The 144,179-nt window shown below is 31.5% G+C and overlaps 1 protein-coding gene across 1 annotated transcript; it reads left to right on the top strand.

The window, feature by feature from the left end:
• The first annotated feature begins 28,347 nt into the window (after positions 1-28,347).
• LOC129004665 (neural-cadherin-like) lies at positions 28,348-134,330 on the top strand. Its single transcript, XM_054433220.1, has 26 exons — positions 28,348-28,382; positions 85,503-85,536; positions 97,738-97,878; positions 98,526-98,641; positions 101,267-101,431; positions 101,907-102,044; positions 102,957-103,143; positions 103,730-103,963; positions 104,510-104,682; positions 104,909-105,058; positions 105,820-106,125; positions 107,555-107,828; positions 108,385-108,593; positions 109,527-109,844; positions 112,180-112,392; positions 115,652-115,926; positions 120,609-120,808; positions 120,916-121,052; positions 122,681-122,947; positions 124,160-124,498; positions 126,401-126,514; positions 127,660-127,843; positions 130,128-130,317; positions 131,340-131,593; positions 132,561-132,770; positions 134,155-134,330. Coding segments are annotated over exons 2-26 (4,971 nt in total). The 5' UTR covers positions 28,348-28,382; positions 85,503-85,535.
• The last annotated feature ends 9,849 nt before the right edge of the window (positions 134,331-144,179 follow it).

The raw sequence follows: 144,179 nt of genomic DNA, 5'->3' as shown, positions 1-144,179 counted from the left end.
TGTGCAGCCTACTGTCTTGCTTATGTTACCTGTAGCAATATAGGCTACGATAAATAAAACTACATTATGGACAAGATATACAATGTTTCATATTAAGCTTTGACCGAGTTCCAAGGTTAATTCTTTTTGTTGGTTATTGGATTGATCATGATCCTAACGAGATTTAGTAAGAAGTCACTCTAAATATCTTCAAAATCTATATTCATTTTGTCTCTATTTGATTTTTTACTGGGGCTTTTAAGCAAATCTTAAATTTATCATGCATATATTTTGTGATTAGTATGAAAGAAATATTTTTACTTTGATAATATTATTATTGAGTAAATATACGGATAATACAACGCAAATTGACAAAACCAATTCCGATTGAAAATAAAATATATACGAACTGAAGAGAATGTAAGAAATAGCAATGCAATTTTAATAATTGATGTAGTTGCCTTACCACTTTAAGTGTCTTTAATTTAAAATAATTCTCTTTAAAGTGATTTTGCAATTAATTTTAAAATGTAAATACTATGTTAAGATATAAGAAATAGTCATTATTTTCACTGTATTGAAATCATAGTTTGTCAAAATTAACAGGATAACACTCCGCATTGATTTAAGATCATTTATAAATATTCGTTAAAGCTGTAATAGGTAAAACTACAACTAACTATGTGCTTTATTTAATTTTTATTTAACATTTACTAATTAACAAAACTAATCACACTATAGTTGTTTTGTAAGAAACTATACGAGGTGCTAATAGTAATTTAACACTTCTATGCCAAACTGTTAATTTGATAAAATGTAAGTGTATTTTATCCTTACTTTGAGATAGAGCAAGATTTCGGAAAATCTTTACGACAAATAAAAGGTCCTCGTGCAAATAGTACAATAGACTTAGTTATTTTATTTCAGATACGTTTAGTTTGACACGTAACTTTTGGATGGTTGTTGTTTCGTTTTGGAAGGATGGCGCTACAATAAAAAAAAATATTGTTGGATCGGAATGCGAATCTTTTTCCTTTATTTTGCTCGTTAAGTTATTATAGTTTTTGTAGTGAAATGGTTGACGGATGAAATATTTCCGTAATCCTTATATTACGTAATACTTAGTCTTAATACATATTAATATGTATTTAAGTATGCTCAAAAGTTTAAAAAAGTGATACAAAACACTAAATTATAGATTATAAATAAAAATATTTTTTGGAAAATAAATAACAATTGTTGCTAAAATTCAAGAAAGCCCGTCTATTAAAAGTAAAAGTATAACAGTTAATGCGTTACAATTTCTAACATAACGGAGGTAAACTTAGCAGAGTGTTTATAAGCACCTGACAACATTTCTAAACAAGAAAGTTATTAAAAAAGGATTTCCAACCACTTTTTTACTCACGTTATAATATAAGGCCAAACGAATCGGACATAACCGGAAATTAAAGGTTAAACGTAGAAAAAAAGAAAATAGTTTTACTCACAGGACATTTTATCATAAAATGTTATTAGTTAGGTTGAAAAGAAATAAAATCATATGACATGAATGAAATTGAAACTTGAAATAACCTACAACACTATGAATTTGTCTAGGATAAACTAAAATACATTTCCTTATAAAGCAAATTTCGTATACCCATTATTACTATAAAATCTCAGTCCTAATTATTACTTGAATTTTTATTTAAACACTTTAAAATACCTAATACAGGTTTTACCTCTAGACTCTCAACAGATTACTTTATATGAAAGTAGTGGTGAACTACCGGTATGACCCCACTTTAGGCACGTTTTTCCCATGTTATTCTTATGGGGATCATTTTTTAGCCACCAAATCCAAAAATCCTGATCTTCGCCTGTACACCCCAATATAAATGTTCAATACCATTGTATAACTTCATTACTATTTCAAATCCACATGCATTCACAAGTATATTCTCAAAATCATCAACTTGACAGTGCGAGGTTTGTACGTAAACCATTGATATATAACTACTGCGTAAACTCGGGCATGCTGCTGGCCTTGAGTGCGACCGGTCTTCTCACTTTCAACAGCGACACTAACAACACATCAAGGCTACTTCGGGTACCTCCGCCAAGGTTCGGTGATCCTGAATGCGCAAGTGTTGAGACCACTGCAATTAATTATGCAGACAGCCCAGTCTCAGACATTCTATTCGTTGCCGAGACAGGTGCGCCGTGCCAGACGTCTAGACAGGCGCGCGGCGTCGGACGTATTGACAGTGATTGATGTGATGACAGGTGACAAGTGTTAAATTAAATTTGTACTTTCATATTTTAATTTTCTCCAGAAATTTTTAAAATAAATTTTACAAATACACTGCAATTGTTAAAAATTATTTTATGAATTCACTCGCTGGGAATTATATAAAAAAGCGGGGAAAACCGGTTCCTTCAGTAAGTCCCCTTCCGTCGCAGCCAGCGCAACCATCTTGATCTCTCTCCTCTGGTAAGTTTTTTTCACATGCGGGGCTGGGCTAGTGGAAGGCGTCGGCACCGTGGACCTGTCTAGACATCCTACGCTGCCACGCCCCTGTCTCGGTAGCGAATAGAATGTCTGAGACTGGTCTGTCTGTATAATTAATTGCAGTTGTATGGACACTTCCTCGCTTGCTCGTGCGGAAATGACTTAGTTAGGTGACTGCCTGTCTGTGTATTTATTATTTGAAACTTAGAGAGAGTATTTTTCAAAAGACTTGTGACAGTGAAACTTAAACATTAAAGTCCTAATTTTTGAACTTAGAAAAATTGTACAGGATTTTTCTTTAAAACTTATTATTTTATTATTATTATTTTATTATTTTTATTATTATTTTTAAAACATTATTTTTCTCTAATGACACTTTGTCATTTTTGTATAACTTCCACTATGTTAAAATATAACAAGCCCTGATTTTTATACAATTAGCTGAATTTCACTCATTAAGGTAACACAGGTAACATAGGTAGTTTTCTCTATAGCACACGATGTATAAATGTAGACTCAGCATTCTGAATTGCTAAAAAGTATTTTTATTTAACAAATTTAATTTTTGATTTAGTTTTGATTTTGAAAATTGCAATTATAAAATCTTATTGTATAAAATTGTTTTGAATATTAACATTTAAAATTCTGATTTAAATTATTATTTCTTACAAATTGAAATTGTTAAAATGTAATTTCAACTATATAGAAGATGCCAACCTAGTTTTTAGTTACATATATAAAATGAAGACTACATGAACACTGCTCTGTGTCGCTCCACTCAGCATTCTGAATTGCTAAAAAGTATTCTTTTATTTAACAAATTTAACCTTTAAGATTTAGTTTTGATTTTGAAAATTGCAATTGTCAAATCTTATTGTATAAAATTGTTTTGAATATTGAAATTTAGAATTCTGATTTAAACTATTATTTCTCATTAATTGAAATTGTCAAAATGTAATTTATACTAAAGAGTATTTCTCAACAGTTACTATGGCAGTGAAACTTAAACATTAAAATCCTTATTTTTGAACTTAGAAAAAATTTTACAGGATTTTTCTTTAAAACTTATATTATTTTTCTCTCATGACACTTTGTCATTTTTGTATAACTTCTACTATGTTAAAATATAACAAGTCCTGATTTTTATACAATTAGCTGAATTTCACTCATTAAGGTAACACAGGTAACATAGGTAGTTTTCTCTATAGCACACACTGTATAAATGTAGACTCAACATTCTGAATTGCTAAAAAGTATTTTTTATTTAACAAATTTAATTTTTGATCTAGTTTTGATTTTGAAAATTGCAATTATAAAATCTTATTGTATAAAATTGTTTTGAATATTAACATTTAAAATTCTGATTTAAATTATTATTTCTCACTAATTGAAATTGTTAAAATGTAATTTCAACTATATAGAAGATGCCAACCTAGTTTTTTGTTACATATATAAAATGAAGGCTACATGTCAACACTGCTCTGTGTCATTCTCCACCAAAAGTAACCTGATTCGCCACTACAATTTGATACATCAAATCAAGGTAAAACTGTGTAAAGTTTGTAATTTAATCTGTGATAGTAACATAGCTCTAAAATCTCATATATTAATAACTCACAAGACTTGTAGTTTCTGTAAAAGAAATGTTGTTGGTCATTTTAAAAGACATGTACATTCTTGCAACAAATGTCCATATACAATGATTAAATTTGTTGGTGAATCGATTAAAACTAAACTTAAAAATACTCTTCACTCTTGTCCTCTGCCGATAAAATGGACTTTAGTAAGGAGAATCAAATTTATAAAATATTCTATGGATCAAAATGGAAAATTAGTTAATGAGAAAGAATGTATTGCAGATTTTAGAAGCATTACCACCTTAACTATTGAGAAGAGAGATTTAAAGCCTCAAATTAACAATGCTCTTTTAAAGATTGATGCATCTATACACAAATATCAAGCCCAAGGCAGTGGATGGATTTATGACCATACTAAATATTGGCAGTTACATGTTTACAAGTATAAGCCCTTAACTCCAAAATCATACATTCCCACACCAGAGAGTATTAAATTGACAAAAGCAGTTTTAAATATAAAAAATTTGGATAATAAATGCTTTCTTTGGTCAATTTTAGCAGCTTTATATCCAAGGAATGCTAATGATCATGCTGAAAGGGTCTCTAACTATGTACCCTACGTAAGTCAGTTAAATATGACAAATATAAAATATCCCGTAAAAATATCTGATATAGATAAATTCGAAAGACAGAATAATATAAGTGTTAATGTATTTGGAGTTGAAGACCAGAAATGTATATATCCATTAAGAACAACCAAACTAAATAGAAATACTCACATAGATTTATTATTATTACAAGAAGGTCGTAAATCACATTACTGTTTAATTCGTGATTTTAATATGTTAATGTTCCACTCTACAAAAGATGACCATAAGAAGCATTTTTGCAAATTTTGTTTACAACATTTTTACACTAATGATATATTGGAACGTCATGCAACATATTGTAAAAACTTTGATGCCCAACGAGTGGAAATGTCTAAACAAGATACATTACAATTTAAAAATTATAAATATCAACTTAAAGCCCCATTTGTGATTTATGCAGATTTTGAATGCTTTATAAACTCTAACAACCATACTCCATCTGGATTTGCATTTGTTGTAGTAAGAGATTCTAAGATAATATCTGAAGAGTTGTATAGTGGTGCAAATGTTATGGATGTGTTTTTCAAAAGGTTGTTTGAGACTTATGACTTCATTAAAAGTCAAATGTCGATATATATTCCCCTTGTAATAACTCCAGAGCAAGAGGCATCTTTCCAAAACTCAACACATTGTCACATTTGTGAAAAACCCCTATATTTTGATAGGGTGAGAGATCATTGCCATTCCTCTGGGCAATACCGTGGAGCTGCCCACAATGATTGTAATTTAAACTATAAAGTAACAAAGAAAATCCCAGTATTCTTCCATAACTTAAAAAATTACGATGGTCATTTAATAATGCAACACTTAGGAAAATTTAATAATTGTAAATTAAATTGCATAGCCAAAGATATGGAAAAATATATATCATTCTCAGTTGATGATTTAGTATTTTTAGATTCCTATAACTTTCTGTCCCTTCCATTATATAAATTGGCTTCCAATTTAAACACATTTAGATTCATACAAAATCCACTACTACAACGCAAAGGTGTATTTCCCTATGAATATATGACGGGACCAGATAAGTTTGCAGAGTATCTCCCTCCTATAGAAGCATTTTACAGTACTCTAACTAAAGAACATATCTCTCCCAATGAATATGAACATGCTAAAAATGTCTGGACACATTTTAATATAAATAATTTACAAGAATATCATGATTTATATCTTAAAACAGATGTATTGCTACTGGCTGATGTCTTTGAGACTTTTAGAGACCTGTGCTTAAAAGATTACAAACTTGACCCCGTACATATGTATTCACTTCCTGGACTTACGTGGGAGGTCTGTCTTAGAATGACTGGTATAAAATTACAACTATTTCAAGATATTGACATGCATTTGTTTATAGAAAGTGCGATTAGAGGAGGAGTCAGTATGATTTCTACACGTTACGCTAAAGCCAATAATAGATATATGGGCGAACACTATGACCCCAATCAAGAGAGTGTGTATTTAATATATTTAGATTGTAACTCGCTATACTCCACAGCTATGTGTGAGCCACTACCTGTGGATGGATTTCGTTGGACTAATGAGATAGACTACAAAATATACAAAAATAATCAAAATGATGAGTTTGGATACATTTTAGAAGTTGATTTAAAATATGATAAAAGCTTACATGATTTACATAATGACTATCCATTAGCACCAGAGAAAATAAATGGCAAATTAATACCTATTTTAAATGACAAAACTAAATATATTTTACATTACAAAGCATTACAAAAATATGAGGAATTGGGTTTGATTGTTACAAAATACCACAGAATTTTAAAATTTAGACAATCAAAATGGCTTGCGCCCTATATTAATTTTAATATTGAAAAACGAAAATGGGCTAAAAATGATTTTGAAAAAGACTTTTACAAATTATTAAATAATAGTCTCTTTGGTCGAACAATTATGAATCAACGAAAGTTTCGTGACATACATCTCAAGGATGAGTCACTATTAACAAAATATATCACTAATCCAAGGTTTGACTGTAGCAAAAAGTTTGATAACAATTTACATGCTATACATTTAAATAAATTAGTTGTAAAGTTTAATAAACCAATATATTTGGGAATGACCATTTTGGATATTAGTAAAGTAATAATGTATGATTTCCACTATAATTATATGTCAAAATTTAAGAATAAAAGATTTCTAATGACAGATACAGATTCTTTAATGTATGCTATAGTTACAGAGGACTTTTACAAGGAAATAGAATGTGACTTACACTATTTTGATACCTCTGGATATAGTAAAGACCATTTCTTATACTCTGATAAAAATAAAAAAGTCACTGGAAAGTTTAAAGACGAATTAGATGGTCATATTATGTATGAATATTGTGGTTTAAGACCAAAGTTATACTCTTACATTCCTCTAAAATGGTTATATGAAGAAGACAAGCAAGCTTTAGAGGTCAAAAAAGCTAAAGGAGCTGATAGTGCTACAGTTAAACATCTCCTTAGACATCAACATTATTTAAACTGTCTTGCAACTGGGCAAGATTACTATGAGAATGTGACAAGAATTAAATCTACAAATCATCATCTTCAAACCTTGACCATGAACAAGAAAGTACTATCCTTTGACGATGACAAGAGGTTTATTCTAGAAGATGGCATCAACACCCTTGCTCTTGGTCATTATAAGATTGATCAAACATAAATCTATATTTGCCATTATTCTTTGACCTTTCTTTGTCTATTACAAAAAAGCCATATTTAGTTTTATCCCAACATTGGTGGCAGAGATTTCTAAATTGGTTAAATGAAAAGTCATTACCAACATGATTGTTATATACATGTTTTAAATTTAAATCATCTTGTTTGAATAATATTAGGAAATTTACATTATCACGTAAATGTTTGTGTACTTTGCTGTAAGATTGACACAAGTAAAAACAGTTAATATTTTTATGTCGACCCATTGAGAAAAATTGTGTAATATTTTGACTATTTATGTCATCAAATACTGACATAACTGACTGTGATTTTACATCATTTGGTGTGATTTCACAGTCAGTAAACGTGTGTAATTTCACTTCATCACACAAACTAAATATTTCAATTATTTTTTTATATTTTTCTTGTTCTAAAGATTTAGATATTAAATATAAGTTTGTAAATTTTAATCCTTCCTTTCTTACAATTAAATTGTAAATTACAACCGTCTTCCCACTTCCACTTGGACCACAAATAACACATCGAATATTGGTAGGAAATAGACCCAACTTCTTTGGTATATACTCCTTAGTATGTGATATTTTAAATTTATGTTTTTGTTGAATAAAAGACATTTTTTATATAATAAAAATGGTAAAAAATGATAGTAAGAAAACATGTAAAAAGGGCAAAGGTTTATTCCTAAAGCCTTACAGGGGTCGAGGGTTATTGAATACTCTTATAAATAACCTTCCATTTCCACTTCACATACCATCATATCAATACTGTGGACCTGGGACGAATGTACGTGAGAATTTAGCTAAAAATGTACCTCCAAAAAATAAACTAGACTCTTATTGTAAAGAGCATGACATATTCTACATGAATAATCCTGATACCGCTGCTCGGAACAAAGCAGACATGAGATTAGCAGACTTAGCTTGGACTAGAGTAACGGCCAAGGACGCAAATCTTGCTGAAAGAGCAGCTGCTTATGCCGTGACAAATTTGATGAAGGCAAAAGCAAAAATGGGAATGGGATTAAAATTTAATAAAAAAGATGGACAACTACCAGCTGTTAGAGGCCGCAAAAGACGTGCCTCACTTCCGGGGAGTGTACCTAAAAAGCGAGCTAAAAAATCTAACACCAAGAGTAAAAGAGTGCGGAATAGTTAATTTAGATAGCTCATCTGGCACACATTGGACAGCATATCGTAAAAATAAAGATATTGTAATTTATTTTGACCCATTTGGAATCCAACCTCCAAAAGAAGTAATTAAATATTTTGAGGGACATAAAATTTTCTATACAACTGATCAAATACAAGATTTAAATAGTTCTATTTGTGGAATTTTATGTTTATCATTCATAAAAAATTTTTATTTATAAAAATGGATTCATTTACAATAACATTTTCGGGTACAGAGCCAGAGCTAAAGTCAGTGTTCTTTCCTCCAATTGAATTAAATGATGATTATGTAATTGGATTAGTAGATTTTCAAAGTTATAATTCTATATTTAATGTTAAAAAACCTCTAAATACTTTAACATATTACAAAGTAGAGAAAATGACATTACCAAAAGGAGAGATCTCTGTCGATGATTTAAACCAGTTATTAAATGGTAAACTTAAAGTTATAATAGATAAAAATGGAGAAGCATTAATTAATACTAAATCCAAACTTTTATTTAAAGGGCTTATTCCAAAATTAAATCAACTTAAGGGCAACAAATTAACCATTAGTGAAGGTGATGATGTTTTCTATTATGACCACAATGCTCCAGTTACAATAGAAATTTCTGAAGGAACATATGAGGTGGTTGAGCTTGCAAAGGAAATTCAAAAGCAAATCCCAGACTTTTTCCTTACAGCTAATAATAAAACTATGAAAGCTACACTACTTTCTAGCCACGTGTTTGATTTTACAAAACCGTGTTTAGGGTCTGTTTTATTGGGATTTAAAGGTGTTTCTACTCCTGGTGTTCAGTTTGAATCTACAAATAAAATAAACATTAATAATGTAAATGTGATTAGAGTAAAATGTAATATTGCAAATGGGTCCTATTTAAATGGCAACAAATCACACACCATACATAGCTTTTATCCAGAAGCTCCTCCTGGCTACAAAATTATTGAAGTTCCAAGAAATATTATATATTTTCCTGTAAATAAGAGAAGTTTAGATGTTGTCAGTATTACATTTGCCGATCAGCACGACAAGGCAATTGACTTTAACGGAGAAGAAACTACAATTACTTGTCATATAAAAAAGATATGAGAATTTATAAGAGTGGGCAGCTATCTATAAGTGTACAAAATGCTAGGTTCCTAAAGTCAATAGGACTAAAGTTAAAATTTTCTATTAATAAAAATGGAAGATTTTCTAGATGTTACAGGGAAATCCCAATTCGACGATAGTGTGGTTAAAATTACAAATCACTCCTATGTTCCCCACAACACTTTGGCAATAAATAATTCTGATGAAATTCGAATATGTATTAATAATCAAGATTTGCTAACTCTCCCATGTAGGAGTTATCTGTATATTAAGGGAGAAATTGAAAATCATGATAAAGGTCATTTTATAAATAATGCATTTGCGTTCTTATTTGATGAAATTAGATATGAAGTTGCAGGTAAAGAAATAGACATTGTAAGAAACCCAGGAATTTCTAGTCTTATGAAAATATTGAGCTCTTACAATAAAACTACTAAATTGTCAAATGTGGCATTTGATTCTGACACAAATTTAAAAGAGTTCCATAAAGGTGGTAAGTTTAGTACATGTTTGCCATTAGAGCTGTTAATGGGTGTATTTGAGGATTTTAATAAGGTATTAGTAAATGTCAAACAAGAATTGGTGTTGAAAAGATCCAAAAATGATTTGAATTGTATATTAACAACCGCTAGTGCTCCAGCCAGTGGCACTGCTGATATGATTCCCAAAATTACACTTAACTCAATTCAATGGGTGATGCCACATGTGACACCATCAGATGGGGAGAAGTTACAATTACAAAAGATGTTATTGCAAAATAAAAATTTGCAAATTGCATTTAGAAGTTTAGAGTTGCATGAACTTCCATCATATCCCAATACTACAAGACATACATGGTCAGTAAAGACATCTTCAAGTTTGGAGAAGCCTAGGTATATTATATTTGGTTTTCAAACAGCTAGGGATAATAGTGCACGAAAAAGAACTGATGAATTTGATCACTGTAAGTTAAAAAATCTCAAAGTATTTCTAAACTCTGAATATTATCCTTATAGTGATTTAAATCTCGATTTTGAAAATGGAGATGTCTCTAAAGCTTATGAGATGTTTATGAGGTTTAGAGAGACTTACTACAATACTATCCCAGATCCTATGATTAGTAGGGCTGAGTTTATGAAGAAATATCCACTAATTGTAATAGATTGTTCTAGGCAGAACGAAACAGTGAAGGAAGGAATTGTTGATATTAAATTAGAGATTGAAACTGCAGAAAATGTACCAGCAAATACATCTGCATATTGTTTGATAATACATGATAAAGTGTTTGAGTACAATCCTTTGTCAAATGAGATAAATAAAATTTAAATAAAAGATGAAAAACATTCAACAAGAATTGGTTGACTCTGCAAATCAAATACGAGAGAAATATAGAGCTTTAAAACGTGGCAAGTTTCTAGAGGCTGAAGAGAGGTTCCAAACATTCCAACCTTTAATAGAGCCATTACAAGAATTAAAAAAAATCACAGCTATTGGCAAAACAGAGAGGCCTCAAATGGAGATACTCCCAATGACTCCATCTAGAATATCAATGATACCAAGATTACAACCATTACAGCAATCCACTCCACAGAAATTAGATTTTGGTCTTTTAGCATCAGACTATTTAGGAAATTACCTCAGTAAAAGTAGTATGACAGACACTACATATGGTATTAGACGAGAAGCAAATAAATTTTTTATTGGAAATAAGGAAGTTGATATTGCCAATGATGATGTCACAGTTGCAAATAAAACCTACAAGGGGACAAAAGGCTTGTGGCAGTTGTTAACTTTAAAAGAACCTGAGGATTATACTCAGGTTGATTTGCAAAATTATAAAGAGATTTTGGAAGCCACAAATGGACATTTAAAGAGTTACAAAGATGGCGCACCAATTTCAAGTAATAGACATACTAAATATCTTAATATAATTAAACCTCTTTTTAAATCTGTTGGTGAAGGTTTGAGACAAGTGACTGGTAATAAAATAGACTATATTTATTGGGATGATCCTAATGAGCTTGTAGATAGGTTAAGACTTCTTTGGCTAAGTCGCCAAGCCGGTAACTCAGGAGTGGATAATGAAATAGATTCCATTATTGAGGAATTAAGAGAAAGTGGAATTATTTATTAAATAAAAATATGTTTATAGATAAATTTTATCGTTTATATAATCCATATAATAAGCCTACAGAACCCAGGGCTAGTCATGAACCTACTTTAAATTTAAAAGACGATAGTTGGAATTGTTTAAACCGTAAAATTGGTAATGTTAAAGATGGGGAGATTGTAGATGATGTATCAACTTTGGGTCAGACATTAACTAGAAAAGGTGATGTCTTTTTACAAGGTAAAACTAAATATGAGTTTTTAGAATCTAAGAATAAAAATTGGAATGCTAAAAAACAGAAAATTACTAATGTGAAAAAGGGTGAAAGTTTAGATGATGTGCCCACTTTACAACAGACTTTAATACGTAAAGACGGTGGTACATTTGTACAAGACAATAATAATTATGAATTTTTAGAATCAGAGAATGGTGTTTGGAATGCTAAAAAACGGAAAATTACTAATGTGGAAAAGGGTGAAAGTTTAAATGATGTGCCCACTTTACAACAGACTTTAATACGAAAAGAAGATGGTAAATTTATACAAGATGATAATAATTATGAATTTTTAGAATCTGAGAATGGTGTTTGGAATGCTAAGAAACAGAAACTTAGCAATTTGATGGAAGGTACAGATAGTAAAGATGCTGTGAATGTTTCACAAGTTCCAAAAATGGAAGCAGGCTATTGGGATTTTAATAATAAAAGGTTAGTACGTGTAAAACCCGCCGTTGATGACACTGACTGTGTTACAAAAGAACAGACTATAACTTTTGATAAAAAAGAAAAATGTTGGGATGCCAAAAAACAATTTATAAGGAATCTGCCAAAGGGGGAATATTTAGATGATATTTGTTTAATGTCACAAGCTATGTATTATGATGGATCAAAATTTGTATATGCAGGAAGAAAATTTAATTTGATGGAATACAATCCTGATTTATTAGTTGCCGACCCTACATCTTTGAGTGGATTTAAGTATATAGATAATAGACCTTATATACCAGAAAACTATGTATTTAAAAGAATGGAAGATAATCTATTGATTGGGGCTAATGGTAATATATTTACAGTACAAGGAAAGAGTGATGTTATAAAAAATGAATGAAATTGCATACGAACTTCATAAGCCTGCAAGAAAGAATTTCATTAGAAGGTCTTTTAAAGTATTAGGTATAAACGAAACCTTACAAATAGATTTAATTGATATGCAAAACTATGCTAGAGAAAATTCTGGCAATAAATATATTTTAACTTTAATAGATACATTTTCTAAAAAAGCTTATGCTGCTCCGTTAAAGAATAAGACAGGGTTGGTGGTTACAGAAGCCATTAAAACCATTCTACCAAAGGGGGTTAAAAACATTCAATCTGACAATGGAAAAGAATTTTTTAATCAATATTTTAGCAAACTAATGAAAAACTTAAATATTAATCACTATCACACATTTTCTACAACTAAGGCTGCAATTGTGGAGAGGTTTCAGAGAACTTTAAAGAATTGGTTATATAGAGAATTTAGTGCTCAGGGGAGTTATAAATGGTTGGATTTACTTCCAAAGTTAATTCGAAAATATAATAATAAGGTGCATAGATCTATAGGAATGAAGCCTAACCAAGTGAATATTAAGAATAGTAAATATGTGCATGAGAGGTTGACTTCTAAAGTAGTGCAAGTTAAGAAGCCAAGATATAAGGTGGGTGATAGCGTGAGAGTTTCCAAGTATAAACATGTTTTTAGTAAAGGTTATACCCCAAATTGGACAGGTGAGCTATTTACAATAGCAGAAGTTAAGAATACAAAGCCTGTGACTTATATCTTGAAAGATGAAAATGGCAATATAATCAGGGGAGGCTTCTATACAGAGGAGTTGTTAAAGACCAAATATAAAGACATGTATTTAATAGAAAAGGTAATTAGGAGGAAGGGTGATTTATTGTATGTCAAATGGCTTGGGTTCCCAAGTAGTCAGAATTCATGGATTTCCACTAAGGATGTCCAAGGGAGCGCGCCGTGAGCTGGGAGCACGTGCAAACCTCGCACTGTCAAGTTGATGATTTTGAGAATATACTTGTGAATGCATGTGGATTTGAAATAGTAATGAAGTTATACAATGGTATTGAACATTTATATTGGGGTGTACAGGCGAAGATCAGGATTTTTGGATTTGGTGGCTAAAAAATGATCCCCATAAGAATAACATGGGAAAAACGTGCCTAAAGTGGGGTCATACCGGTAGTTCACCACTACTTATGAAGTCTAAATCAAGACAAATCTCATCTTAACTCTGGGGCTCAGTAAGTTCAATTGAAGCCGTCCAACTTCTCCGGTAGAATTCAAGTCATTTGTCTGTACCGTGAAAATTCCCACTATCATTTTGTTTAATGAACTAAACAACTTGATGAACTGACGAAAGCATTTTATTCCATGGTTAAAACTAACAACCATGGAACTAACAAATTGTTTTTTATGGCTTACACAAGTATTTTCTTCAATATACAGTACGACATAATTTCTGATATAGGAAAAGAATGTTATTTTAAATAGCATATACGCTTATAAAATGTAATATTTATGTAATATAATGTTATATATTATAATGTTATAATATTTGAGTAATAAAATGTAATAAAAATTTACTTTAAAAACAAAGGTGTTTCCAATAAGTAAAACTGTAAGGACCGTTCGATTCATGGTAATTGATATTGTGTTAAGAGATTAAGCACGCCTTATTGTTATTGTAGAAGCGGTTACATTGATAGTGTCCTTTAATCTCTAGATATCAATATGTATAACAAACAGACACGAAGGTCAAAGTAGCTGACAGAAATGCTTGAGCTTGATATCAGACCTAAAAAAACCGTTCACGATCAAATATACTATAAATAAAACGGATACCCCCGCCGCAGCAAACCTGCCGACTAAGCGAATTTCCATTTGTCTGAATTGATTTTCAGTTAAATATATTTTAATAACATTAGGTTTAACGAGTACCTAGGTTTGCTGCTACAAGGAAACTAATAAAGTATGTTTTTAAGTAAAATATTGATAGCTTAGTACAAAATAAATAAATTTGCAAAGTTTGATCAAAATATATTTATAAACAAGCAAACTACAACATTTGACAATATTCTCCATAAGAATAACATGGGAATTTTAAATTTACAATTTTTTTAATTTTCTCCGTTACTAATAATCGAACAAAAATACTTTTATATACTAAATTATTTGTTTTTTTAAGCTCTTTAAAAAGGTCTAAAGAGAAATTGGGAAATTTTGTGTTTTGAGGGTCAAAAGTGAGAAAAACCAATTTTTACCCCATAAAACCCCCCGTAAAGCCCCGTTCCCATGGTCCGATCGTGCTGGTTCGCGAACTCATTCAAGTTTATCCCGCTTTACACCTTTAAACCAAATTTCATCAAAATCGGACAAAAATTACTCAAGTTATCGCGTTCACGGACGTATATATATATAAAAGTCTATATATATATATATATATATATATATATATACATATATAAAAATTTGAACGAATAGTGTTTTTGGCCTCTGGGGACATCAAAATGAAAAAGTAAATCGGTCCCGGGTCTAGGTCTTACCGTGCCACCTACGGTAATAGCTACTTCCCTATAGGGAAATTCGCTAAAAATACTTTTCCGTTTTATGTCTTCAGCAATATCAAACGTGCTATTACTTAAGGTGCTATTTTCAGTTTCGTTTGATGTATTAGATTAAAGAGGAAACCTCGTACGCTATTTGAAATAAGGAAAAACTGACTTTATGTTATCTAATAAATATAAATGTAAAAATAAAAAAAGTTGATATGATATTGAAAATTTGTTAAATATAGATCAAAATCTTCTATTACAGAAACAGATTAATTATTGTTCTACATTTAGTTATTCTATCTGTTTTGCATGTACAATTTGGAGTTTAATGCATGGTGAACACAACATGTCTATATATTTACAATATATTTTTTAAGTATCGTAACATAGAAAATTGGATATGATTTTCTTTTTGAGTAAGTTTTTTTTATAATATATAAATATTTTTTTTTTAATTTTAAAAACTTTAAAATGACCAAAAACTTGAAACAGCTCAGTTAGTTTAGAGTGTCGATTGCAGTTGCATGTTTATATTCGATGTGTGAATTTAAATTGCTTTACAAACGTTTCAGTGATACAGACCTTTTAAGCGAACAAATTAATCCAACTCACAATTTGTGCCCAATTTATTGCCAAGTAGTATTTATTTACATTGTTTTTACTAACAAAAAAAAGAAACAAAAATCAAATCAATTCTTAAAACGTTGACGCTATTTTAAATTATTAACCGTTTATGCAATACAATAAAAATACGTGTTATTAAAGTACATTTTATGCCGAACAAAACTATATTATTTTCATTTTTTTATTTTTTCCGTTTTCTTAAGATATCAATTTTGAATATTAATATATATAAAACCCGATAAAACCCACATTTAGGGCATAAGAAAACTTTGTTTGTTTTAGGTCTTTCTTAAGTATACAAGCCTGTTACAAAGTAAAAAAAAGTTGTTATAATAAACATTTTTGTAAAATCAGTAGGTACTACTTGATTTACCTTAAAAGTCAAAGATTTTCATCAAGCTTTATATTCCAGTATTTATTTTATATTTTATCATTACGGAAATACATTTAAAATTTTGTAATTTAGTAATAATGAAGGAATACAGGAAAACATTCAAAGACAAACAAAACCACATGAACTCGTACGAGAAAAATATGTATACCTATTGCAAAAAAGGTACCATTCGCATTCATCTTAAATAAAAACAACTACTTCTCTTATTTTTAAAAACTAGTCCTTTTTGCTTGTATTTACATCAAAATGACTTGGTAACTTACATTCAGCAAGGTAACCTCTAGAGCTATCTTGTAAGAACATGATTCCTTCACTGAGATGTTCCGTTTATGTTTTTATCTTAAGTTATCTCCCACACCTCAGATACATTTGTTGCATAAAGAGAAGCTCTCATTCCTAACCTAAATAAAGCATAGTAATGTATTTTAACAGGTTTTAAATGGGTATTTGGTATATTTATTTTTGTTCAAGATTGATTAACAGTTCACAAACATATTTGGTAAAACTAAACAGTTAAATATAAAAATATGTATTTTTTTATAAAATACAAATAACTGGGGGGTCACGTTTTAATTTAAGATCCCAATATTAAACTTTAAAAAATTATAAAAATTTTCTAGCATTATCTTATTTAATTTTTTTTAAATGTATATTCGATAATGGGTTGCTAGAACAAATGATTAAGGGCTCTTCATATATGTGACAAAAAACTGGAAAGATTTTGATATTTATGACTTAATTGTACGTGTATAATGCAATAAAACTTAAATTAGTTTTTATTATAAAATAAAAAGTACGTTACCAAGTCGACGAAATTTCTAGATTCACACTTATCTTATATAGAGCCGTTGGATACAGTCAATTTTCTTATGTAATTAAATAACGTAAATTGTAGATAAAATGTTAAGTATGGATGAATGAATAAGAAAACATGCATGCACTTATTATTGTTTGCAATCTAAGGAAAATTAAAAATAAAATTAAACATGGCTGGACTTTGAAAAGTGTTAAAAATGATGTAACGAACAACCCAAAAATATCACGCACGATATCACTGTGAGTGGTAGTTCACTATTTGGAATTGACAAGTTTACAGCCAAATCCTTACTGATTAATTTATGTTCTTCTTCTGTAATGATTTTTATTTTAAAATATTTGTGAATGATAAGACATGATCCTTTTTTGACATTTTAGTTGTTATTGATATATGGATAACATCCGACTATCATCTGAATACAACACACAATTACTTATTAATGTACATATCCATCAAGTATGTGTGAAATAAACAACGATTTTATCAATTTTATTTATTTAGGATTGTATTATAAAAGAAGTCCATTCTATACTGTCCCTCAGTATATAGGTAATTTGTTTTTGTAATCTCAGCTGAACTGGGGTATTTCGTCATTAATCCGCTACACTAGATTCCTATAAACACAGTTTTGTTGAAGGAACAAACATGAACTATTTGGACAGTTAAAAAAATATCAATAACTTAACTATAAAGGTGAATAAACGAAAGAACAATTGTAATTAATATTCTGTTTTGTGTTAAATTAATCAAGGAAATTTAAAGTTTTAATAAACCACCTCCTTAATACCTCAAGTTGAAGCAAGTCCTCTATAAATATCGAAAACAAAATTATTAATAAAAAAAAAAATATTTAAACATTACATTAATCTAATAAACAATACAAAAGGAGTCCGATAATTAATATATTTATATATTAATATGCATACATACGAAGAATAGAATAATAGAGCTACTATAAATATAAAGTAAAATTCAACATTAATAACTAAATGCCCAAGTCAAAAATATTTATTGGCATATTTACTGACTAGTATCAGCACTAAGCACATTTTTATGTGAACAAAAAGTTGAAATAAATTATGTAAATTAATAAATAAATTGTGATATAAAACGTTCTTACTTTTTATATAATTATGTCTTCATTGGTTCATTTACTTTATATGTGATATGTGTGTATTTCTTTTCATTCATGTTTTCCCAATTTTGCTTGTTTCAAAATTGGATTATTTAATATCAGTATCATTGTGTTTAAGATATTCAAGTTGTTGTTTTTATAGTTTATATAAATATCAATTTCTTCCTTTTCATTAATTGTACCATTTTTTTTTTCAATATGTAATATTGTTAAATTTTCTTCAATAGTAGGCTAGTTTATTTATGTTTGGAATTTAGTAGGCCTAGATGATCTGCAAAATATGACTTCATCGATTTTTTCCTTCGATTTATACGCTTGTGTGTGTTTATTGAATCTAACTTTAAATTTCTATAGGTTTGTCCGATGTAGTAGTTGTCACAGTCAGTGCATTTAATTTTGTAGATAGCAGATGCATATATATTATATATGTAAATATATTATATATATATATATATATATATATATGATATATATTTCCCATTTCTATGAGTTATATTGTGAGGTTTATAGAAATGCCAATGTTTTTGGGCTGTATATGCCTAAAAACAGCATAAGATAAATCCAATTCAGTCCCAACCAAAAATGAAATAAAATATTTATCCCTCTCCGGGCGTATTCCATGACACCTCTCTCGTGTTATTGGATCGGTTTTGATGTCAATGAGATTTGGGCGGAAGTCACGTCAAATATGTCTTTGAAACTGGTATTAGCTTTATCTCACGATATTAGAATTTTATTTCGGATTTACTCTACAGCTTCTTTGTTACTTACTATATTATATTGTTATAAATACAAATACATATTTTAAATCAATCTAGTATACATGAATTTACATTAAAAATATTTTTATAATATCAGTTTTATAATTAAATTTAACGCAATGGTAGAAAGTATCTCATTGCTAACTTTGCACATTTCATATGCCACATGAAGATGGACGTACTGTCCTCAATACACATTGATCGGCGATTTTTACATACATTTTCTGGATCATGCACAATCAACATTGTTAATCATATAGAGGTATGTTGAGATGAAAACTGTTACTGTTTTACCATCAGGATTTTTAACCGGTTATCCACTCTTCAACTGAGTATTTCTCAAAATATTATTTAACAAAATTGAATATTAATTGTAATTCACGACACGTCACAATTTACTTTGTGAATATAGAATCGGAACAAAATTTTGAAATTTAAAATAGTATAATCATATATCCGACTGCATGTTTCTGTGGTATAAAGGTCACTCAAATTGAAAAAAGATAATTAAAAAATTCTATGAATGTGTTATCCTACAATGGATCGCATAGGAACAATGATAACCTGTATAACAATTTAACTTGTTACATTTTATACAAACATTTATCATCACAAAACATTGTAGCTTAAAATATATTTTCGATGACTGAAAATGTTAATTCTATTTGTGTAGTGGAATGTGATGCATAATGGACAACCAATGAACACTATACAATGTGATTTATTTAAGTCCAAGCTATTATTGAATTCTGTTTTCTCACTCCAACGCTTTAAAGCGTCAGAAAAACACGAGTGTTCGTTTATTCCTTGATACAGTTACGTAGGTTCAATATAGAACCAATAGTTGGAAACATTTAATGGCCTCTCTCTCTCTCTTATATATCTCTTATAAGAAAGAATAAAGGGATCGGGAATCGTCTTATAACAACTAAGAAACTTTAGCCTGCTTAGAGTGTATGGCTTCGAAATAAACCTACATGAAGTCAATAAGTTGTAGTTAGTTATAGTTTTAGTATATATTTATGAAAAAAAAAACATTTAGATATGTTTACACCAAATGTGCATTTGCATATTACAATTTAAAATTTAAAAAATTCGAACAGGATTTTTTGGAGGAGCTTTAGCCCAGTCTATTATATTGTAAAAAACATATTCCTACAACATTCAACTACACTAGCTTTATACAGTGAAACATTAATATAAACCACAACAACTGGACAATGGATAGTTCTGTCGTGTCCGCCGTGTAACCTGAGTCGGTTTGTCCCGTATTCAATGTGGCCGGCCTATCGTAAATGTATTTGCAACTTTTATTTTTGTAAAATGTGTAAATTTTATGTGTCGTCAACCTGCATGTATACATTGATGAAGACTTACGTCGGATATTTGACCATATTCAATATGATGTTTTAAATAAGGATTTGATAATGGGACTTTTTTCCAGAAACTTTGTTCCATTGACAAAGTTAAGACTGAAGACGGAACAAGGTACGTAACCTATTATATAAACATTAATAGTCAAATTTTCCCATTATTTTACTATGGCATCGTGTAAATACATATGCGTTAAAAGAGTATATAGGTAACTTTAAGTAAGCTAATACATCCCAATTTTAATTAAATCTCAAATATTTCGCTTTCTTTATGAACAAATCATTAAAAATACACATTTAAGTATTTATTTAACGTTTTTTATACATATTTAATTATATGAACTTACACTTAACTCAGTTTAGTATAAAAATAGATATTTCATAACAATTTTCAATGAAAATAAATGTAACTAAATTACAAAAAAAAGTGTATCTTATATCTTTTATTGTTCTAGTAATAATCATACGTTTTAATACGTTCAACATAAGGTTTCCCTTAATTTTAATAGTAACTTTTCGTTTACGAAAGATTATTTTATTTCATATACATTTAAAATATATATAGTTAATATATATATATATATATATATATTTCTTTTTTTTATGGTAATATAGTTTTTTTTGGACTGTGTTAAGTAGAATAAAGACACCACGAATTGAGTAACGAGCTCCTCCAAGTGGGCTCATACAGATAAACCACTATTCATTGAATACAATACGCAATCAAGGCATACAATGATAGAGATGCCAAAAGGGGATGGCTGTGAAGAGGCTGCTTGTTTTAACAAGTATATGCTTACTATAATTTTTAGACGATATGGCTGTGCTTCAACTGTTAATACACGTCTATTTATTATTATTTATTAATTATCTCTACTTACTGTGGATGCTTAGGCCTACTTCGCACAAAAAATGTACGATTTTACATTTTCTAAGAAGAAATAATTGCAAAGATACAATTTTGCGTACCAAGTACCAAACATTATTACTTAAAAATTATATGTGTTGATTTTTTCAGCGAAGCTTGTTAGAGCAGGCACGAGCAAATAAAGATTATAAACGGATATAAAGTTTTTCGTACTTTTTCTAATTTATGCTTGTCTGTTAACAGTTTATCACAATTTTCTAATGGCTTATCATTAGAGGTATAAACCTTAAGGCATTAACCATTAGGTAATTATAATGATTAAAAGTCATATATATGTTAATGTAATATAAATATGTTTTTATTTGCTCTTAATTTCGTCTACTCGAATAGGTACATCACATCTGAAAATTCCTCCATTTAATCGGTTAAGTTAAATTTTTTAATAAGAAAGATTGATGTTTTAGCCTTAAAATTCAATTTTGTTGCTTGTATTTTATTACTTATACTCCTTATTTATAAAGAAGCATTGTTTAAAGTACTATTAAAAAATGGGGTTGTTTTTTTATAACTTTGCTTTTAACATTATTTATTAGTTCTGAAACCGTTTTAGAATGCTATTGAGATGGTGGTTTTTACTAAAATTGATGTCAGCAAAACATGTATATAAATGTACAACTTATATATTTAATATATTTACTACGTTTATAAAATAGATATTATATTTTACTCTGAATTAAATGATTCATATAATCGAATGACACTGAAAAATACATTAGGTTTATAGTTTTCTGTGTAAGGAAACAAAAACTAATTCATTAAGCTTAGTTTTTTTTTTATTTCTTTCCTCGACAAATGCCCACGTTTTGATACCCATGTGGCGTACCTATTTGTTGATGAACCACAATTCAATTGGAACAATATGCAATCTACCTAGACAAAAGCGGTGATATCAAAGGACGAGCTCTTAATGACTTCTCTGTTATTCATGTAGATTAGTTATTGGTTACGAGGATTCGATTTAGTAGTTTGTATATGCTAGTTAATAAACAAGTACATAGCTCTTATTATGATTTGACGAGGATATGATGTAAATAATGTTGCTAAACCGTACATATTGATGTCAAGCAAGTAAGATAATACGATTTCCTATTAGGTACCTCATTATTGCTTTAAATATAAAGAGTATAAGAATGTCGGTTATTGTAAACTAATTTAATAATTTGTAATGTGATTGATTGCACGTACAACACACATATAAATTGCTTACATTTCCATGTTTTACTTACATTTTAGCAAGTACGTGCAAGTACCATTTAAATCGTAATATGCATGGTCTGTTCTAGATCGAATTATATATTATTGAGTTTGTTAAAGTTAAAAATACGTTTCCATCGAAATTTAAAGAAGAGCTGGATCTTTAAAGATAAAGAAGCGTCTGAAGTAAATTTGCTCAACTGGATCTTGGTAGGTTTGATATGAAATTGGCTCGTATCTACCATAATCGTTTGTCTCTCTTTTAACAACCCCATGAACAAGATACTCTGAAAAAAAAACATGAACCTCGCATTTTCAATTATTTATGATCCAGCATGTAATTTTTCTAATTTGTACTCTCTGTATATTTATATATGGTTAGATTGATTTATTAATTTTATTAAGTTAGATTGATCAGTATCAAACATAACTTACATCTTCGGTTCTTGAAATAAGATTCAGATCTACATCATGCATAAGTTAATTTTTTAAAAGCATGAATTTATTAATAATTAACACGAATGTTTATTTTACAAGTAAAGGTTTACTACATTTTTTATAAAACACCATAAACCTATTTTAATATTTTTTGGACATAACGTTTTTTTCAGAATTTAATGTTTAAATTACAACATTTTCGTGTCCTTAACATAAGTATTGAAGTATTTATTGTCTAAGAAAACAATTGATAATATGAAGAATTTGATAACATAAATACTTCTTACATATTGATCTTATTTGTTGACAACATATTATTTGCATGATGATTTTACACCTGTTATTCAGTCAGTATTTCCACAAGATTTGATCCACAATTATTTATTTTTAAGCTAACTAGCCTCAAAATATCTATAACTCTAGTCATACCATTGATGTAGACTGTAGGTTTGCATATGTTGAATATATTAGTATGAACCAGGAAATCTCCAGTGGTTTTGATATATAATAAAAGTTATCATTACAACTAACTTTCACACTAACATTATTTTACGAGTGAAGAATTGTGTTAGTATCTAAACTCCGTTACAAAACTAAACAAAGCCATTGCCTATATTTGAATGATATAAATTAGTTATTCGAAGAAGAGCTCTCTTCCATTTTAGGATAAATTTTACATTTGATAAGTATACATCACAAACAATGTTGGTAATTAATTTAATTTTATATGTTTCAGATGATAAAGCAAAGCACTGTAGATGGACAGTTTTAAATAAAAAAAAGCACCTTAAGTTAAACACAAGGATTATATATTTGTTTGATATTTTTTAGATCGTAAAATTTTCAAAAATTCCATAAACCATTACACTGTCAGTCAGGTTCTGAGGATCTACTCTTAAATTGTCACTCCAATAGAATTGAGGATTTCCTGTGTCATCCTCTTTGTTAAACTGAAATACACTTTTATCACACAAGTCTATTGGTTCTATCAGGGAGGACTTCTTGGACTTCTTGGGGTCATCAAAGCGTAAATAAAAATGCTTATTACCCTAATAGACTTTAGATGGCTCCCTAGAAACTTTCAATTCGTGACCACTTAAATGTGTTACATATAGTTTTGTATTTATTTTTGTAATACTCTTTGGATAGTAAAAGCATAGAAACAAACGAAACATGACATTTTAATTTAATAAGTGAATTGGTTGAATTGTTTAGAGATTATTGCAATAAAAACATTAAATATATATTCTCTGTATGTAAAATTGTACAGAGACCGCTCCTGTAAACATGTTACTTTCAGACAAATACTCTGATACTGTCACTTTGACAAGATATCAAGGTTTCTTTTGTAAGGCGTTGCCAACAAAAATTTGTGTTTGTTATAATGGTTTATCAGTTTTATATGTTGTCATTTGAGACTGCAAATCTAAGTAGATTTATGCTACTGGTAAGTAAAACTATTAAATCGTAGGATAAACTGCAAATGAAAAATGTTGTTGGCTTCCACGTATGGGTTTATTCCTCCCACCAACCAATATATTTTGATTCGAATTAAAAACACTAGTAGCAACGTATTTCTCAGTAAAAATGAATCTTAGCATATTTGAATCTGCATTTTAACGTTTACCAAAAGCATAATTTTTTTTTAAATTTTAACAGATTGTTAAGGATTTGGTGATTGAGTAACTTGGTTGATATTTTGAGCCGTTTGCAAGATAACTGGAATAGCCAGTTACGTGATTCTATAAACGATAAACAAGCCTTAGGCAACTGAAACTCATTTGTTTGTAGCAAAAGAGATAGGCTTCTGCTCTGGCATTGCTATCCGTGTGGATAAATGACAATTATATTCGATAAATTCAAAATGAGATGTATGCAATATTATTTATTGATCAATGGAGACAATAATCTCCTCACTATATTAACATTAATATATCCTCGAGTGGTTAAGGATTCGTAGGCCAATCTTTGTAGGCCTATATTGAAATTTTGATCGTAAAAAGAGTTTTTTTTACTGCTTTTACAACAAAACCTGAATAAAAATAACATTGTCCGTGAATAGTTCATTGAGAAAGTGAGTATATTATAAGTAATTTGTAATTTTTTTTGGTTTACCAACCACTATCATAATACGCTACATGGACGGTTTGTATTAAATCAGGCTTTCTTTGGTTTTGAGACTTGAAAATAAAATTTTGTTCAATTATGTGACAAAGCCTATATTTTCCTCATTGTTCATTTAGATGACTCCATAGAAACTTTCAATTCGTGAAACCATTGTTGGTTAACTTTTGAAATAATTAATTATTAATTATTTCAAAAGCCTTTGGTGGTGATTTCAAACAAAATAGTTACCCTTTATTATAATTCTAAACATTCTTTATAAGCTAGGCCTTACACCTCTTGCGTTTGAGATGAAGCCTACTTTCAATCTGAGCCTACTAATTTATTTTTAATTTTCTCGTTTTTTTATATGATAAAAATATTTAAATATTCTTACAGAAATGCGAGGTGTATTTATTGGAAAAAACCTAAATGTTAATAGCGTATTAAGCTTAAAGAATACATCCGATAATAGTTTTTATGTCTTGCTTTGTAATTATTTTAAATTGTTTAAAATGCACAATTAATATCATATCCAATCAGTTCACATTTGTCTAAGATATAAAATATTCTTGCTTATGGTTAGGTAGCCTAATTGACTTATTTGTAGGAGAATTAAAGCAAAACTAGTTTATGTTCATGCTCTTTTTATTATTCAGTCAAACGCCATATTCTCGTATCTGACGAGTCGACAGATGATGTTGTTCCATTACACCAAAACCACAATGTCTTTTCCATCCTCACAGCGCTATTCTCTAAACCGTTTTGCTATAAAATGTTACGAGGGTAGAAATGTTCGTAAAGTCTTTGTTCAGCAAAATCTAGTTTTCTATAATGACCATACTGTAGTCTATATTGGCTTCCCTTGTAGCAGAACATGTAACCAAAATAAAATTCCATCGGAACACTAAATTAATAAGCCGATGATATATTTGTTGGTAATTTTTTTACGACAGTAAAACAGTAACACCTATGATCATCATATTAACGGGTAGTTTTTTTTTTTATATTCAAGATTTATTAAATAACAGTACAAAAATTAACTATATATTTTTGGAAAAATTGAAAAATCTATGAACTATATGTTTTTCTTTTACAGTGTTTGCTGAGGTACAGCTGATATTCGTCTACAAAAAAGAAAAATTTGTACTAATCAAAACAAGTTAAATTGACAAAGAACGTTCTCACAAACTCACAAAAAAATTTTGCATTTTACATTGTATATTTATTTTTATATTTTAGAACGAAATTCGAAGTCACACTTTACTCAAGAAATTCTTTATTTAATGAACTGTAAACAAATTAACATTTCGATACATACCCATGCAGTTTCCTCTTATTTTAAAAGAGTTACTGAACACACAATAGATTAATTATTTCGTTTTATATAGTTCGATTTATATAGCCTGGTTTAAATTTTCTGGATTTCAATTTCAAAAGTATATTAGAGAATTTGTTTAGGCTTGGGTGGTTTTTAAAAGAAAACTTAAGTAAATCAGAGATAACAGCTCTACATTCGCATACGTCATAAAATACAGCACCACATTTCAAACTCGAAATGGATCAGAATGGTTCGCATTCATCACTAAGGAAATAGGATCGTTCAGAGTTTTCATCTATAATATTTTTTCCAAATCTATTTATGTTAAAATTTGTGGGTGTGTGTGTGTGTGTGTGACTAATTTTGTCACGGTTATGAGTAGAATGGCGTTTATTTGAGCACTCCTCTAATAGTAAAATAGTCTTTAAGTATTTGAAGAAACTCTCAATACTTATGAATTTTTTTCATTCAAAAAAATGATGTTGACAAAGTTTCTACAGCCTTGCGAGATTTTAAAACTTAAATCTTAAACAAAATGCCAGTATTGTTTAAATTAAAAAGCACCCCACTGGCAGGAAAATGCATAAATAATTAAAATAATTATGGAAAATAGTTTTAAAGTAGGCCTAAAACGTTTGTTTATTTACCGGTGATACAACAATGGTGTAGGAAGAGAAACCCATCACATAAATAACAAATAATGTCTTCGAGTTTCCTCAAAGCCATTAAATACAGGAAAAGTCCTTCGCATTAATTCCCGAGTAACACTAGCCAATCCTGTAATTTCTTATCACACTGATCACCATTATCGTTGGTTAGTTATTCATTTCCATTTTTCTACATACACCCCTACGCCCAAAAACAATTAGCACAAGCAGACATCTACAAACTCTATGATTAATTACTATGAATATCAATGACAAACGTATTTGTTTTTATATGCAGCGAAAACAGCTGTTTTACCACATTTATTGCTGGCATAAAGTACTGGAGCAGTTTTTGCTATAATCAGCTGGAGGCAAGAGAATCCACAGTCCATTCATCTAGACTGATGAAGGTTACGTTTGTCGAGGTGAATAAAAATATTATAAGAATATTTTAGGGAGTAAAAAAATGTGCAGGATTTTATTTTAACAAGTAATAAGCGTAAAGAGATAGGAAATATATATTTTATTACACAAACTGCAATTTTATTTCAACCTTCACTTATTTCCAACGTTGGATTAGCCTTGGTCTTTTGAAATCGAGTTAGTGTAAAAAATAGTCATATTGGGCCCTAGTGGTAAAACATACGGTTGAAGCTATTCCATTTAGTAACAATATGTATACTAAGCAGAATTTAAAGACACATTAAGCATAATCTTTGACTACGTGGCTCAAGTGTTAACTAAGTTCTATATGTAAATTGCATGCAGGTGAAATAAGCCTACTGTGAACGTGTTAAGCATGCTTAGTCAATTTACGAGACAACAAATGGATAAACCGTAACTGTAAAACTAGCCTATGTAATAACAAACATAAATATGTGCGATCTCAGTTTAGATACAAAGCTTTTCTAATAAAATTAAAAAATAACTCGAGTTTGCTGTACAAGTTTCTCAATGGTCAACGGGATTGAGTTACATGACAAAGTTGTAGTTAATTGGGTCTTCACAAGCTGTAACGAGCTTGAGGTCATAGGGTCATCCTTTACCACGCAAAAGTCATATGAACTCGCTTTGTGAATTTTGAAACTTTACCTTATAGTATTTTAGGAGGAAAATATCAGTTTACCACATGGTAAATAAGGTAAACTTGAACTACTTGTCCAATGTTTTATTCCTAGTTATTTTCGTAACAGCCAAATATCAACTTTAGCAAAACTGAATTCAATGGTTTTAATCATTGTAATATACTAACGTATCTTCCTTTTTTCAGACCAGTTTCAAGAGGAAAAAGAGACAGTTTAACTAGTAAGTATTATTTATATGTATTTTACTAAAATTTACTTCTTAATTGATTGATATCTTTAAAGACAACAAATAAGCAGTGTGATGGTTTGAATTGTAAGTAATTTGTAGGTAACGATGAGAGGTAATTGAGGCTGAACATTACAAGAAACTGCAGCTAAGACGCTCTTAGCCTTACTCTGAACAATGTGGAAAATATAGGCTTTGTCACATAATTGAACAAAATTTTATGTTCAAGTCTTAAAACCGAAAAAGCCTGATTTAAAACAAACCGTCTATGTAGCGTATTATGACAGTGGTTGTTAAACCAACAAAAATTACAAATTATTTATAATACACTCTCTTTCCCTATGAACTATTTACGGACACTGTTATTTTTATTCAAATTTTGTTCTAAAAGCAGTAAAAACCCTCTTTTTACGATCTAAATTTCGATATAGGCATACAATCATTGGCCTACAAATTCTTAACCACTCGAGGATATATTAATGTTAATATAGTGAGGTGATAACAATGTGTAAAATGATCAACCAAAATTAAAAAAAACCCGATTATAAATCCTTACGGCATAATTAGTGTTTTTTTTATAACTAAATTAAACTAAAATTGGTTTCTTAACGACTTTTGTACTTGTCATTATCTTGAGCGGATATGAAATGAGTTATAGCATATTTATTTTAATGGCAAGTTTTAAATGATTCAATTTTTATATTTAAAACGCGTATGTAATTCACGACAATTGTATCTAGTCCGCGGTCAATTCAATAATATCATGAACAATGATAGTACCTAGAATAATAATTTTACCAAGCTCCAGGATATGTAATTAATTGGAATCCAATACTTCCAATGATGTGGAAATAATTTGCTTTCACATTCAATTATTACTTTACGTATATTTGTGGCAGGTAAAGCTATTCATTCACTGAAATGGGTTTATCCTATTTGAAATTCTTATTTTACTAATTTTATTTTTATCTTACAGTTAACAACAAATAAAAACTATAAATAGAATTTTAAATATATATCTTGATTTGCTACTACTGAAAGTCAAAGATTCAGTTAACGGTTTAAGTTTTTGTTCTTTATAAATGTAAAGTTAAAGGGTTAAACAATTAAGATTACCTAAAATAAAATACACATGAACTCCCATGTAGTCAGAAAAATATTTAAAAGATCGCAAAGATAAAAATGGAATATTTAATTTTCTTTGTAAGCTTTCGTTAATTTTTAAGCTAAGCATGTTCAGCTTCAAAAGTAATTGATAGGTCTTCATAAGCATACCTGGTATCTTATATTGGTATCTTGTGTAACCAAGCTTTGGTTGGTCTCACTTATTTTTTTATTTGACACCATATCTGTAGCTTAGTTACTGACTAAGATCAGCTATTTTATTAGCCATGATCATTTATTAAATCCCCAGTTCTCGTTCTCGTTCTCGTTCTTGTTCTCGTTTTCGTTCTCGTTTTCGTTTTCGTTTTCGTTTTCGAATTCGTTTTCGTTTTAGTTTTCATGTTTGTTTTTGTTTTTGTCACCGTCCCAGTCTTAATTCATTCAAGCCATGCAAATTCAGACGATTGAACATTTTCATTATGTTATTATCATCATAAGACATAACCAGTGGCAATAGAAAAAAAATACAAAGAAAACTTAATTTTTTCGACAACAGTGCTATTGCAGTTCAAGTCCCTATTTCTTATAATTTATTTGCCATCCCAAGTGGATACACAGCTATTCACTGGATACAATAGGCAATCAAGCTAACAGAGAGGGCTATGAAAAGGGAATATATCTGTAACATGAATGCTTTCAAAAGCATGCAATATGTTAATAAACTACTAATGTCTGTACTTAGTTTGGTTACTAGTTTAATAGGATGGAAGTAAGTAATTAAAATGTATTTAAAAGTGTAGTATATAAATTAAGGATATTATTAAATTCCTGTAGCAGTAAAGCAAGACTTAACAAATCTGAGAAACCAACGTGGTGCTCCTCACATTATCCCCTACTGTTCTAACGCGTTCCAAACCGTGGTAACTAGTTAAGTTACTGTTTCTTAAGGTTTTTAAATACAATTGACACACCTACGAAGTAAAAAATTGTTTATGTTTTTATACCCTCGTGGACTCAGTCGCCAACTACTATTGGGAAGACCACTTTCACTCCCATTTTTGACAGATGTGAATGGAGTAAACAGTTAGGACATAAAAAAAATGTGCTAGAAGTGAAAAAATTTTGGAGGTGATTTAAAATATTTATTCACCTAATCTACGATAGTACAAATATTATTATATTAATATGATCGTATGTGATGATCCAACAACCAATCAATAGTTGGTCTAAAAACCAACTAGATTCTAGATAATCAGATCTAGATAAATAAATTGGTGTTTTTCGTGACTTAATAACAACATAAAAATTGTTAAAAATCACAAAATTATCATATATTGGCATACAAATTTTTAAAAATTAATTAGAAATATAAAATCAATAAAACAGCTGTATCATTTTTTGTAAAATGCTAACTAAACTAGAAATTATCCTACTACAGTTTTCAAAGATCCTCTTCTCTTACTACATATACCAATGATAAACCATTTAACGTACAATGCGTCCATTTGCTGATGAACCACAATTCAGTTGGAACAATATCTAGATCAGACAATAGTGGTTGATTCAATTGATATGTTCTCATCGTCCCTTGGGATATTCTAAGCATATTGAGCTATAAGGACCTTATTATGATTGTAAAATGTATTTCTAAAACAAATGAAAATGTCTCAAGAGACAAGATTCCATGTACAGATGGCTACCACTGATGAAATTGCTATGAACAACTTTCGTTGATATAATTTCCTTTAAGTTGAAAATGTTGGATTCTTTTGGACTATATTTAGGTTTGTTGACGATACACGAAATAAGAATGCAGACTTAACTTGTAAAAACATGTTTGGTGTTGAAATGCAGTCCTGCTTTAACCACTAGGCCAACTTGCTTCCCCAGTACAGTAATAACAGCATGTAAAAATATTGAGATCATTGACAAGTTATTTAATATATTTTAATAAATACGAATTTTTTAAATAATATATTTACTGTTAATTTATTAAGCTAACGATTTCCCAATGATTAGATAAAAATAGGCCCTAAGTTATTTATAAGAACTAAAACCATACTGGGAAATAAAAAATATTTGTTTCATATAATGGACAGATAATTGATCTCATTTTAAATACAAAACTAGTATTTTCATTATTTTCTAAGTGAAAACCCCTATAGGGGATAATAACGTAACATAATTAGCCTTATCTATATATCCTAAGTCAACGTCATATGCAGTAAAATGAGGTAGTAAAAGTTATTAAATACTTAACAGTATAGAAATATATAGGCCATCGATGGAGAAATGATGAAACTTCAAACTGGTCTTCATTTTGGATTCCCTAATGTGTTCAAAGTAAAATAACTTATCATGTTAGATTGATTGCATTAAAATAATGAACCAGCTACCTCTAACTACATTATTTCCAATAACAATAAAAAAATAAAATAAAAAAAAACACACTTTCAAAAGAATCTTTACATACAAAATAAAACAGCTCTGACACCTAATGCTACATAATTTTCTATTTGTATAGTTGCAAAGTCAAAATGCCTAGTAAAAACTAATATTTTATTCAATTTATTCTGTTTTAGTTTCCAATCCGTTCATTTATTTCCGTAAGATATTAAATAGGTAGTAGTAATTGGCTATTTCCAATAAAGGCCAAACTTCAATGCGTTGTAATTGGCTCCATAACCTTCGGTTATCAAACTTCCAATATCAAATTCCAGTCTACCTGAACGTTCACATTTGTGAATACTGTCGTTTTTCACTTTTGTTGTTATCATTTTAATATTAATAAATGTTTTATCTTTTAGTAAAAGGTGTTTTTTGTCGGTATCCAACTGTATTACGTGCGACTTGTTCCTTTGACTCTTAGTCCTCTCCTCTTGCATAAACGTAAAACGTATTTGACATGATCACGAACACTGTTATATTACAGGCTATTATAATATACTTTAGTATAATATGGATCCTAAAATATTCTTGGATTATAAATATTATATATAGGCCTATTAGGAATAATATTATAACATACAAATATTATAATAAAACCTTTTATTCTAAAAGTTTTAGCTTGAGGAGATAAACTAGTTCGTTAGCAATTTCTTGTTAGTTTATAATTAGTGTTGTATCACCATTTAAAGTGATATGATGTCCGAAATAAAAAGGTTGACCTACTCATCTTTATCATCACATGGGTGGATATTGATGTGTTAGATAAGACGTTTACTGTAATAACAAGCTATTAGCTATTCCAATATGTGCGTTTTTAAGAAATTAACTAATATTGTAACTCGCAGATAAATGTTGTTTTACTCAGATTAACTTTAAGAAAAGGTCAATCTCGTTAAATGTCCTTATTTATACAAGGCAAATCATGGGTTCTACAATGATGAAATAACTGTTTCCCAAGTAAACTACCCTAAGGAATAACATAAAATTATTTTAAATGAAAACAGAAGTTCTTTCTTTTGGTAAATCTAAAAGATAAATGGGGTACAATACAGGAACGCCCTTTCGCCCATCTATCAAATACAGCACTTCGTTTTCATCGTGCCAAGGGACTGGGTTGAAAACATTCTAAACTTCTAAATATAAATTTAATATTTATTTTGTAAATTTATGTTATTAAATTGCTTAAATTTAACTTTACATATAATTAATTTTGATGTACGAATTAGTTGGGAATACAACTCATCAGTTTGTTAAATTAATTACAAAAAATATTTGAAATATATATTTGGAGAAAAGGGTATCCTTCGCCGATGCTACTGCAGTAGTTAGGAAGAGGAAACCGTCACATAAATAACAAATAATGCCTTCGGATTTCCTCAAAGGCATTAAATACAGGAAAGGTTCTTCGTAGTTATCCGTATGTAAAACTAGTGAAATCTGTAGTTACCTATCACATTTATCATTAAAACGCTGTATGGTTATTCATACATTTTTCTACGAACAATACTGATAGAAACACTGTGTAATATAATTTACATTACTAAGCTTTTGTTTTTTTAGTTTTAAATCTTACCTCGCACTTTTACCATAGTTGTACATGATGGAATTCTTAATTAAGATATTCAAACATGAACAAATAATGGACCCTACTTTGGCTTTAACAAATCTTTTCAATAATTCTTACAGATTTTATCTTCTATAGTTTCAAAGAAAGTTGTATTTATCAAAAGAAAATCTGGTTAAAGTAGCACTTCATCCGTAAAGTAATCCTACATTGAAATGTTAATTAATGATTTCAAATAGTTGTATAACAAAATAATGTTCATATAATCAAATATTTGTTTGTATGTAACAGCAGTCAAAGATGAAAAATAGTTGCTTATCAAAAGACATTAATTTGCAATGTTATTGATGCCAATATCACCCACAGAAGAACATTTGAGTTTCAATCATAAGAATTGAAAAAGAAAACTCTTAACTTTAATTAAAATATATGTATAAAGTGATGGTAAAATATTTTCTTGAATTTATGTATGGACAGAAGAAAAGTAATATATCCACGTATTTATCTGGTGTGCCGTAGAAGGCAGTGTATTTACATTCAAAGGTAATTAAAAAAATTGCGGTGGCCAATTGAATTATAACATTGTTATTGACTTTTACTAGGCATTTCTTTTGCAAGTTGCTATTTCATAAATAATAATAATTACCATATTAAGAATAGTGTAGCAGTTTAAATGGATTTGGCCTGATTTCAAATAGCAATGATTTTAAAATAGTAACAGAAGTAGCCTTGTGGAAGTAGTTCTGTAGTTCTATGAGAGGATCGTATATCCAGAGTTTCCCAGAACTCTCTACCAAAATTTTAGAGCATTGTTCCTGAGTTATAAACATATGTAAATACCATATTTAAGTTGTCCGTAAGTTCTTATTTACTTACACATAAGAATTTCTTTTTCCACTAATTATTTTTTTTTTCTAAAGAACGGTTTAACATACGAAAGTGAAACTTTGCACAAACATTTATGACAACGAAGCAAAGCTAGGAAAAAGTTATGAAAATGTTCAAATTCATATAACCAAATAGCGGCCATTAATTTTTTTTTCTTTAATAACTCAAACATCGTTGATTTAAAAAAAATTAAATGGCTGCCATTTTGTTTTATGAATTTGGAAAATTTTCATAATTTTTTTTTTGCTTTGATTAGTTATTATCAACGTTTGTGCAAAGTTTCATTTTCGTATGTTAAACCGTTTAAAATAAGGACTTCCGGACAATTTAAATATGGTATTTACATATGTTTCTAACTCAGGAACAATGCTCTAAAATGTTGGTAGAGAGTTCCAGGACACTCTGTATATACATTTGGATTTGAAGGGCTCCCAAAACATTAAAAGCGTCTTAAAAGGGCAATGCAAGCAGTTTTTCAATAGTCAACAGGATAAAGTTATAAAATAAATTTATAATTAATTAGTTCGGTATTTAAAGGATCAAACAAGCTCTTGGAATATTTAATTGCTGGCGGTCATTTAAACCCACGTCGTAAACTTTTAACTTAATCATATGTTTTTTCACGAGGAAAATATTATTTTTTAAATGAATCATGTTTAAAATGCATAATTTTATATGTAATTGTTTTAAACTGATGGCTAACCTCAAAACAGAAGAAAATCACGTGAGGAATACTATACTAATCACATAATAAAATATATTCTTGCTTGACAGCCATAGAGGAAACACAGCATTATTAAGGTTTATTACAACTTGTAGGGGTGAGGCAACGAAAGTGCCTCAACTTATTAACAGTACAAACTCGACCCTATTTGACATATGCATATAAAAACATATAAAACACAGCTTATCATATGCCAGTTTTACTTGACAGAGTATTTTTTTTTTTTCTTGAAATTGACGTCTATCAAGTGACGTCTGTGTCCCTTCTGACATCTTGTCAGTCGTCTGAAAATTCCATCGAATATTCGATTCAGCATTTCTTCAGGAATCGCCTTAATTTACTGTAAAATTCTTAGCTTTGGTTCAAGCAAAACCTTGATGACTTAGTCCCGCCTAGAAATTTAGTAGCTGATAGGGAGAACCCCCAAAGAAAGAATATAGTCAAAGTTAAGATTCCAACAACAAAAACCTCCTCTTTGGATTTTAGTTACTGCGATTTGCAATCTTCCGACATTTGCTGATGTACGAAGAGTTTTGTGGCATCTACCAATTATATTAGGGTTTAAGCTGTATCCTAAGCAATAGTTTTAACCAGTTCCAAGGATGGAATGTGGTACGAACAATCTCTGGGTGTGCACAAGAATCACCTTTTTTTAATAGGTTCCCACATCTGTTTATATATTTTTACTATTTTTTTTGTTCTTTTTATTTAATCTTAATACTGTTTATTTGCTAGGCTCTAATAAGAAAAAGGGATTAATTATTCATGAGACCAAACGTGTCTTATACTTTCAGGCATAGTTGAGGATGTGAGTAAACCATTAGAAACATTTCTGAACAAAGTAAAAGATGTCGATCGTCAGTTTTCCAAACCTTTTTTTTCAGAATCAGAGAAATTCTTAGAATAATTATAAAATATAAGTAACTCTAGAATGAAAGTGGACTCTGTACAGTTTTAATAATATACCATTAAATTCGGAATGAGAATACTTACTATACTAATACTTACTAAGAGTTTTATATTATATTACTCAATATATAATACTGGACAACTGTTATATTTTCAATTTTTTATTTATTTTACCTTTATAAGTAATCCTACGCCAAAGTACCGTAATATGGTTAAACTATCTGTTTACATAAAGTATTTGCCTCAAAATTCAAAGGTTTCCTTTTTACTGTTATGTCTTGATGCTAAACCCATTAAATTTGTGTCGGACTTTGATTTAAACATATTTTAAGATGCTAAACTAACATGCCATGAATTCCAAAGAGTACCTAACAAACATCAATCGGAAATTACGCATACAGGTAATAGGTAGTAAGATCTTACCCAAGAGAAGGCGCTACAGGAAAACATGTTATTCGTGAAATTGCGTGTATGATACTCAAAGCTTTATCATGAATTAAAACTGCGATTTTATACCATAAATGAACATATGACAGTTACGTTTCCATTCCGCGTAGTTTTTTATGGGTAGAGCATGGTGGTAAAATACTAGTAAGCTATATGACTTGGTTGGGACGAAAATATTATAATATTGATGATAAATAGGCTACTTGTGTTTTATCTTTCACTATAAAAATTGTTCAATATAATACTCATTGTTTATAACAAGGGGAAACAATCATCAATGAATACTTCCGCATTACTTAAAGAAATTGTTTCATGTAGACGTAGATTTTAGCAACGGAACGCAAGAAAAGGAAGTTTGAAAATATGCCAAAGCGTCTGAGATAATGCAGGAAATTTGGCATCACTGAGACTAAATCTCTAAATTAGGAAACTCCTATTAATAATTTTGATAACTTATAATGCTTGGTAACACAGTTTTAAATTACAGCAACTTTTTTAATCCAAGCTATTACTTAAGTTAGTTAGGAATGAATGAATATTTTGTAACACGTAATTCAAAATAAATAAAATAACAAATGATTAGTTTATTTCCTTAACTTAATCGATACATTACAGATAATATTGAACTCTTTCACTTATTTTCCAATTATTTTAATTTTAATGTAGCCTTAAATGATCAAACAACATACCACAGATTCGTTAAGTTATTATTTATATATAGGCCTATAGTGATTTATTTCATTATAGATTGAAGTTATCTTACCCAGTCATGACCGCAGTGTGCATAGGTCGTTCTCGAACTTGCAACGCATAGGTTATCAGTCCATCTTATAAGAGTTATTTCTGAATCCACGGTAAAGTATAGATCAGTTTATAGTGAAACGTAGTATCATTTTATAACCAATTGGGACCATTCAAAAATGACGAATGACGAAAAATTTATTATAAATATTGAATTCTAAGTGATGTGTTTGGTTTTGAAAACCATATTTTTTTTAACAAAATTTAAGTCGTCTATGTGCATGAAAAACTAAATACATTCAGCAATAACAATTTAAGAGATGAGTGTAATATTTATTTAAGTGCACCCGTAACTTAACTCATTTACTGAACCCAAATCCCTACGATGTGGAAATAATTGGCCGGCTATAAAGTAAGCATCCTATACTAATTAATAGTGTACGTTTATCCTTGTTGGTTGAAAGTAGTCACCTTTTTGCTTTGTTTTAATTACATCCCAACACTTTTTATAAGTTAATTTAATGGAGATCACTTTGTAAGGAATATTATGTACCGCTAAATAGTTCACGTAATCATTGATATTGAACATAGTTAATAACCAATCGATCTACCATATGACTTTTATATGTTATATATTATAAAATTTAATATTTACATACACTATGATAAAAAAAACCGTCAATATAGCCTTAAATGTCTTAGCTCGAACAAATCCGGGACATTTTGGATTGTATAGAGCACCAGTAACATGTTTCATTACTTTAATAATAATACTTCCACTTTTAAATTATAGGTCGAGAAAATAATATTGAACAAATGCTGAAACATTTAAGAAAATATTAGAACTATTTATAGTAAATATTAAAATATAGGTTTAACTATTGTAGACTATACGGAATACATATCAGGATAGGGTAGGGGCTGCTCTTTAAATGTAAAGGTATTATAATAGCCTATGGGGAATGTTATACCCCTTACCATGTTGCCAATTAGGTGGTAAACTAAATTAAATTAAATTAAACTAAACTAAATTAAAAATGAATCACAATTTAACTAGTAGTAGAAGTGAGATGAATTAAAAGACAAAATAGGCCAAAATATATATATATATATATATTCTATTGACTTCAGAATTCCACAAAATTCACTTTCCTAAATAAATATAGTTCCCCTCTTATTAGTTACAATCTTTGTATTAAAATAATAAAATTGGGATGGTCTTACTTTAAATCACACACTGGGTTAAATGGTCTGAACTGGCACTAGAAGTTACCAAGAAACTAGAAGAAAGATGAAGTGGTAGTACCAAGAAGTGGTTGATATCTGTCTGAAAACACCAAACAAGAGCGATAAATACTATTCTCTACAAATTGTGATAATTAAATGCGGATTTAAGATCCTTACAACACTTATTGAAAATGTGCTTCTCAACAACAAAACTGTACAGGTTTGTCTGATCTTTACTTGTTTTCTACTCTTGTTAAAATACATTAAAAGTGATTTTAAAACTATTCTTTACTTTACATATCAATCCAAAAATGATTCCTACAAATACTATATACAATAATTCCCTGAAATCTTAATATAAAACAATATTTAATTCTACTTACAATTTCTACAGCAACCACTTTCAATAGAATAGACCATCTTTTCCAGTGAGCTTGACTAACAAAAACTTGAATATCTTATCTAGTACCACTACCAACCAACAAAAATAAATCTTTTAAAATGCAGGACAATATTTCTTAAGTTAATCTTGGCAATGGTTAAATATTCTAGTTTTTTTTTGTCATTTCAATTAAAATTAATTTACCTCGGTACAATGTTTAAACGTTAAATCTGGTTGGTGATCTAGCCAACCACATAATGCCTCTCAGAATTATTTAAGTGTTAAAAGTAAGAAGACCCATGTCGTGATTAAAATCTTTTTGCCATTATGATCATGAATAAATATCCGTGATGATATCAGTAATATAAGACATCTACTTTCTCACCAGTAATTTTTATTATACCTAAACATCAGTTTTGTTGTAAAAATATTGCTTCATATTTTTGCATGTAAGGACATAAAACCTTAATCGAAATAACAATTAATTCAACGGTTAAAAGAGTTTCACAACCTCTGGGAAATAATTTAATTAGTTTTGGGCTCTGCAGATCATTTAACTGTTACACAGCCTCGTTTAGCTTATGAAACCTAGGTTTAATTATTCCTTTGATTAAACATAACAAATAAACTAATAAAACTTAGCTGAGTAAAAATTTTTACTTCATGTTTATATATCACACATTCCTATAACACATCGCAAGTGTTTTAACCGATTTCAAATACAATATTAGCTAACAATTTAGCTATCGGAACGAGTGAACGTCATTACTATTTTAAGTTCAATTATAGTCACTATTTTAGTAGTTCAGCCAACTAAAACATTTCGTCAAATTCAACAAAGCCCCAATTATAACTTTGCATACAAGAGGATTGTGTTGACCACAGAGAAACTGTAGTTTCGTAGTTGATTCCTCGTACCTCCATTATCTCTTTGTGGTTTTGATTTTGACCTTACATACTCTCATTCATTATGGTTTCATATTTAACCATGGGTTTTTCTAGGGCCTCTTCAGAGTTCACTTTTGACTGTGCTATCAGTATGTCTTTGTTGTTGCTTTTTACTCTCGTTTATTTTTCGTGTGTTGTGGTTTTCCATAGTACTTTTCTCATAGTACTTCCATTATTGCTTTGAAATCCCAAAATCATTTTATTTTGGCTTCTATTCACTTTCTTCCGGTGTTTCATCTATAATAATAACCCACTAGATAAATATGCATCGGTTCTATCCAAATAGTGAAGACAAGATATAAATCAATCGATAAAAATATAATTTATTTATATAAGTACAATGGACAGGAATAGAGTCAAATCTTACAAAATTAAATGTTTTACATGACTCAAGTTAACAATAAACAGATAATTTATTTGTTCTCCCAAAACTACCCAAGAGAATTAGGGGGAAGTTTAATCAAATACTGTTTCAGACAGTTTTTAAACTTTTTTGTATCATTTTCAGTTATAGAAGTGTTTTTGGTGGATGGGAAATAAATTTATTTTTTGTGAATTTTTTTCCTTTTATGAAACTCTAGAACGTGTCTGTCAATTTGAGCTTGAAAACTAGTGTTATAACTATGACTGAAATTATATGCATTACGTTGGATACTTGGGTGTGTGTCATAAATATCTTTGGCATAAATAATAGTTTCCAAGATATATAGTCTATGAACAGTCAATATTCCAAGATAAGTTAAAATATGTTTCACCGAATATTTTCTTTACAAATTAAATACTGTCCTAATTGCCCTTTTCTGCTGCGTTAAATTTTTTTTTTTAGATCCATTTTTACAAATGCCGTAAGGTAAATTACTTATTCCTTTGACACAGCTGTTAATTAATGGCCCATACAGCTAATGGCAACTAAGGATCCTACAGTTTATAGTGGAATCCGAACCACATTTTTGTCTTAAAATATACGAATAGGTTTAATTTTCTGGATAGTACTGCGGATAGTCGTAGTACTCACTCGTGCGGGCGTTAATCTACACCAGGGAGTATCGCATTCACAGTGCATGCCTATAAATATCCACAATTCGTGACCTCCTAGTAGCTGAATTACAGGACGACGCCACCCGTTCCAGTTATACTGAAAACTGTAAATATTTGTTTTAAAGCACATACTCAAGAAGACATTTTTCTGACAACATGATCAAAATGTTTTTCCCAGCTTAGATTTTGAGCAATTATTAAACCAAGAAATGTTGTATGTTACACCTGCTGTAATTTAGAATCTTCTAAAATTATGTCTAAATTTAATTGGTTTTGTTTTGTAGATAACGATAATTTAAATTGAATTTAATTATTTGTCATGAATACCTAATTTTGATAAAGTGTCTATAAGTACCATCAAAAGTCTGTATTAAATCAAGAAAAATTTCAATAACTTTCCCTCCCTTATCCACTGCATATACTATACTTTCAATAAATTCAATAACTGCTGTGACTGTTGATTCACCTACTTGAAAGCCATGTTGTATTGAATCTATTACGTCATTTTCATTTTAAAAATCCATTAATTGAATAAGAACAACTTTTTCTAAGTTTTTTTTTAAAAAAACTAGGAGAAGTGAAATTGGTTGTTATCAGGAAACGTATTTTTTTTAAACGGGACTAATTTTGGTTATTTTAAGTATATTCGGAAAAATAACTGAAATGAGAGAAGAATTTACTATATGTAGAAGAGGTTCTAAAATAGTGGGACGAACCTTTTAACTGTAATAATTGAAACATCATCATAGGCGGTAGAGTATTTATTTTCAAAAGATAATATTAATTTCATAAGATTTTTCTCATCAGTTTTCTTGAATTTGAATTTATTAATGGAAATTAAATTCTAAGAATGCACAACACTTCCATCTTGTCCTTTAAGAGTTTTAGGAAGAACAAAATTATAAACCAACCATTATAAAGAAATCATTTAAAGTTTTAACGACCTGAAGAGGGTCAGTAATAAGTATACCATTTCTTAAAATATTAATGTTACATGTTGAAACCTTTTTTGTTTACCTCCGAATTAATTTCTTTCCAAGTTTGTTTTAATTTATTCTCTTCCATTATTTACCTTTCTATCAAAAAATAATTTCTTTTACTTGTCAATGGATTTCTTTAGTTCAGCTTTCTTTTCTTTAATAGTTAGTATTCTTTAATCTGTATTTCCCCCCCTATTATTTCTTCAGTAATCCAATTACTTTTCTTAAAGACAATTTATTGCTGTTACAGTTTGAGTGGAAAAGACTTTAAAATAATGATTAAATACATATATTATAAAAAAGATCATACTTCTTATCTACTGGTGCCTGATAGACTTCTAACCAAGTTTCTGTCAAAAATTCTTTCTGAAAAAAAATCTTAATTATTTGTTGAAAATTCCTTCAACAATAATAATTATGATGGATTTTCTTTTTTGTTATTCTGTTTACTGTATTTGTTTGAGTGTGAAACTTCAAAGTGTTTAGCATCATGATCCAAAATACAACTTATGATACCTGTGATTTTACAATCCCTATTCTCTATATTACTTATAATGTTACCAATAGCACTCTGTGAATTTTAAGCTATCTTTGTTGGAAAATTTATCCAGTATGACAAGTTGTATATCTATAAAATATTAACAAAATCTTTGTATGTTCTATCTTTATTTAACACATTTATGTTAAAATACGCCGCTACAATTATATTTGAAAAACGTTTACTTAAAAAACTATACCAAATTTTCAAATTTATATAGACAATTTTTAATAATTTTTTTTTTGGTTAAGTAAGACAAGATGAATGGCACTATATGATTAATGAATAACCGTAATTAGTGAATACCTTCACTAAATTTTGTTATGACTGTAAAAAGTGAAACTAATTGTTACTGGTAAAAATTAGTTATATAAAGGGTAGTAAGATTAGCTTAAACAATTTAGTAGTGATTTATACTAACACACATTTATTATAGAACATTTTCTTACTGTGGTTAAAAGGGGTAATTATAAAATTAAACCCAATGCCCCAAGTACAAAGAGCTTTTGCTGAAACCCTAAATTAACAGTTTATATGACTAGTTAGCATATTTCTAATCCCGGCTTATAATCCACTCGTTTATATCAAATCTTCACCTTATCCCTCAGTTTTGGCTATATTAAAAAGTATACATTTTGCATATACAAACTGTTCATGGTATCCATGGTATTCATGGTATCATACAGGATTAAGAAATTTAGTTTCAGAGAACCATTACGGATACTGAGATAATTTAACTTAACGATATATTAATGATCATTGAATATTAAAAAAACTACTACTATTAAAATCACACTATTACTATCAAAATCATTACTATTATTAAATACTATTTACAAAATCATTAAATACTATTCAAAGGTTATTAAATTCTACACGCCTAGGATGAATCAAGATACATGATAAGTAAGAAAAATGTGCATTGCTTGTTATTAATAAAAGCAAACTATTTAAAAAATTAAAGCTAGTAGGCCTATATGAAATTTTGTCTCAATTTGTTACTAATTTTATAAAAATCAAAGACTCGAATATTAAGGCCTTCACTGTCGAAATGGAAATTTATTCTAATGAGAACATTCAAGATTCTTTACTAATGGTTTGAATGAAGAAAAGTATACACACGTAAATTAAGGGTTCTAAAAATTATTATGATAGTAAAAAAGCTTTTACTATTAATTAATAAAGTTTGATAATTTTTACCATATTCTCACTTTAAAACTGTTGCCTAATATTTCAAAGAAGTATTTATCTTAATTTATAATGCATATGGTGTTCGAAGGAAACATACTAATAATACAAGGGATTATAAAACTAAATTTTGTTGTTAACTAATTCCTTTTACTAAACAATGGTGCCTTGTGTAATGCTACTACTATTTTACCTACTATTTTACTTTTGCTTTCTATTTTGATTAATGATACTATTTGAAATGAACCGAAAACGTTACGATTTTAAGAAATAAGTTTAAATCTTTATGTAAATTGTAAATAATGTTGTTTTCAGGTTTTCTCAGGGGTTTAGATTGAATAAAGGTCTTCCTTTTTTCTGTATAACGTGACTTAACCTTGTCTTGTACTGTTGTGTAATTGACGATTGAATTGATCATTGATGATTAAAACTTAAGAATGTAATATAACGTATTATATTAAATATTCATATGCATTCAAAATGTACTGCTACTTTTTAACAGCACATATGACCTGTATATTCATACGTTTTTTACGTTAAAATACGTAGAATAGATGTAAATATCGAACATGTTTACAAATACAACGTTTAGTTTTTTTTATATTTTATTATTGTAAATACATTAAAGGTCTTGGGAAAAGAATAAACCGGATATCCCAAAAATGTAATTAAAGATAAGGTAACCGTTTAGCTGGAAAGTAAAAAAATAAAATGGAAAAATAGATCACGTAATATAGCTGTTATATTTCTGGTTTAGGCTAGGAAATGTTTTAATTTGCGATTTACACGTGTTTACGAGTTCTTTAATTTAACTTTTTTAAGGCAATGTTATATAGAAAAGCTATAAACATGCTTTAACTGTAAAATAATACAACACATTATCTAAATATTCGTTTTCTTGAAATATCTAGTGTATTTATTGCGAAATAAATAATACTTTGAAAACATACACTAATCTACCTTTGGGCTAAATTAGGTCAGTCCAAATACAATAACTATTACCTTAGTCAAATAAGATCAAAGTATTAACCCGTTTCCTGATATCAAAGGCACCTATTTCGTAGTAGTGATGATCTTTGATTAACCAAACAGTCCTCGGGATATAATCTACGATCCAAGGATTTTATTGGTAAACCAATAGATCAACGCTATGAAGTGGTATACATTAATTTACGTTACGATAAATAGTATTCATAAATTTACTGTACATGTGCTGGTAAACCTACTTTAAATCGACCGTATGCATAACCGTATTAACAAGAACTTTACTGTAAAATTTATTATTGGAAATTAGTGCTGTAGCAATCCTGATATATCAAGTACAATTTATCCGTATAAGTGTAAATCTTTAAATAAGACAGTTCTACAAAGATCCAGATATAACAGCCCTCAAACTATATGAAGACGCCTCCCCTATCAGTGATTTCTTAAAGAACAACCAAGAAGGTAGAAGGCCTCCAGGAGGCCAAACTTCAGATAGAAGGACCAAAAAACCATAACCTAAGGAGGTTGGGAATACATTGAGAACAGGCCTAGGAGGCCGTGGCCTAGTACAGGAAAGGTTGGAAGTAGCGTGTAGGTGAGGCTAAGTACCATCTAGGGTACCAGTGGTCTTAGTAGTAAGTAATTGAGTATTAGTACATAATTAGTTTTAAGAGAATGAGTTTACTCATCCTAATCTTTCATTGAAACAGGGATATGTTTGAAGTATGGATTAAGGCTTTTCGACAAGTCCTATCAATTCTACTTACCACAATACTAGTTCAAAAAATAACTTTATAAATTGAGTTCTTAAAATAATTTGTATAGGCCTAAGTTGTCAATATTATAACAAATATTACCCTTAACCTAGAAATTTAAAGGTCAATAAACTTTGTATAAGTTAAATATTTCTTTAAATATTCTTTATTTCGTAAAATAGTTTTAGTGCCGTTTACGGTTCATATAAATACAGAAAAGACATATTTGATAATTTAAGGCTCATAAATGTGAAATATTTTTTTCACATTAGGTGAGTGCAATAGGGTTATTGAAATTTACAAAAAAGTCTTTATGAAACTGATATCTACGACATACGCTTATTTGGAATATCATAGAGTTCACAACAAATCAATCATAAAATAAATATAGGCTACAACAGCATATGTTGTGGATGGGCTAGTTTTGTTGAAGGATTTCAGCTCTTGTATCATATAGATTAGTATTAAAACTAAGTCGTTCCAAACAAACTGCAACGATCCAAAGAAATATCATACAAAAACGTGAAAAAGGTCTGTCTTAATAGTGTTCACTAATTTGCTTATTTACTTATTATGGCCAAACAAGGAGTGCGTGCACTGGGTTCGAAACCAGCGATTATAAATTATTAGGTATGGACATAGTTGCACCTACATTTGTTCTATTATGTTTTAGTAAAATTACATGTGATGTTAAAACGCTCTATATGTTAGTGTATCAGGCAATACAGATAATGTGCGTTCCGATAATCTACCTCATAGTTACGTTGTTTGCCACCCGTAGCACTACTGCACACTATGTTCCGTAAATGGCACATTTCTGTCTTGCTGAAACTAAATAAGCTATTAGATATTTATTCGTAATGTTCTTACCTTGTAATCAAACTTTTTAGTTATATTTTGAAATACAATTTGATGAACGTTTTAGTTATATTATTTTGTCTACATGTTTAGTGTGATGAAAAGCTTTATGCTTTATACTGTTGTAAGTGTTTAATACTTCAATATTTTTATTAAAAATAAAAGAACTGTTTTATTTTTATTTAACTTATTTATTACAGTAATTTATTTTTTTAAATATTTGTAAAATAGTGAAAAAGTTAGATAAAATATACATTTTCCTGCGTAAGATGCACAATATTAAATTAACAATCAAAAAGTTATTTGTCTAAAAAAAAATTAATAAGATTTTTTTCACCAGATAAAACAAACATTTTATGGTCTCTCATATCTTCTTTCCAGAAGTGCTGAGGTACTATGTTTCAGTAGTTACAACTTTTGGCACTATATAACGTCTCCAGGATTCGTATCAGCTGGAAAACGATATTTTAATTTTGTTTTACCAACATTGGATGTATTAGTTTAAAGCTAATCATGTTAAATCATCAATTTATGTCAGCCCTTTTACTTAATTTTTTTTTTCAATAAATCTGACAGCAAAAATTTAATGTGGAAAGTGTTTTATTCCTATAACAATATATTTATACTTATATTGTGGACTCACAAGACGGTAATACATATAAGATCATAAGTGGTGATTAATGTAGTCAAAGATAAAATGTTTTGCTTACAATGTGTAATGAACATTTGGACAGTATGCATACACTATTATTACATCTACGACATCATATAATGTATTTTAATGCGAATTTCTTTCATATTCCTTGGTATAAACGATGTTAACACCTGTAATATAATCAAATAATATGTAACATCACATGACGATCACATGTTATTGCGCTATCAAGGCTGGTTGTGCTATCCACTTTATAATAAAAAAACGTTTATCTTTTTGTGAAAATGTCATTTATATGTTTGAAGAGCATAATACTACTGAGCATATTAACGTAAATATTATGAGTAAATATAGCATGTTCAAAAATTCAAGCAAATTGCAAAAGAAATAATAATTGTGTTTTTGCTATACTTAATTGGTAAGGACTTAACAACAATTTAAAACCAGAAGTACATATTTGTGTAGTAGCCTACAACCCCGTATTATAGTGTATATGGGGAACTCTGGTAGCGCTGCGTTGAACTACGCTATTGATCTTAACGAAGAACGCCTGGTGGAGAATATTGGAGATGCATTTTAGTTTTGGCATTCGCCACTAGTCTTTACAAGTTATGTTACGTCCATAACAAAATAAACAATACAAATAATTAATTGTAAAAATATTTAATACTTTAAATTTTTTATACATTTTATTAGTTCATACATAATAAATAGGACCCATTTTTATCTTGTCTTTGTGTTTACATTATTATTTATTAACAATTTAAAATATTGAGACTGTTTACCGATATATTCACATGACATTACATCCTTTATTTATGTGCCTTTATGTCTGACACCATTTTCAAGCCTTAAAAAACTTCAAACGTAAATTTTTAAAGTAGTATACTCTAATATTATAAAACAAAAAAAAATATACCAATTAAAATTAGTTTAAGCTTACTAAATATATCATTAACCAGTAAAAGAACAATCTATGAATAAACCAGTTAGTAGGTCAATAATAAAAAAAATATATACTTGTTCCATATTATTTCTAAATTGCAAATATTAAACTAGTTCACTCGTTATAAAATGGTAGAAGGAAATGAGAAATATGTGTGTTTTAATACCAATCAAAATGTCTACTATTTATACTATCATAACTTAATTAACTGATGTGATTGAAATGTAACATATATGTATGTTTACAACATGACAAGAAAATATATGTTCTGCTTGATCGTCAATCTCGTCAAGTTCCAACATTGAACCTCTGTAGAAGCAATGTACCTTTGGTTATCAGTAAAAACACAATTATTTCGATTAAACTGCAACTGCAAGAGTCATTCTCTTTTTTTATAAATTAAGATTTAAATACGTATATTTTCAATTTCTGTTTCACTTGGTTTTTTTTAAAGAAGTTAACATACAGAGTAACTTAAAAGTAACCTGCAACCCCCTTAACTCTTAAACCTTTTGAGATAGGCCTATTTGAAATCGGTTTGTGGCAACCTTTTTAGAAATGAGGGCCTACAATAATTTTGGTAATTTTGAAAATGTTGCCCTTAGGGGTACAGGGGTAAACATACAGAGTGGCTTAAAAGTAACTTGCACCCCCCCCCCCCCCTAATTTTTGAACCTTTTGAGATAGGCCAATTTGAAATCGGTGCGCAACAACCTTCTTAGAAAGTAGGGCCTAGAATAATAGTTATTGTTAATTTTGAAAAATTAGGGGTACAGGAGTAGTTCTAAATATTCAAATGGCAAGGATAGTGCAGTTTGGTATAATTTTACAGAAAATGGCACCCTAAAACGTATCGATTCCAAATAGCCATTAGGGTGGCTGAAAATTAACTTGCACTGCTTTTATATTTTTAATTATTTGAGATATTTAAAATTAGTTTGTGGCAACCTTTTTGGATATGAGGAACTACAATAATGATGGGTGATTTTAAAAACTTTGCCCTTAGGGGTAAAGGTGGTTGGGGGTAGCTTAAAATTTTCAAATAAGAGGTATGGTCGAGTTTGGTACCATTTTACTGGTCTTGACAAAAAAAAAATTATAATAAAGAAAATATAAATCGGACCATTAATAACAAAACGGCAGCTATTTTATTGAGACAATGGTTATTAAAAGTAATTTTTAACTGCCATTTTGTTTTTAGTGGTCTGATTTTTATTTGTCTTATGTTAATTGTTTAGTTTTGTCAAGCCCTGTAAAATGATACCAAACTCGACCATACTTCCTATTTGAAAATTTGTAGCTACACCCCACCCCCACAGGGCAAAATTTGTAAAATTAATTATCATTATTGTAGCCCCTAATATCTAAGTGGGTTGATGCAACCAGATTTCAAATATCTCAAATAGTTACAAAGTTAAAGGGGGTGCAAGTTAATTTTCAGCCACCCTCGTGGTTATTTGGGTTTGAAACGTTTTAGGGTGCCATTTCGTTATTAGTGGACCGATTTTCGTTGTCTTTATGTCAATTGTTTAGTTTTGTCAAGACAAAAAAAAAGTAAAATAAATAATAATACTAATAAGTAAAAAAGTAAAATGACACCAAAGTCGACTATACTTGTCATTTGAAAATTTTCAGCTACCTCCTACCCCGCTGAAGGGCAACATTTTTAAAATTTACCATAATTATTGTAGCCTCTTGGTGAGGGGGGGGGGTGAAGTTACCTTTCAGCCTCCCTGTATATTTTAATTCGTGTAGTTAAATGTATTAGTTAAGATTTTATATAAATATGTTTATCAATAGTCAATGTACGCTATCATCTTCATTATTATCAATAGCTTATTTATGGTGAAAAAAAAACAACCAATGTTTCGTAATTTAAAGTTAATTAAATGTACATCAATCTAATGAAATTTACATAAAATATATGTCTACAATTAAACGTTACATAAAAAGTTATATCCCAAAAATCAAATATATTTGGAGATTTTTTTTATTTACGAAAAATTATTGGGCTAAACTACCAGTATGAAATGGGTCGTTTAAATTACAGAATGGAATTTTTTGTCCTATGACTAACTCTCGTCCACGCAGTTGTTTTATTTCTCCTTACAACGATACCTGTTAAGGGCCGATGACTTTTTACCTCTAAGAAAAAGAAGATTAGGTATTAAAAAGAAAAAAACATTACACAACTTTTGCCAGTGTTGAGGTGTTTTAACGCCATCTCATACGGTATTCGAATATAATGGCGTTTTGATTAATTGAATTCACTATATGACACGTTTCCCAATATAACATAATAAAAAAAAAACACCCGCTTGTTTGGAGAAAGTAGACGATCTTTTATATTACAATAAATTTGTATTTTACAATGTCACATTTTATTTATTTAACCTTAAATATAAATTCCCAATATAACAATTTGGAATTAGAAATAAAATAATCGAATGGTATTAAAAATAATTTCAATTAATTAAAAATATTAGAAATATATTTTTTTAGCTTATTAAAGTTGTATTTAAATTTGTTGCACATACCTATCCTCTGGTATGTAGTGAATTCTGGTGGCAATCGCTTGAACTAGACTATTGACCAGATGGTGGAGCGACCTAGTGGAGAGTATTTGAAATAAGATTCTTATCAATATTCACCGATATTCGTATATCCGAAAAACACACTGCAGTTGTTATAACAATATTGACAGACAAATGTGTTGCAACAGGAGATTAAAAAATCAACGCAAAGATAATTTGATGAATATATCAATATATATATAATATATTTGCATGGTAAAAACTGGATACCTTTAGTTAATTTACTATTATAAATTAGGAACAGGCCTGGAACTATTATGAGAGCTAAAGGTTGGTAATTAAAAAGCAAATATACGATTAGTTAGGTTTATTTTACATTCTAGTCTTTATTCCCAACTTTTCAAACACCAAAGCACGGATATACATTATCACAGGTTTTGAACCGTAGTCACGTTTTCAATATACAGCTCAAATATATTTGGCGGAGTAGCTGTTAGTTACGATTTACATATTCAATTTTCGACCCTAATCTGAAGGCAAATTGCTTTATCTCGTGATTTAAAACCATTGTGCAGACGTGATGAAATTCAAGAAGTCTTACGTTTATTATTTGAACTGATATTTTGGATTTTATCGAGATTTCCATTAATTTGCGTGAAATTATAGATTACGATACATGTATAATTTTGTAAGTACGGACAGCAACTAAGGAAAATCACTCTAAATATATTCTTATATATCTTTACGGTAATTTTTATACACGAATGAATGACAAAATGATAAAAATATACTTATAAAATAGAAATCAAGAAATGTTGTACATAAATATGGGCTATGAAATTTGTTATCCTTTATAGGTTTAATTGGTTACGTAGTAACATATCCTATGTGACAGAGACAGGTGCAGGTCCGGGTAATTCTATGTAAAAAGCACAACTGTAATAAGTATAAGGTCATGACTTATTTTTAAAATTTAAAATGATGCTCATTGATTTTTTATTGTTTTTTTACGAATAAGAGGCTTTAATATATGAATTAGTGACTAAATTAGCCTCGTATTCAGGAATACCCATTAAATTTACTTATTAAGATAGTGTTTAAAATTTCTTTTTAACTTAAACTTTCAAATATGATAATAACCACTAAATAAATTACAAACATAATTATTTATTATGATATTCATCTTTACATTTTCCAAGAAAACTATTAATCTATACATAAATAGGTAAGCATTTGTCTTTAAAACCATTTTTCTAAGTTTGGGTACATCCCAGGGAAAATCTACGCATACTGTTAGAAAGACATTTCCCTATAGACGTGCATAATTTCTAAAAAAATAAGGCCAAAAAAAGCACAACGAATATATTCAAAAGGTAAAAGAATAATAATAATCGGCCTCATGGGTTGCCATTCTGGTGACGAAATAACAACAAAATGTAAATAGAAAATCAAAACAAATCAAAGAAATTCCAATGACATGTTTTATTCACAGTATTGGGTAAAAATGTAGAAGTCTGTACTATTAAGTATTATTTTTGGTAGATTTTTTACAACTGGATGACCTCTAATACTATCTAAAGCACAGTATGGATGTTAGCTGAGATTATTTCATCATAGTAAGATCAAAACTAAGTGCAATAACTATTCAAAGTTTTTCTACGAATGAGATGCTGAGAGGGCGTTTTGTTGTTTTTGCTTCTTATTATTTAATAGATTTTAAAACTGTTTCAACTTATAACCATTTTAAAACTGGTTTATCTAGTGCTTATAAATTTATGTATTAAGTGATTTTAAACTAAAGCTTCTTTCAAATCATAACAAAATAAATTGAATATAGTCAAACACATTTCTTTAAATAAATATTTTTAAGATATATAATACTAGCTTTTGTACCCGTGCTTTGCACCGGGAAGAGGACCTGAAATAGAAACATTTTGATCTTTACATCTGTCGTATAAAATATACACATCCGCCAACGCTTTTACAATTTACAAACAAAATTCAACCCTAGGACTTTGTGCTCAATGCGGAAAGGGACCAGGTTTCTGCACTGTACGTAACAACAGGCCTAATGAGAGTTTTGTATAGCTTCATCTTTGTCTTTGGGGTCATCAGATTGGATTTGAGGTTAGCATAATATGCTCTGTTACCAGCCATGATTCAGTTTGTGATTTCTTGCGCAACAGTGTTTTTGCTTACAGCTCTGCCCCAAAGTTAACAAACCTATCCACACCCTTAACACATTTGTTTTATATCTTTAGTACATCATTTGTGTCAATACATTGATTTGATTTGATTTGATTCATATTATTCAATTTACAAATGAAATTGAGCATTTAAGATGATAGACAAAACTAATAATTATCAAAACATATAAGAACAAAAAAAATAATAGTAATTCGGTATATGTTTCATCGCATCTATGATTTTACTCTAAAAAAAACTTCAACGAACAACATAGTATAGAAACCAGTTCTTTTATTTAGTTCCATAGTCCTTTCATTGATTTTAGAAACAAAAGAACACCGTGTACAGCTAAGTTTTATGATATTTTCCTTAGTTTGATTCAATCAGTGGTGTAGTAAAACACAATTGCTAAATTTACATAAATATAAAAGAATCTATGTGAAGTGCAAGTTGTTTATCCAACACATGTTAAGCAGTTCGAATTTATAAAAAAAATCCTCCAAATTCATGCAAACCATCTATACATTGTAATTTTCATACTGTTTCCATGAAAACATATCAATAATATTATTTTCATAACTTAGACGCTTTAAAATATCCAAAGCAGAGCCGGAGTTGATACAGCAACAGTTATAGAATCTTTTTTTATAATCATTGACATAAACCTACCTCATGGTTATGGAAAATATTATATTTAATTTCTTTGTATCAGCTGTCTGAAATTGTAAAATATGCAATTTAGCAGTTCTTCTTGTTTACATTGAAATGTCAAAGCAAATGTAAACAAACATTATTAGTGTTCTCATCGCAGCCATGGAGACAAATCAATATTTACTTTTAAAATCCTCACCTCAGAAATGTTAAAGCCAAAGGGGCAAAGCCCACGTCAGTATCAAAGTGTGATTAGTCATATAATGGTCCTTGGTATGGTAGCTATATTGTTGTAAAATTTAAGCCCAGTCGGTTCAGTAGTTTTTGAGCCTATTAGTAATACACATACAGACAGACACCATTAGATTTTTATATAATAGTATAGATTAGCTTTATAAATAATACATAAACCGTCCAAATATTTAGTAAAGATCAAATGTATCATTTTCCGTCAATGCCCTTAGTAGTTTATTAACCCACGAGCTTATAATTTGCTAAAAAGCTTGGAAAATAATTCAACAATAAGTTGTATGAAACTTGTTTTTAATCCAAAAAGAAGTGCTTATTTAAAGGTGCCTGTGACGAAGTGATTGTTCTTTAATGTGTTTGAAAATCCTAAGTATATGAGATCCTAAACTAGAGTGCTGGGAGATAGAATGACCCATTTTCCGGTCGCATTTTCCAGATGCTCTCATGCATACACAAGTGGTGATTACGGCTGAGTTGCTTTCAAATGATTTCCTTAAATGACCTCATTTTCCTGATTTTGTAGTTTAAATGAAAAATATTTGGTGTTTCGACTTAAGTAAACTGTAAATGGAATTTTTAATTTACCTCCATTAGTAGCCTATACATTTAATTTGGTTACAATGAGTACTAAGTTTAATGGATACAAAACAACCTTTATTAACACTTTTTTTATTTTGAAATTAATATTCACAAACATTTTTATTTGTTATAAGTTTTATTAAACTTTTCATTGAATAAATTAATAATAATACTTTAAGTTTATAAGACCACAAATCCTTACCAATTACAAAGAAAGTTTCTTTTTACAATATTTACTTACTGTGATATATGACACTGCCGAGTCATCATTAATAACTTTTAAGCCCTGTAATGGACAGAGATGTTGTGGCAAACACAAAGAAACGGTTGTGCAATTCGTGGCTCATCCATATAAATGAGTGGCTGGCTCTTGTTGAGTTAAGGTCACAAAACCAACCCTTACAATGTAAACGACAAGACAGTTTGGCTGTGGTTACATTTAACTTTGCTTTGTAATGTCAAAGCAATGCACTCTATTTAATATATAAAGATATAGATTCATTCCAACTAATTAACTAAATTACTCTTCTAGTCTAAAAAATACGTTTACAACGTTTTTAATTGACTTCTTATTTATATTTAATTTGTATGTGTGTAAAATAAATTGCAAACATGGACTCAGACATAACATGGACTCAGATATAACATCGCAATCAATGACTAAATAAATGTGTTGGCACAAAGAAAAAAAAGTTGACTCAAATCAGTCATGACTCGTGCCACGATGTAGGGTCCTGTATCGGCCAGTTGTATAATATACACACATGTATTGTCCTTCCATGTGTTTTTCTAATACGTTTTCTCATCGTGTTTTTGTGTTCACTGACAAACATTTTACCATTAATTGAAAATTGTCTAGACCTACCGTACCTAAAACTTTAGGGAGATTTGGGTAAAATGCTTGAAAATATATTAGTGCCAAAATGCATTTGTGAAGATTTATAAGGGTCCTGAAGAACAGAGTTTAGTTTTGCAAATAAATCAACACACTACGTAAATGTATTAGGTTATTTTTTCTCATTAGGGTGCAGCATTTGGTTTTGTCTGCAAAAATAGCTATCATATGATGTGTTAGGAAAAACCAGTTGTACTATTGGGAACACAAAAATAAGTATTCACGCTATCTTAGTCGTATTTTACGCAATACATAATAAGAACATTTTAAACAAGCTGTAATTAATTTTTAAATGCTTCAACGTGTCATGGTGAGTTGAAAATTTAGTTATAAAAATGGACCTTTATTCGTGAAAATAAAATGGCATAGTCAAAACTTATTATCTACAGTAGTTAATTATTCAATATTAAATAAATATATCAAAGGATTAAAGTAAAATATTGTTTTTTTACTTGTTTGTAGTGTGTTTGAACTTCAAAGAAAACACCTCAAGTGACATCTCATTGTGGGTTTTAATGAGAACTCACATTTGGTGTCTTTGTAGGTTTAATAATGAAGGTAATGTTCTTTTCCATTCGTAACTCAAACGAATTGCTGATTTGACTTAATAATCCTTTACTTATTTAAACATTAAGGTTAAATTTAAAAGCAAGAATTTAATAGACGATTGAGAATGTAATTTATAGAAGAAAAAGTAGCATTTAATGTAACGTAAAATGAAAGCCCCTTAAGATTCTTATAAATACATCGAATCAATAACTAACTGATATAAAAAAATGATGCCTTTATATGCGTATCAATATTTATAACCGAATACTTGTTTATTTATAAAATCTCTAAAATATAATTTACAACTATGCGTGCATAAAATCGCGGATAAATAATTAAACAGAGATAGTAAGAAATTTTTGTTATTTCTACAGATGAATGCTGAGAATATTAAACCTTTATTCCTCCGAAAAGAAAGTAGATGGGACAATGGAGCTTATTTGTACGTGGAAACACGATGTAATTAACTTCAAAAATCCTATCTTAATAATTGTATCTTGGCACTTTTTTGTTTCTTTTGTGTGACAAATCGCGTTCATCTTTCAAGAATGAACATTTTAAATTTATTTTGATTACGTTAACACTAACTTAAATTATAGTTTGCAAAAACATAAGGTTCTTTATAACTATATTTGATTTATGATTATGTTTTATTCATATCTCGGAGTAAATTCTTATACTTTATTATTTTGGCCTCTTCTGTAAGTAAAATAAATTAAATCTGAAGAAATGTGCTGTATCCAAAAAAAAAACTAATCCCGCTCCTTAATTATTGCTTACTTACAGACACACTTATCATATACCATATTGTGGCATCGACAATAAGAATATACATTATGAAATTAATGTAATATCAACTAATACACTAAACAAGCTTACAATTAATTGAACTCTTAACATGTTTATTTGGATAAACTCATTTTCAGAAACATTTGTTAAACCCAATGTTCCATTTAAATAATGCATCTGTCAATCAATATACTAATTATTAACGTGTTTGTTTGTTATATAAATTAATAGAGAGAAACGGATCACTCATTTTTAATGATCGATTGGAACAACCGTCACGGTAATTAAGACTGATAACGATATAAAAATGATCATTCTAAAAGCTATAAAACTAACTACACAGTATCATAAAAAAGATTAACGTAATTACACAGCTTTTTAAATTGGTAGTATTGTAAATTGGAGGTTTTTACCTACGTATTGCAGTACTAAAGTTAATATATTTGGCTAGAAAGCTAGTAAAACATTCATGAAGGAGGCGACGTTTGGTTGAGTTGTGTATTTTTCATCACTTAACGATAAGAGTTAAAATTATAATACGCAAATCATAAACTTGTCAGAGTTAAAACGAATATCCAGAAACGAATTATTGAATTAAGATATTTGAAATTCCAAAGTTTATGAGAACCTAAACTAAAGTGCTGGGAGATACAATGACCCATTTTTCTGGTCGCATTTTCCAGATTCTCTCATGCATAAACAAATGGTGATTACAGCTGAGTTGCTTTCAAATGGTTTCCTTATATTACTTAATTTTCCTGATTTTATCATCATTTTACTTAAATGTTAATAAAATATATTTAAAATGTGATTGTCAAAGGTTATTTCGGGTAACCCTTCGTTTTTTAAAGATTACCACGATTATTTTATGCATTTAGAGTTTTTAAATCATTAATTTGAATTTTTACTAAAAAGATTTCATTGAAGTGTAAGCTAGCAAAACTTGAAATAATTTAGCAAACTAGGGTACTTTCCTGTTAAAGGGGACATTCATTATTATCGATGGTTTTTTCCGATATATCGATTTACATTACAAATTGACAACTGATCTTGTTTAGGCTAAAAGTCTATTATATGGATTAAGAAATGAAACTGTTGTAAGTTAAGCTAACCTAACATAACCAACCAAACTTGCTGTACCATTTAAAAATTCCGTTTGATAACAGTAAAGGCAGGTAAAACACGGAATTTTTTAATGTTACAGCAAGTTTGGTTAGTTATGTAAGGTTATTTTTTTAGAACAATTTCATTGTATTATTGTTTGTTGATACTGGACAAAATTTATCTTAGTTGTCAGCTGATATGTTTCAATTTGTTAATATCGATATATCGAAAATAAAATCATCGATAATAATGAATGTTCCCTTTAACAGGAAAGTACCCAAACTAGTTTTTAAAAATCACTAAGGAACTTAGTAATTAAGTAATTTAACCATTCGATGCCTTTATAAACAACATTCTTACTATTGTATAAGAAATAAAGTAAACTTAGGGTCTCTTAAATATACTGTAAAAAAAACAGAGTTTTATTTGTATATTTATAGTTTACTTTGATAACATTAATGTCATAATAGAACGTTCATTACTTAATACCACTAAATTATTTTATCCAATTTACGTATTTTACAATTTTTAGCCAATTTAATTAATTGAGATCAATGTTATTTTGTAATTGTTCAATCTTATTTTTTTTTACATTTTTCCTTAGCTACATTGCACAGAAAATCATCCTCGTTAGACGTGAATCCCAACAATTGATAATTTTACAATTTTTGTAAACCAATTTTTTAAATAATTTTTTGTTCATATGCATAACATGCTACATCTAATGCTATTGAGTGGTTAAATTACTTTTTGCAAGTCTTTAGAAACTGGTTGGTAACCTATTTAAAGTAAAGAAACACATGTTGTCTTATTATATTATTTTAACAGTAACACGGAATCAAAATTTATTAATAAACATGGAAGTTCATCATTGCAAATCCCCAAAGAATAAAACAAGTGTTAGTCTTAAATCGCAGTAAAAGTGAGCGCATAATATCCAACAACATTTATTCAATCCATAAATAAATAATATATACAATCAGTTACCCAGTGCGTGTCGCTGTGCTAACAACTATTATTTTAAATAATTGTAATTTGTTCATCACGACAAAAAAAATGAATACCAAAAACAAAGAAAAATATTTATTTTACTTAATTACCAGAGGGTAAACACAGTTTTTTTGTTTTTTCATTAGCTTTATAAATATATAAATTTTAGGCTTACCTACCACCACGCGAGGACGCAACATAAAACTGTCTGTGTGAAAACAATGCATTTTTTAAATTTAAACCAACGATAGTCAAGGATTGTTTTTGTGCCTTATAATGGTAATTGCATAAGCAAGACGCAAAGGATTGTAGGCGCTTAAATTCTAAGGGTAGTTCAGATAAAATCATCGGTATTATTGGGATTAAGACTATTTCTCCTTTAAACTTACCATTGATGATTGTTGCTTTGATCAAGTTCGGTGTCATTTTTTTTAATCTTCGGTCTGGTTCCGTTGCAAGGCTTTGGTATATTTAAGTTTTGCATTAGTATCATTGGAATTCCTTCTTTTAATGACAGTAATGGGATGGGTTAGTGACAAATTGGGAGGCATTTAAATACCTGAGATAGCACACACGGTTATTATTCACTTTAATAATTTATGTTAAATTGTGTGGGTATAAAACAAAAGATAAAATATTAAGCCATTAGCATCCCTTTTATTGTCTATAGTACTTTGATAGGGGTTTTACTTTTTATGTTAACATATTTAAAAGTGGAGAATGTAAATTTTGTTGAGTGCACAGGTGTGCTGCGATTAGCGTTTAATATATTTGGACTTATCCAAAAGTAAAATAGTTTTCTGCGCTGCATTCGGTAGGAACAGTCCCAGACAGCACACTTTATCCCAGGGACATCCCATAGTAGTCCCATATGTCCTGAGAATGTCTCGGGATATGTACGCTATCCTCAGAATATCCCGAAAAATCCCGGGACGAGTACGAAATCCACAGGATATCCTACAATATACCGTAATGTCCCGGGATTTGTAAGTTAACCTCAGGATATCCTGTAAAGTCCCGGGATATGTACGAATGCCATAGGATATCCCAGAATGTCCCATAACATCCCGGGACATGTACAAAATCCACTGGATATCCTGTAATGTCCCGTAAACTTAATGTCCCGGTAACAAACTGAAGAAAAAAAATACTACCACTGATGAAATGTATATCTAAATTTAAATGTTCAACAAGGCCAATATATAATAATTTGTTTACCTAACCCACCATGTTAAACTTCCCTATCCTAAGCGTGATGTATACAACTTCCTTACTTCTCGAGTGATGTAAAGTATCAAAAAACTCACTCGGTGATGTAATGAAACCCATAACATTGAGTGGATAACTTAAAAAACATAACTCTATGGAGCCAACGACGTTTAACGCTAGAAATCAGCTGTGTGCTTGAATTTTATTGTTATGTTTTGAAGAATTTTCCTAACCTAGCTTTTGTTTGTAAATGAACCTTACTGTTATAAGATGAGTGAAATGGGTAATGAAAAATATTGTTCGTAACCTCCTGTATATTGTCGGGTCAGGTAAAATCGTGTACGTTACACGTTACGCAAGAGCGTGTTTACATCACTTAGGTAAATTATGCAACTTTCACCTGCGTGATGTAAAAACGCTCTTACTACACTTGTAATGTAAATAGCTATTTTTTCACTAGTGCTTTCAGAAACTTGGTTTCCATCTTCAGGCTGTGTTTACACTAGTACAAAAAGTAAATATTTACTTAATAAATTAATTTCAAACAAAGTTAAAGCAGATGATTTAAAGGATATTGGAAAAATAAAAAATAATATTAGAAAAATTAATCTTTTGAATTTTGGATATGTTACAGAGTTGTTCTTGATGTAATTATTTTCAGTAATTCCGAATTTATAATTGTGCCATCTTCATTATTTAACAAATAATTTTGGTCTGTTTTTTTTTTCTAAAAATAAGATTCCCACTCATTAAGATGTTGAGGTTTTATAATTTATTTTAAAAGTTTAAGGTTTCCCAGATTGAAAATATGTCTTGTTAATACTATGGCTAGCAAGGGTTGACTTTACTTTGCTGACATATTACTACCACTGAGTTCAGGAAAACTAGAGTTCTATCATAGTTGTGTGAAATGTGAATTTAATTCTAACTTTAAATTAATAAAACAACCAAAAACTAATTTTAATCATATAACAATCAATTATAACAGTGCTAATCTTATGGTGATTAAATAATCTATATTAAAATACCAGTATCCTCTCCAACTATCAGAAAAACAATTCAACTACTTGAGGCCTAAAAAGATTAACAGAATCATATATAGCCTATACTGTAGTATCAAAAATATTTTAAGTATTGCGACCATTGCAACTGTCGGCTACTCTTTCACCACTTGAAAACACCCATAATCATCAAGCGCAGATAGCTCAGGAGGTAAGGTAAGAGGCTCATAAGTCGAAGGTACCAGGTTCGAGACCCGTCTGGGCCAAAAACTTTTTTCTCGTTTTTTTCTTCAAAATTTGTGTTTATTAACTATTTAATCAATTTACTAAACTTATAATTAAGCTTTTCATACTAAATCTATATTATTTTGTGTTTTTTATGTTCAGGCCCAGACCACACTTTATCCCAGGGACATCCCATATGTCCTGAGGACTACCCTGGGATGACCTCGGATGTCCCACGGATATGCGTGTGAGCTTATCCGTAGGACATCCCCGGGCGGGGACATTACGCATTCCTGTGGATATCCTGGGATATCCCAGGTTGACCATAGGACCACTATGGGATATCTTGCATATCCTGTCGCAATATCCGTGGGATGTCCTGAGGAGAAAGTGTGCTGTCTGGGGTGTGGCACTATTTCAAACCATGAGTAATATAGAGTGTTGTGATTATTCAAACCTACAAAGCAGTTGGTGAAAGTAAACATCTGTTTTTAAATTATATTTATTTGTAAGTAAGCATTGTAGTTCCAAAAGTCTGACATTGGACCCCTTAAAACCCTCTAGGGCGAAGCCCTTTTGATGGATCTGCACAAAACTTCACTCAAACCATCTTTGAATAATGCTTAATAATGCCTAAAGGTTTCCATTACAATCTGTTGGGTGGTTTCGGAGTCCATGGGCTACATACATACATACATACATACATACATACATACATACATTCTTCCTCTTTTATAGATTTAATATAGATAAAAGCCTTTCACTCATGGTATCAGATAATCATGTTAATCAAAGTCATTACCTAAGCCACGGTACTTCTCTGTATAACTTGTAAAAACCCTCATAAATTGGCCATCGGCGTTTCTCATCAAAGTTTGACTGTAAAGCACACATCAGTTTGTCAAATGGTTGAAATACTGCAGACTTGATTTTTTTTAAAGATGATTAAAACTATTAACATTGACTATTCCAGACTATATGTGTTTTCCTAATCATCTTACCAATTAAATTATCTGTGCACAGGAGAATCACCTTGTTATTTTTAAGTTAACATATTGTACACTATAAATGTTTGTTATGTAAGTTAACTTTACACTCAAGCCTCCGTTTTATAACCAATGCATTTATATTGAAACAACCCGTTATTAAATTCCTATCCATTGTACAAACAGTTGGGTTTTGAATGTAAATATTGGCGATGGCGTCGGGTTTCATCGCTCAAGTGACAGAGTCAATCCTTACGTCCAATATTTGTGCCTCTCAGGAGAAGTGGCCTGTTGGGATTTCATATTGTTAAATAAAAACAGAATTATAAAAGCGACATCTTTTAGATATATTATTATACCCATACAAGTTAGCTTGTACTAAGATTATATTTTATCATTCACAGTTTTGGACGATAAGCACTAATAGTTAATTTCACGAATTATTTGGATAAGGTTCCATGGTACATACATTTACAGTTAACTAAAGATATTTTATAAAATAGGTAACCATTTGTTGCAGTATTAACTTTCTACATCTACGATAATAGTAGGATGTGAAATAGTCAAGGATTTTTCAATGTTTATCAGCTATCAACAACATGTTTATGGAAAAATCGGATTTTCAGATTGTAAATATATCGTCATGAAGAAGAGAAACATTTCAAGTAGAGGTGACACAAGCGTTTTTTTTAGCAATAATATTATCCCTTGGTGTGTAAAGCTGCATGTGTATAACAATTGCTGACAATATACTTTTACCAAAAAACCACAATAAAATTAGTCTAGGAAAACAAGGCACCCAAACTCCTGTAATCATTTGGGAAGCCCTAAACAGATTATTATATATTTATATTACAAATGCGAAATAATAAATAAAGGATATTTTAAACTCAATGGTTGTTTACAAAGTACCAACATTTACAACTCAGACTGATACATTTAAGCACTAAAATCTTCAAGTGTTCAAACCTGCAATAACAAATAAAACGGTACTGACATAATAAAAAAAAAACATATGGCTTAATTAATTGTAAGTATTATTATAATTCACTACCATCGATGGATATATATACATCAATGTTTACTACTACACTTCACAGATAAAGTAGGACATTATTATCCTTCAAAGAAAATGCCACTAAATATTTTATCAAGGTGAATAAATAATGATTGTACTAGTTGCTAAATATTTCTTTTTGGTTCGGTATTTTAAAACGTTCCACTTTGCTTTAGTTGTTACTCAAAAGAAATAAAATGCGTAACAGTCTGAAACTGTAATTATATACTTAACTGACAAAGCTAATGTAATTATCATATTGCCGCGAGCCATAAAATTATTCCTTTGTTTCCATTCAAAGGTTATTATTTGCACATGCTGTGATTTAGAGGCTTAAATCAAACTAACCACGTACATTGATATTTTTAAATGGAGCTTCCACATGTGTGTATTATGATAACGTGGTAAAACAAATATATGCAGTATAGATATACTAAGCTTTACTTTGATTAGTGCATAAACTATTTCTCACACTTATACGAGGAGGTTCTAGTCTTTTTAGGAATCAATGCAAATAGTGTAGTGCAATTTCGATGAACTTTATCGCAGATTAATTTTAAAAACTATAACGACACTTATATTACAACTTCATTCTGCTACATATATGAATGAAATATAAATTTATATCCGACACTACAGTATCACTACCATTTATTACCACCCTATATTGGGAAATCACTGAAAATTATTTTAATTAAAGTAATAATTATTAAACTTTTCAATAGTAGTGTAATTATTATATAAATTGGACGTGGCAAAATTCAATGAAGCCATCTTACGAGGAACACCGGTGGTTCCCCCCGCAACTAGCGTGGCTCATGCAGAGGTGTTAGTTACATCCATGATGGGACTAATCGTCTCCGCTTGCGATGAGTCTATGCCTCGCGGAAGATCCCGGTGCAATAAGCGACCTGTGTACTGGTGGACTGCCGAGATTGCGGAATTGCGTCGGTCAGCATTGAGAGCCAGAAGACTTGCTACCAGGGCCAGAGAACCTGTAGACAGACGTCGTAAGTCGGATGCTTACAGAGTGGCTAGGAGGTCTCTTCGTCGAGCCATCAACCGGAGTAAATGTAGTTGCTGGGAGACATTAAGGGACGATATCGATTCCAATCCGTGGGGCTTGGGTTACAAACTGGTAACCAAGAAACTTGGCACCCGCTCTCCACCTTCCGTCATGGATATGGCCACTATGGAGAGGATAGTCGAGTCCCTTTTCCCGGCTCACACGTTGCGCCCACTGCGGGATTTCGGAAGGGTGGATGACGTACCACTTTTCAGTCTTGGAGAGGTGGAGGCGGCCGTCCTATCCCTGAAGAACAATAAGGCTCATGGACCCGATGGGGTACCCGGTGAAGTTCTCAAAAAGGTTTTGACTATTAACCCCTTGATACTTTTGCGCATGTACAATGCCTGCCTAGTCGAAGGAGTTTTCCCCTCGTGCTGGAAAACAGCTAGGCTTGTGCTTGTTGGGAAGGGGAAGGGAGACCCAGACCTGCCATCCTCTTACAGACCTCTGTGTATGTTGGATACGGCTGGAAAAGTCCTCGAGAAGTTGATACGTTCCCGACTGAATTCAGCCGTGGTCGCTGCGGGGGACCTGTCCCCTCGGCAGTATGGATTCAGGATGGGGCGATCTACGGTTGATGCGATTGAGGAGGTGAAGCAAGCCGTGATGAGAGCTGAGGATTTTACCCACTACTCTCGAAGGGTTGTGCTGCTCGTCACTCTCGATGTGCGAAACGCATTTAATTCGGCGAGGTGTTGCGATATGCTGGATGCTCTGGAGAACACCTTCCACGTCCCGGCATACCTCATGCGTATCATAGAAGATTATCTCCGGTTCCGCCTCCTCTTGTATGACACTACAGAGGGCCCACGGACGATGAGTGTCACTTCCGGTGCTGCCCAAGGTTCCATACTCGGCCCGGACCTCTGGAATGTCGCGTACGACAGCCTCCTGAGGTCTGAAATGCCTGAGGAAACTGTTTTGGTTGGGTACGCGGACGACGTTGCAGTTTTGATAGCTGCACGTAGCGTTGAGCTGGCTCAGCTAAAGCTGAACCGAGTTATGCGTACTATAAACGCATGGATGACAGACCACGGTCTCTCGCTTGCTTTGAGCAAAACTGAGATCGTGATATTAACAAAAAAACGGATTGACACCATCGTGTTGAGGGTAGGGGCCGTTGAAGTCCAGACCGTTCGTTCTGCCAAGCACAACGAAGTCCCAAGGCAGCAAGCTTAGCTGGCGGGATCAGATTTTCCGTACGGCGGACAAGGCCGCTAGGGTGGTCTCCTCTCTTAGCCGGTTGATGGCCAATGTCGGAGGGCCTCGGTCCAGCCGTAGAAGGCTGTTAATGTCTTCTGTCCAGTCCGTACTCTTGTACGGTGCTGAGGTGTGGGCAGACGCTCTAAATAAGGAGGTATATAGGATGCGGCTTGCCCGAGTGCAGCGTCAGGCAGCACTAAGAGTTGCATCCGCCTACCGAACAGTGTCCGAACCCGCCGTCCTGGTGGTTGCTGGAGTCATCCCCGTCAAACTTTTGGCGGCGGAGAGAAAAGCAATTTATCAGCGCCGTGGGGAGGACCAGGCACGAACAGAGGAACGCACCCGCACCTACCAGCTGTGGCAAGAGAGCTGGGAACAGGAGACTCGGGGACGCTGGACCAGGCGACTGATAAAGCAAGTCCAACCTTGGGTTAATCGGCGGTGCGGAGAGGTGGACTTCTACCTCACCCAATTTCTGACGGGTCACGGCTTTTTCCGGTCGTACCTGTTCAGGATGGGCAAAGCCGTGTCACCCGATTGCATATACTGCCCAGGCATTCCCGATGACGTGGAACATACCTTTTTCCACTGCCAGCGTTGGGAAAGGCCCCGCCTGGAGGCTCAACAGTTAGTAGGACTGCTGTCGGTGGACACGGTCATACCGATGATGACGGAGGGTGAGGACAATTGGACCTGTGTGTCACATTACATCCAGGGTATTCTCCGCGCCAAGAAGCTCGACCTTTGACCGGGATGCGGTGTAGGTCATAAAGTATCCAAATGCCATAAATGGTGAGAGCCCTGAGGGCTTAGGTAACATGTTGGCCTGACTTGAAGTAATGTGACAAACAATTCCAGGTCTGTGTCCAACAGAGTAGAGGGGGTTTTTTAGTGAGTAGTCTGCGATAGATTCAGGAGTCTCACACTACAGGCTGGCTACCTGTGTGCGTAAAAGCATTTTCCCTCCTCTCCCTTAAAAAAAAAAAAAAAAAGTGTAATTATTATCAAACAGGTTTACGTTAAGGCGAAAGCATTTTTCAAAGATTGGTTTCAGAAATACCCCTAAACAGACATTATAAACTCGGAGGTCAAATATTTGTTGAACAAATTATGATGCAAAACAGACTGATGATGGAGAAAACCATTATGAAACATTGTGGTAAATGTGATTGGTTAATTATAATTAACCGTGACAATAATGATTAAAAAACCTGATTAGTAAGTTGTGAGTTTAACGAAGTAAATTAGAATAAACGTAATCTTTTAAATGAATTATCCTTTAATGTGGTTTTATGTTGTATTCATGTAATTATTTTACCATTTGAATGTTAAAATGTTTGTTTAATAGATTTTTTGTTATAAAAACTAAAAACTTAACAAATTCATACTTCAAATAAATCTTATTTCGACCCTGCAAATGGTAAGAATAAACAGTACATAAAAGGCAGAGGCGTTTTATTTTAGGCTCGGCTATAAAACAGACGTTCGAAACCCATGTGTTTCAATGACATTAAGATTCAAGCAAGTCAGTAAATTTGGATTCTTTTTGTTTCTTGTAAAAAAGTCAGCTGTGTTAGCTGTTAAACAATTTATCTAATATTATCCAATGTAATAATGTTCTCTGTCATGTAATCTAATGTTCTAATGTATCGGTTTTAAAAAAGAGTAATAAACACTTTTGCAGACACTGCAATAAATATAACCTATTGGAAGATGTTTTTAGCCATTTTGTAATTAGCAATTGCAATCGTTTAGTTTGTGACCTTGATAAAAATTTTGGAGTTATTTTAACATAATTTTGTGTCATTATATAAATCAATAAATACAATTTAAAAAATTTGACAAAAAATAAGTGGTACTCCTTTTAGTTTACTTTTAATACTTCGTAAAAAGATTTTTTTGTATTCTACAATATGAAGAAAACAAAAAGATGGAAGGTTATGTATTTCTAAACTTGACCTAATAAGATTACAAAACACAAAGTGAGGACATGATCAAGATGTACGACTGCCAAGGGACGGACAAACATTCGGTGAAACGTCGGCAACATTAGTGTTGTCCGTGACTAGAATGTGTCTCAAGGTGAATATGGGGCCAGGTGTTAGGCTGTGAAGAGAAACACACATTTTCCTAGGTCAAACTTCTATGTGTCTGAAGATCTCACATGAGACTTTTCTTGTTTTAAAGTGGCGTTTGATAGCGAGGCGAATTAACACTATATTATTATCGTTTTACTTTGACATACGTACTTGCAGGAATGTAAAAAAAACTAATTATTTTTCATAAAGTATCATATGCAATAGGGTTTAAGCTTATTTTAATACAATTCTAGTCAACTAATAAGGCTATTTTCCTAATTTAAATTAATAAAAATACAAACACCAGTATTCCAATAGATATAACTAATAACGCAGTAGATTGTGAGAATTCAGACGGATATGTTTAATCTAAAATAAATCACATTTCATAAATTAAACCTTAGTTCTTTTCATAATAGTAAATACAAGAAATCGTGCTGTAATTTTAGAATTAAATATTCAATGGAATGATATTATTTTATCCACTCAAAAAGGTCAATCCTATAATAATTTATTTACACATACCCAAGATTTATTGAAGAAATGGTTTTAATATAAAATAAGTTAACTGCACAAAATATATGTATTCAACGAACCGTGTTAATGAAAGTTTCAGTCGGTTCAGTTAATTTTGGCATTCCACCAAACACACAGTGGTCTTTACGTTTATCGCATTTGATTTTAACGAATACTTGGATATGATTCTACTGTATACCGTGTTGCTCAGATCAGTTGGATTGAAATAATTAAACAAATTGTACATTAAAAAACTATGGCAAGGTTTTATTTTTATAGTGCTTTAACAACCTCGACACTATATGGTTGACAAAATGCATTAAACCTTACTGTTTTAGCAGAAGAAAGTAGATTGGCCGGCAGCTAGAATGGGGCGTTGTTTGTATTTATACATTATGTTTTATGTAGTGAATTTTAACCTAATTAATTAATTAGGTTAATTTTATTTTTTTTTTTTATGTAGTGTTTTTTTTTTGTTTGTGGTACATAAACAAAAGTTCTTTTATGTAAAAAAAAATAATTCACTAAAACACATCCAAACCTTAAAAGAGTATTAGCCAGTTTATATTTTCTACCTTTAAATGAAGATAAAAAATAGCGTGTTGTTTATGATTAATGAAGAAAGCTGTTGCTACCACGTTGCTTACTTTACCAAGAATAATAGCCTCTAACTGATGACTAACTTTGAGTAAGGGTCAATATAGTTTAAAGGCCATTTTCCAGATGATAGCTTGAATTTTTCACGAGCATTTCCTTCCCAAAGACATATTTTGTTTGAAATATTTACCATAGCTTACACTTTCCAGGAAAGTAGTTCTTTTGTATGTTAAAAAAGGTAGTTTGTAAAAGAAAATTGAATGTTTTATAGTTAAATTATCGTAATTAAAAAATATTATAAAGTGAGTATCTACACTTTTGCATAGTTTTTTTATTGATTTATTTATGATATTTCTATTGTTAAATGATGTTCGCTAACGAATATAAATTGTTTACTCAAATATTAGACACATTTACGTACGTTTTACTTTTTTGAATACGGTAACAACAAATTAAACCTATATATATATTATAAATTTGGATGTGAAACAAGTTATTACACCTAACATAGATGTTTAAAGAATCATTAGAAGAAATCCACATAGTTTTTTTTATTTTAATATTTCATGTAGTAATTAACGTTCAAATGAAATTGCCGAAATGAAAAACTTTCTGAAACTTTACTCGTTTAACATCAAAAAGCCATGTGCTTTTGAGAAGAAATCATTATATCAAAGAATCCACAAACGTAGATCTTGTTTTATCTGGCTTTAAGTGGTAGGGTTAAATTTCAGTTCTATTCGATACTAGATTTTTAATAATTATGATGTCGATGCAAAAGGTATAAGTTCATTTTGTGTGTTGACAAATACTTTTACTTAAATACTTTTAATTAAAATACTTTTAATTAAAATACTATTACAAGTGTCAAAAAACAATTCGGTATTGGTAACAATTTAATAATATAGCGAAGTTTGTACTGATGGAGAATGTTAGGGGGGATTTTACTGTTATATATGGTTTTTAATAGCTACCGGTTTACGCACGATGATTTAAAAACTCGTAGACGACTGTCAAAAGGTTTATACAGTAATAATTAAGCGTATTAATAATTTAGCAGTGGCGTATTTTCTACTAATGAATAAATTTAGTTCTAGTTTTGTGTAGTTCTGAACATAAAGATAGGCTACGTTTTTACGTTGGTTCAACAACACTCTTTTTCTAACCCATTCTTAGAAAACAAAGGCTTGTTTTGTTATTCTACTAATACGTTATCATAAGTATCACTATTAAATGTTTACACATCGTAAAGTGTATAATGATTTCTAAGGCAACGAAGATTTATAAGCTTTAAATTATATGTAAATGCTGTTTAAGTTTAACCGTATACATCTTGGCCGTATATGTTGTACATGACTATTTAATTATTACAATGTGTATTATTAAATAAACGAGACTTAATCACATATATAAGTCATCAATTTATATTGGTTAAAAATATTTCTTTATTTATATTGTTATTATTTCGTTAATATATTCTTTTCTGTTATTTAGTAAGAGTTTTCTATAGTAAAATATAACCTAACATTTAAAAAGTTAATAGTTTTTAAAATACTGCATATAATTAATATGTTATCTGTTATAAAAAAATAAACTTCCTTCATAAAAAAGTTTTATGGAACTGTTGATATAAACATGTTTTCACATATTTTTTTATTAAACTCATAATGTCTCAGACTTGTATCCTCATGTTTGTTGTCGAGCTGTTCCAAACTATAATACCATTTTTTTAATGCTAGGTCTACTAAAATAAAAGAATCTAAATGATCATATTTCTATTAATTATTGATTTATCTATGTATTATAACAAAGAGTATACAGCATTTAAATGAAGACCAACTAATTAAGCTCGGATGATCGAACTACGTTAATTACTACTCTTGTCTTGGCAAAGACAACATCTTAAGGAGAGAATGGTCTTTGGTCTCTCTCAATCCATCACCTAAATTAAAAGTACAAAACAACCCTTGTAGACGTTTTATTCTTTGAGAGACAGATTTTGAACACACTGTATTCCTCGTTATTTGTTTATTTATAGACTGAAACTTTAACCATGGTACCGATTCTTATTTTTGCGCTAAAGTGTGAGAATATAGCCCTCAAACGGCTTGTCCTTTTGCCCCAATAAGGTGTCACTTTTAATATATTGTTACTTGTAAGAAAGGTTTCTGGCGTTAAATATTTTTTCTAAATTTGTATTCTTACGAAAAAACATAACAACAATTTTTCATTTTAAGTAACACTTGTTATAAGTCTGCATATATATAGTAATGGAAAATTAGTTTTTATCTATAAATATAAAAGAGAATGTTGGTTTGTATATTTGTATTTATGGCAGTGATAAACTCAGACACCGCTGGGGCGATGGCCGTAAAACTTGGTAGATACATGTATAATTTTATGGAATAAGTTTAATATGTCATCAATATAACATTCAGTGCTTAGCCCTGGGACCGTCTTAAAGGTACCTAGGATGTCAGGGATTGTGAAAAACGTTTTTGAAAAGAATCATAGAACACTATTGACAGCTGTATTAAATAAACCAACAAGTTGGGGTTCTATTATGTTCAATAGCATTAAAAAGCTACAACGTTTACCAATAGATTGCAGAACTATTTATTTATTTTTCCTGTTGAAAAGTATGGGTACAGCAGCTAGACCGAATAAAACCCGTAACTTCATAAAAACATTGTAAATTTCTTACTCTAAACCTTTTTGTAATGCTTGCTGTTACCACTAGCCAACCTAAAGTAAATAACGAACAAAATAATAAACTTAAGCTATGTAGTTAGCTATGTGGTATTGACTACGAAGTGATAGTTTTCGTTAAAAAGAGTAATAAAGGGTAAAATTAAAGCAAACATGCGTACTCACCTGATTCTTTTAGATTTTTATAAAAAATCTGATAAAATCATGACAGCCGATCAGATGTCAAGTTTAAATATTTGCTCCTGTCAAAACAAACTTAATAACTGGTACTGCAATGAGATAGAACGGTAGTAGCTTGGTAAAAAACTTGATAATTTTGTTGAATGAACAATGTCTCCCTTAGTTTGACTTCAGTAGTCACAAATGTTTAATTACCTTAAGTGATTAGGCTGTATAAGGATGTATTTAATCCTTAATTACTGTTACTATACGGAAAGATTATGTTAAAGGTCATGTTAGCACAAAGTTAAGTAACAGATTCATCCGGTTCATAATAAAACTCAAAAGTATGTCGGGAGTAGCCTACAGGCAACAGCTAGTACGATAATTACCGATAAAACTCAAAACTCAAATTGTTTTACTTTTAAACAGAATGACCCATTTTCTAATCGAGTTTCTCATATTTCTCCATCGATGATCAATAGGCTATTACGGCTGAAATTCTCACAAATGCGTTAAGTGATTAATTTTAACGTTGTGAAGAATAATACGCTTTAACGATATCACAAATTATAGTAAATACCACATAGCTAACTACATAGCTTAAGTTTATTATTTTGTTTGTTATTTAATAAACAATACATAATTTGGATTACATTTTTTGTGACTGATCATTTTAAAGGGGTTTAACCAGCTAATATAACAATACAAAAAAAAAAATAATAATATAAAAAGTCCCAACAGGCCACTTGTCTAAAGATACAAATATCGAGTATTAGGATTGGCACTGTCACCGTAAGCAATGAAACCCAATGTAATTGCCAATGTTTACATTTAAAACTCAACTGTTTGGACAATGGATGGAAATAAAATGACGATTTTGTTTTAATATTTCACGCTGTAGGTCCTAATCGACAAATGATTTGATTTGGGTATGTTATGTACATTTGGTTCAATCAAACAATTATTCACGATAAAACCTTTAATAACTAACGCACTAGTTGACAGTTGACACTGTTCTATCATAAGAGTGTGTATGGAAGCTAACTAATGTATAAATAGAAACAAATCATGATTGCAAACTTTTAAAAATTGTTACTTTATTTTACTTGTACTGGTTTGATATTGTTATAAATTGCTAATTTTATATTTCCTGGAATCGATTGTATAATTGTTATTTGTAGGCTATTGTAAAAATAATGTAAAACCAATTTATTTTGTATCATATCATAAAATCTGAGTACCTATTTGATCAGTGCCACTTATTCATGGCGTTAAAATAGTTAATGTCGTTGCCTAAACCTAATCACTGTTTTGTTTTTGTATAAAAAGATCATAATTTGAAAACAAAATATTCGTGTTCCATACAATATTGCCTATTTTATGGATCGCCTATTGTATACAATATTTCCTCCGCACAATATTTCCTATAGGCTATTGCCCTATTTGTGCCACATCCTGCTGCAGGGGTGTGTTCTATTAAACCTTGTGCAATGTATTTTTAATGGCCTATTTTTTTTTAAATACCAGGGACATTTAAAATAATAAAATTTCATTATATTGACCAATCAAGATAACTAATTATAAAATGTGGAAATAATCAAGATGTATTGCATTTTATGCCAACGAAGAGACAAACGTCGCCGACTTTAGTGTTGTCCGTGACTAGAATATGTCCAAGGACTATGTGGCCAGGTGTTAGGCAGTGAAAATAACAAATGTTTGTTCCTTATTATAAATTAGAGCCGGTCAAAAATGTTTGAACAGGAGGAATGATCATAAATAGTATATTTATCATACCACCCACTTACTTTCATTATCACTGATGGTCTTTTGCATTTTTGTAGAAAGATAAGCCATCCAAATCCCATTGTTTGGCTCAGAAACATGAGTCAAGCGGTACGAAACGCATTTAAGTGTTCTATTTATACTCTCAATGATTGTTTGACCAATTATCTCCTATTCAATAGTTAACATACTCAGAAGCCAGTAATCATGTAAGTATTAGTGTAAGCTTTGAATTAATTACTGGTTATTGCTTAGTGGAATACCAGTTGGGTCAGCTCAAATCCTTAATCCTGATAAAGCAGGACATTTGGATTTGAACAACAGATCGGGCTGGCTTTGTAGTAACAGAGCCGATATTTACTTCGGTCATAGTTTATGTATTTACATAAAAAGATAACATAGTTATACTTTTATAAATTCATTATGTGAAACATTATACATAGTTTTTCATATGGTCTAAGTAACATTTTTGAAATAGCACGTGAAGCTAGTGCCAGGCATTTTTAAATATAATATTCATTGTTGTGTCTAAATTGCTGAAACGCTGAATATTTATTGAAATAGCTTTGTATTATTGATATTATCGTGATAAGGCAAATAATTGGTAACTTTCCCTTTTATGTCTCTTAAAATATTTATATATACCATAGTTTAATTTATAATACATTACTACAGCCCACAGAAAATACAGAAAACATAAGAAGAATCGATTTACCGGTTCCTTATTGCTATAATGAAATTAACTAAAAATAGTACATATAGTTTAGTATGTTTTATTAATTACATCTTCTACGCACGAACTTTTAAAATTAACCAAGAGTGTTTCAAATCTAATATGTTTATGGAAATAGATTTGTAAACATTGCTATGTTACCAACTTTGTTACACATTTAAAATATATAAAAAAAATAAATCAATTGATATTTAACTACTTACTACTTACTAACTTGTATAGCATATGCTTTACAAACTGATTCTTATGAAACTATTAAGATACAATTGATTGCATAACTTATTAATATGTAACTTTAATATATTAACTATCAGAGTGACAAGCATATCTGTAAATAACTAAAACAAGTTTTTCAATTGAAAGTGTTAGAAACATATTGAATTTACGTGTTTCATATGTAACATATGTATATATAAATCTTATATATATATTCTTGAGGAGATCTTGATAGAGTTTATGATAAATGAAACATTTAACATTGCAAATTTTCGTTTAATACAAACGTTTTCAAGCAAAGAGAAATTAATGAAAAATGCAAAAATGAACAAAACGAATAAATATGAGCTGTTTACAAATAGTTGAATTTTGAGAACATATGATTGAGTACAAATCAAAGAAAATAATAAAATCAGCCTAAAAGAAAATAAAAATTCAGCTTATTATACTACAAGTACATAAACTCTATCAAGATCTCCTCGAGAATATAAAAGTCATTTGGCATTTTATAGATATGTATGAATATAATTTTTGTATTTGTTTTTACACACCCTCTGGTTCATTAGGGCGATAACCGCATTATCAATTATAAATCAGATAATTGCCATAATAAACAATTAACAATTAATACAGGGACTCAAACATGGTTTTCTAGAAGTGTGATCCTAAGTAGAAAGAACTATTCTAAATTCAGTTTATTCAATTTTTTGATTACAAAATGTATAAAAAAAATACCACCCTTAGTGATGAGCTAATCTGTTCTTTTTGCCACAAATTCACATGTGACGTAAAGCTAAAAATATTTACAAAACGTGCTTGGCTAAACATCATTAAATTTATGTACTCTATTTTATACAAAGAAATATTTGGTCAAGAAAAAAAGATGGACGTCCGAAGAGATGAGTTTCCAAGTAAACGTTGGTGTGTGTGTGTGTGTAGTCAACTACTGAGTGGATATGGTCAACCAAGAGAGGTTTGAAATTTGTGAAGTGTGTGTTGTGTTGAAAGAACACATGTATTTATTTCCTCCGGATTCAAGTCACGGAAGACACTAATGGCGTTGAGAATCTCATCACTCGTTTCGCTTGCCTCTGTTTTAGTTTAGTTTTGTTTTAACCTTTTTTTAAAAATATACATTTTTCTTCTATTACATGTTCATGATTGTTCACATTACTTGAATAGGGAAAATATCTGACATTTGAGAAGTTTTCCTATCTAATTAGAGCAACTGTAGTCTTTCTTTCAACTTACACAACTGAGAAAGTTGGTTAAGTTACAAAAAAGATACCACACATCATAATAAGTCATCCTATCAGTTTGAGTTGATTTGAAAGTTGGTGTATTTGATATACAACTGTAATTTGCACAGTGTATTCCTGTTTGTCGGCTGAACTCAACTAATCCATTTCGATTAAAAATTTGTGACTCAGTAATTGTGATGGAATTTATAGTTTCACCGTTTGTCAAATATCTGTTTTAACTATCTTATGCCATCTAAGTTCAACTCAGATTATTCAACTAGGCATAAATCGTAAAACTACAATAGTTTACAGCGTTTATAATATAAAGTTAACAATAGAGACGAATTCATGAATAAAGATGTTTGTATCTGATCTTCTAGGGTACGTCAATGGAGCAGTCTAATAAAACAAACGAGATGTGAAAAAATAATAATTTTTTAATGACAGGTTTGGTAAAACTATTTCAGCGAGTGCATAGAAATATAACTTCACCAGGAACCATTAGCCAATCTTGGATATGTGTGGAAGAGTGGGGAAGAATGCAGGTACAGGGCCAATGGTGGGAATTTTACAAATATTTGTTTAGCTGGGAACACCGCCTATTTGGCTACTCGCGCTGGATAAAGTACAAAAGAGGTAAAGGATACTGTGACCCTTACCCACCCTTTTAGAAGGCGTAGACCACTGTAATAGTGCGTAAAAGCAGTATGACCAAACACTAAGTAGGATAATACAATTATAAATATATATATTAAGAGGAAAACAGAGAGGACAAAGAAACCCTGCTTAATTGTATGCGACAACAATTTTAATTATCTTTAACAATAACAATGTTCTTCTCCTCAAATGTACCTGCAGCAATCTTGTTACCTTCTGATATTTTTGTTAGAGAAAATTACTTCACTTCGTACAAAAGGTTTCTATTTTTAATTCCTTAATTGAAAGACCTAAAAAATATGTAATGCAGGTGCAAAGTTAAGTATGTAGCGTGTATGGTAAGCCTGAACTAATTATTATTTATTTTTAAAATACGGATGAATCTGTGCAAACATAGTATGCTTCTCGGACATAATTGTTATTGACGTGTATTTTCCGTTCACGAGGTTTTGAATTTATCCTCATTGATTTTTTTAGTCTATTTCGTTGATAATAATATGAATACAACAACCTGATTAAAAATTTTAAAGATTACGTTACCCCTTTACAACAGTAATAGTTTTTTTTACTTACTAATAAGGGTAAATAGTTCCCTAACCCGTTAATAAAACGACAAAAAAGTGTTGATTCTTATAAAATGAAGTATATGAAAGAACTATCATAAGAGTACTTAGAGATAAACTGGTCCATTTCTCCGGATGCATTTTCCAGTGATTAAATTGTTAATAGTGCGCGATTAGTGCTCTCAAATACTTAAGTAAGTTATTTAAATGTGTTACCAAAACGATGTAACTATATGTGTAGCTCTTTTAGTAAGACATGTAATATTAATATCATAACAAATTAAAATGAAAAACGATTTCAACATTTTTTTTAGCTTATTATTAGTTTAAAATTTGTTTCGTGTTAATATGTATTGATTGTTTATACATTTAAAGGTTTTGTTAGCTACATCTAATTTTTTTTAATTTGTTTTGGGGGATTATTTCACTGTTATCACATATTCGAACTAAAAAAACGCAACAGCTTTACTTTTTGAAATAAATGATAACTTTTATAGGTAAAACAGTAACGTCACAGAAATTAAAGAAAGAAACGTATACCTGAAACATATATTTACTGGCCTAAACACATTTTCACTAAAGATAAAACTTAGGTTTTCATAGACTTCATTAATTTTTTGTTGTTGTGGTTATCCATTATAATTAATTAAAATGTTACTACAGTAATAACTGACATTTACACATATTGAATCTATTTTAGATGTGGACCTTAATAAAGGTTATAGCCAGGAAAACGATCCGTATAAATTTTGTTACGGATTACAATCTCACGATTGAGATTTAGCGTTTTAAATACTGGTTAAGTTCTCAGGACCTGCTACAAGATCCCAACAGTAAAGTTCATTTTGGCATTCAACCAAACTCCCTGGTCAATAACGTTTATAACCTTTAACTAGAACGAATGTCTTGTTTAAACCCTATTGTAATATTTAGCTACAATCATTAAAATAAACTTTCTACATACTTACTTTTTATTTTAGCTTAATTTTAATAACAAAATATTGTTGGATGATTTATTCAATCGATACATCAATCCGAGCTTTTGTTAGCCTACCGCTATTGCACGTGTTGTTTCTTTTTTTGTTCTGGCTGTTGCTTTGTCCAGATGTATATTTTTTATTTATTTCTTGTTTTATTTTTGCACTTCATAACCTGTTGTTGTTAATTACGCGCTATATTATTAGCTGGTTATGTCGTTTGCATGTTATGTCTGCTTTTTATATTCATTCTCATTTATTGCACATATTTTAGTATAACTTATCATTTATATGTTCACACTTGTAATACTTAAACTGATTTAACCTATTCAATGTAAGTTTGAATGTAATAATTGTGTTACCGTTGGAAGAATAGATAAATAAATAAATAAATTGACGATAATTTACGATAATTGATCAACGATAATTGAACTAGAATTCGCCTTCACTGAGTTTCGTCAGGAACGTTTAAAAAAAATAAAATATACGCTTAGTGTTAAAATACTTTTGAAATCAGAACTGTATATTTTAGTATGTGTATATAGCATTGAAATCATCGAATATTAAAGAATAAGGCAAAGAATATTAACTGACCAAATCGTATAGGGAGTATTTATTGGACCTTTTAATAGGGTAAAAACATTCTTCATAAGTTCTTAACACGATTAAGGCTATTAGAGAGACAATTCCGTTTACGCACACAAAAAAATAAATAGACTGGACAGTAGGATAGTAATTAGATAATATTAACTAGTGTGAGTGGACATTAATACAATGCGTAACTTATTTGGTTTGTTGCTTTGTATTTTTTTTCCTGGGTGTCTGGGTGAGACCAACAGTGCAACTCAAATAAAAAACTTTGCAATAATAAAGTAATTTGAATTTACATTAGAGACCTCGTAAAACAATACTACCTAACGTAGTATTAATAAGAAACATTATATTAAAGAATATGTTTCAACATATTCACTGGTTAAAATAGTTTTAAAATTTACTGATCGTATTTTTGAGCGACAAATACGGAGACAGTAAATAAGAGACATCCAAAGGGACTGGAGTCGCAAACAAACGTTGACGTCTAGTTCACTAATGATTCGATACGTTTGGCTAAAGTAGTTTTATTAAGTAGACGAGACATGTTTGCTTATTGCTTGACTGTAGTTCCTCTTCTTATGTAAATATTTATTTCAAAAATGTCTCTCAGTATATTTATTTGTGTGACTATATTAAATACAATATTGCAGAATTTTAAAATGTGTCCTATTACATGAAAAACAAATTTTTTTATTTGTTATCCCTTTAACGAGCTAATACTTCTTAATACTATTATGGTTCGTGTAAATCAGCTTAAAAAAGAGAAAAAAATCTAAAACATATTACATAAAACCATTTTATCAGCAGATAAACAAAACTCGTGGAAAAATTCGTCATTACTTCGTTAACATTTAACTTAAATGATTTTACGTACATAATTTAATAAATACGCATAGGAATATTGCTTGGAATTTGTTATTGCAAACACTTTGTCATATTCAGCATAAAGAACTTAAATAACTGTTATGACCCACGTGGAATAGGGACAATGTCAATATTGTCCTAGCTTTAGGGCCATTTGCCAGATGACAGTTTGCATTTTTCACGACGCCTGTTCCTACTAAAGATATTGTCTTCAAAAGAATTACCTCTATAACTTACTTCACTGTAAAAGCAATTCAGTAGGATATATCGTTAAGTAAAATAAACTAATATGTAAGAATACCTTCACCATACTAAATACATTACAATATGGATTTTGATATTTAAAATATTCAATCTAATAGAGTAATTTATTAAGGGAGAAGCATTGGATAAATGCAGTATTAATAAAATGTAAAAATAATGTAACTGTAAAAATTTACTTTTCACTCTATGATATTATATTTTTTATAGTAGCTTGAATTGTGTACGATTAACAGGCAGTTTTTTTTTTACTGTTGAAAGTATAACACAAATGTATAAAATATTTATTTTACCATGTTGCGTTAAAATAGATAGAATGTAAATATTACAACTTAGAATTATAGCTTACATACCATCTTTAATAATAACAGTAAAACGACGATTTCTAACATTTGAGGTAATTTAGATTTTCCCAATTTCTTGTTCAAAACTGAATACAGTAGTTACAAAAATAATATTAAAAGAATTACCAAAATTATTTTTAAATGTTGATGATTTGAAACAAACTCACGCGTTGCCTTTTTGTCCCAACTAGAACTATTTGTGGTTTACCTAAAATTTAAGTGTTAAACATGTTAAGTTTTTACACATGACAGGTGGTGCCTGTATCGTAATAGATGGTGAACGTAAGTAACTATTAATTTTTTTTTCGGAAATAGGACTAAGAAACTACTCTTCACTTTTATTGCGAGTCTTTGAAATTAGACTCAAGAATATAATTAATGTTTTCGTAGCAGCCTATGAAGCAAATTTTTATACATCCTATTCATAGTTATTTTCAACATCCATAACTAATTGGAAAACCTGAAGGAATTGACTTTTATTAATAAAATTGGCATAAGGATTTATAACATTCCTTGGTAACATCACGGGTTCAGAGGATTTATAACCTACTACGGTGGATCCAACTTAACTCGTTTTGATATCATCAACACCCCCATATCAGGGAGAATGGCCACATCAAAGGCTTGACTGACATAAAAACCCAAAGCTTATATACTTACAGGTTTTTTTAACACTAATAGCAGTTTGGGCACTAAATGAAAAATTAAAATCAAACTAGAGGAGGATTGACTAATTGATGTAAAATATTTTGTTTTTACTGGGAATACAGCTAGTTTTTTTTAAACTTATTTTAACAAAAAAAAAAACATAAACATAGTCTATAAAAAACGTCTAAAACACAAACGTCTATGGATCATATGCATATCCAAATGATTGCGCTCTAGGGTAAGCATTCAATACAGAGTTTTATTAATACGAAAAGTAAGAAAATGCATAACACTTCATTTACACTTCTACTGTTAACTCACACTACGTTAAATATACATAAAAGATGGTATGTAGTGATTCCGATTGGACACTCCAATCAACATTTGGAGTCATCATCACTTGCGTAATGATGATTTGTGTTTAATCGAAATCAATCACCACTTACAATCTTATATGTATACTAGCTGTGTGCCCGTTCTACGCACGGGGATCTTATAGTAGTCAGTTGAAACCTTCTTATATTAAGATTAAGAACAGCAATTAGTTTGTATATTTGCAGATATGCTGGCAAAACTATTATATATAAACCTTTGCAAATACAGTAACTGACAGTTCAAGCCAAAATAAATGCTTCGCAATTAAATGTCACCCGGATCGTGTGGGTCCATATGTCCAATGATTAAACTAAAAAATGTTTTATAGATCCATGAAGCGTAGCCCTAAAGTAGGCCTATAATTGAAAGTTACTTTCCACATCGGTTAACTTAAACGTATTTAAAGTACTACCTCAACCTCACCATTTAACACTTTATTCCGGTTGACATTTTCAGTATCAAAGGTGCTCTTGTCCATTCCGTGAAACACTGAGAAATAAGGACAATAATGCGTTACCAACATACAACAAAACAACACAATACAACAATCCAACAAAGGCCACGAACTATTGATACATAAACAATATAAAGGCGTAAACAATTCATGATGGTTTGCCCAACAAATGTTTTACTCAAATAGGTTATCATTTTCTTAGCATACCGGGTAAGCTAAGATTTGGAATCGAGACAGAAAAAGCAAAACTTATACAGAGTTAAGACATCACTTAAATTGAATACGGACGGCTCTAATAAATAAGGTGCAACACCAACGATATCAAATTTGTAAACTACCGGTTCTAAGGAAAATAACCACTACCTACGTAAAAACCTACCTAAGAACTATAATAAATCGGACCAATTAAATACATTAATATCTAGTCCCGAGGTTATTGATCTCTTGCTTTTGGATTTTCTCGTAAAGAGTTATAGCGTAAACTTATCAGTGTCAGTTTGAAAAAAAAGCAACCTTACCCAAACAACTTTTTGTTATTTAATAGATTACGAATTCTCTAAACAATGATTAGTATATCTATTAACATTAGAAGGAAATGTGACGAAAATCACACAATGTTGGGGTTTTGGTCATTTGTAATTTTATTTTTTAATTAGGTAGGCCATGTATTCTATGGAAAAGTACCGGTATCAAGGATCGTCATCAAAAAGGTTGTTATGAATAAATATGCAGGCTTACGTACCCAAGATATGAGCTATGGGCCTATTGGCTGTATGGTCCAGCGATTGCATCACACGGTGAGTAGAAACAGAAAGTGACACATTGGAAAAGCGAGTTTAGCACTTCCTCTGTTAAACCTCTCTACAATCACCCACTGCAGTTGTGATTTTTTACTTTACACTTTACACAACCGCCATTGAAGCGCCGTCAATGAGTGGAAACCTTTTTTGTAAGCTATTGGCGACGGTCATTTCAGTGTCACAGCCCTATACAACACTGATTCAAGGTCTTCTTCTTTCTGGTTGTTAAAACTCAAGAAACATTTTATACTCAAAGAATTTCTGGTTCCGATTTGGACGATGTCTAGTTATTAAATTTCATTTACGGTTACACTATTAGACTATATTATTGCACTTGTGATTAATTAAATCCGTTATTATGTAAGAAAAACGTTTTTAATCTCACTTGGTTGGGATTTGCTTTCAAAACGTGATTCGAAATAGTTGCGGTATTTGTAAACAACATTTGTAAACATGTCATTGACAGCTAGAAAAAATAATCTTGATCCGAACAGCTGTTCGTTATTTCATAGACGATTATGTGATAAAAATTGAACGAAAACTTGACAAAAATCGCACAAAACTGCACTTTTGAACGTCCGTAATTTTATTTACAAAGTAGTGAGGCTATATTTAAATCACTAAAAACACTCTCTTCAATCCAGTGAATACATTAAAATGACTTGGATCTTGATATGTACTCTGGTTTTCACGGAGAAGATTGCGTAAAATGCCATCTTGAGTGTTACAGACAAAGGGACAGACAGACAGACAGACAGAAATTGAGATAAGACTCGTTTCTGCTTCTTTAATGTATAAAACGTAAAAATAACCTAAAAGTATATAATTCTGAGCAATGTACAGACAAAACTCTAATTTTATTTATATAGATTTACTGTAGTGTGAGGCAACATTGTAGGTGTGAATATTTGTTTAGAACACGTACTATGATGACCAAGATATTTATGTTATTATTACGTTTCAAAAACTTTAATTAAATATTTATTACTTAATCATAAACGCAAATTTAGGTGTAATGTTAACTTTATCCATAGTAATTGTTTTAAGATCGTCATACTTTTAAGAGACTCATACAATGTAAGGTATTTTGAAAGGTTAACATCAAACGAAGTCTTACATCCCAATATTTCTTCATTTACAAATGTTTGACTCCAAAAGGAACACTTATTCTAGTCACGGAAGCCACTGATGGCGTTGAGAATCTCATCGTTCGTTTCTTTTTCCTTCTTTTCCTAAATTTATAACACTTGGTTAAGATTTACAAAAAAGTATTGTAAATGCAAATCTTTAAATCAACAATGTTATATAATCTTTAGATAAATAAATCACTATAAAATCCTTTTAAGATCAGTTTTTGAACGTGTAGTTTATGCAACTTTTATATGTTTATAATATGGATATCAATGTTAATTCTGTGGATCTAATTCTGTAACAGTACTGTACCGTATCCGCAAGAAATAAAGGATTTAAAGTAATAAACGAGATCAGAATAGAGCATTTTAAACATGTTTAAATGACAATTTGAACAATCGTTAATGAATAATGAGTGGCAATGATGGCTGATTTTATTTTATTTAAATAACAGAGATACACAATAATTTTAAACTAAACCTATATTAAAACCATTGTTAAAAAATATATAAATCATATTAGGGTTAATAGTAAGTGTTAATAATCCAAATTAAAGTACATTCTAGCAGTTACTTCAAAACTGCAATTCGGCTTATATCATTTTTTAAATGCGTGTCTGCAATACAAAAATAATAATATGCTCTAGAATAAAATTACGAATAAATGTTAGCAGATTAACTATCACATTAACAATCTCATTAACAATCACTATAACAATCACATTAATTATATTACATTGTAAAACAACAATGGCTAAATGTCAGTTACAAATTTCCTATGAATATTTCCGTGTTAAAGGCGTCGTTTCAAATTTAAACTGAGTCGTTGTACTATAACTTATTCTAAAAAGACACTTCGTCTAGTAATTAATTATAAAGTTTCCGCCCTTGGAATAAAATATCTACTTTCAAGGTATTAAAGTGAGATTGAGTCATTAAGCTAGGATAAACGAAGTTTGTAAAGTACCTCGCTTAGCCAAAGACGACATCTTGATTAAAGGACTTTTCTGGTCTCCAGTTCATCATCTGAGTATAAAACATATTCAAACCTATTTTTATGGAAGTTAAGAAAATTTGTAATTGAGATAATATCTTTTTAGGAAATCGTCAAATATAATATTGAAAGTATTATTTACATTGTTTATTTAGTCATACACACTGACAAGAAATGAAAGATATTTTTTACGAGCCCCATTTCATAATCTAATTAGCAAAGTTAGGTTGCTGCGCTAAGATTCTGTTGAAGCCTTAACTGGATGGCGTAGCTTATGATACTCCATAAAAAAATAAGATCATGGAACTTGAAAGGCGTGTGTACACGGAACCATTGGTCGCTTGAATTCAATTAATAACAATTAATAACAAAGTGTTGTGTATGTAATATTTATACTGTACAAGTTTGGACTTAACATTTGTATAATGTGCATTCACCAAAACTTGTTTTATTAACTTCTTAATATAGTAAACTCAGTGGTAAATCCTTAGGAAACACATATTTATTAATAAAATTAGTTGCATGAGATAAAAATGTGCCATTTCAAATCTTATAAATTATTTTGGTACACCACCAATGTTTTTAGAACTAGGTGCAACATCTCGATGAGTATTAATTTAAATGAATCTCCTACGACTATGGTCGATGCATTGTTCTATTTTTTTTTATTAAGTGATATTTTTAGAATATATTTATTAATTATTTATAATTGTTAAGAAGAGTAAATAGCCATCAGGCCATATTTCTATTGGCAAGGATCTGTGGTGTTGGCTCGAGCCACGAATACTTATGATATTGGTTTTTAATCAAGAAAAGCTGAAGCTGGCTTTCTTAAAGATATAAAATACGATTCTTCGTTGGGAGTGACTTTATCTTATTACGGAACATATCTTAGTTACAGAATACATTTTTTATTATATATACTCAAGGAGTATAACATTTAGGGCAACTCAATATGACTAAGTCGTCTTCACATGATCTGTAAAAGTGTTAAAAAAAATCCCTTACTACCCTTAAAGTGTACGCTCTTTTTAAATAAAATAACACTTTAAAACCCCTTAGTAAAACTTTTATTTTTTAAGAAAGCTTTCAAACGAAAATAAAAAAAGCTCCACACCAGAGTGTTAAAAAATGTTGATATTTATATAATTACTTTCCTAAATTAAATGGATAGGAAATATTGAATGTATACAAAAGGGTTGGAAATCAATAGACGCATGACATTTAGGTATTCAGACATTATAGTAAATATCGTCAGGTTATTTAAATATTTTTTAGTTTTGTTAGTTTTTACTGTTATGAAATTAAAATTTTGCTTGCAGAAAGTGTAGGATATTCTTTTTGTAAACTCACATTTAATTTCATACTTTTTTACTAAAATAAAACAGCTAACATAATAATCCGTATGATTTCCACTAAATGCACTATTTCCATTTTTTTCAAATTATGCGTTTAGTAAAAATAAAACTGTGATTGTTTAAAACGGATGTTCAATAAAACTTATGTTGTATTCTTTAAAATCGATGAGTAAAATAATATCTAAAAGTAAATCGGTGTCAGGTCCAGGTCTTACCATGAGTTTATGCTTAAATGTAATTATAATTTTTAAAAGGCAAAGACACCCCTTAACACACCCCTTATAAGGCAATAATGTCAATAAAGTTTGCAAATACGTGTTTTTATTTAATAAAGTTTATAATTTTAATCCAGGGTGTGCTGATTCAAGTTATTTTTCTATCAACTCATCAGATCACAAACACAGTTAAATCCTTTCTCTACCAACCTAGTTAAAATGTATATTCCTTTTTGTTTCAGATGTTCTGAAAATTTAAGAAAATCTTCGATACCAGTAAGTAAATTTCACATAGAACCTTCATTTATGTTTATGCACGTTTACCTTCACATGTTTATGTTTTAGACACGTAAGACTTGGCACACACTATTGCTGGGTAACTTAAATGGGGATCTATGTAAGGTATTGATGAAATACATACAGCAAAAACGTCATCCTGATTTAATTTCTATACCGTACTCGTTTAGTTAGGTTAAGTAAGAGTGAAATCTGTATTTAACATTTAGGATAATTTTGATTTCATGAATGACCTTTATTGTCTTCTAGCTTTCTTCCTCCTTCCAATTACTTGATGTATCCGTTCAGATCTTTCTGTCTAGACCCACTTCTACCTAGTAGGTCATGGAACTATAACATAACATAGTTAGAACCATTAGTAATTGGTGGGATTTGAACCCGACAACTAAGGAACCGAATCAATGTTCACTAATCCTTACCAGCCATCTCCTCGTTAGTTTTTCTAATGATCAGACAACTAGTATGGTAAAGACAAATGTTACAAAAACATAAACTGTAGATAGAGCTACGTATTGCACGTTTTATACTATCAAACTATTTTGTTCATGAAGTAATATTGCATTTCTTGGACAATACGCAATTTGTCAATCTGAAAACGTGGTTATTTAATAAATATGCATTGCTGAAATAGCGGTGGTTTTATAAAAGTGAAAATTAACATTCATCGCGAATGTCAATGTCATTAAACAGTTCGCATTGAAATTACCGTCAGGTAGCGGATTAAAATGGTAGGCCTACTGACGCTGCGAGAATACTCAATCTAATTTCAAAATAACAATCATAATTTGAATCATTCTTTTTATAATACCTTCCTCTAATCCTCCCTGATTATTAATAAATTTGAATAATTTATATTTGAAAACATGTAATAAAAAATTAAATAAAAATGTAACAGGCCTACTACTTTTATCTTTCAAAAAATGATGTAAAAATTAAACATTCCATTTATATTTAAAAACATAGCAGCAAACCAATCTTTAAAATTTGAAAATAACCGATGGATTACATTTTGGAATATAAATTCTAAAAAGGTCATTTATTAATACAGTTCTATTTAAAGTCTGCATTTTTTAATCTTTTTTACTAAACTATAATGTTACTTTAAGTAAACGTATAAGGTATGTTGTCTTTTAGTCATTAATTGAAGTGGTTGGATTTTTAGGGGCGCAGTAAATCATTCAAAGTTGAAAGTAGACATTGCAGGATTCATGAGGTGCATTTTGAGCCTCTGAAACTTTTAGCGATTCTTGTTTTGTCAAACTTTAAATCCTTGAGAGAATCTTAATAGTGAAACGTTTATGGAATATAAAACGTTTTAACTTATCACTTATTCGTTTTGTACAACGTAAACAAATATTGCAGTAAATTATTATATCGATTGCCATAAAATATTGGTAACTGAAACACTGACATTCTTAGGCAAAATTACAGTCCTATTATTTTTTACAAAATTCTCAACAAAATAATCAAAATTAACTAAAACAATTGCAAAGTAGCAAAATAAACTAGCAAAATAATCAACGTCAACTAAATTTGGGCAATAAGTCACATAAATACTCTCATTTTACTAAAATTACTTATCATAATAGAAATGTATGTGGTATTCCCAGATTCAAGAACAAATAATTATTTATGTTGTTTACCTTTTGATTGACAGGTTGTTGATGAATTTATAAGTTAGTGGTGAAATGACTTGTTTATAATTGATTTTCCTTTATAATAATTAGGAGTAGAATGACTTATCACTAAACAACATAATAGAAACGCAATAGGCCTATTACACATTACTATTATATAACGCATATAACTCTATATTATAAGCATCTTCTCACCTCAATTTCTATAAATGCCTTTACATATATGAGCATGGGAAATTCAGGTTCCCGGATCGTATAGTTTCAAAAATAGTTATGACCATATAACTTGGAAACACTCAAATTAAAATTATATTGTGAAAGAAACGTTCAAGTTGTCTGGAAGACTAAATATAGCTGGTAGGTGTCAAAAATATTCGCTTTGCTTTTACCCAACACAATTTGCCTAAACACATAGGTGATTGGAAATTACTGATCTTTTTACATTGGACAGTTTCTAACAGATTGTTTACTCTCACATGAAACCTTTAAAGGTTAACAGTGTAACAAAATCCTCAATTGAAATCATCATTTAACCATTACATACAATTAGTTGGCCTTTAACCACGCTAAATAAGCGTGATAGGTAAGATATATTTTGCACTTAATGATAATTCATATTTTAAAAGTAACACCACTTTGAACATTATTGATTCTCCAGCGCTCTTATACAATTATAATCCATACATTGGAAAAAAATAAAGGGGATCATTGTATGTTCAAGTTTGTAACATAGATTTCACCTCGTCACTTCAAATACATTCGCAAGTCAATTATATCTTCACAGAAACATCAGTTTAAATTTAGATCGCATCAAATTATAAAATACGTTTAATAAAAGTGATAAGTGTTACAAATACTAGCACTTTACAAAAATTACTTATCATGATGGAATCGCCCTATAAACATTATCACCCCTAACACCCTGTCTAGACGCCTGCGCTACGATGGGAGCGCCTCAGTTTGACTTTGGCGGTCTTTGAACGCACATCATGACGGACCAAAGTGACGCGTCGTAGTTATCAATGTGCGAATAACTAGTGAATTTACTCATGGTGGACCCGCTGAAAGTACTTTGGGTGTTGACTAACAGCACCTATCTAGGTAGGGATTCTCATACAACATTTTTATTACAACATTGTGATGAGTTAAAATTTGTATATCACTTTATGTACATATGTCATAATTTATAAGTTCTTTATTCCAAAATGACAAAATAATACATGGCATTGGAAAACACATTACAATGACTAAGTTTACTGATTATGTGAAAAGAGTAAAATATTTTTCTACAATACTTATACATGGTTTTAGCATTTAACATTTAGCCAACTACATGTTTTTGCTTGCTTCTCATGATTACAGTTAAGAAGTAGTATGAATAGTATGTTTGATTAATGTATGGTTTTAAAGTATAGGTTTCTATGGCATATAAATTGAATAAGTTGGCATTTTCGAATACTTTTCACGCTAAAGAATATACTTTTCATTACTAAGCAAACCACGTTCATGGGAACCATTTACCTATGACAACGTAGAATACTACTTAATGCATCTCATTGCATTTAGCTTTGGCAAATAATAATTGGAAGTAATACTTTGCACGTTCGGTGTTTGAGACATTCAGTAAAGTAGTTTATGTTAACTAATATTTTTTTGCAAAATTATTACATTGACAATCGCAAATAATGTATTTGTGAGAATATATCTGCAAATACTGATCTTGTTTTTTCGACTTAAGAGGTCTTTGATAAAACATATTGAAAACATACAGTGTAATAGAACTTTAACAGTAAATAATTTATTGTTAATTAAAATGAGTTTAACGTTAATTTTGATATAGGAAAATAGAGAACTAACTTATTAAATCGTACTTCTGGTTAAAATAACATAGATATCTAAATAAGAACGATTAACTTTATCCTTTTTCGCCATTATTTAGATTTTAAAAGTAAAATGAAATTTTCACCGCATGATTTATTTTCAAACACAACTTTAAGCGGATACTAAATGAGTTTAACTAGTTTCGTAAACTCTAATTGTATTCGAATCAGTTTAATTGCTTAGCGTCAAACTATAAAACGATTGCTCGGATGGTATTTATTGTTACTAAATATTACATGAAAATGAAATTAGATTTTCACTTAATATTTCCCTACTTCTATCTTCTTTGATTATTTTTCAATTTACTAAAGTTTGCCTTCGTAAAACAGTTTGCTGCAATGTTTATCTTAATCTTAATGTTTAAAAACAAATAAATAAATAAGTAAGCCATAAGATTATTTTAAAAATTAAGGAATTAATAGAGAATACAAACAAATATATTTTATTAGGTTACACATTACAAATATTGGACACTAATTGTGTTGCACTGACTATATTAAGTTTAGGTATAATTTGCATTTCTGTGTCTACTAATATAATTTTATAAAAGTAAATTTATTTCATGAACCTTTATTTTGTCCCAATCACTCCGATAAAAATGTAAAGTAAACTAACACGTAATATTATAAAAAAAAAAACATTCTTTAATTTAATAGTTTGCAATTTTAAGTTACCAAATATATATTTTATACATATAAACCTATCTATTTAATAATATAAATTCCTGAATTGGTAATGTTTAAGTAAAATGTCGACCTCAAGAAATCGGTTTTGTTACAAAAATCTACTATGACGTCGCGACATAGTTTCACTATTTTTGGCAGACGGTTTTAAAAGATTTTTCTCTAGTCTTCTGTCATTAAAAAAAATCTTATCATGTACTTAATAAGGTCAATTATGTAATATTCATTATCAATAAAAATATGTAAAAGAGTTTTAAATTCCACAAAATAATCACACCATATAACATATTCATCATTTAATAAGTGGTTGAGCTAAAACTGATCCGAAACTATACTTTCTACATTATTTAGAACACATTAGTACTTTGTAATCTCTGTCAAAAACTAAGGCGAGAAAATGTAAAAACATAAGCATAAATCGTCAGTTTAGGTCGAAGAGCCTCCTTCGATAGTAGCAAACTAAATTTATATTCAGAACCATGTCTTTCATCATATTACATACTACGAAAGAGAACAGGATTACAGCAATCTTATTGTTGGAGTTTTTAATCTCTTCTCTATTATACTGAAATAGGGCCGAAATCCTCCCTTCTTTAGTACAAAGCTGCATTCTACTTAAGTACAAAAGCCGTCTCTAACACCCCTTTAATTGAATTGTCGTCATCTAGGATTTGAAAGTATTAGTCTTTGTTGGGTATTGTTCCTGGATACTTACTTCCTCACAGGTCTGCTACATTGATTAAGTCAGACTTTGATTTTAGTAGTTGTTATGTATTTATTTTACTTTTCTTAAATATATTTATAAAATATAAATGTTTAAATTAATTGTTACAGCGAGGGATCATTTGAAAATTACCTGTGATTCCTTTTAAGCAAGATTATTTTAATCTTGTATTATAAAAAATTATTTAAGTTATTAAGTTTATTCAGAACTTCAATGCCGTGGTAGTAGCACGATTTAGACCCAGCCTTCGATAGAAGTCCCACAACTCCATACTTAAATTAGGACTATGTCTCATTTGCACAGTTTATTGCAACATATTGTTGTTTTACCTCTTATTTTGATGCAATAAAATTTAAAAAAAATTGGAGATAGTAAACGATTGAACAGTAACTTTGTATCGTAAATTACCACTACTTATGAGATTATATAGTCAGTATAAATAAAGACAGGTGTAAATATATGAAATATGTTGATTTTTATACAAAATACACTATTGGAGTAACAAAAAATCTGAACGCACAATACATACTTGTAAATTTTATATAATTAACATGTATAACTTTTACGTGAATAGGAATACCACATTAATTTTGTGTCATCGACGTTAAACCCATGTGCTGTTACTAGCCAACTTAGGTCTTTTGTTGGATATCATCATTAATTTGTAGTCCAATGTCAAATGACATCTAGGTTGTAATCGAAAGGTCCAGAAAACTTAAGAATCATGAAATTATTTAAATTGGGCTCTTGGAAATAAAAGACAGTTTAGCGGCTCACAGTCAACCAAATTATTTTTTTTTATAAAACTCATCGGTACGCCAGTATATTGATTTAAGTATTTTTGTTGCGAATCTATAAAACTAACTTCGTCTTAATACTTTAACCACGGGCATTTCAATAAAATAGCATTATATAAAATGTCTATGTCGGTTTCAGTTTACCACAGCTTAAATGACAGACTGTGGCTACGAAAAAAACAATGTTCAAGGGTTTTATTCCACAGCCAAAGTTTTATAGCAAACAGCGAAAGGGTGGTATTGGAATTGTAATCAATTTGGAAAAGTTTGCGCTTCTGAAGTTGAACGAGAACACTGTATCCATTTTCTACTTCTGATTAATCTACTTTATTTTTACCCCAAAAATACGTATGTTTAGATTAGTTTAATCATATTTTGACATTCTGGCTTCAGTTGTAAGTTGCTAGTTTAATTGTTGTTTGTTCTGCAAGCCCTTTCAAAGAACATACGAATTTATGTACCATATGTATTTTGTCCAATATTGGTTAATTTAAGGCCCTCAGGACATATGCAGGTGGATAAGTAGAAACTAATACCACTGTATTGGCTTATCAGAACAATTACAGTTACTAGAAATAATGACAACTGCATGAGACACAGTTTACAATATACACTCGTTAAGTAAAAGACAAAACATTTCGTCAGTATACTGTATAATTCTCTTGGGTAGATCTATAAAGGAGAGATAGAATCTTTCTATATGTAGTACTCATATATACGAAATAAGATGGCTTCCAGCTAACTCACAAGTAACCTCTAAAAGCTGAGAGGACTGTAATATACTTTCAATAAGCCGTCGAATCGCTTCAATACATCTTTCCAAGCACTTTGTTTAGGCTTGGGAGTTGCAGATTTATTGCTCTATCACACTCTCGCTAAATCTCTCAGAAAGTAAATTTATATCCCGCATTTTCGTTGCGTCATTGAAAGATGAACATGTATTAAGCCAAGTTTTGCACTGGAAGTAATCTTCCATGTTTTAAGAGAAGTTAAATACTGTTTAAGTGTAAACAACTCGGCATTATGAATTAATAAGAGGGGTGTTTATAGCCTTAGCGTTTTGGACTTAGGCACAATAAGGTTAGATTCACAGCATATCCACAAACGTTTGAGAGGTTTGGACCATTTCCCTCAAAAGAGTGTCAAATTAAATGTTTTTTTTTCTAAAGTAGAAGAAAAGAGTAAACTTTAATCAAATACCATTTCTCCACGGCATAGAAAAATATCTAAATTGGACAAGCTGAAATACAGTAGGAATCCGCTATTTTAGTATTTCAGCACTAAAACATTATAAGTAATGGATTATCGGGTTTGGTGAAACGGAGCTCAAAAATGCAATTACTGAGAAACGGAATGCTGAATGCTTCTTTGGCTGCCTTCTCTTACCGTCTAGGTGTGCAGTGCATTTCTTCGCCACAAATATTCTAAACTTTACTTCGAGTATTTAAATTAAATATTAAAAAGTATACGTGTATATTTATCATTAGGTAGACTTCCTTTTAATGGTGTAAACATCTAAATCTGTATATCGTGACACCAATCATTGTGTATGAACAATAAATAGGAAGTACACATACACAACACGCATTAAGGTAAAAAATACAATGGTCCAAACTAGGCTCTTCAGACCAATAGTATTTGTGTACTAGTATATTTCTTCTGTAATTCTCGATGTTTTGAAACGTGTTTTTATGGCCATATACAAAAAATATATACCTTTTAACTGCGTCACAAAACAAAATTGTAAATCGATAATGTCTAAAAATTATAAATTTAGAAATTCCAATATTTTCTATGACAGTATGTTTCTCATTACAAGTATAAGAAGATTTATCAATTGAAAAATACAAAGATACAAGATATAAAACTGCCCAGATAAAAAGATTCATAGTTATTTTTTTTTTTTTTTTTTTCTTCAGTTAATTTTTTCAAACGGATATTCGTAAATCTCGAATGTTTGTTATTTGACCTCTTCTAAAACGATACAGCTATTTATAAAATCAAAATGTTACCTTAAATCATGATTTCTTTGATTAAGAGTATGTTTGGCTTGAGTGTGCACTTGCACAAAAAAGTACAAAAACATGCAAATTGGTATTCAAAGTTGTTCTGTAAAATATTCAAACACAGAAGCCCCGTGAATTGGACTTCAAAAGATCTCTGGATCAAAGGCTTAGCGTAGTCAACTTGTTTCCTAAAAAGTTCTCTTGGTGACATTTAACTTTTGCCTTGAAACACTACAAAAAGAACTTTATGCTACAACCGTTAAATTTGAAAGTAAAACAATGTATTAAAGTTTTTCAGTATTATGGATAATTTTGAAATTTATTTTACTTTCTTTGTTTAATGCAAATTTTAATTAAGCAAAAGGTGTCTGAATATGTTATTCTGATAATGAGGTTTCGCTTTCAAAGCTTAGTTAGAACAGATTACGATGATTTATTCTACATTAGATTTTAAGAATATGGTAATTCATTGCAGATAAATGGGTTTTCGTCATAACCAGAATGTGTGTTGTATTATGATATAAATAGAGGCCATTTTTTGAAAATAATTATTGTAATTCAATGTTGACTTGTTTTTCGTTTTGCGCCCATCCTATCTTTGTTGTTTTATAATTATAATGTTAGGTTATTATAATATTTTTCTTAACCTATTTAGTCTATTATTAATTTGTTCTATTTAAATAGCTAATGTACAGTTAAAAATCAAAACAACAACAATAATGAAATTAACATAACAACGACAACTATAGGTTGTTCAAATGCTACTTGTATTTATTTGTATGCGTAACATAAAACAGTTTTTCTTATATGTTTGTTAATAGTATCTACTCAAGATGATCATGGGTTTATATTCAGGGGGGCTTCCTTATATTCGATATTTATATGTAATATTGTACTTAGTTTATTTACATGTTCCGGAAAGGGCTCGGCTACTATCTTGCACTTTTTTTTTACAAAATTGCATTTTAAGAATTAAGGTAGTTCCAATAAAGGTTAAAAACAAAAAATATACAAGAAATCTTGTATGTATATATATATAGGTTTTACGAGTTTGCCCATCGTATTTTTAATTATTTATTTTCCTTATTACTTCTTATTTATTGAGATTAATTATTTTATATTTTATTATGTACTGCAAATTTTCCGACATTTAAACCATGATAGCTTGTGAACACAAATAAAAACACGCATATTTTACTAAACCAAATTTTGTTAAAATAGGCCTACATTTTTATAGCAAACTTTTTTGGTTCATAAACAATTCTCACTCATGGTTGCCAACGCCTGAAATTTTTTTTTGTACTGTAAAAATCAGAAGAAAATGTGAAAATGTTGTCAGAATTACTTAAGAAAAAATAGGTAAAAAATTTCAGGAATATATCAAAAGATAGTGGTGGATCACCTTAAAAACCTTAAAAAGAAACTGGTACTGTTTTTAGTTGTAAACAAACTTTTTGTGAACTTCTTTTAAGATCATTCACAACAGTGGTGTAAATTTAAAAGCTGCTAAATCTCCTGTCAGCTTTATGAAATAACCCAAAGTGATAAGACCTGGGTTTTTAAGGCTTATGCTCTCAAGGCTTAACATGTTTCCTTATTACGTAAAGTGAACTCAAAGTGCTCTGAAAAACACGTAAATTTGGCAGGGTTTGAAGGTTGTGTGAATATTTCATTCTACATAATGTAAACACTGTTTGGGGTTTCTCCACATATAAAGCTATAATGCTTGAACAGTATTCAGAGCTTTTAAGCTTTCGTGATGCTGAAACTTAAATATTGATAAAAAGACAGTTTAACGTGCAATTTCAGCTTATTTTATGCATATTTTATTTTCATAAAGGGAGCTTCATACTAAAACACCACCGTAATAAATTATCCGTTTGTTTCAAATATATTCTTTAAGATGGCCTTAGATGTCCATGTCATAAAATATAATGAATGAATATAGTGAATTTTAGATTTTTATGAAGCTAAGTGCAAATTAATGGTGAAAGAAGCAAATTACCTGATGTTTCATTTGCATTTAAATCCTCAAACTAATGTTAACCCTTCTTTAAGGATGAACCAAAGACATTACCTTCTCAAGAACTAGTCAAGCATGCAGTTACCCAGCTGTTATGCTTTTGCTACTCGTTCTTAATAACATTTGATACACGTTTTATGTACCCAATATTGGAAAAGAAACTGTGAGTGATTATCTCAGAAAGATCAAAAACACCGTAGCTAGCCTATTTAAACAACCAAAACAAGTAATCTTTTATACACCTTGTTTCTCATAACATTTCATTTTTGTGGGATGTAAAATAAGAGATTCGTAATTTTAGGATTTCAGCAATAATTATTTTATTATTTATGACCTTTGTCGTAGATAGTTTTTTTTTCAAAACTATTGTAATAGTGTTAAAAATTTTTTTAATATCTTCGTTTTAGCTAAGCTATAAATTATTCAACATACGAGTAAACAAATTAGATTAGATAGGTACTCAAGTTTCTTTACGCACGAGTATAAGAAATATATAAAGTAAAGTGTAATAGAATCAATTCATTCTCTTCAATAAGCTTTCTCACCCAATATATTTCTTTAGAGCTAATATGAAAGACTTTTGCTTGGTTGTGGGGATGATAGGTTTCAACGTTATGTTCAATTCAACCTTTTCATATAATACAACTTCATCAAAACATTTCATTCTTAAGACAAATTATAAAAGATGTGAAATTAAGGGTAATTTTCTTAAGATTTTCGTACAAGAAAAAAGTATAAGGATAGTTTAGTTTTCACCCAACCTAAATGCAAACACGAACACTTTTACTCATTGAACTAGCAGTTTAATATGACTACATTACAATTTATTACGTAATTATTATTAAGTCAATCTGTTGAAACTATGTTTGTATCAGGTTTGTCCTTGTCAAAAAGCAAGATGGTGACTCAATTTTAGTGGAACGAAGCCTTGAGATGGTAAAACATATATATCAATCCACATATTTATCTAAATTTTTATAATTTTTTTAGATCTATATCGAAAACAGGGCATATATCTACTAGATTTTGGCACAAATTCCCCACTTTAGGTCGGCTAACAGTTATAGGCTATTGCTAATTAAGCTTTGAGGGAATGATGTTTGCTATGCATGGCAAACCTCCGTAATCTAATTACCAGACCAGCCCTGTCCTACTTAGTATTAATGCTTAATTTAATTTACAAATCTCATTGAGATCAGATCCTAAATAAATTATCCAGCCTTACCATCAATCTTGGTCTTTGTTGATGAATAATTCAAGCGATGAAGTGTTACAAGCGGCGCCACGGAATATCTTATCTGTCTCATGCAATCATCCTCATTTCTACAAATGTTATTTTTACTTTATTTAGTTCCAAAATTCGGGTATATATTTTATGCAGATTGTCCAGATTAGTTAAATTTGGAAGGAATGTAATTTCTTTGTTTGTTAATAATATTTTATTAACGATCGTCCAATCACGCCGCAGACAAAAACAATATTTGTAGTATGGTTTTTTATTTAAAAACTCTCAAGATTCATGATTAGAAATACATTTATAATACCCTCTTAGTTGCAAACCTACAGACTCAGCATATTCCCTTTTGCCCAATTGGACTTTAACTAAAATATATCCTTAAACATTTCAGGTTTATTTGTTATTCAAATAACCTTGGTTTTCATGTGCACATAAGTTTGATGCTACAAGGTATGTAATGAAGTGTTTTCTAATGTTCATGTCGCAGCATGAAGCATAAATGTACCAAATTTTATAAAAATAGTTCATTCGTAAATAATCCAAGTACAATGATTTATTATTCTCCATAAGAAAAGCATGGACATTAAAAGTTTTTAATTTTTGGTATCTCTGTTTCCATAAAGCATATAATAATATATAGATTTAGGATTTTTAAGCCGTTTAACATGGTTTTAAAAGAAATCACTCGACTTAATATTTTAAGAAGCAATCGATGGGGAAATTAATTTAAACTGTCTACACAACGACGGGTTCCTATTGTTCAATTAGGCTGGTTCACCAATTCTTTAAATGAATTCAGATTGTACACGTCTTGTACAACATTTCGTCGAAATTGAATGGTTTTCCCTCAAGTGGGTGACTCTGTTGGGCTCATGGGCACATACATATGGTACATTATTTATGAATTTGGATGTTGGTTGCAGCTTCAGGGACTCAAAACGAAAATGTAAATTTGTCCCGGGTCCACATCTTATCAGAAGTCATACGGTAATAGCTTATTCTTTTCAGACGGTAATTCGATAAAACCTGCTGTAAATCCATTTATTCCTATACAAAAACATCGCTTGTACTTATTGCTCTTTGCTTGTTTACTTCCATTGCACTATTAGGGCGTTCTACAATAAATAACAATTTATATAGCCTTTACAAACATTAAAAGACTATAGCGTCAAAAATACTTCTTGCATTACAGTGAGCAAGTTATTCAAATCCGGTGGATCAGAAAGTGAAGACTCGCCGTACTTCGACAAGTCTCTTTACACAGTTCAGGTGAAGGAAAATGAGGAACTGCACCAACCTATTATTGCTGTCAAGGCAGAAAATCATGACGAAGGTAGGATAGAGCGATGTGTAAGCAAATGTTGTAACATTACATTATTTTACGTTTCTATTACTTTGTGATTTCTTTACTACTGCTCACTTAGTGAAGTAACTTCAAAGAGGTCCTTTTGTTTTGAGGGTCTTTTGTGTAGTGTGTGACATTTTGGAATTGGACTTTCTATTGTGGTGTAGCTAGATTTTATGACCTCAACCATAGATAAAAGGAGCAGACACTCCTTACTCTCTACTCCTCTACTCCTTTTACCTATGCTTCAACTTTACGCGTTAAAAGAAATGCTTAGGAACGACATATAGCTTTACTTATTCATTAAATAATCTACTGTTGAAATTGTGTAAACATTGTATAATGTATATGTCTAACCTTTGATACATTTATTTAACAAAATAACTTACACGTTCTTTACCACACCATGTAAATGATATAGAAGGAGAGTCTAAAAACAATCGAAGATCTATTTCACTAAGAAAGAGTACGTTCTTAATTTATGTAAAATAGCTAGGTAGACTAAACAGGTTACGGTTAACCATTAAGGTTTAAGTATTTCTCAAGTATAAAGCTGTACAACTACTATTGAGAATAGATTTACGTTCATATGATTTTCATCTTAGAAATCTTAGTAATGATTTATTTTTCACAAGCATCGTCTGTACGATACGAGATCGCAGGCGGTAACGTAGGAAGTGTGTTTGAGATCAACCAAGAGAATGGAGCCGTCTCCCTTGGAGCCCCTTTGGACTACGAGTCTAGGAAAAAGGTATGCAATTTGAAATCATTACGTTTTATTGTGGTAAAACATATATTATAGTTCGTTAATACCATTAAAATTGAGAACGGATACAGTGAATAAATATAGTCAAAATAGTAAACGTTAAAAACGATTTTGGAAATATCTAATCGCATAGCTTGTCAAGATATTCAGTTAGAGAATTTCCCAGCCTAACTGGGTTAGGTTACTAACTAGGGTTAGCCTAACTGGTTATAATATTCATTTGAACATATAACCAATATTCATACCATAATGTGGGATCATGGAGAACACTGTTGTGATTTTTCGTTTAAATTATATATACGAAAACTGAGGTAAAAGGTATACCCTTCTAGTTCTACATGGAAGGGTTGTTTGGTTAAAAATGAGTAAGGTAAATTTAGCCTGGAACAAAATACAAGTACATAGTTTTCCCCACAAACTTTTTGGATACAGTTTTGTTCAAAGTTGACAACAATTGGTTAAACATAATATTTAAACAATACAATTTAAGCTTGTATAGTTTATGTCAAAAAGGATAATATAACATAATCCAGAGGTAATAATACTACGTTTAACAGAAGGTCATTGTACCCATAGATTGTAAATGTGAGCTTTCCTCCGTTGGGGTTTCATTTAGCCATTGTAATGATTCTCCTCTGTTTAAAGTCACTTAGCTCCTGGAGAAACTGAAACTCTAGTCCATTATTCAGTTCAGAAGCCCCAAGCAATAGGTTATTACGATGTAGATTTTGACCTTAAATGTGCATTGGCTTAATTATTCTATAAACATAATGCATATTACAACTAAATGTGTATACATTTTCATGCTCTGTAGTAATCTTCATACAAAACACTGTTCTAATAACATACTGGTTACGATTAATATGATTCAATTTGGTTGAGTTTGAAACTATTGAGTATTACATTTTGTAAAGGAATGAAAGGCCTATTGGTAAAGGTGTATTGCATGTCTGCAATGTATATTACATTTCAATCAATTATTTTAGTTATATAAACAGCATTGGGTATTTCTAACAACAATAATTATAAATTCAGCTTTGAGGGTAGGAAATGAATGTCAGGTTATTCCAATTAAAGATGTATTCATCAACGTGTATTAATCCTGAATTGACACTCGACATAAGCGAAATGTCTTTTGATAGAGATACATTTTGGCTTTGAATACATTACTAAGCCTAATACTGTTTTTGTGAATATGTTGAATGATTTCGTGTTAAGTTGTTTTTGTTGTTGTTATTTAGGATTATAAATAAAAATATAAGTAAGTTTAAGCTTATTAAAGGTCACATCATGCGTTGTTCATACGTTTTCTTTAAGTATTCAACTTATTTTGTTCGGTTCTAGTAATCTAATATTCTAGCCTTTCATATTGTTTCATTCATAGTTTTCCATAAACACTACGGTCTTATAAATATAGCCTATTTCATTTTTTTTTTATATGAGTAAAGCATAGAAAGTACCTTCATACGTTATTTCAAGAATGGCAGTAATAACAAAAATATGTTCAATAAAATTCTACAACAACCAAATTCGTGTTTGTAGATGTCTGTATTATATTAGATTATTTTCTGTTTTCCATTTCATTAGATTTTTGTTGAGTTTTGTTTCGAACAGACAAAATTTCAAATTAACAGCGAAAAAATTTCGAAAAGGTTAAGAGTGAAAAATAATCACAACGTTACAAATGAAACTGCAGGTGAATAATGGCCCATCCTTCAGGTGTAACCAAGTGCTATTCCTTTGCTCGGGTGATAAAAATACTTATCTAAATTCTTACGATTTTCTCTAATGTAACAATATTTACATACGTACGTATATCACCATGATTAAAAAATAGTATATACCAAAAAAGGTAAGTTCACAGCATTGGTGTCCATACGGATACAGATTACTACTAAAAATACTTGAAAAGACACGAACGTAACTACGTGCTAATATTAGATTTTAATTAATTTCGTCATGGTGACAAAACGTTGTTTTATTGCAACATAGTCTTAAAATTATAATACTTTGTGATAAAATACAGTATTTTTTTTTAAAAGGCTAACATAAACATTTAATTTAGACCTGTAACTCAGAAAAATATAGCTGAATGCAAAATATACAAAGCTAAATATGCATTGTGCAAGCCTACTCCTACAATAATTACAATCAACCCTTAAACAGTTAAAATATTTATTTTGACCGCCTGTAAAATGAAAATACTAAATAGTGGAACGACTTAAAATGTCCATAAATTCTATGAGTATTCCAGGCCTATTTATTATTTACATATATTTATAAAGTCGTTTGTACAGGCAGTTTTTAAATTCAACTACAAATTCACGAACTAGACAAAACATCAGGACGTTTTTGTCTGCTTACGTTCCTAAACATACTAATATAAAGAAAAAAATCCACACCATTGAAGGTGCTTTGCAAAAAAATAAAATTAAGCTTAAAACTCTTCAAAACTGATGAAAATACCGAACCATAAGTAAATAAGAAATACTTACACATGTCCCATAATCTCTTTTTAAATAAAACGGTGTATTTGGAGTGTGACAGTGACATAAGTTGATTTAGTAATGACTTATTTATGTCGTAGTTTGACAACGATAAATGTTCCAGTACGATCTTCGATTATCGGTGACTGATGGTGAGTCAGTGAGTTACACAACTCTACAAGTGACCGTGTTAGATGTAAACGACCATCCCCCAGTGTTTGAACACCCGTCGTACCGCGCCACTGTGCTGGAAGAAGAGACAGAAGGGCTACCTGCGAAGATACTGCAGGCTAGTAGTATTTGTTGAATGTAATCTGTTTCTAGATTAATTTTAGCAATGATTACAAAAATGCATTTCCTTATCTAGTTGAAATATAGAACACAAACAATATCGAAATTAAATTATGTTTTTGAAAAGCCTCCAAACTGATTATTAGAAAGCTCTGTGATATTAAATCAGTTGTTTCACTGAACATGTATAGGTTAGGATCTGATTCAACAGACAAAAATTTGTCTTCAACAGTTGCATTCAATTTATCGTCGTTCATAAATAGCCATTAACTAGGATAAATGCTATTTCTTATTGCATCTTTTTTAAAGTCGAAGGTTAAAATATAAATATATTCCTCAACATGTTTTGCTAACTAACAATCCTCTTACAATCTTAGAATATCATGTTTCAGACAGGTTTTAAGTGAATTGTATTTTTAACTACCCTTATTAATTTACTGCCCTTATTCTTAACTACCTGTATTAATTTACAGGTAAACGTAACGGATGCCGATGTAGATAGACCAAAGGATGTTGTGTATTTCCTCACTGGTCCTGGTGTGGATGCTGACGAACCATCCAGTGGAAAGTTCTCAATAAATAAAACCTCGGGAGAGGTATATGTGCTCAAGGTAAGCGTGAAATAAAACCTAAGCTTGCACGTGTGTCTGATATTGGTAGAATATTTATACAAAAATAGCGAGATGGGATAGCGTTTTAACTATCCCTGAAACATAAAAGCAAACAAAATATTCTACAAAACCGTTAATTTTTATGGAATTTAACAATGCACGTGTTTTATATTAAATATTATCGTGTTCACTTGTTAGTTTCTTACATTTGTGTGGACGATTATCATAAAATGTTATTATTAAATTATTCAACGTGCGTCATTGAACCGCGTAATTATTGGGTTTTATCAGATGGTTTTGTTCACTCTAAATATAGTTTCTAAGTATTGAATTTAATAACTGTCAATCTCACTTCAAATTATATGTTTTCTTACGTTTCAGTTGGTAAGGAATGTTGGTTTACCCATAGATGTAACATCAATTTACTTACTACATCAATTTTATATCCTCTTACATGTAAATGTACCATCTTATATTTCATTGGATATATTCAAAGTTGAAAGGCAAAAACGTAAACAGTGTATTTGAGTGTCACTGACAATTTACGTACATAAACAATATTGTAGGTTACATAATTTTCTCTCAATCTGATCAATCACAGATCATACCAAGCACATCTTTACGTCAATACGCTTAGGGGATATAGAGCTCGCATGCTATTTAGATGGTTGGTAGTTTAATCCTGAGAAAAGTAAATAGCTTTCAATTTTTTTTTTTTTTTTAGACCATGCTATCCTTAAAAAGTTTGTTTTAATCAATGTTCCTGTCTATAAAACCAACTGTTCTTTGTCAGTGTCTTGTCTATCATCCAACACTCATCCATTAATCATACTCGCCTTGTAGAACATCAAGATGTGTTGGTCAGACCCAATTATCAAAATACCTGAAACAATTCATATTCTTGATCCTCAGCCCCTGGACCGTGACTTGCCCCATGGTCGGCCGCAGTGGAGGTTTACAGTGTTTGCTCAGGACGAGGGAGGGGACGGCCTGGTGGGATACGCCGACATCACCGTCAACCTTAAAGATGTCAACGACAATGCGCCTGTATTCCCTCAGCCACTCAGCGTGGCCAACATAACTGAGAACGGCACAGCAGGTATGCTGAAACTTGTTTTTACTTTTTAATAAATTGTAGAAATATGTTTAGTAAATGTAGTTTACTTAGTTTTAAAATGAAAACGCATTTAAAAACTTTTAATTTCCATTTTTAAACTTACACTAGTTGACTACTTGATAAATTCACTTTCATTTCATTCATAAATGATGTTTTGTGAAACTCATGAAAAATAAATTAAAGAGAAAAAGTTCATTAATATTTTAAGGTTATTTATTCTGCTAGTGTCTACCCCCAGTTATATTTTTAGTGAAGGGCAAACTCCTAAAAATGGAAAGTTTTAAGAACCTTCAAAATTTTTTATTTATAAGTCTTCGTTCTCTTATTAAAGTCCAAGATGCAACCACTGACCTACAACTTACTGAAAACTATTTATGTACCTTCGCCAATCATATCATTCTTATGCTAGGCAATCTACACAAAAACGTTGAGCACACGATCAATTAAACAGTGCAGTTATACCAAAGCAAACACATATATCTGACTAGGCATGCCTTAATTTAGGTTGGTATTTTTAACTAATACGATTTCTAACGAAGATAGATTACACAGTGTTGTTTTCCTGCAGGTATCATAGTCCTAGCCATGTCTGCTGTTGACTACGACGACCCAGCGGAGGGTGGAAATGCTCAAATAGTTTACAACATTGAGAAGAACGTGTTAGACGAAGAGACAGGAACGCCTATTTTCACTATTGAGCCAAAATCGGGACTCATTACGACAAAGATATGTTGCCTTGACCGAGAAAAAACTCCGGACTATACACTACAGGTTGTAGCAATGGACGGAGGAGGACTAAAGGGTAAATAAAAATACGATAGTTTATAAGGACTCGTACCTTAGACATCGTACATTGGTCTAAGGTATTTTGCAGGGTTGGTATTTCCTAACTATTATTTTCGGTATCTATGAAGATCAGGTTGAAATGTTTGTAGCTTCAACATGGTTGTACATAGTTAGATTTGTCATAGTATTAAATGTTACTTATTTAAATTATTAGGCCAAATAATATTTCTCACTTTGTTGAGTAAATAATAGAACAATTTATAATTTCCTGGAATAAAAAACATTTACTACTTGTTCGCTTTAGGAAAATGTTTTTAAAGTACCTAAGGCATTATTTACACATTTCGCTGCGAAAAAATTGAATTTAGATTTTTGAATTTGTTGCCCTAATAAAATAATTTGTTATTGAACTATTGAGTTGAATAGAAGGTAATGAAGCTATAGCTGAATTATTTGCTTATAGTATTTTCAAGGGATAAGTCTGTATCTATATATTGAAAGTATCATCTTCAATGGCGGTTTGGTTTATCATTAAAACTGATCTACTCCATCATTATTTCAGGTACAGGAACGGTATCAATATTAGTGACAGATATAAACGACATGCCGCCATCTTTTACCAAGGACGAGTGGACTACTGAGGTCCTCGAGTCACTGGAAGGGGAGATTCCTGACTACACAGTTTTAACTGTAAACGTTGTAGACCAGGATGAGAATAACGACTTTTACTATCAGGTAAGTGTAATAAACTAGTATTTCTACATTTAAATATCTAGGAAATTAATGAAGTGGTTTTCTTTGTAATAAAAACTTTGGCTGTACTAAAATGTCCCATTAAATGAGGGTACCTTTTACTACTGAGTTATCAGGCTAAACAGGATAATGTAAACGCCTAAAAATTACAGAATCACGACTGATCAATCATATTAAATATTTAAACTGCTGATATCCTATTTTACAGGTAGTAGAAGGCAGTGGACCTGGTACAGACAGGTTTACTATGGTTCGTAATGCAGATGGCACTGGTTCTCTGAAGGTGGTAAAACCTTTAGACTTCGAGGATCCTCTACAGTCGCAGGGCTTCCGGTTCAAAATACAGGTGAATGACCAGGTGAATTGCCAAACTGATTAAACACCTTTATGTTATCTTTTATTTTATTCTAGTATTACTGTTTAGTCCCTAAGATAAACATATGATTAAATATTTGTTAACAAATGGATGTAAGACCCTCAAAATTTTAAAACTCATATGTCAGTCACGAGGTAATACTAGTTAATACTTAATAGACTATTATATTATTAAAAGTATTAAAACAGCTTCAAGGCGGTAGTAAAGTAATCTTTCAAATCATCACTTCATAGCACTATACCAAATTATTTATTACCAAATTTAAATTCTCAAATTTAAATAATATATTGAAACAACATTAACAAAAGTCGTTAGAGATATTTTGGTCTAAAACAGTTTAGTGAAAATATATATGTTTACATATTAAACATATTCTTACATTATCTATCAAGTGTTACCACGCCGAATCCATCGTCGATCTGTAAAACTTGAAAAAATACAATCCTATTGGCTAAACAATACCTACATTGATGCAAACCTCGAAAGGCAGACATTTATAACTGGTAAAAACAAACTATTTGTAGTTTGTTAGAGTTTTCTTTTTGAAAAACACCAATAGTTTCCAAACGATATCATAGTATTGGTCTATGACACTGAAAATAGTGTAAATTTTCAAATAAGAACAAAATTAAATCCATCTATTTTATCTTACAATGTTTTACATAAAAAAATATTTAATCAATTAATTCTAAATACAGCATACAATTTCAATATACAAAACATGAAATATCCGATGATTTCAGGGACCGAACAGAACGCAAGGGAGTTACCATTCAGCGCACTCATGGGTCGTGGTCAGACTGATAGACATAAACGACAACCCACCTAAGTTTGACAAGTCCAGTTCTGAGGTGTCACTCCAGGAGGATGTGGCATTGGGTACCCTAGTGGACATCTTCCCGGCGAGGGACCCTGACCAGCGGGGGCAGGCGAGGGTAGTGTACGGCATCGGCCATCGCAGTGATCCCAGGAGGCACTTCCACATCAGCCAGGAGGGGAGGGTCACCGTCCAACGTCCTTTGGATAGGGAGACGACGCCGATCCATAAGGTAAGAGGATACCATTTTAAATAAAACATGGACAATTCTGTCTGTATACCTGATTAGAGTAAAATAAGGTTGTTGGCGTGAAACTATATAATTAATTCATAATTATTAATCACGTATCGAGTTGAATGAGATGGGTTTTTGGTAATAGATTTGTTGAATTCATGTTCTGTTGTAGTGTCATTTATACGCAAAATATTTGTACGTGTTTTTAAGTGTCACGCTGCACAAATTTAATACACGTGGCTAAGTCTTTGAACAGTATTTTATCACAATCGTTGTATTTTGTGACATCATATAGTAGAGCCAAACAAGAATATAAATAAATATTTAACGAATTATCAGTGAAAAAATCCAAATTAACAAGAAACCGGTTGATTTATATTTTCAATGTTCAGTTAAACATACAACGTGTAATTAAATTAATTTAACTGGCTATAGTTGTATTCAAATTTGTTTAAGAGAGTATTTAATCTTTAAAGCATAACAAAGTTTTATTTTCTTTTAAACTTTTTTCGTTTTACAAACAATATTATTTTTAGTAGTAAATACCAAATTTTAAAAGCCATCAATATTGTAATAATCAAACGAAGTGCATTAATAATTTAAATCATTCGTTAGGCATTGTTTGAAAACATTTGATTTAAATGTTGAAATAAATAATAAAATTATAAAATAATTATTTTACATACAATAAGTATAGGATATATAGAAAATCGAAACACAGAAATTTGTAAACATATATAAAAGACGTATTAAAAGAAAAACTAATGAAATTAAACAAATTCACAGAACATTTTTAGCTTAATGAGATTAATAGTAAAACTGTACATTATTTGTTTTTGTTATGAGCTAAAATATTACTCACAGGAAGACATGGGCTTTTAAAACTCTAGCCAGACCCATTAGGAGTTTGCTTTAACCATTTGCTGGTGTCAATCTTGTCCATTATAATAATTAAAACCTGCTTAACAGAGGTTTTAACTTTGAAATTAGTAAATTTCTACGGAATTAAAATTTTTGAGAATACTTTACAATAACCGGATTTGAGTTGAAACCTTCAAAGCCGTTTTATCTAATAAAATATGTTTGATCTACATCACGGTTGTTTTTAGACCTCTGACTAGTTTTTCTTTGTCTGCCTACACATGTCTGAAATATAATGTATTATATCTGAGATAGTAATTCACCTGTACCTATAACACACTTAGCTATTTGGCCTGACTACTAAATAAGAAAAATTGTTGCATCGAGGTAAAATTTCCACCAAAACATGAAAAATATTTTAACCGGTAGCATTTTATTTAAATTAACAGTATTGTACATAGGTGTTGAAAAAAAGTAAAATATACTTACAGATTTGGTAATTTAGGAATAAATAAATAATTATATTGTTATCAATATGAATAGTCCACCACTGCCATGCCCCTAGTTGCTAATAACTGCGAAAGACGATGGGGATCCTGCACTAACGGCAACAGCTACTCTTACTGTCAGAGTCTTGGACGTCAACGATAACGCCCCACAGATGTTGAAGGACTACGCCCCCGTGGTGATGGAGAACTCTTCTCCAGGGGTCTTCCTAGAGGTCTTCGCCCGCGACGTAGATGACTCCGCCAAGGGCAACGGACCTCCTTACACTTTTCATCTGGACCCAGCGGCCAACTCAACCTTGGGAAGCTTGTTTTCTGTCGAACCTAATCCAAGTGAGTAGTCTCGGTGTAATCAATAAATGTTATACCCTTCTTAAAACTTAATATATTCAATAAACACTTTTGATTCATATTAAAAATATTATTTATAATTCAGCAAAGAATTTAAACTCTTTTATTTTTTTTTATTTTACAGATATCGTAACTGTAACAAGTAACAAGATAACAAACTGATCTTTCGACAGAAATTTTATTAAAATAAATCAAGTGTGAAAATACGTTGTATTATGTGGATAAGTATTTTCTGTTATCATTATTTTATTGTTCAAAATAACTCTTTTAATGTGTTAGTTTTAAAATGTGTAATGTCCTAGACTTCTTTCAAATCACACATAACATGTGAATATAGTTTTGGTTTTGATTTTTGTTTTGTTTTACCATATCCAACTGCTCAATGAATATGTACTAACAGGATGATGTTATTCAATTGAATTAAATAATCATATGACTTAAGTATTCTATCGAAACCATTACAGCATTGTTAGATAGCATTGTTATAAGTAGCAAGTAAATTATTATTCCCACATAATCACATCCACTATGTCCACAGTGGGTGACGAAGGGCGAGGCACAGCCATTATATCTACTCTCAAAACCTTGGACCGAGAACAACAGAAACTGTACCTTCTACCCTTAGTCATTCAAGACTCTGGGGACCCAGTGATGAGTGCCACCTCCACTCTAACAGTCGTGGTCGGTGACCTCAACGACAACCCTATGTCTCCAGGAAACACTCACATACACGTCTACAGGCTACAGGTGAGCCTATCCATCTTACAAGATGACAGAAACACTGATAATCAACAAACGGAACCTAGAGATTTTCACAAAATTCTAGAAATCAAGAACTTTCCTTCCAATAAAACGGAATATTATTTTTAAATATAATGGAAAATGAACAAACAAACATGTTTAAAACTCGTTTGCGCATAATTTAATTGCATGTGCAAAAGATAAATATTGTTTTCATAAAAACAGATGCTAAGTTTGTTTATTTGGAATATTCATATTTACAAATATGTCATAAGTGTTTGATTTGCAAAATTAATTATTTAGTTTCATGAGAGAAACATGCTTCGAGCAGCATTGCAGCAAAATAATTAGATAATTGGATATGCCAAACAAACATAATCATCGGTAAAGTTCGTGTCCAAACGCAATGATTAAATATCATATTTATACAGTTTCAAGTTGTTTTAATAACTCAAAAATTTCAACATGGACTAGTAAAGGCAAGATAAATTATTTTTTTAAGTGTAATGGCAAACACCCCACTGCAGCAAACCTGCGGACAAAGCAAACTTCCATCTGTATAACATAGTATCCGAAATATGACTATTTACGTGAGTTGTGTAAACTACTTTACCTACGAGAGTTTTTTTTATTACTACAATCACTACTCTTAATTGTAAACGAGGTTATCGTATCGTTTATAACCTCAGTGCCACCGGTAATTAATCGAAACATTGTACCAAACACTAATTGCACCACTCAACCTCAACAAATAAATTGGTCTAAATAGCTGATCTCTGTCAATCCTAGAACCTCATTAATACGTTAAAAAAAAATAAGTCATTGCTTTTTAAAAATTATTGTAAAAAAGTCATATTTCAGGAAAAAAGTAACAAAGAAAATAAATGTATTGCAAAATGTGCATCGTTTTGTGTAACAAATTTTTCTGTATCATTCCAGGGAAGTGAAAAGGACATGGAAATTGGTCGAGTGTATACAGAGGACCCGGACGACTGGGACCTTCCGGACAAAACGTTCTCCTGGATGTCCAAGGCCGCGGGATTCCGTCTGGACCAGGACACAGGGGGACTCCGGATGTCTAGGGACACTCGGCCAGGGGTACACCATATGTCTGCTAGAGTCAGGGACGCCAGACACCCTCTGAGACCAACTGTGGTCTGTAACGTCACCGTCTCCGTGGAAGACATCTCTAAGGAAGACGTTGCTAACTCAGGGGTAGTCACTTTGGCTGGAGTCAGCGAGGTTAACTTTATCAAGGTATGCTATTACCTGTTTGGTTTATTTTAGTTTTTTTTTATATATCCAAGTCGATTTTCACGTTTTTATAAGGGGGCGGTCCTAAATTTAAACTTTACTACCTAATGTCAAACTGTTGTTAGAGAAATGCACTACTTTAGGTAAATTACAGTGTTTCTTACTATTACTAATTTTAATCTAAGTCATTTGTCTTTTAAAAGTTGTTTGATAAGGAACGGTCCCGTTCCAAGACGTCACTGCCTAATGTTGACCTTTTGCTATTTATGGATAGCCCACTGACTAATCGGTTTAAGAGACTCGTTTGCTTCGGATTTTAATGCAAGCACTATTACCGTTTGACCACACATTATATTAATAAGAAAAAAACACTTAGTTTTCATTGATGTTTTTAAACACTTAACCAACTCATTAATCTGTATACGTACTTTTTCTACAAAACATATACTTGACATTAAAAATTATTTAAAACCTAAGCAATAACATATATTTATCTAAGCCCCTGTTACTCCGGTAGTGCCGCTCATTAGTAAGAGGTACTAATTTAATGAAACAAAAATTCCTAAATTGAATTATAATAGTCCATTTCTCTAATTAAGATTATACTAATGTTTAATCTAGATATAATTTTAAAAATTGCCAGCGGTAAGAAAAAATATGTTTAAATCATTCATTTAAAACGGAATAAATGTTCCTTTTTATTTTTATACTTTTCATTTGATATATTGTTATAACACGTATCTTAGATGATTTAAAAATAAAAGTAAAACTAATAAGGGAAAAGGGTTCTACATATGTTTGAATTGCTGACCTAGACCCGGGATCGATCGGAGTATGCGCGTCTGTGAACACGATAACTCAAGTAGTTTTGGTCTGATTTTGATGAAATTTGGCAAAAATTTGTAGAGCTAGAGAAATTCGAATGCGTTCGCGAGCCAGCAAGGCCGCGTTAAGAAGGTTTTTTTTTTAGTTTTTTTCCAATATTTTTTCAGACTTTTTACCCTAAATGAAAATGCTCAATTTTGATTGTAGTCATCGTCAAGAGCTTAAAAGCAAACAATTCTGTCCATTTATGAGATGTTTCACGATAAAAGGTTACGGAGAATATTACAAATAAAGTGTACTTTAAAATTACCATTTTATTTTTATGGGGAAAAGCATGGTATTCGAGAAATCACCTTTATAGAGTTTATTCAAATACATATACCCATGTATTTATAGTACTAATAAGAAACAAACAAAGATATTTTAATTCCATTGGTTTGAAATGGGATATAACTAAATAATATACAAGTCCGTGCTATATTCAAAGCTATATTAAAAGCTATATTATTCAAAAGTCATATTAAACTCGAGCAAAAGGAAGCCAAACCTCCTCGTATTGAGTGTAAATACAACCCTTTGACATCAAACTACACTTACGATGTAGTATTATATCGTCTCTAGGCAATCCGATTCCTACGCGGATACATAAGCTTACGATTCCTTCTCACGCGCGTTATATACCTGTGTAATGTAATAGCGGCTTCGAAAGTACAATGTAGATTTAGACCGTTAATACATTTTATATTTTACCGTAAAACGCATTGTTTTGTTCCTAGTGCACAAGAAGCGTTAAAGATTAAGGAACTGTTTAAAATACTATATAAAATATATTGAGTTTTGTCACACCTGAGACAGTATCAAAACTTACCACACAGACATAAAAATAGATGTGTTTTAAATTGAAATGTATAAAATATTTAGCAGAATGTACACGTATAACATTTTAGCATCGTGTACAATTTAAGAATTTACACAAAATATCGTATTTAAAAATAGTTTTATTCTAACTCGTTCAATCTTGCTATTCATTGTCTTCATGGATAGGTTTCCTCGGCCCCATACTTTTGTTATGTCCCACACTCAAATCCTAAGACGCATGCTCTAGCCTAGAACCATTTTACACATTACTTTAGGCCAGGCCTAGAAGGTTGTGGCATTCGAATTTTGATTAAATAAATTTGTGATTGATGGTATTTGAACTTGAGACCTTGGAGACCGAGTTATTGCATTCTACTAGACTTTCACCATATGCTGGTATTTGTGTGGGGACAGTTTCACAGTCGAGGAAAACTTATAAATTATTTTCACCAACATTTTGGCCTCGATGTAGAGTGTCATCTTAAGCGTATCTCAAAATCCACATTAACATAAACTTTAGTAATTCAAGTGACTCTAAGGATGCCACAGAGTGTGTGAAGGTAAATTTTTTCATCACTTACTTAAGATTAAATAATTAAATGTTTAAAAAGTTCGTAATTATAACTTTATTTAACTTTAGGAACATTTATTTCAGACTACTAACACCAGTCAACCAAGCCCAATTGAGGCGTTTCGCGCCACAACTGCTAGTATACTGCAGACTCGTACTTCTAGTGTCACAGTCTTCAGCATCCAAAGCAGGGATCGTTTCCCTCCTCAAACTGATGTCAGATTCTTCGTCAAAGAAAACTCAACATACTTTAAACCTGTCAGATTGCATGGACTACTGCTGATGCATAGATATATTGTAAGTATTATACAAAAATAAATTGTATTGATATACAAATTAATTTATTTTAACCAAATTGTTATGTCATTAGTTTTTTAAAATGATTTCCGTTATATGGGCTCCATTGTGTTCCCGTAGAAAGCCCAATCTAGTATTACAATTTTCAAACACACTTTCCAGCAGGTGATGGCGTATTCCGTCGATAACTCGATGAGCGTTGACTTCCAAGTCACTAGAGTCACAACCAATTCACCAAAGCTCGAATACCTGACTCTGATCACAGAAAACGTACTACTATAACCCAGAATGCCAACCGCATGGTAAAAAGCATTAAGCGGTTTGAGATAGCTTTGCCTGTCAATCCGTAGGCAGCGCCACCAGCGTTGCTATGCTATTGCATGGCAACGCTGGTGGCGCTACCTACGGTTTGACAGGCAAAGCTCTCTCAAACCGCTTAATGCTTTTTACCATGCGGTTGGCATTCTGGGTATAGTAGTACGTTTTCTGTGCTCTGATGAACGATTATGTGGTCCGTAGATCTGACGATACGTTGATAAGTTGTGTTGTGATAAGTACGATAAGTTTTCCGAACTGAACTATGCTTCTCAAAATAAATTTTCACAATTAGCACAGTCACGTTCCTCTTTTGTAAGTCAATTCATGGTAAGCCTACCATGGAAACAGAATAAGCACTAGACATTACAAATATTTAAATGACATAAGATAATAAACAAAAATCAGCTGTTTGATTTTATTTTGATTGTTGTGTTTAGCAATGCTACAACTTAAAAACCACACAAACAAATAATCACCCTTTATGTTAATTTAGGAACGAGAAATTAATTTTACGAAACAGGTTAGTAAAGAGGTTTCAAAATCAGTATATTATGTGGTATTAGTTTTCGGGGAAGTAAATTAAAATACTTATAATAACACTAGAACCATATTTTTTGAACTCATAGCCGAACTCAAGCCGACAATTCACATGACATTCGCTTATTGGGTCTGATGATGATTGGAGTGTCTATCGAAATCAGTCACTATTTCCATATTTTATATATATTTACCATACTATCAAAATAGTATAAGTGTAAATATATTATTTAAATACACTTTTTATTTACTTTTCATAATAATATAGTGATAAAATTGTAAGATGGGCCCATGTTTAGAGGTATGTTAAAGTAGTTTACGCAACGATTGCGTAAATATAGTATTAACGACATGAGTAGAAAATTTAAGCCTTAAAAACTTCCACGAGGGACGTTAACACTATTTACGCGAGTTGCGTACACTGCTTTCCCTACGACAGTGTTTTAACTACTAAAAATCACCACTTATAACTTCTGTTTATAACCTCTCATTGCCACTGAAAGTGATGCAACGAAACATTGTACCAAGCACTAATTTCACCACTCAAAAATTAAATTGGAGTGAACAGCTGATTAGTTGAAGTTCAACTCATTATAATTTTACTTCTTCTCTCTCAACCCCTGAACCTCAATGGTCCGTTACCGGTGTTATTACGAGTAAAACTGTGCTGTTATGAAAGTAAACACTGCTGTTATGAGGATCTTTCAAATAAAAAAAAAAAAAAAAAAAAAAAAAAACTTAACTGAAACGGCTACTTTATTACACTGTCATAGATCAATTATGTATTAACTCATAACTGGCTACCCATTGAGTTTTACCATAGCCATTTTGTGCCTTTTTTATTTTGTCGGTAACTTAATTGTTTTATCAGTCACCTAAATTCAACATAGTCAATTCATGACAGAAAAACAACCGACTGAAGAGTGAGCTTTATGATGAAATACAGGTTAATTGAAACTGCGCAAAATATACTTGATACCACAACCAGCTTTTACGTCCAGGAATTCCCGATCAAAGTATTGACCACTCAGATAGTTTGAAACTCTAACTTAGATTATGCAACAGGAAATCGTAACTGCCCTTGAAGCTATGCACGTATGCTAAGTGATTACAATAAAGTGATCACTTGTGCTCGGGCAAGTCAAATAACGAGATAATCTCTTTCTACTCAATCTGGTAGTTTTCCCTGTGCTTCCTAAGAAAGTTCTGATGACGGTTAATAAATTGGTCTAGTTGCCCTTATAACTTCTAACCATAATCTGGCATAAGTAACTATAAGAGTTGAATGGAATAATTCTAATTACTCTCCAATCAATTTTTCAACTAACAGGACTCTTAACATATTTACCACTGTCTTGTATGGCGTAATTGTAATTGTGATCCATTTTTAACCCATTCAAACTACCGCTGTCATATTAGTTTGTAATAAACCCTAATGAATTGCTCCTAATTGCCTGCTAGCTTCGTCATAAAGCGCTTGCACTAATCGTCTAGAATATATATATTTTTTTTAATTTGGTACTTTTGGATTAGAGTTGAATTGTCAAATAATTTACACAAAAGATCCCAAACGGAGTAGATATTTCAACAACAACTTTTAAATGTTTTTGGCCATATTGCAGCAAAAACAGCAGTTTTAAATGCATGCGTTGTGTGTCTAAAGTAGTATTTTTAATCTCTGGGAAGCAAAAAGCATTTTCAGCTCCTAGAACATCTGGTTTTGTCAACTCAGTTTTAAATTTAGATTGTAAACAATTGTATTAATTGAAAGTATGTGTAGATTGTTTAATTGATTGTAGTTAACTGTTACCTAATAAGGCAACAATAGTTAATAATTATTATGCTTATAATTTACGATAGTAAATAATTTGACATGTCTATGTTATAACGGACCACGATTACAAGAAATTCGTGTAACGTACACTAAAACTGTCGTAATAGACGAAACGGTTGAATCGCTAACTTAACAGCCGATTGTTTCCACTAACAAATTGAATTTAAAACAAGTTAGAAGTAGTTTTTTAAGACGGATTTTAAGAAGTAGGTTATTTTTAAATCAAAACTGTTCCATTTTTGTAACTTAGTTTGTCCTTTATAATGGTGCAATTTGACTAAAAATAAAACTCATCAGACGGGCAAAAAGTGTCTTTTCAACCCTCACTTATTTTCTTACCTCGACTTTGCCTCGATCACTTGAGCTTGGGTTGAAAAGAGTCACTATCAGCCCTAGTGATGAAAAATACTATTTTAAAATTATAATGTCGTTAGTTTTTTTCTCATTTTTGACGGCGATGTCGTTTTTCTCGTAAAATTCTAACCATAATAGAAAATTATGAAATAATGTCTTAAACGTAGAATTACCGTTACCTAATGAGCTTGAATTAACCAATGTGTTCTGTTCCAGTTAGAAAGTGCCCTTGGCTGTAGAGTGTCCTCTGTAGGAGATTTCCCCTGTACCTCAGAGTCACTGTGTGATGACGCCACAGGCTGCTCGTCCTCTGTCTCAGTGACGTCACTACCTCATGTGGTTGACGCTAACTCCACCATGGTCACTGGTCCTCGTCTAGACGTTACTGTGAGTTGTGTCTGTGCTGCAAGGGATTACATCACACGAGACAGCTGTAGTAACACACCTTGCCTCAACGGTGGTGTATGTGTGGACACGAGACATGGCCCTAGGTAAGACAGATTTTAGCTTTTCATGGGTGTATATTGTTTTCCTTAAAATCTAACGAAAATCTTAAACGGTTTCAGTTTGTGTAGCGAAATATTTGCTCTAAAACAGAAGTTACGAATCGCCGTAAAAGAAAAATTGTTTAAAAGCAAATACTGGTTAAAATGTTGGACCGTTTTCGATTTGACATGTTCTCTATTTCAGTAGAAATAATAATTTAAGATAATCTTTCTTTAGAGGGAAAGGCAAACGTTTATAAATTAACTAGCAGAGTACCCGTCCTTCGTACGGGGTTGGAATATAAGTATAAAATGCTTATTGCAGTTATATTCAAGCTTTGCGTTTGCAATAAGGGAGGGCACAGTTTGATAAAATTTGCTTTTTTTTAAATTTACAGTATTCTATAATATTACACATGGGGTAGTGGATTTTTATCCCCCTGGAATTTTACCCCCTGGGCAAACGTGACGTCACGAACCAGGGGGTAAAATTCCGGCCGTGAACTTTTGAGTTTCGCGATATCAGCTCGATGGATTAAACGCGGAATTAAACATATATTTTCACGGTTGTGAATTTAATCAGAACACATCAAATTATCAAAACCTAAAATGTACGCCCCGGATTTTTACCCCCCGGAATTTTACCCCCGGAATTTTACCCCCTAGTCAGATGTATAAATTAGTGAGAATGATTAATTATCTCATTCAGTTTTAATTTAATAGTAAACATTTTATTATTAAGTAGCCTCTTAATTTATTTGTAACATTAACAAATCGAACATGTTGATAATTTAAAATTTAATTTTGAGATTCGAGTATCAGGATTCGATCTTGCTGGACTGTTGGTTAATACGATCAAAATAAAACAGCGAATTCTGTTTACTTAGTTGAGATTACAAAATAAATAAATAAAGATAGGCTACTAAATAATGAACTGTTTACAATTAATTAAAAACAGAAATAGGGAAATCAATCATTCCATTTCTAAAATCGGCCGGGGGGTAAAATTTCGGGGGGTAAAATTCCGGGGGTAAAATTCCGGGGGGTAAAAATCCGGGGGTAAAATTCCTGGGGGTAAAATTCCGGGGGGTAAAATTCCGGTGGTAAAATTCCGGGGGGTAAAAATCCGGGGGTAAAATTCCGGGGGGGGGGGGGTAAAATTCCGGTTTATATCGCTAATCTAATTAATCTCGCTCTGACTACTTTCATTAGACTTCTAAATCCGCGGGGGTAAAATTCCAGGGGGATAAAATTCCGGCGACCCCAAACAAACACACAAACTTTCATATTTATAATATAAGTAAGATAATGAATTTAAAATTTAGATGTTATACAATTCTCTTGTAAAAAGTTTATTTATATTTACAGTATATATAATATATAAACAGTAAGAGTTAAATTAAAAAAAAAAACTTAAATACTTTGGATTAACGGAATAAAACACATGCAGTTAACAAAGAATATATGACACGATGTAAACAAAAAAAGGTCTAATAGCATTATTCAGACATGTCTATGCACTTACTAGCTGTACCCGCGGGCTTTGCCCCGTCATATTCATAAGTGAGCTCGTTCGCATGGCTCAATCACGTCCTGGTTGAAGTTCGTTCGCTATGCTCACTCACTTTTAGGTTAGAGCTCGTTCGCTGCGCTCACTTGCCTTCAGGTTAGCTCGTTCGCTACGCTAACTCACCTCCAGGTTGAAGTTCCTTCGCTACGCTCACTCACATTTTGGTTGCAAATTAGCTGTTGTCATAAATGTAAAAGAAATAATAGTGCTGCACCCTCTTGGTAATCCTTGTAACTTTAATGTTATTGAACATCATAGAAGAGAACTAACTTGTTTAATTGAGACAGCTGCTAAGATTCATTAATTCCATCTAGACCGTCAGCTGTGCTGCGGTTACCATAAGTTCTGGCGCACACCGCTGGGATCGCCACGGTAGTTACAGTGTACGCGCTACGTAAACTACAGCGGTGTGCGCCGGAACTTACGGTAACCATGGTAACCGCAGCACGGCTGACAGTCTATATTTCATTCTTTTTCCATTTAAATATGAGTACTCATAAGGTTAACACGGGAAACTCCAGAGCCACTGGGGCGGAGCCCAGACATCGGAGGGTGAAATCTTTTCTTAGTGAGCGTCTACTACCCAAAAGAAAGATGCCTGCCAAGTTTCAGGTTCCTAGGTCTTATGGTTTCTGAGATTTCGTGATGAGTGAGTGAGTCAGTGGTATTTGAGATTTATATATATATAGATTATTTTACATACAATAAGTATAGGATATGTAGGAAATCAAAACACAGAAATTTGAAAAAAATATATAATAGACGTATCAAATGAAAAACTAGTGAAATAAAACAATTTAACAGAACATTTTTAGCTTAATGAGATTAATAGTAAAACTGTATATTATTTGTTTTTGTTATGAGCTAAAATATTACTCACAGGAAGACATGAGCTTTTAAAACTCTAGCCAGACCCATTAGGAGTTTGCTTTAACCATTTGCTGGTGTCAATCTTGTCCATTATAATAATTAAAACCTGCTTAACAGAGGTTTCAACTTTTAAATTAGTGAATTACTAGGGAATACAAATTTTAGAGAATACTTTACAATAACCGGATTTGAGTTGAAAGCTTCAGAGCCGTTTCGTCTATGAGATTTCGTGATGAGTGAGTGAATGAGTCAGTGGCATTTGAGCTTTATATATATATATATATATATATATATATATATATATATAGATTAATCACTACTTACCATATGTAGGTTTTTATTCTGTGTGTTGTAATTATCATATGTATTTACCATATTTTACGTTTAACAGTACAGGTTAAGATATATGTATAAAGTATTGAACGTATTTTTATTTACTTTCTGTAAAATGTTATAACACGTACAATGCTAAACAAGAAGTTACAATATTGTGTTCAAAGAGTGGGTCCTAGGAGTATCAAATCAACGCCGCACTAATGAAGACAATAAATAAAATCAAACTACACGACGTCTACGAATAAAATGTGCTAAATATCTGTTTAGCTTGCATATTTGATTTATAAAACAACCCATACTCTACAATCTAAAAAATACCAAATTAATTGTTCAATGCTGATGAGTAATCTGTTTAAATAATTGTGTTAGGCAGCTCTTAACCCAAAGAGATTATTAGCAATGCAGTCTAGCTTATATTCATAAGCATTTATGGATTGGGCGAGTATCCATTAGTATGTATGGTTACTGATAAATACCAAGGATTTTAATGGTTATTTGCCATTATGTTTTGCACTACTAATGTGTTTAAAAACGATTGTATAGACTTAGTGGTCTGCGAAGTGGCAAACTGTATCGGTCAACAGATTACTCAATGATTCGATAAATTAGAATCATTACTCAAAAATACCCTCGCCGCAGTAAACCTGCCGACTAAGCGAATTTCTATTTATCTGATTTGAGATTCAATTAGATAGATTCAAATAACATTATCCGAGTACCTAGGTTTGCTGCTACAAGGAAACTAAGAAAGTGTGGTTTTTAGTAAAATATTAGTAGCTTAGAACAAAATAAATGTTAAGATTAATCAAAGTTTGATACCAAGTTTGATCAAAATTTATCCATAAACAACCGAACTACACATTCTCCTTAAGAATAACATGGGAATTTAAAATTTACATTTTTTTAAATTTTCCCCGTTACCAATAGCCAAAAACACAAAAACACTTTGATATACTAAATAGTTTTTTTGCAAGTGCTTTAAATAGGTCTAGAGAGAAATTGGGAAACTTTGTGTTTTAGGGTCAAACATGAGAAAAGCCAATTTTAACCCCATAAAACCACCCGTAAAACCCAGTTCCCATCGTCTAAATCATGAGGGGGTCCCATCTTCCTAGGTATGAGGGGCTACAATAATCATGGTAAATTTTTAAAATTTGGCTGAAAATTAAGTTGCTCTCCCTATAATGTTTAACTATTTGAGATATTTGAAATCGGTTTGCGGCAATTTGTGATAAAAATAATTAAAGCAATGATTATTAAAAGTAATTTTGAACTGCCATTTTGTTATTAATGGTCCGATTTATATTTTCTTTATGTTAATTGTTATGTTTCGCCAAGACCGATTTCAAATATCTCAAATAGTTAAAAAGTTAAAGGGGGTGCAAATTACTTTTTAGCCACCTTGTATACACATTTGAACGAATGGTGGTTTTGGCCTCTGGGGACATCGAAATGAAAAAGTAAATCAGGCCTGGGCCTAGGTCTTACCGTGCCACCTACGGTAATAGCTACTTCCCTATAGGGAAATTTGCTAATAAAATGCAGCTTTGTAATATAAAATACAAAGTAAAATGCTTTGGTGTTTTATGTCATTTATTTATTTACAAAGCTAAAGCCAAAAAGAACCATCTCATTAAAGATGTTTTATGATTTTGTCTTATGATTTGCTCACGTTCCTAACAAGGTCTTATTTAATTACCCCCCTAACTAACGGGAATTTACAAGTGAACCTGTACACTGAAACAGCTACCGAGCGCAATTTAAGGCAACACAAGGACAAAGATAACCTTGTCTTAGACAGTAATTGAAGACAATATTCTTATCACAAAAAGTTAGAAGCAATTCTTTGTGGTACTGGAGAAGATTGAAAACCCCCTTAAGTATTTTTCCCATTGGTATATGCTGATTTCAGATGTACCTGCCCAGAGTACCACGACGGTCCACGCTGCCAGCAGTACATCAAGGGGTTCCATGATGGCTGGGCGTGGTATCCAGGTCTGCAGGTTTGTGGAAACTCACATTTGAGTCTGGAACTTCTGACTGACAAGAGCGAGGGACTGCTGCTGTATAATGGTCCTCTTGGTCCAACCAATGGCCAAAGTGTTGTGACAGGTAATAACTTATAAAACCGTTAGGTTAGTTAGTGCAAACAATAGTGGCTAAACTAAATTTGGCATTGTAGTTTTAGAGTTCAATCTTGATGGCGTTTACCTTTACAGATTTTATCTCGCTGGAGATTGTTGAAGGGTGTCCTCGCCTGTTACTCGACCTTGGTTCAGGGACTGTTAATCTGACACTTCCTACTAGGCTGGACGATGGAGAGTGGCATCGCCTTGATGTATTCTGGGATACTGAGGTAAGCACTTACATTATATTTTAGTTTCTAACTTTATTTAACTATATGTTTTTACACATAAATAAATGATTACTTGGTTATCAACGCGTAGGAATTCTCCAGATGTAAATATCAGAAATCAGCAATGGCTCTTGGCTGTGGTATAATGACGTGAATTGGTGGTTCGGATCTGTTCTTAAGCTCTCGAGTCAACTACAAAAATTAAAGGTCTCCAGGACCAGAACCACTCTGAATATGAAACCTCCCTACAGCAAACAGATTTAAATTATTTTTAAAAGGAGAAAACTTGTATTACCTCAATATTAATAAGGAATTGGGTTTTACCGTACCAATAAGCTATGTTCTGCATGTATTTATATTTATAGTGATTCCCATTTATCCAAATAAATCCATGGTTTTGGTTGGTATGACAAAAAGCGAAATGCAACTTTGTTTTAAAATACTTGTGTAAAAATAAAATAAGTGTGTATGATGGCACCTGCTTCTTTACCATCCCTCTGCCTGTGGCTGGCTCTGGACTTTGGCTTGGCCACGGGTAAACAGAGGATCAGGAGACAGGTTCCACCATACAGAGTATAGTAAATTTAACCTCTCAGGTCATATATATATATAAGGTTACATTACCTTGATCGCCAAGTGATCCATGTGTCCAAAAAATAGGATTACGCGCGTTTCGACGTCAAAGCGTCATTGTCAAATCGTACTACAAAAACTTTCTAAACCATATGGTCACGTCACGGTCTTTCCGACACACACAAAAACACATTACCGGTACAAAAATACATTTAAAAGTAGGCCTACTAACTAATTCGTGGTGAACGCGACAGATCTGCTCGCATGCCGAGACTCGACTGATGGTGCGCCGCTTCCTGGTTTATCAACTTGAACTTTGTCCTCTGCCACCTGTATCATCTAGTTGTGAGCTCTTAAGTTTTATGAAGGATTCAAACAATGCATTTGACTGGAAAACACATTTGTCATTCAACAAATTTTGAGCCTGGTTCCTTGTAGCTTTATAAATCTCATAGTTTTCCAATGCTGTTAGTCTATGTCCTTTTCTGCAAATGTGTAATGGTTTTAAATTCATATTTATATTTGTATAATTGTGGTTGCTATTGGTCAGATGGGCTGCGAAGTTTGATTTCTGTACACTGGTGGCTTTAGGCAAATGTTCTTTAAACCTCTTTTCATTTTTTGGACACATGGATCACTTGGCGATCAAGGTAATGTAACCTTATATATATATATTATCATCAGTGATTCAGTAAAACAACATACAACATGAAGCTCTCAGGTCAATTCAGGGATGTGAGCTAGCCCTACGTTTGAGCAGAAAATCTCGGTCCTCGAAGTCTCGTGTTTGAATTTCACAAGTCACTAATAGTTTTAGCACTTAACATGACCACGATCCTCTAGGCTGAACCTGAAGTAATGTGTAAAACAACGTAGGGATATCATCATGTGTCCTAAGACGTGGAAAGGATATACAAAAATATAATACTTGCTGATACTTTTTTACTCTCTTAATTAACTAGTATGTTCGTTGTTGGTATCAGTGCTATTTCCATAGCAGGTGCTGTTATATAATAGCATTCTTGACGGTTATCGTATGATTATTTGCTCTTCAGGAGGTCCGATTGCTGGCCGACCACTGTAAAGGACGCAACGCAACTTCCCCAGGTGACCGAAGTACGACCCCTTTGGACCGTGAGTGGTCTGACTGTCTTACATCCACGTATCTACCTCCCTTCAGCTCCCAGCTCAACGTTAACTCCCCCCTGCAGCTAGGAGGTTGGTATGTACAACCTTTCCAGCCTAGAGAGTACAACTGGACCCAGGGACCCGACGGAGTCAGCTTCCATGGCTGCCTTCGCAATGTTATGTTCAATGAAGAGGTTAGTATCGTTGTTTGAATAAATATAACTAGAAAATAAATTTATTTGTAAACATACTTAAACAATTTCTACATATCTAGTTCCCAGATAGTAGTCCAGCCTTTAAGCAATCCACATACTGCACGTTAAGGGCAAAACCTAATGTTAACTGTTAATGATAAATACAAAATCAACATTAAGCCCACTGTTTGTCGCAAAATGAATGAGCTAACGTTACATATATTTTTTTGTTTTTAGTCACATTAGTCTACAGTTATCGAGAGTTAGTTGAGTGCAAGGCTAATTTAAAAATATTCGTTGAGCTACGCTTACATTCATGTCATTGGACATACAACTGTTTTCGGTTAAAAGATTCTATGCGCATATACTACACTACGAACACAAATAAACATATTAAGCACAAATAAAATCCGTTAAATGCCAAAGTTTAGCCATATTGTTGCTGATTTAAATAAACACAGCCATAGAAGCCAATGGAAGGTCAAAAAATAAAAATGAATTTGCATAGCTATATTTTTAAACTTAAAACAAACATGTATTAATAGGTATTCTGGGTACGACCACGTCAGAATGCTAGGTGGAACACATACATAGCTATCTTCGAAGCTGCTGGTAGTTCTCTGACAGGCACTTACTACTAGTGTGCGCTTGTCGCCGCTATCTGCAACGAAGCCAAAACGTAAGCAACAAGTGTTCCACCTAGAATTCAGACGCTGTCGTACCCAGAAGACTTAGTACTAAGAGTTAGTGATTGTGGAAGCCTAATTTCCTATAATTATTACCCCAATTTATTAAGAGAACAAAGAATACTGTAGCGTGTGATTATCTAAATAGCCAAATATAACTTTATTAAGCCTATAATATGACACCGTTTTTATTATAAGTTCTTTGAGCAAACAATATTTTTAATTCCCCTTGGTCTCGGAAGCCTGTACATGGAACCCACTAAGCAAAGAAATCAATGAGGTGGTACAGTTCAATAGTGAACTTTATGGATAATGTTGAAGCAGCAACACCGGGACACGAACTTCAAAACATATCAGTATTGGTTTCACAGTCCATTGCGCTATCAACTCCCCAAACAACAACAACAACCTCAATATGGTCAAACTGTTCGGATAATTTTTAAACCTTAATATAAATATTTTTTTTTTTTTTTTTTTTTTTGAACTGTATTAGGTTATATATTTAACTATCAATCTAATTTTCCAGATAGTGGACCTTGCAGCCCCCGCCCTTTCCCAGGGTACGCACTCTGGCTGTTTCCTCACCCAACAGCTCTGTAGCTCTAGCTGCTCACCCTGGAGCGATTGCGAGGCATCGCTCAGCGGAGGTTCTAAATGTAGATGTAGACCAGGATACACTGGGTTGTCCTGCTCCTCGCCCACCGTCCCTGCTAACCTGTTGGACCGAGGATACATCAAGTACGCCCTCAGCTTCGAGCCTGACCCGTACTCGACAACTCTGCAACTCAGGTTCCGCACCAGAGACCCTGCAGGAGAGCTCTTTAGGCTGGTCGACCAGAGGCAGAGGGAGTACATCATCCTTGAGGTAAGATGTTTACTTCGGTAAGAAATCGAGATGGATTTTGCATTGACTTCGTTATAAGATACATACTTATCTTTTTTGTGTCGTGTGGTTTTAAGTAATAATATGAGTTATAGCTAATTTAGATAAAAAAAGGGACCTGAATATTGACTTAAGTATTTATATTCATTTTTTTGTTGTTGTAAGGTACTTTGAATTTCTCTTTTACATATTACATTTTAGGACATAAGGATTTGAAAGCTACCAGTGATGCAATTTAAAATAGATCCAATGTATAGTAGTTTAAAAGTAAGGTATTTTTAATATAAATAATGAATCATGAATAATAATGTTGTAAAATGAAATAGGTTGTTCTTGTTCTTTAGAAAGTATTTTAAAAACTACAAAGGGATATATAAATATTGCATATTCCTTTGATTTAATTATTTACCTTAACATTTCGTAAGAGAGTGATTTTTGTATTAACAACAACCACAACTTTACTTAATCCATTATATTAAGTGTTGTGGGCCGTGTATATGTTAAATAGTAATAAAATGTCCATCTGAGTAGTTGAAAGTTTGAATACCCTTTATTATTTTTATTTCATTGTTTTCGGTTGATAAAATATCCAACGTAAATCTCTTGCAGGGATTTGACCTCGTTGACAATTTGGAAATAGAAGACAATTCAGTTGCCTAGGCTACAACTCGTTGAAACAGATAAAGATAATCCTGTCGCTTCGTTTCCAAACCCACTTCCGTTCTTGATACACTGTATTACAGTTACCACCGGAGGAAAACAAGTTTATTTTCATTTGGGGCGTTTTAGCCAAAACCACAAACTTCAATGACATTTTCGATATCCCTACCAATAGATTTTACCAATGTTTGTTCTTAAACAATAATATAGCCGGTTGTGGACTTCTAAAATACGAAATATACAATTGATGAGTATTAAGTGTTTTTCATTTTAATGTGGCATAATTATATTGATAATTATTTTTATCAATCCACTAACCATCTCTTAATATTTACCAATCCTTGACATTTGTTTGCTCTGGCATAACTACTTGTTTATTGTAAGACTATTTTATATATTTATACAGTATTTAACCATTTAAATGTATTTTGCTCACAAATCCTACAAAAACAAAAATAATATTTTTGTTTTATTCAATAATTTTATTGCATTGATTTTACGTTATGGTAACCAAACCACGTAGCTTGAACATGTATTCTATGCTATATTTTACAATAATTTTATAAAATAAGGTTTTCGAGTATAGAAATAGTGCATATGTACTTAAGATTTCGTTAAAAGCACATACTGTTACATGCACACACAAATAAAATCATAGACTTTTCCACATTTTTATGACATTTAAACCAATTTTGAATTCAAATAACATATATTTTTTAGTTCATATTTTTAACCTAACACAATTAATTGGCTAATTCGTATCTTAGTTGCTTATATTACAATTTTAAATATTTCATTATGGTAATTTAAAGTTAATCCGTTTATGTTGGAAGATTCATAACGTGTTTTAGTTTTTAATACATATAAATTATACACAAGAGCACAAGAGGAAATTACATGAGAAAAGCTTACAGTTTAATACATTTATATACTGTACTGTAAAACAATAATATATATTGTATACATATTGATAACAATATTGATTAACACATATTGATTTACCTGGGGCACTTGTTTCCGTGATTTCGTTAATATTTCTCTTTTCAAATAACAGAATTATATTATCTATTTTGGTATTTCATAAACTTTATTGAAATCATCAAATGTGTTTTAAGCATCTATGTTAATGAAATTTTCTAATCTATTTGTTCGTAAGATCGTTAAGGTTGAACAAATTTTGTACATTTCCTATAATTGTTATCCTATTGTGCCTTTGTTTTCCAGATAAACAAGAGAATCATTCAAGCAAGGATGAACCTCAATAGCATGAAGCCCAAGGAAATAATTATTTCACTGTCGCATGTTAACGTGTCTGACGGTAGATGGCATGTGGTTAAGGTAAATTCATCTAAACTATTATACAGGGCGTATCGGAAGCAAAAACAAATAATAAGTTTAAAATTGCGTTTACCTTATGTGTAAAAAAATAAAACTAAATATAATATAATATAATATGTTTAAACTTTTTTAACAAGATATCCACCAGTATTTTTTTTATATTTAATAACTTTGATTTCAAACTATCAAAATATATGTTTGCAACACTATAGCACTATATGTATATTAATTTAAATAGCAATAATGGAAAAACAATTTCATTTAGGACTCTGAATTTAGCATTATAGTCACCAAAATCAAAAATACCGTATAACAAATATTTGGAATATCACGATTTTTGTTCAAAATAAGGAAAGATAAGGGTAAGCTATTTAGGGTGTGCTTAGTATTTTTATTATTTTACAACTACATATTATTGTGACATTTCAGGTATTTATAGTTTGTAGGAAACGTTAAGTGAAAAATAAAAGTGTACTTTACAATAGTCCAATTTCTACAAAATCAACTTTTTTGTAATAATTAAAGTAATAAAAAATTAAAGCAACCATAGTTTTGTAACAAATAAAATGTTTTAATGATTTTGTTTTGGCAATAGTACATCGATATTATATTATATACCAAATTCCATAAAGATATTTTTATAAGTTTTAAATGTTTAAGCTTTGAAAACAAAAACAAAATGGCAAATATCACGATATAAGAGTGTAAAAAAAATATGCATTATGCATAATATTAGTTTTATTTTTACTCATAAAAACCTATTCCAAAATGTTTTGTACTTATTTACTTGGACAACTAGTGTTCCAATTGTTTTAAAAAATTAATGTGTTTACCTTTTCAGGCTAACATCATGAAAAAATATTTTCAAACCCCTATTAGAAAACTGTGGGTATCACAGGTTACTTTGGGTGGGACTGAGCCTTTAATGGAGGCCCAAGATAGATTAAGATCTAAACGATCTAACAGATTATATTAGATTACACATGATGTCTTACCTGGCTTTAATTTTTTCTCATACTTTTCAAACATATAGTTGTTGGTTTATAGGTGGGGTAATAGCTACTGATACACTTTAAATACTGCAGATAGATCACTTTACTAAGTGCATACATGGTTTAATATTAATTCAGCATTTGTTGTGTTAGATGGTACGTCACGGGTCTTCCATCTCTCTCCGGCTCGATGGAGGAGAAGGTAGAAATATCAACGAGAGCTTTGTGTTTACTGGGCATCAGCTGATAACTGTTGATAAGCAAGAGGGTGTTTATGCGGGAGGACCACCGGAGCATATGGCGGGGAAAAATGTCGTCTTAGCCTATCTCAGTGAAGGTAGTATATTTGTTGTTTTAAATTTTCTATTGGTTTCCGTTTCTATAAATTATTTCGGTACTTTCCTGTTAAAGGGAACATTCATTATTATCGATGATTTATTTTCGATATATCGATAGTTTTGTTTTCCATCCGATATATTGATAGTAAAAAATTGGAACTTTTCAGCTGACAAGTACGATATAGGATACAGTAAATAAATATTGTTCAGTATCAACAAACAATTTAAAAAATTATTACATTGAAATGAAACTGTTCTAAACCAACCTAACCAACCAAACTTGCTGTAACATTTCAAAAATCCGTTTGATAGGCTATTCCCCATATGCCTTTTCTGTTATCAAATGGAATTTTGAAACGGTAACTTAGCCTATACAGCAAGTTTGGTTAGTTATGTTAGGTTAGTTTAGAATAGTTTCATGTCCTAATCCACTATATAGGCTATTATTTTTGCCTAAACAAGGTTAGTTCTTAATTTGTAATTTAAATGCGTTTGAAGATATAAAAACAGAAGGAATACCAATCGTGAAGTAAAACCCAAAAAACGATATATCGAAAATAAATCATCGATAATAATGAATGTTCCCTTTAACAGGAAAGTACCGTTTAAAGATTATCTTTTTAACCACCCCAGTATTTACCTCACGTTCCTTTGCATATTTCACGGACTTGATTTGAATTATCAATGAATTAACAAAAGAATTTTCTTTTGAACAAAATAAATACGTTCTGTAAGTGGTTTAAGGGCTAATTTGGGGTTGTAAAATGTATTAAATTAATAATTGTATTGCGAGTGTTTTATTTATGTGTGTTGCCGATAGGAATTACATTTGCAAAAACATATTTATAGGGTTAATTTCATTAAATCTAAAACACTTTCCAATTTTTCACCTATTTCCTCTTTGATTATATTATCAACAACACTACAATTATAAAAAATAAATCAAGTTTTGTTTTACTAAATTGAACAAATAAAACTGCTCAGTCAAACAGTTTAGCTTTTTTTATCCATGTTTTTTACCAAACTGTTAAAAGACTTATAGTAGATCTAAAATCTTAAACAAAAAAAAACCCATTGTTATGTCTTTTAATACATGCACAACTTTATGTTATAAATTTGAAGTGAATTGTTACTAATGCTGGCATTCTGATACACAGTATCTTTTTATACCCACCATGAATAGTTAAACTGCAAATTACAATTTAAAGCTCTACTTTAAAGCTCTAACTCAGAACACTGTCAAGTTTAGAAATAATAATCATTTTTCTGTGAAAGAAAAGTTTGAAATGAGGAATATAAAAGTGCTTTTATTCCATATTTAAGAATTCCATATTTAATTATTATATTATGAATATGCGTAGTGATATTCTATTATTGTTATTTGATTAAGGATACGTTATGATACTAATTAGTTTGATAAACTTTGTCTAGGCTACCTACAGTAGACACTAATTCAAATTTGTATTGAATTTAAATATGATAAAAATACCAAACGTTCTAATCGTCTACATGTAGACTTGCCATACAATAAAGTGGCTAGCATATTACCCATGATATAATATAATAAATATTAATTTTTTTAATGATTATAACGACACGATCTGTACTATGATGAAATACAGGCATTATTTCTCTTAAAAGGAGAGATTGTTGAAGGATTCCTTGAAATTCACGTGAAAACTTCATGTAAAAACATTTGACAATGAAAGAATGAATAAATCTTTATTCCAAAAGCATAATATAAAAAAGGACAGAACGTATACGTTGAAAAAATACTAAAATGTGACAGTAATAAAAAAAGTATTATATTTAAAACGTCAAATTAGTTTTATAAAATGTATTACAAAGTTAAAAACCATTTTTGTATTTACTTTTGTTACTTATTCGAAATATATATTTTTTAAATTTATAAGAGCTTTTATTCAGCCCTGGGCAGTACCATGAGCATAGGATACATCCAAAAGTATCATTTAGGGTTGTTGTAAACTTTTTTTATGAAAAATTTGATCAAAAGAGAATTAAACATAGAAGTAGGACCTTAGGTAAAAATCCCTAAAAAAAGTAAAAACCATTTAGGTTCGCTTCCTCGTTTGTAAAATTTACTTTTTAATAATCTATCTTAGTTACAAATGGCTATTGCCTGATGGCCATTTGTTAATATGAAGTCAATTCCAAATGTATTTAACTTAACCAACAAAACTAGTTTCCAATTCGTCCTAGTTGTCTAAGGAGTTCTGTATACTCCATTATCTTGCTTGTTTAACAACCTTCCTACTCTACCAGGTTGTCTGGATGATGTTCGACTAGATGGTCACCCCCTCCCACTACCTCCCTCTACCAACGGGTCCCAGTGGGCCCAGGTGGCCGCCTCCCAAGGTCTAGAGGCTCACTGTCACTCCAGGAACGTCTGTGTAGACGTCAAATGTCCTGACACGTACCTGTGCCGAGATACATGGAACGATTATGTCTGCGAGTGAGTTTTAAATATCACCCAAATCGAAATGTTTAATCAGTTTGCGTTGTGTCCTCTAGGTATAAGATGACATAATTTGCGAGAAAGAAATAAATTTTACCAGATATACAACTACTTATCTTTACAGGTTTTTTTTGTCCAGAAAGCTTATTCAAATGTTTGAAATCTGAAATGCAAGATTTTTGGTGTGTTTAATACAAGGATAAACAGTAATTTATGTGAATATACATCTTAGTTAGTTACGCTTTCCTTAATGGCAAGCCCCATACCGGCAAACCTCATTATGTAACAGAAAGCTAACTAATAACGTATTAGGATTTCAGCACGAGCGTTTAGTATAAAACAGAAGAGAATGCAGAGTTAATATAATTATTGTATGGTTTCACCATTAAATTTATCTAATTTCTTTCCCTTAAATATATTCCATCAAGAATAGTATGTATAATTTATTTGCCTATTATATGTATTTTTAACAACGCAGAGGATACGCGTCCGGTAACAGGACGTGAATTAGGCGTCCGGCAGTTACTGTCATAACCTAACCTAACCAACCAAACTTGTTGATAATGAAAAAAATCAAATGAAGGTCCAATTCTCTTCATAACATAAAATTATAAATGCCAACAATTCTAACAAAAGATGTACAGTTAAGAATAAATTACATTCAAAGCAAAATCTGTGACAAAAAGTTAAAGAAACCGATGGGTTTCGAACCAGGGACCTCTTGGATATCAGCCGAGCACTCTATCCACTACACCACGAACAACGCTAGCCGAACATCGTATCGTTGTGGTAATGGCGTTCCGGGACCCCACAACCCGGTGACGTCACTACCGGACGCCTAATCCACGTCTGGTTACCGGACGCGTATCCTCTGTGTTTTAACAAATTTAAAATGCCCTTCACTAAATCTTGACCTATTGAGGAAAAATATCGAAGACATTTTTGAAGTAATTATTTAATCAAAGACCTTATCGAGTCATTGACTTTTATAAAAACAAAATGTTTCTCCACTTACATAGGTGCGGCGAGGGCAAGACAGTTTCCCTGGACGGCAGGATCTGTGAAGACATAGATGAGTGCCTAGGTTCTCCATGTCTCAATGGAGGTGTCTGTGTGAACCAAGACACTGGGACGAGGTCCTCCTTGGGGTATCGCTGTGACTGTCCAGACGGCTTCTGGGGTCAGAAGTGTGAACTGCTGCAGGAGAGACAGTCCATGAGGATTGGACTTGGAGCCCTATTTACAATTGTTGGCTGTGTTCTTTTTATACTAGGTAAGCGGCTTCTTGAGTAACACTGAACAGGCCTAAAAATGCCAGATTTTCAACATTAGGTCTAATTTATATAAATGCTGCTCTTATTAAGTACTATGCATGGAACCAAGACTTGTTTACTTATACCACCATCATAAGTAAATTAACGAAACAAACACAATATATATAGCAACATTTCCAAAGCCGTTTTATCTACTATGTAATATAAGTTTTCGTCATATGCCTGAAAATAAAAATAAGTGTTGTCATTTTAAAGTAGTTATCAAGTACAGTACAATATATGAAATAATTATTGTAATCTATGAGCTTATTTGTTTTTTGCGTGAATATAGTTAGACTAATTGTCTGGATTTATTATTGATAGTACTGACGCCAGTGGTATACCAAAGCATAATTTTCAAGTTACACTGGCTTCTGGTTTGTCAGAACTAAGATGTAACTGTCTTGTATTATAATTAAACTACAGCCTTTTCTTGACATAGAAATTGTAGCATATTTAAGGAACCATTACCAACCATTAACAACCATTATTAACCATTAACCATTCACAATACTTCACGCTGATATCATTAAAAGCTATACATTATGAGTTATACGGAAAAATTTGGAGTAAAGAATATACCGTTCTATTAAAAAGAAAAATATAAGAGTTGTAATATTAAATACTGATCGATCAGATGCTAACTGGGCACGAGATAGGGTGACGGTTTAAAGTAGTACCTTGCATATGTTAAGCACCTGTGACCTAAACATTTATTTACTGTTGATTATTAAAAACAGAATTTTAATCAAACAAGGTTCCACTATCATCCACTGTTGGAAGGAGTCTTTAATTATAGTCTGATTATAGCCAATTACATCCTGTCAAAAATTCTTGGACCGCTTGTCATATTTCTCTGCGACGTTCTTCTGTGTTACCACATTCAATTTGCTTCTTATTTTAACTACAACACTTGTTTTTTTCCAGTTCTAATAGCTTTATTCGTGGCGTACACACGACGCCGAGATGCCACTTCCATCAAGAAGACCTCTGATGATGACGTCAGAGAGAATATCATCAGTTACAATGATGAGGGTGGAGGACAAGACGACCTCAACGCTTTCGATCTTCTCCCGCTCAACTCGTCCACACCCGGCAATGCGGCAATGGTCAGGACGAGCAACAAAAAACTTCAAGGTAAGGAATCAACCACAGTCAGTAAACATAAGTTTCCCCTTGAAATGTAACATTACAAGAGAATATGTAAATTATTCCTAACCAACGAAGGTTTCACACTGGTTTCTTATGAACCTTATAAAAATCATTTCTACGGTAAATAATCGTTAAAAAACATAGATTTTCCTAAGAATAAACCCCCCAAGCTTGATTGGTTAACAACCTAAATTGTTATGGGTATTTTTTGACATTTTTTCTTCAAAAAATGATGTACGAATAATATGTAAGGTTACGTACCTTTTGGTCCCTCATCAGTCTTTTAATTCCGTCGTGTCTACTGTGCAACCTGCGTCTGTCTGTCGTTCTATTAAATGTGACTGGCCTACCTCAATGTTTTTATTTTAAAACTGTTAAAACTGTTTAAAACTGGACATAGAGGGGTATAAATTGTATTGTACGACTCGGGGAAAAAATAAAAATGATGGGGTCATGATGTATGTGAGTGAGAGAGTGAATGTGTGTGAATGCAAGGAACTGGAGCTGGGCGATGTGCACGGACTGGCCTTGGACTTTGTCCATCAAGGAACTAGATGTAACGTTCTGACTGTGTACCGTACACATGACAGTGACTTGGACAACTTTACTAACGCTCTTAGACATTACTATGAGAACAAAAATGACTGTAACACATACGTCTTCATGGGTGACACTAACGCTAACTTAATAGAAACTGACTACAAAACTGAACGCTTCGAACACGGTTTTATATGTGGCATAAATACACCTACTAGAGTAGTAGGAAATAGTCAAAGAAATATTGACCACATATTTGTAAACCACAATGATTACACTGCCTTACAAACTGCTGTGGTGAGGACAGACATAACTGATCACTACAGTATCTGCCTACAAATAAGTCACAACCCCTACACTAAGGACACGTCACACAACACAAACACGTACATTGACAAAACATCTTTGAACTTAAACATTAAAGAGTGTGATTGGTCAGACGTCTCACATACGAATGACGTTAACACATATACAGACATTCTTTTTGACAAAATTAAAGATTGTGTAAATAAATCCACCAAACAAAGACCTGTTCTCAAACCGAGGCTGAGGCCACTCAAACCATGGATCACGCATGACTTGGTACGAAAAATAAGGGATAGGGACAAATTGAGCAAGTTAGTTAGGAGACAACCTTTTAATATGGAATTGATTTCAAAATTTCAAAGAATCAAAAATGAGTTAAATCAAGATACAAAACTAGCTAAATACAATTATTTTAGGGAAAAACTTTCAAATTCAAAAAACAATCCAAAAACGTTCTGGAGTACATTAAACGAACTAGCTGGTAGAGGTAATAGAAAGGACATTTTCCCGCTTACACAATTTTCAGGAAACAGACTGAATGTTGACAACGACTGTAGATTACAGGTAGCCGACGAATTTAATGAGTACTTCGCCAACGTTGGTCCCAACTTGGCAGCAAGTATAGATTCGGGCGGTTTGCCTGTGGTCGATGACACTGACCACGCTGTTGACTCCATAACTCACACTTCACACTGTAACTGAACAGGAACTCTACACCTACGTCACTAGACTGCGAGGTGGCTCAGCTCCAGGGTATGATTGTGTATCAGCTGAACTACTCAAAGACAACTGGGAGACACTTAGACAACCACTGCTACATATAACTAACAAGAGCATCCAAAGTGGTATTTTCCCCAACGCCTACAAAATTGCCAAGGTTGTTCCCCTCTTCAAGTCCGGTGACGTCACCAATATCTCAAATTTTAGGCCAATTTCTTTGCTAAGTGTGTTCACTAAGATTTTAGAAAAAGTTATCAAAGATCAAGTTTTGCATTACCTTAACCAGCACGATATTTTAACTCACCACCCGTTTGGTTTTAGAAAATCAAAAAACATCACAGATGCATTGTTCGAAGTTAATAAAGATATAAATTTGGCCATCAGTAAAGGTAGGCGTGTTGTTCTGGTATTTTTTGACTTGGCCAAGGCTTTCGACTCAGTTGATAGATCGCTCCTTTTAAAAAAATTAGAACTGATAGGTGTTCAAGGTGTAGCTCTGCAATGGTTCCGATCTTATTTTGATAATAGAAAGCAGTTTGTAAATATTAATGGAATCAATGGAAATCTTGGTAATGTAGACTTTGGGGTGGTCCAAGGTAGCACGTTAGGGCCTTCAAAATTCTTAATTTACATTAACAATCTTGTAAAATTAAATATTAAAGGTGATTTTTACCTTTTTGCTGACGACACCTTAGTTTTATTCCAAGGCGAAACTTGGGACTCAGCTTTTGCCAATGCCGAAAGAGGCGTGTCAAAAATTAAAAAAATGGTTTGATCAGAATGTGTTAACGCTCAATGTCATTAAAACAAAATTTATTCCAATCTCCTTAAAAGCTCGAGGGGACACACTTCGCAACGAAATCAAAATTAATTCATGTGGTCTTGAAATCGGAAACAATTGTGCCTGCCCGGTAATAAATCGAGTTCAAAATTATAAATATCTTGGAGTTGTGTTTGATTCAAAATTGTCATGGGCAGATCACGTGTCATACTTAAACAAAAAGCTAAGAAAACTAATTTTTGCTTTTCGCCAACTTCACCATTTCCTTGAAATAGATGAAATTAAAAATGCATATTTTGCTTATGTACAGTCACTACTTGAGGGGGGGATAATTGCCTGGGGCTGTGCTTACAGCAATATTCTACAACCTCTTGTTTTGACACAAAAGGCAATCATAAAAGCGGCACTGGGCAAGGGTAGGCAATACTCGTCGGATGCTCTGTTCACCGAAATGAATGTACTTGATTTAACGCAAATATACATCAGAACAGTTTCGATGTTTATTTTCAAACATCATGAGTCACTCTTTGATCGTCCACAACATGACCATAATACTCGACACGCACTAGGCCAAGGCATACGCTTACCAAGACTTACAAAGACATTTTCTACAACAAATTGCTATTACGTTGCACACATCATTTACCCTAACCTTCCACTAGACTTACGAGACTATGACAGACACTCAATTACAACGTACAAAAAACACATTGTTCACTGGCTAAAACTCATTGGGAGGGATGGAGCTAATAGATTATTAGTTTCCATATACAGACAATAGGTGACAGCTGATACAGCGTGTGTTTGTGTTGCACGCGTGTCTGAGTTTGTATGGGTGCATGAACGAGGTCCTGATGCCAGCCATACAAGCACGAACGAGGTCTCACCACACAAACGAGGTCTCGCACTCGGGACCTCGGTTGTATCTGGCATGATTTTCGTTAAATATGGACCTAAAATATGTATATTTCGATGTTTTTTTCCAAATCGGGGAGGGACCTCAATAGTGACAATTTAACTACAGAGTGTGTCGGAGTGCTTGTGGTAGTTCAGAGTGCGCCGTCCAGATCGCTCTGAAACTCGCGCAAGCACTCATTTTACAGCTACGCTAATGAATGTCATTACCGAGGTCCTGCGACCGTGCACGGCGAGACTAGCGACTCTGCTGCGATAGAGGCATATCCGTCCGTCATATAAGTTATTATTCCTATGTTAACTGGTTTATCTTCTTTTTTATGAATATAATGCGGCTTCATTGGCGACGAATATTGCAAATGACTGGAAATGAATGAAATTAGCAATGCTGCATTTCCAAAAAGCAAATACAGTAAATTGTTAGGCTACGTAATCCGTTAATAGTGACATTTACATGCATTGTTGTTAATCAACGTATCTTAGGGGGAATGAGGATATCTAGTTCAAATGGAACACGAACTTCATAACACCTTTATGGCATGTTATGAAGTACTTTTTGGGCATAACCGCCACTTGGTGTACATCCCCAAAATGGTGGATTTCGGGGGAAACTCAAAAATTTTAAATTATAAGCCCCATCGAGTGACCCCTCATTTTGAAGGTCCTGGTAAAAGAAAACTAACAACGCAAAGTAGAGGTTTCTATCTCAATACAGGAATCAGAAAAAACATAAATAAAACATACTGAAATAACTGAAATAACAATTTTATATTCAATTGGCTGCCATATTTTACTGTGTTTAGATAGAGACCTCTAATTTGTGTTTTTAGTTTTATTTTATTATGACCTTCAAAATGAAGGGTCACTCGATGTGGCTTAACATTTAAAAATTTTGAGTTTCCCCTAAAATCCCCCATTTTGGGTTTGGGAACCAAGTGGCTATTAGGCTTAAAAAGTACTTCATAACATGCCAAAAAGTTGTGTAGAGTTTAGTTTTCCCATTGTGAGCCGTTACAAAATTTACAGGGGGTCTCCAGACTTGGAAAGCTGTAAGTTAAATTTAATTTTTTGAGAATTTGAATTGGCTGTAATTTTTTACTGGATTAAATAGAGACATTTAATTTGCGTTGTTCGTTTTCTTTTACCAGGACCTTCAAAATGAGGGGTCACTCGATGGGTCTTTGTATTTGAATTTTTTTAGTTTCCCCCTCAATCCCCCATTTTGGGGATGTACATCAAGTGGTGGTTGTGCCCAAAAAGTACTTCATAACATGCCATAAAGGTGTGCCGAGTTTAGTTTTTCTAGTATTCATTATTCATTATTCATTCATTATTCATTAGCCTTCGTCGTTGACCCTCTGATGAGGGAATAGACTGCGTCGTTGTTTAATACGAAAAAAAAGACACAAAAACAAAGACTACACGCACATATAAAATAAAACTTATTTAACATGGCGGGCAGGCAGTAGGCGGTACAAAAAATTAATTGTCCCGCTCCAAATTGTCCTTAAAGAATTCCTCTACTTTGTAGTATGGTCTATTGATCATCAAGTCTTTCACAGCACTCTTGAACTTCCGGTCGTCCAGACATCGAATGCTGGAAGGGAGTCTGTTGAAGAACTTGATGGCTGACGTAGGGAAGGAATTGAGCGTCCTGCTCAATCTCGCACGGGGAACATCAAGATCCTGCCTAGCTCTGGTATTATGGGCGTGGATGTGGCTTCTGGTGTTGAGAAGAGGAACACTGCATTTGATTTCAACCAGGCAGGCGTAGATGTAGTGGCTGCAGACGGTTAGAATTCCAAGTCTCTTGAATATCGGTTTGCAGTGTTCTCTAAAAGGGCTCCTTGAGATTATACGGACTGCCGCTTTTTGAAGCTTTAAGACTTCCTCCACTTCCGACGCATGACCCCAAAGGTGTAGTCCATACGCAATGTGCGAATGAAACAGGGCATGGTATACCATGAGCAGGTACTGCTCCGTGACACATTTCCGGAGGCGCCTGAGGAGACAGTTGACTCTCGCAAGCCGTGTGGCAACATGGGCAGCATGGTCATTCCAGTCGAGTCGGCTGTCCAGCTGGAAACCGAGAAGTTTTACTACAGCCATGTCGTCCGAGGAGTCTCTTGAGAGGGTACAAAGGAGTCTCTGGGTTTTGTCTCCATTCAGTTGCAGCTTATTCATCTGGAACCATGCTTTTGCTTCTTGGACCTGGATTATGGCTAAATCCCTAGTGTGGTGTAGGTTTGGCCCTTTAGTGAGAAGCGTGGTATCATCCGCAAATAGTATAGAGCTGCTGGTCTCGTCGATGTCGTTGATGAGGACCAGGAATAGAAGAGGGCCCAGCACAGATCCTTGGGGAACCCCCTGGTTCACCTCCAGTTCTAGAGAGCTTGCGCCTTCGAGTATTACCCTCTGGGTTCTGTTGGCTAGGTAGTTCTTGAAGGTGGAGAGAACCACACTACCAACGCCATATCTGCTGAGTTTTTTGAGCAGGATATCATGGGATACACAGTCAAAGGCTCTGCTGAGGTCACAGAGTGTTAGCATTACCGACTCCCCAGCTTCAAAGGCCTCGCCAACCTCTCTTGCAATCCTGGCAATCGCAGACGAAGTAGATCTCCCTGCGCGGAAACCGTGCTGTGAGTCTGAAAACAGCTGGTGTGTTTCAAAGTATGTATACAACTGATTCTTCATCACCGTCTCTATCACCTTACTAATCACAGGTAGTATCGAGATAGGTCTGTAACTCGAGATACTGGCATGATCACCTTTTTTGTATATTGGCTCTCTTTAGCTTGTCCGGAAAAACACCTGTCAACAAGCACCTGTTGATAACTGTAGTCAGGGGGGCAGAGATGTCATCAGCTACATCCTTCAGTAATTGGGATGACCAGCCAAAACAGTCACATGCTCTGGAACTTTTGAGTCCAGAGATTAGAGCCCGTATCTGCTTTTCTGAGATGGGATTCCATCTGTCAAGGGAACAGTGGAGCTCTTCCACACGCCTAAAGTATGGGCCGTTAAAAAAAAATAACAGGGGTTCTCCACACTTTTTACTAACCCTGGGGGTCTATTGCATTCACTCCAAGATCATTCACTCCAAAAATTATTTTTACAATTTATTTTCCTGTTCGTTCACTCCAATGTTCATTCGATCCAAAGGGTACAGTCAGTTCCAGAAGTAGACGGGCCTGTGCAAAATACAAATTTTAAAGTGTACTGTACATTGGATCGAATGCACATTGGAGTGAACGAGCAGTATTATTGAAATATGCAATCATAGTAAACTGTTGCATTCACTCCAAGATCGTTCGCTCCAAAAGTGATGGATGTTGCGTTCCCCAATCTGCAGGCTCGCGGCGCATTTACTGTCTGATAGTGGAATCAGACTGACGTATACAAAAATGAAACGAATCTTGACCGAAGAAAAAATCATCAGCGGTACGTTCAAAGGATATATAATCTTAATCCAATCCAAAGAATACCGATGATTTAATCTGAACCACCCTTGGAATTAAAGTGACTACAATTTCCTTTGGTTCTTGTTTTTTAAATTACGATTAATAAGGCACAATGGCATCTCTGAGTATCACAGGTTTAATTTTAGGAAATGTATGATTTTCACACAAAGTACAAATAATAACACATTTAATTATTGTCAATTGGTATCCCTATTGTTGTTATTTATCATAATAAAAAGATTATCATTTAAATTAATAGTAGTTAAGTGCAGCAACGCGCGCTGGGTAACTGCTACTACAGTTTTAATATTAACAACTATTTTAGAATAAGATAGTGTAACATAACCATATACTCATAATGTAAACAACTCTTTTCTTTACTGTACTTTTCTTTATTGTATGATGGCAATATCTATATTCTTGGAAATATAGATGCTATCTATTTGCATTACAAAACTACGCAATTATTTATGGTAAGTAATGCACAATGTGCTACTGGAAAATAGGTCGACAATGAAAGGTGCACTTATCTTTACTAGCACTAATTTTGAGATTATGGCCTTAGTTTGTAAATGCACAATGTTAAAATAGGCTCAAAATAAAGTTATAAAAAGTTCTCATAACTGTAGAATTGATCAATATTTTCAAAAACGGATTGCAACATCGTGTTAAGGGTAGGTAAGGATGTTGTTTGGAACGGTGGGTCACAACCCTACCTTTTCATTTGATAAAATAACTTTGTATCCAATATGGCGGATCCAAGATGGCGACCAAAAATTTTAACCCAGTCAAAATGAAGTACTTACTACTCTACAATGATCTGACGTGGTCCGGAGTTGATATCTTTAGAAATGTAGAAAAAGTTGGGGGGAACTCATTTAAAACTCGCCCTGTATAAAACCAGGGATAACGCTACCTATAATAATTAAGACTTTTGTTACGTTATAGAATGTGGATTATTTTACTGTGAAACTTTTCAAATTTGTGTATTTTTAACGTTTAACATGAAATAACCACAGTGACTAAAGGCCTAATTAACGGTTGAAGATTAAATGGAAAACTTCTGCTTTGTTTTTATTTCAAAACATATGTTCTAGATTTATTCTACACTTTCTTTATTTTAAATTTAAGACTAGGTGAACCCGTGCGAATTCGCACGAATAATAAATTAGGATATTATAGCAACGTCGTTAGAAGTTGCGTCGTTGTATCGGCGTTGGTCTTGAGCTCGATCGTAGGCTATATGCAATATGCATGCTAAGGTCTTTTTGCTTAGGAGTATTTTGCAGGACGGAGCTCATCATGCTGAAAACTTGTGCGTATGGATTAATATTAACCAAATTTTGAGTCAAAATGTGCATGAGTTCAGTGCTGAAAGAGCCATTAGCTTTGTTTAGCATTCTTTCTTGAACAGTGGTTTCGACGTCCGTAGATATAAACTTGGGCATATGTGGGATGCTCCCCTTCTGACAGTTGAAAGGTGCCAATTGATTGATAAATTGAATAGGTTCGTACAGGAAATTGTTAATTAAGTAAGTACTATAACAAGTTCCAATTGGAGGAAAAACAATATTTTTTGGAAATTTAAACAGGTACTGTCTGTTGCTCGCAAAAAATTAAGAATCAGCCGATGATTAAGCCAAATTTGATAGAATTTCAATCGCACCTTTAACAGGAATACCACCACATAAACTTACACTAGTTATAATTTTTTTATGTTGATCAGAAAAAATTTAGGGTTAAGCTTGGTCAATAGGATGCCTTTTTACTTTGCCCTAATGTTGTTAAGCCTTAACAAAAGGAGTATACACTTAAATATTAACTGGGTAGGGATACACACCTTTATTTGCCTTTTCATATTTGACGAAGACAATTTCCAAAATTCCAGTCAGGGAAGTCTTTTTTATCACCATTAACAACAAGACCAAAGCTACCTAAATAAACCAGCAGATTTATTCACAAGCAATCATATGTTTGCTGCCTTTAGCAGAGTTAAAACGGTTAAACCTAAGTAGTGATTCGATTGATTTAATGAAAAAAAAACATCAACAAAGGCAAACAAAGACAAACAACTCTTTTTTACACAAAAGATATGGCGTACAGCGATATCTATTATGACACATAGATAATATATTTCTTAGTTTGTTTAAATATTAGAATAATTTTTTCATATTATTATCTTTTTAGGGACTTATGTCCCTATACAAGCCACTAGTTAATATTATATTACACAACGCGTGCCGGGTAACTACTAGTCTTATATATGTATAATAGGAGGGTCTTTATCTTTTTACGATGTTTACAACTGATCAACTTTACAAGTACCTAAAGCTGACGATGGTGTTTTAACGCCGACTTTTGTCCAAATTTGACACAGTTTAAAAACGTTAGATTAAAGACGTGGCCTGGGTGTAAACTTGAACTTGGTTTTTGTTCTAGAGCTCAGAAGTCAACATTTTGAACATAGATGTAATATGATCTTAACCCATATTTTTTTATTCAATTATTTTCTCTTTGATTTTAGTTCGATTATTAAAAGTCTTGACATATGTAATATTCGAAATCACAACGATCATGCTCTTATTTTATACACCATAGCCTTGGACATAGTTGACGTTGAACCTAGTGTTATTGTTTGGAGGAAATTATCAGAGGTGCAGATAAGAAACAGACAGAACGCATCTGTTGGTTAACAGATCAGAGGATTCACGTCCTTATGCCACGAACTGAGTAGAAGCTGTAAATGTTGTTAGAAAGAAATACAGATGGTTCCTACAGGCAATACATATTATTTGGAGATTATAACCAGGTAGGCGTACCTACTGCCTGTTGCTCCAAGGAAAAAAAGGCTGAAATAATATAGCCTTATATGCGTAGTACAGGGAGAATCTATAACAGTAAACCCTAGAGGTAGCTTCCGTTTCTTTACGATTCACTTACCAAAAATATGTACCTATATCAATGCTGATGAAAAGTTTTTTTTTTCGTGATTGGTTTCGTTAACACGATAATGGATCCCTAACCAGTGGCAACAGAGTCCTACGTAGTGTCGGCCCGTCCTACGTACGGGAATCGAGTAGTCCATTAAAAATGTATGTAGTTACATATATCAATATTTCTATTCCTAATTCAAGCATAGTTTAAGCAGCTTAAAATGTATTGTAAAGAAAAAGCTGATAAGATAAATTAAAACATCTGATCATTGTATTTTCCCAACCTTTCCTAAAAAACTTTAGTAGCAAAAGAAATTTTCATAAGCTTTTTTTAAAGCTCGTGAGCATCGATTCGTATAGCAATGGTTATAGAATCTTACTTATTTCCTATAATCAATGACAAAACCACAATGACATTCCTTACTTATCAAAATTATATTTATTTAAACACAAAAATCGTGAAATTCCGTCAAGTAATTCATTCAGAATCGTGAAATAAAAAACCCTGTCACGTTTTAATATATGACGAGGTGTTAGCCCGTCTTACTTACGGTAATCGAGTAGTCAGTTAAAACTGCGGATAATTCAGAACAGCTAGTTTACACGTAATGACTAGATGATGATGATTTCATTTAAATGTAATTTAATATTTTTATTTAACAACCTATATGATGAAGAAAACGTCCAATAATTTGAAGATTCCCACAAAAAATTAACAATGATATGAGCGACTATTTTTGTAGGAAACATGGACTTAACTTTGTGATGACTGCAAAGAATGTTATTGCATGTTATAAAATGTTATTGCATATTATAGAAAAATTACTTTCGCCTATTGGATCTGATGATGATTGGAGTGTCCAATCGAAATCTATCACCGCTTACCATCCTTTTTGTATATTAACCTTCTTGTGAGTAACAGTATTTAAGCGTAAATATATGTGTTAAGTGTTATAAGACGTTTCTTTTATTTACTTCCCGTAAATTTAATAACACGAACAATGCTGATCAAGAAGTTATTTCTACTATATTCAATAGCATTAACAAGTTATAAGGTTTACCAACAGTAAATCTAAAGTATTACTTCAGTAAAGAATTACTTCACTAATTCTTTTTGCACTAATAACAACAGCTTATTTGAACCAAGCACCAACACAAAGCTGTGTTAACTTTACCTTTTCTATGTTTGGGTGCAGTGGTAGAATATTATGTTAGATGTGCTATACTATATTAAAAGAACCAAATTTACTTAAACCGTATCCTCTCCCATTGCTAACGCAAAGCCTGAGTATAACTGCAATTACCATTTTATACGCCAACTCCGTACGAAGACGGGTACTCGGGTGGTACCAAATATTTTTCATCATTTTAGTGATTTTATAACGTTAACTAATATTTCCGTCATATCGTAGTTGGAAAACGGCGATTGCTGGAAAGCTTCGCACGTAAACTAGCCAGACCTAGTAGTAGTGGGCATGAAGACGATTAATGGACAAACTAAAAAAAAGAATCTAAAAACTCTAAAATGTATCTAAAAAACGTGAAACATCTCGGTTATATATATACACTAAGTGAAACCCGTCGAAATCGACGGTTACTGTCAAGGCTTACGGTACGTCCAGAGTGCGCGCCGATTCAGATTCAGATTCAGATTACGATTTTCGGCGGCAACAATATCACATGCATTTAAATGGATGTGTCCATCCATAGTGGCCGCCGGTTTCCGAGCCGCTGCGCA

This window comes from Macrosteles quadrilineatus, unplaced genomic scaffold (genome assembly GCF_028750875.1).
Source record: "Macrosteles quadrilineatus isolate MER2022 unplaced genomic scaffold, UCM_ALF_1.0 Scaffold_10__1_contigs__length_6754688, whole genome shotgun sequence".
Taxonomy (NCBI): Eukaryota; Metazoa; Arthropoda; class Insecta; order Hemiptera; family Cicadellidae; genus Macrosteles; species Macrosteles quadrilineatus.
Note: the sequence above shows the minus strand (reverse complement) of the source record. Positions and strands in the feature narration are given on the sequence as shown.

Coding starts and splice junctions, on each gene's coding strand:
- LOC129004665 (XM_054433220.1), top strand. Junction 98,642..101,266: donor ACTACGAGTCTAGGAAAAAG/GTATGCAATTTG, acceptor TAAATGTTCCAG/TACGATCTTCGATTATCGGT. Junction 108,594..109,526: donor TACACGTCTACAGGCTACAG/GTGAGCCTATCC, acceptor GTATCATTCCAG/GGAAGTGAAAAGGACATGGA.